The sequence below is a fragment of the Oncorhynchus mykiss genome, chromosome 2 (assembly GCF_013265735.2).
Source record: "Oncorhynchus mykiss isolate Arlee chromosome 2, USDA_OmykA_1.1, whole genome shotgun sequence".
NCBI classification, from domain to species: domain Eukaryota; kingdom Metazoa; phylum Chordata; class Actinopteri; order Salmoniformes; family Salmonidae; genus Oncorhynchus; species Oncorhynchus mykiss.
Window position 1 is genome coordinate 34,164,157 of NC_048566.1, and position 122,080 is coordinate 34,286,236.

Consider the following 122,080-nt stretch of genomic DNA (forward strand, 5'->3'; position numbering starts at 1 on the left):
CACACACACACACACACACACACACACAATGTAGACCTAAACATTTGTGGGCCTGACAAGGGTGCGTGCTCAGCCCCCTCCTGTACTCCCTGTTTACCCATGACTGCGTGGCCACGCACGCCTCCAACTCAATCATCAAGTTTGCAGACGACACAACAGTTCTAGGCCTGATTACCAACAAAGACGAGAAAGGGAAGAGATGAGGGCCCTGGCGGAGTCGTGCCAGGAAAATAACCTCTCCCTCAACATCAACAAAACGAAGAAGTTGATTGTGGACTTCAGGAGACAGCAGAGGGAGCACGTCGCCATCCACATCGACGAAGGGAGAAGGTGAAAAGCTTAAAGTTCCCCGGCGTACACAGCACCGACAATTTAAAATGGTCCACCCACACAGACAGTGTGGTGAAGAAGGTGCAACAGCGCCTTTTCAACCTCAGGAGGCTGTAGAAATTTGGCCTGGCCCCTAAGACCCTCACAAACTTTTACAGATGCACCATTGAGAGCATCCTGTCAGGCTATGTCACAGCCAGGCACGGCAACTGCACCGCTCAGCCCAACGCATCACCGGGAGCACACTGCCTGCCCTTCAGGACATCTACAGCACTCGGTGTCAAAGGAAGGTCATGAAGATCATAAAGGACCTCAGCCACCTGAGCCACGGCTTGTTCACCACACTATCATCCAGAAGGCAAGGTCAGTACAGCTGCATCAAAGCTGGGACCGGGAGACTGAAAAACAGCTTCTCTCTCAAGGCCATCAGACTGTTAAATAGCCATCACTAGCCGGCTTCCACCCAGTACCCTGTCCTGAACTTAGTCACTATCCCTAGCCTGCTATTACCTGGTTACTCATTTGCTGAACCTTAGAGGCTGCTGCCCTATGTACATAGACATGGAACACTGGTCACTAATAATGTTTGCATACTGTTTAACCCATTTCATATGTATATACTGTATTCTAGTCAAGTCCATCTTATTCAACTATTGCTGTATTTACACTATTCTATCCACGTATTCCTCCGATATTCTATAAATTTTACCCACATACTGCCCATAATGTCTATACATGCCATCACATACAGTAATATACTGTATATATACATATGTACAGTATATATTTATATATACTCCGGACTCCGACATGGCTCTTCCTAATATTTCTTTATTTCTTAATTCCATTATTTTTCTTTTAGATGTGTGTGTATTGTTGTGTATTGTTAGATATTACTGCACTGTTGGAGCTAGGAACACAAGGATTTAGCTAAACCCGCAATAACATCTGCTAGACATGTGTATGCGACCAATAAATTTTGATTTGATTTGAACTAAATTGTCCATTGATTCAGTACGTCTATTTGTGTTGGGCTGTATATTGTTTTTCTGGACTTAATGATTAAATATGCACTATGCAAAAATTGCTCCGCCATTTCCTGAATGCTCAAATTCTAATAGTTCACCTAATTTCAGTTTGTGACAAAACAAGCAAGTATAGTGTAGAGAATAACTGTACCATGTAAACCGCTGTGAAATATATTTTCCATAACCAAAAATACTGTATTATAAGCTGTTTGAAGCTGGTTTACAAAACTGAAAGTAAAAGATGCAAAAACGAAACTTAACAATGGAGAATAGAAATAACACATATAACAGACCTTCCGCTTCTTAGACTTGCTTTCAATGACAGATTTATAACCCACATTTCTAAATGAATTTGGTCGTCACCCAAAAAGTTACATATTGCAGCTTTAAAGGCATGGGTCTGGTATGCAAGGTTTTAGAAATAAGACGTTACAGAACTTCTGCAATTCAAGGTTCCATGGGGAATCTGATTTCACGCTAAGAAACGTGCCTATTTTGCCCAGCCAATTTTAGTTGCGAAACTATCCATGTACAAGACTGAATTGTAGACATTTAGTTCCCTCTACTGGATATTGTAGGTACAGTAAATGTTTTACCATAAGGATTATGGGTACAGCATCGGATAGTTTCATAAGGTTGCCTGAAGAACCACAAGGGAGACTGCATCTTGCTCTCTATCAAAATCCAGAATAAAAATTATACTATATCGTTTTGCTTTCGCAGGTGCGTTGGCATGATGCCGCGGTTTACATGTATCGCCACTTGCCGTGAGCTCGGCGGGTTGGCGAAGCGCTCATAATTATCATCGCTGGCTTACCCTTGGAATAGGACCTATTCCACAATGCCACAACAGCCCCTATGCCGTTCATTGACGTCTAGTTATACGCGCACCGCGGGTCCGCTTGGAAAATTGACCACACTATGTAGCTTGCATAACTTTCGGCGACAAAGTGGGGTTTTCTCCCATCAGAAATACAGACAATACTGCACAGAGAGCGAGAATGAACGGAAGCGCACTGGTGGCTATGGTCATCATGGCATCACAGTGATCGGCATCACTCACGTGGATCCGGAATAAAGTCCACATCTACCTGATACAACTCTATTTTTAATTGGGCATTAACAGTGTGGAATTTGACAATGGAATCAAACAGGTATGGTTTCTCAGGTGTTATATATAGGCTGCTCTTTGGTGCATCATATCCCTTATCTGATAAGGGTCATGTCAACTTTATGACAGGGTCATAACTCACTGTATTCATCACACATGTTTGGGATACTAGAAACTACACATTGGCAAACGTGAACTAGACACCTGACCTGGTCTTTGCAATAGGCACTGGTCCATGTCTCCACCATGATGTCCAATGGCAACTTTGAGGAGCTGAGAGGGGTGGTATCACCTACTCTTACCATCTATACTATTTATATTCATCTAAATGAGTCTATTGTAAAGACAAAGTGTTGTGTCCTGTTTTTAGATTCCTTGATCAGTTTTCTGATGAATCAATGGCCCATGTTATAGCCATGTCCCATAAGCTGTGTCTTATCTGGTTTCATTTCAGATAGTGGTCTATGCGCAGCAGAGGTGCAAGTCTCACTCAGAAACACAAAGAAGGCATCTAGCTACCTCATTGGACGATATTATATTTATTCGTTTTTGATTAAAATGGTATTGCTGTGTGTGTGTGTGTGTGTGTGCGTGTGCGTGTGCGTGTGTGTGTGTGTGTGTGAGTTAGTGTGACGCATAGCTGTGTCCTACTTCACTGTTCCTGTATATTTGTATTTTGTTAACTCTCTGTTTTCCTGCTTCCTCTTATTTTCAGGTAGGAAGTTTTGCTTCATTGTGATGAGGTTCTGGCATATGTCCACTGCTGATGTTCCTGAGGACCAGGAGGGTACCAAGATCTTCAAAATGGCCACCACTGAAGAAGACGGCCCACAGAAGAAGATAGTGACAGCTGTCTATGAATAAGCATGGCATCCAAGACTAATCAATATTAATTTCATGCATCCACATGTTTGGATTATAATTATTAAGTCTCCCTAAATTTTACTTAAATATGAATTAAAAACTTTTACGTGCTGTGTCTCTACCAATTCTTAATCTCTTACTGGATCTTGATGGATAAGCCAAGAGATTTGATGTGCGAGAGTTTGTCAATATTTTATTTACCTTCTCCATGCATGTGAACCCACAATAAGTAATGCAAACATCTAACCAGGGACTTCATTTTCTGCATCTCATAGAGAAAGGTTGGGGGAAGTATGGGAAACATACAAACCTCTACGTGAGGTAGTTAGTTATATTGTGTATAAAGAAAACACATTGTATTTGCTCTAGCTGCTTTTATAGGTTTTGTCTCAATAGTATTGTAGTGTGTTATGACAGCCATGTTGACAGTGTAGGAAATGTGTTATAACACCTCCTAAGTGCAATAAAAGTACACCTGTGTATAACCAATTGAAGAGAAGGCTTCAGTGCTGTAACCTCTGGTTTGGTCTGAATCACTTACGCGATTTGCTCCAAGCACAATGACAGGAATTAAATCCACTTCCGATCCACGGAGCAGGATCAAGCTTCTTCTCCCATTCCTGATCAGAAATCCCGTTAGGAATCGGACCACACAGTTTGGTTGTCATACCTAATACCCACCTATCTAGTTGGCCAGAATCTCACTCTCATTGGTTTAGGTCTTAAACTCTTTTCTAAAAGCCTGTCATACTTCATATGTTTCCCCTTTCGTTGCTGAGATACAGTTTGGCAGGATAAGAGAGCTCTGTTAAGATGCTTCACCTTATTTTCAAGGTGACGATGGGAAGATTAGTTTGGTTGTTTGTCAGCATTGGTTTAAATGGTCTTCCCTCAGCTGTTTGAAAACATCTTCAAAAGTATACTCTATAAAATATATTTGTCGTCATACTCTCTTTCTCTCTCTCTTGCTCTCTACTCTCTCTACTCTCTCTCTACTCTCTCTCTCTACTCTCTCTCTACTCTCTCTCTGTCTCATTCACTCTACTCTCTCTCTACTCTCTCTCTCTACTCTCTCTCTCTACTCTCTCTCTCTACTCTCTCTCTCTACTCTCTCTCTGTCTCATTCACTCTACTTCTCTTGTCGCTTTGCAGAGGTGCTAAAACACCATAGAAAAATCTAAAGCAATTCCTATGAGATCTAATTTTAATGTGTTTCTCTCCCTCTCCTTTTGTTCTCTCTCTCCCTCCCTCCCTCCATCTCTCCTCTCATATTCCACTGGGAGCTGACCAAGGGAGCTGAACCTGATTGGACAGTCACTAACATCTGGCACTAGAAACTGATAGGGTGATTAGACAAGACCCATGAACACCTCTGTCACCAGGATACAGCATCAAACCAAGCATACACAGTATCGTTGACCTAATTCAGCTCGGACAACATTAAACTCAACAAAACGTTATTAACCAACAGGACTTCAATCAGCAGGACCATTGTACTCAGCCAAGCGCACACAAACTCAACTGAAATATTACAAGTCAACAGAAGAGTCATCTTGAATCCTAGCTGCTTTGTAGGGTGGACTGGATGGAACCAGAGCCCTACAACCTGAAATACAGACCTATTATTTATTCCTAAGTTCTCCGATCTCAGGTTTGTTGGGAACAATAGACTTTCTATGAACCTCAGCATGAACAATTAGTTCAAACAATATCCCTGCTGTTATAGTTTGTCCCAGAACAAAATAAACTGCTTCACGGTGATACTGTATGACATGTTGTCTCTGTGAAACAGTATCACAGGTTAAACTGTTGTTCTGTATTTTTCAGAAACACCTTAGTTGTCTGATTATTCAGAAGTAAAATTGATACCGCGTAGCCTCTATAAAGGTAAGACACAATTAATAAACACAACAATCCTCAGCAGAAGGGGGCGATAGTGTTACACAAATCACAATATGAATTAGTGTTGGATAATAACTGGCAAGTCTCCCTATCCTCCTATAGATGTTTATATGATACACATTTTACATACGTGACCTCGGTTTAGTTTGGGAATAAACAAAGGTAGAATAGTATACACATACTGGTCCCACTTTAAAGGAAGTACAGCTTGCAAAGGCTTTATATAGCATACATAAGCACTACATAAATGCTTCACAAATGATCTATAAGCATATGTCATATTCTATAAATGTTGTAAAACCATACAAAGTGTGTAATGTCACATTTGGCAATTCACCCTACAGTGTTAATGGTTATGTCACCCTTTATACATCATTTATAGAGTAGGACAGATGCTTATAGATGATTTGTGAAGGTTTTATGTAGTGCTTATGAAGCATACAAATATCTTACATTATGATTAAATGTCTCGAAGGAATCACAGATGTCGGTGTACTGTAACGTATTGTGCCAGGGACAAAATCAAACATCCTCTATTAGGCCGTCATTGTATACAACCATTTGTTCTTAACTGACTTGCCTAGTTAAATAGATTTTTAATCAAATACAATGTAAAACAATTACACTGACAGGCTATTGAACACTGTGTTTCATCCAATTCTGTCAGCTCTTAAATCACACTATTAATGATGCATCAAAAAGAGAGACAATTCCTTCATTAGTAAGCATTAATTCATGCATAATGAAATATGGATGGGGATTATTATAATTTCCAGGCGTGGTAATATGGACAGGTGCGTAGGGGGTTCTGGTTAGAGACGCTTCCTGGTTATTCCTAATGTGATTATGAGTGTGCATAGCTTTACTTATGTTAAAACGCTAGTGAATATGTTTATAGCATATTAGCCAATTCACCACGCCAGGGTGTCAGATTGTTAAATGGTAATTTACAGTAGTGGAATAATTCAAGTGATAAAACCCAGACAAAAAGCTAATGTGTTGTTTATTAACATGTTATCTTTCTGTGTTGTTGGGTTTCGACATGGATTAGTGTATGTACCCGGTACCTTTTATTCATCTGGTTATTCAAGTTGATATTGTTATCCAAACAATTACTTCAATATGCCAAAGGTACAGTAGGTGGGTGTTTGCGCACGCCTGTGTGTATGTGCGCACGCCTGTGTGTTTGTGTGTCTAAGGCTGTGGCCACATATTTAATTAGGATTGACAGATTAACATTATAACACTGACTTAATACAACCATAGAGTAAATATGTGTGTAAATCGAATCAAAGAGTATGACAGAATAAACAGGACTTCAAATGATAAGACTCCGATGGCATTGATGGTACTCATAATTCTCAATATTTATTTAGGTTTCAGGAGTAGATATTGTATATCATCACATGCAGGAAGGGCATTTAGTTAGCAGCAGAATTGTTTTTATTACTTATTCTAGCAACAGCTTATTGCTCTCAACCTAAGAAAATACATTACAGTCCACAATCAAAAATCATTTTAATGACCGTTAATATGACAATTAATAGTTAGTCTCAAAGAAAAAAAAGAAGTATAACACTTGTGTTGTATATGGAATATTTGAAGTACATTCTTTCATGGAATAGATACTGAGGTGGTAAAATATACTATTCAGATTTAATTAGCTTGAATTTCCTTTAGAACGTCCCGGAAAATCTCCACACACATGTCCCCAGTGGGGTGTCTCATGGATGCCAGCTTCCTCGCCTCCGCAAATGTCTCCTCGGAAATACTTGCGCCCACATTTCGGAATATGTCAGTGATCTGAAAAGGAAATGGAGGCGGAAATAAGAATCAGAAGATCTCTTTGACAAGTGATTTGCTCATGCTCCGTCCTATTTCAATAACATTTTGTGTCAATCACTTCTCCAATGGCAGAATTGTTCATACCAATTATATTTTTGAAACAACGTTTTTCCTACATTTTGAATGCTGTCACAAAATCCCACATGGTACTGTATGTCCCAGTGCTATTCTATAAAATCTACTAAACCATATCTTTCTTTCTCTCCCTTGATTCGTCAGTGGGTTCATTGGTATTCTGTACCTCGTCTTAGGTGCGGGGACAGAAGAAGTGCTCCATGTGGACTCCCCTTAGGGAGTACAGCGTAGGAAACAGGAGGTCAAATGCTGTGGTCTGGTCACCGTAGTTAGTGCTGTCGCTGACGCTCTTGATCCGCGGGGCCACCAGGTTGGTGCGCACTGTGGGAGTCCCGTACATACGATAGTCTATGTGGAAAGATGTCATAATTATACAGTGAGATTCACACAATGTAGAGAAGCAGGGGGAAAAGGACTACCAGTCCATTGTAATGCTAAGATACAAATGTGAGAAATCGTGTGCTGAATCTCAGAGATTTTTCCCTCCCTGAATTGTTTTTGAGAATTATTTCAAATTCTTCATGCATCTTTCACCTAAATATCTATTCTTCAGCATGCTGCCCACCTCTGCAGGTTCCCGGTCCTCCGGTCTGGCCAAAGCCTCTGAGGATGCAGGTCTCACAGGGAGAGCCTCTCTCTGCATGTTATCTGGGGCGTGCTGGTCTTACTCTCTGAGGTAGAGTTGTCAATCAAAAGGGAATAGAATTACCGCCAGTACACCAATCACAGAAAATTGACTTGCATGGGAATGAGCATTCTAGTAATTATATTTCTATGCTTAGACACTGTAACTGACCACTAGTCAGAATGCGCTGCTCCACTTTACTGATGGCCATTTTGTTCTTCCAGTTGAGGAAGTTGGCGAACTCCTGAAAGTTGATGAGTCCATCTTTGTCCATGTCACAGTACTCCATCAAGTCATCCAGCACCGGTTGTTTTCCCTCATCAATCTGCAGACAATACCCCATAGTGACAAAGCAAAAACAGGTTTTTAGACATTTTTGCAAATGTATTAAATATTCAAAATTTACATACGTATTCAGACCCTTTACTAAGTACTTTGTTGAAGCACCTTTGGCAGCGATTACACCTTTGAGTCTTCTTGGGTATGACCCTACAGTACAAGCTTGGCCACCTGTATTTGGGGAGTTTCTCCCATTCTTCTCTGCAGATCCTCTCAAGCTCTGTTAGGTTGGATGGGGAGCGTCAATGCACAGCTATTTTCAGGTCTCTCCAGTGATGTTTGATCGGGTTCAAGTCCGGGCTCTGGCTGGGCAACTGAAGGACATTCAGAGACTTGTCCCTAAGCCACTGCTGCGTTGTCTTGGCTGTGTACTTAGGGTCATTGCTGCCACCACCATGCTTCCCCGTAGGGATGATGCCACTTTTCCTCCAGATGCTTTACATTCAGGTCAAATAGTTCAATCTTGTTTTCATCAGACCAGAGAATTTTGTTTTTCATGGTCTAAGAGTCCTCTAGGTGCCTTTTCGCAAACTCCAAGCGGGCTGTCATGTGCCTTTTACAGAGAAGTGGCTTCCATCTGGCTACAACCATAAAGGCCTGATTGGTGGAGTACTGCAGAGATAGTTGTCCTTCTGGAAGGTTCTGCCATCGCCACAGAGGAACTCTGGAGCTCTGTCAGAGTGACCATCGGGTTCTTGGTCACCTCCTTGACCAAGGCCCTTCTCCGCCAATTCCTCAATTTCTCAGCTCTAGGAAGAGTCTTGGTGGTTCCACACTTCTTCCATTTAAGAATGATGGAGGCCACTGTGATCTAGCCTTCCCCAAATCTGTGCCTCGACACCATCTTGTCTCGGAGCTCTACGGACAATTCCTTCGACCCCATGGCTTGGTTTTTGCTCTGACATGCACTGTCAACTGTGGGACCTTATATAGACAGGTGTGTGCCTTTTCAAATCATGTCCAATCAATTTAATTTACCACAGGTGGACTCCAGTCAAGAGTTGTAGAAACATCTCAAGGATGATCAATGGAAACAGGATGCACCCGACCTCAATTTCGAGTCTCATAGCAAAGGATCTACATACTTATGTAAATAAGGTATTTCTGTTTTTTATTTGTAATAAATTAGCAAAAATGTCTAAAAACCTGTTTTTGCTTTGTCATTATGGGATATTGTGTCTAGATTGATGAGTGTAGATTGTGTGTAGTGTAGATTGATTTAAAAAAAATCAATTTTAGAATTAGGCTGTAATGTAACAAAATGTGGAAAAAGTCAAGGGGTCTTAATACTTTCCGAATGCAAAAAAGTCAAGGGGTCTTAATACTTTCTGCATGCACTGTATGTAACCTTGTCGTCGTGCCTGAAGGCCTGCAGCAGGGAGTTAAAGTTGTGGAAGTTGACCTTCCTGAGGTGCTGGCGTACAGCACTGACCAGGGTGCGCTGTCTGTCTGAGCCTTTCATGTACTCTGCTGTAGGGGTGGAGTGGAGAAGGTCACCCGCATCTGTGGAGAAAGTTAAACCAAATTCTTCATCTTCAAACAATAACAGAAGAATTACATTTTGGTCACCCCTCTAGACTACATTATAGCTTTACCCATTTTTACCAATTTCATACTGACATTGTAATAGAAAACTCAATATGTGTCCTTTTATGAATATGCGTTCTTTTATTAATAAAAATTTTACTCACCAAAGCAAGATTCCAAATGTATGACCTGCTGGCACTTTCAATGTGTTTGCTATGCTATAAAAGGCTGGGAATAAGAGGAAGTAAAGCTACTGTAGTAGCTGGGCATGAGTTGTGTATACACATGTCTGGAACATATACTGAACAGGCATTTAAAGAGTTAATGTGATAGACTTACGGGTCATGCACTTTGCTAATCTGTGGCTGTATCCTTTCCCTGTCATCACATCTCTGAGAAACAAACATTGCACTGTTATGAGTATGGGAAAAAATAGCATTACACAAATCAACATTTGATGTCATGACTATTGGCAATGCATTGTGTGACATTGAATGGTGATGAGCGATGAGAAGTCGAGTGTTTTGAATAAACGTAAGGTAGGATAAGTGCTTACTTCTAAGTATCACACAACCAGTGGAGAGATTTGGAGACAATGCGTCCATCGTTGTGGTGGGGAGTAGGCACTCCGAACCTGCCGTCCTTTCCATAACGGCTCCACTTGTATTTCCTATCAACCTGTTCACCTGGGACGCAACACAGTTATGATGGATTTACCCAGGCTAAAATCAAACAGAGAAATATCGACAGGTGTGATTAACCACTGGCTATAGTGTTTCTACAGAAATGTGTCTGAAAATTATGGGTGTTAAATCAATGTGTAAAACAACATATTGAATAGCATATAAATGACTTCCAAGCCTAAATGAAGTCCCCATTTGAACACTGTCAGAACCAAAGAGAGACAAATGACCACAATACTCACTGACAAAGTAGGCATTGTGGGAGCGGATATAAGACTGGTGTCCCTCCTGAGCCTCTGTCTCCAGCTGCAGCTGGATCAGAAGGAACACACTTGTACATGAAGGCTTGTGGATATGTCTTTCAGTCATAACATGAATGTTCATGGCGACACATTGTAGCTTCTAGGGTCTTTCTTTATTGTCTGACTTACTTTTGAGGGATTTCACACCAAATGTGGCTTTGCTGGTGTCGGTGTCGAACCAATTTGGAAGCCCAGGGCTCTGATCATGTGACCTGCCCAGGGGGGCTTTTTGATTGGTGGAATACCCAGCTTCGTGGAGCTGATGTAACCTCTGTTGATAGATGGTCTTAGGTGGTGGGTTGATCACTAATCCACCATGTAGGAAATACAGAAACAAATGCGACCATACCAATCCCATTAATTAATGTGTTGATGAGCTCTACCATGTTAAATGTATCTACAGGTGTATGATCTTAATTTATGCAGTTTCCTACAGCAGGAAAACAATCCTGCAGCAACAGGAAATTTGAATTATTATGTGGATTATAATTAATGAACATTTTCTGTAGTGGTTTATACATTTTTGTTAGGGCAAATCAAGTCTGGAAATTAGAAACTTTAGAAGTATTTTTAAACCATGAATACACTACATGTTTGTATTTCCTGTTATGCAGTAAAAATTCTCAGCAAAAAAATAGGGATCAAATTAAGATCCTACATCTGTAAAATGAAAACCTGGGTTTAGTTAGCTTAAAACTCACTATGCATGTCTCTGTTTATTTAGGCCTCTACTCACCGAAATAGAAGCTTGGCTGCTCACTCCATGAACTAGAGACCTGGCAATGTCAGGGTCGTTGGCTTTCCCATGGAACACTCGGATAGTCACTGCACCTGGGCATGTTGTGTTGAGAAACATCCTCACTACTGGTGGGGTTTGGGGCTTTAAAGGGAAGGTGTGTGAGACACTGAATAGACATCCATACAAACAGACACATTCACATTTCCACCACTAGGAAACCGAGGTCTGATCTGATTGGCATTATAATTATAGGCTTACTGTGCCTGTGTTCTAGAAAAAAAACATAAACATTCTACCCTGTTATAATTACTATGGCGGGGAAAAAGTGACTCCAGCGCAAAGAGGTCAATCGAACTCTATCAAAACAATGGAATTGACATGGAAATGTGTAGGGGAAGGGCCGTGAGGGAAAGATCCCTAATCTTCTCATTGCCCCCCAGCAACATTAGTCTACATTTTGGCTATTGTTTATGTGTATTTCACACTATGTTGAGATAAAAATCGGAGTATAATGTTTGTATAGATGTTAACCCCAACACATGTTCATGTCATTGTCACCAATCAACTGCATTACAGTTAAAAACGACTGATTACCACTACCGATTTCTGTATGCTAGCTATGCTAACCAGTTTTTCTGAAAGGGAGTTAGCATTTAGCAGTCACTTCTAAACCTGAAAAGGGACAACTTCTAAAGCAAAAACAGCTAAATATATCCAAATCGGACTTAAGTGGGCCTTCTACAATACATACATCATGACAGAGTTTTTGGATGTGCGTCCATTTAAAATGTATTGAATAATTCAAGTGTTTGTAAAATACATATATTTATTCATTTATAATGTAATGACTTGTCTTTGAAACTGATAAATGGAAACAATTGTTTCAGACCCAAACTAAGAAATGTTCAATGGTGTTCAATGTTCAATGGTTCAATCCCAACCACTTGGGGAGGCAGGTAGCCTAGTCGTTAGAGCATTGGGCCGTCAAATCCCCGAGCTGCCAAGGAAAAAACTATCATTCTGCCCCTGAACAAGGCAGTTAACCCACTGTTCCCCAGTAGGCTGTCATTGTAAATAAGAACTTGTTCATAACTGACTTGCGTAGTTAAATAAAGGTATAAATAAAAATAAAAAACAATTAAGAACCTGTATGATTATGAACATTGCAAATGTATGCTTTTAGCCTACACTTTAACAATATGACATGTTATGACATAAAGTTGCATACATCAAGTCATGTCATATGTTACAAAGTTTTTTGTGAATGAGTTATCACACTTGTGTAACATTACCTCGTTGCCTAATAAAATCGATTTTTGGACTTGTACATTAATTAAATGCACAAATTGATTCTTTAAGAATATAACTTATAAATGCCTCGAACTTAGTTCAACTGTCTTACCCCATCAGAACCCTAAATATACGTTGTTTTACTCCAACAAAGTAAATGTAAACAAACGTTGTATAACCTCAAATCGTAGGTTTCCCCTTTAACACGAGTGTGTGATTGGTTTATTCTCAGCGCTACGTAGGTGCTCGATTTATCATCATACACCGTACCATACAAAACAAACGGGAAGTGGGAAAGGGACACGCTTTATGAAATTTATCGACCTTTGAAAAGATTGTGGAGTGCCGGAAATATATATATTTTTTGTAAATCCCTTCAGCTACCTAGTTAATTATATCGGATAAGGTAAGCAGATATCATTCTAGCTAGCTAGTTTACCGGCAAAACTAGCTTGCTAGCTAGCCCTGGCTAGGCCGAAAGCTATGTTTTGTTAGCTAGCTCACAGCAAATAATACACCAACAGTTGACCCGTTCTTAATATACTGTTGTGAGTTGACCATTGAAATGTATGTATGTAGCTAGGTTCTATGTATTTGCGTGAAGCAGGGTGAGGTGTGGTTCAACCTTATGTCGCTTGCTAGCAGTAAGACCGATAGTTTTCGTGTACGAACTAGCACATTTTTTCAATATACTGTATGTACTGTAGTTAGTTAGCTAGATAAAGTAAACTAGCTCGATAACAGTAGCCACCTAATCTAAATAATTATAGCTAACTACGTTATCTAATTGTAACTGGCTGGCTAGCTAGCGTGCTAGCTAACCAATTTGTCGTAGACAAGATTGGACCAATGGGTGGGACTGAGGAAGTTAATAATTATTTTTGACGGACACAGTGCCTGATCGGTTTTATCCGCCATCATGACTGACTAGCTAGCTAGTCAACACAGTGGTTATTTGTGGTTAAGACTGACGTAACACGATTTCGACCCACATGTCTTCACTGCAATTATTTTTGGCTAGACTAGACACAATGGCTTGTTGTGTTTACTTGTTGGGACTAGGGTTGCACATTTTGGGAAATATTCAGATGGAAACTTTCCGTGGGAATTAACGGGAATATATTATTATTAATACCATTTTAAATGTAGATGTTTTTTGCATTTGATATTTACCATATCATATGGAGACAAACATTTTACCTTATCATGAGTATACATAAATGCAAATTATTAAATCCTTCCAATAACAAAAAAACGATTTAGTTACGAGTTGAACTTGAACTAAATGAGTTGACTCTTCACATGGGATGATTTCACTGAACAAAAGAAAGAGAATATTGAATGATCCCCAATGATCCATTGCATCTCCCAAAAACGTTTTCAACATACATCTATAAAATGATATTCTAGAATATAAAGCTTTGGTTGTCTTCCTCTCAGGCTTCCATGTATTCTCCCTGTAACTCCTCAATGTCCACCTCTTGAACATCAGACTGAGGCCTCATCTTCACTGTCACTTTCCAACCTTGTTGAGGATGGCTCATTGTCTGGCTCGAAATGCCTCAAATTTGCCCGGATGGCCACCAATTTTTCAACCCTTGTATTGGTCAGCTTGTTGTGTGTGTTCCCAAACAAGGACCAGTTGGGCTCTGAGGTGGCTGATGTTGGTGGGATTTGGAGGATGATTGAGGCAACAGGGGAAAGAGCCTCATATCCACAAAGTCCTTTCCACTAGGTGGCTGATAAGATTTGTTGGTATATTGCATCTCCTTCCCAATGCCCTTGCTTGGAAGTGTACTTCGCCAGACTGCCAAAAACCTTGCCCTCATCCAGGCCAAGGTGGTGAGACACGATAGTGATGACACCATAGGCCTTGTTGATCTCTGCACCAGACAGGATGCTCTTGCCAGCATACTCGGGGTCCAACATGTACGCTGCGGTGTGTATGGGCTTCAGGCAGAAGTCTTCATGCTTTTTGATGTATTTCAGAACTGCAGTTTCCTCTGCTTGGAGCAACAGTGAAGTGGGCAGGGCAGTACGGATTTCTTCTTTTACATCTGCAAGCAGAGTCTGAACATCAGACAGAATGGCATTGTCTCCCTCAATCCATGCAATGGCTACTGCTGTATGTTTCAGGCTGCATACCACTCTCTCCCAAAATGCAACATCCAGGAGGATCCTCTTGATGGGGCTGTCCATATCTACAGACTGTGATATGGCCATTTCTTGGAGAGACTCCTTCTCCTCCAGGAGACTGTCAAACATGACAACACCACCCAACGGGTGTTGCTGGGCAGCTTCAATGTGGTGCTCTTATTCGTCTCACTTTGCTTGGTGAGGTAGATTGCTGCTATAACTTGATGACCCTTCACATACCTAACCATTTCCTTGGCTCTCTTGTTGAGTGTATCCATTGTTTTCAGTGCCATGATGTCCTTGAGGAGCAGATTTAATGTATGAGCAGCACAGCCAATGGGTGTGATGTGAGGGTAGGACTCCTCCACTTTATACCAAGCAGCCTTCATGTTCACAGCATTGTCTGTCACCAGTGCAAATACCTGCGGTCCAAGGTCATTAATGACTGCCTTCAGCTCATCTGCAATGTAGAGACGTGTCTGTTGTCCCTTGTGTCTGTGCTCTTGTAGAATACTGGTTGAGTGGTGGAGATGATGTAGTTAATTATTCCTTCCCCACGAACATTTGACCACCCATCAGAGATGATTGCAATACAGTCTGTTTTGTCTATGATTTGCTTGACCTTCACTCCGTTGAACTCTGCATCCAGCAAATGAGTAGATAAAGCATGTCTGGTTGGTCTCTGTGAGATCTATGCTGGGCAAACAACATTCAGAAATGTCTTCCAATAGCATACACAGCTCGAAGAAGACATTCATCAGCATTTCTCTGACTTCGTTCCCCCTTTTAGTCAAAAAACACTTCGGATTCCAGGAGGACCATGAGTTGTTGCTATCGATAAGTTGTCTGATTCATAATTTTCACCTCTGACAAAAGTCTCTACTTCTATACGAGGTTGCTTGTTGTTAGCGCTGAGGGAACATTATGTACTTGGCCAGATGATTCATCTTTGTTGCATTCTTCACATATGATTTGGCACAGTATTTGCAAATGTACAGAGCTTTTCCTTCTACATTAGCTGCAGTGAAATGTCTCCACACATCAGATAGTGCCCGTGGCATTTTCCTGTAAAGATTAGAAAAAAAGAGTGAAAAAAAAACAGAATACAATTCATGTACAGATAAATAGTTAAGCAGTTAGATTAAACAACTCATTTTGTGATACATTAAAAAAAAAAAATGAAACCTGTATGGAAAAAGGTGAATTAACACTCCTCAGTTAGCAGGCTCAAGCTAGCTAAAACCCCAATGTTAACAAAAACTAACTAGCAGAAATGATTTAACAAGTTAGAAATGATTTAAACACACTTTGCTGTAGGCTACTATTTACTAGCTAACAAAATCATATATGTCATAAAAATATATTCACGTAGTATTGTAATCAAAACTTACCAGAAAGCATGTAGTCCTTGGTTCAGACAGTGTAGTATTGTGGGCTCAATAGCATCTCATTAGTGTGCAAGATCTTGAGAATCAGCTGTACATGTGATGGAAGAATGCAGTGTGCATGCAGAGGGTTGCAATTCCATTGAATTGGGGATAGTTTAACCAAAATATGCCACAAGACCTATAATTGCCTTATGTGTATCCCTCAAAAAAAGGTTCACTGTTATAAGCTAACTGAATTTAAGCAAAATTCCCGGGCTTAATTTCCCCAGAAATGTCCCGGAAGGTTTCCGACCCTTTGCAACCCTAGTTGGGACAGTTAAGAAATAGGTGTAATATACTCTTTGTAAACAAGTCTAATGTTACTAGCTAATTGCCAAGTGAAAGTCGTCACATTTCCAAATACTGTCTGTAGTTAACTAGCTAGCTACATCCTGTGATTCACTGATATTACAATGATGATCAGAGACAAAGCTAATTTAACAATTTCTAACCAATTAAACGTCAAAGTTGATAATTAGGATTATTTTGTAGTTGTATTTATTTTTTCCCCCACTACTTTATTCACTGATCTATTGACAATGTAAGTAATGTGACATCTCATTTTTGGCAGTTCTAGGAGTAACCGTTCAAGCGGTACTTCTGCATCCAGAGCAAGAGACTGGGGTGTAGGACATGGCAAGTAAGGGTGGTGCAACACGACCCAATGGGCCGAACACAGGCAACAAGATCTCCCAGTTCAAATTAGTACTCTTAGGGGAGTCCGCCGTGGGAAAGTCCAGTCTTGTACTTCGCTTCGTCAAGGGCCAGTTTCATGAATTCCAAGAGAGCACAATTGGAGGTTGGCTGATCTGACATCTTCTATTCATGTGTTAGTGGTTTTGGGTTATGTCCATTCCACTATCTTTTTTGTCCTGTAGTGATTCTGATTGCATAACCTACAGAATGTACATTTCTGATTAATCTCCCATGATGTGTATATATAGTCCATTGTTGGAAACTGGACAGCCAGATGTTTTTCTTATAGCCTACTGCAAACAAAATTCTAAATGCTGCTTTGACTGTTTGTCTCCTCTCAGCTGCCTTCCTGACTCAGACAATATGTTTGGATGACACAACAGTCAAGTTTGAGATCTGGGACACAGCTGGTCAGGAGCGCTACCACAGCTTAGCACCCATGTACTACAGAGGTGCCCAGGCCGCAATCGTGGTCTACGACATCACTAACAAAGTGAGTCAGCAGCCGGGTTTATGTACTCTGTCACACATTAAAAGAGACTCTTAAATTAGGTACAGTGCATTTGGAAAGTATTCAGACCCCTTCCCGTTTTCCACATTTTTATTCTAAAATTGATTAAATATTTTTTTCCCCCTCATCAATCTACACACACTACCCCATAATGACAAAGCAGAAACAGGGTTTTAGACATGAACATGTATTAAAAATAAAAACCAGATACGTAAATAAGGTAAGTATTCAGACCTTTTGCTATGAGACTTGAAATTGAGCTCAGGTGCATCCTGTTTCCATTGATCATCCTTGAGATGTTTCTACAACTTGATTGGAGTTCACCTGTGGTAAATTCCATTGAATGGACATGATTTGTAAAGGTGCACACACCTGTCTATATAATGTCCCATAGTTGACGGTGCATGTCAGAGCAAAAACCAAGCCATGAGGTCGAAGGAATTGTCCGTAGATATCCAAGACCGGATTGTGTCGAGGCACAGATTTGGTGGGAGGGTACCAAAACATTTCTGCCGCATTGAAGGTCCCCAAGAACACAGTGCCTCCATCATTCTTAAATGGAAGACGTTTGGAACCACCAAGACTCTTCCTAGAGCTGGCCGCCCGGCCAAAATGAGGAATGGGGGGAGATTGGCCTAGGCCAGGGAGGTGACCACGAACCCAATGGTCACTCTGACAGAGCTCCAGAGTTCCTCTGTGGAGATGGGGGAACCTCTCAGAAGGACAACCATCTCTGCAGCCCTCCACCAATCAGGCCTTTATTGTAGAGTGGCCAGACAGACGCTAAAGGCACCTAAAGGACTCTCAGACCATGAGAAACAAGCTGGTCTGATGAAACCAAGATTGAACTCTTTGGCCTGAATGCCAAGCGTCACGTCTGGAGGAAATCTGGCACCCCCCCTATGGTGGTGGCAGCATCATGCTGTGGAGATGTTTTTCAGTGGCAGGGACTGGGAGACTAGTCAGGATCGAGGGGAAAGATGAACAGAGAAAAGTACAGTGAGATCCTTGATGAAAACCTGCTCCAGAATGCTCAGGACCTCAGACTGGGGCGAAGGTTAACTTTCCAACAGGACAACGGCCCTAAACACACGGCCAAGAAAACAGAGTGGCTTTGGAACAAGTCTCTGAATGTCCTTGAGTGGCCCAACCAGAGCCCAGACTTGAACTCGATCAAACTTCTCTGGAGAGACCTGAAAATAGCTCCGCATCCAACCTGACAGAGCTTGAGAGGGTTCAAGTCAGGCTTGCCAAGCTTGTAGCGTCATACCCAAGAAGACTCAAGGCTGTAATCTCTGCCAAAGGTGCTTCAACAAAGTACTGAGTAAAAGGTCTGAATACTTCTAAACCTGAAATATCACATTTCACATATCTTTATATTGCAAAATTTTCTGTGCCTGTTTTTGCTTTGTCATTGTGTGTAGATTGATGAGGGGGCACAAACAATTTAATCCATTTTAAAATAAAGCTGTAACGTAACAATGTGTAAAAAGTTAAGGGGTCTGAATACTTTCCCGAATGAACTGTATAGCATTAGGTACAGCTGAAGACATTCTGTGAAAATTTAGCAGGAGTTTGATGATTAGGCCATCTTTAATAGGCCTAGTTGAGAATCTGAAGAAAATTGAGGAAAAAGGGTAGCCTCGTTTTGCTGACATGTTTTCAAGCATCTTTCTGTAGTTCTTAGATTTGACCCAATTCTAAAACATCCCTATTAATTTAATTTGGTCCTAACAAACTTGTAACATCTAGGGCACTTTTGTTTTAACAAATGAATTGAGGGGCTGTCATTGTTTTTACCCCTAGTTGCACCACACTTTCCCAAACCATCTTTCTGTTCAATGTGTAAATTGATCTTTTTATGTTGTAAATGTTTCTGATACTTTGTGCTGCAATTTTGGCCAGGTCTCTTGTAAAATAGTCTCATTGAGATTAACAAACCTGGTTAAAAAATTTAAAAAAAAAGAGCAACGCCAATGAGAAATTCTATGTTGATCCCCATGTCTGCTTTTGCTTTATTTGCTAAGATGTTTGCTGGGAAGTTGTTAGAACGTAGTATTTCATGGAAATAAGCTGTCAAACGAGCTTGGTTTTCTAACTCAATGCTTTGTACACAAAGCTTAAGCCAATGTTTGGAGCAGAGCATGACTTCAACTCAGCAATATGATACATCTTGTTGACAAACTCCCCATACATGTAAGCTGGGGAACATTATATTTAATTGTCATATTTTATAGAAGTTCTCCTTTAATGAGACCACATCTTGGATATCCTGCAAAGTCAATAGCATAACCAGGGAATGAAGGGAGGGGTTGTGTTGTCATTCTTCCACAAGGACCTTGTTATTGTCTGACTTAATCTCTCGTCCTCTGATGTTTGCCAGGAGTCCTTTGCACGAGCAAAGAACTGGGTTAAGGAGCTTCAGAGACAAGCCAGTCCAAATATTGTAATAGCTTTAGCTGGGAACAAAGCTGACCTTGCAAACAAAAGAGCATTGGATTTTCAGGTTCGTGCCAGTGAATTTACTAATGAACATTACACTGTGCTAGTTTTATTCTCAATGGAGTCATCATACAATTTGACCTATAAGGCAGTTAAACACAACCTTTGTTGCATATTGACTGATTTTGGTGGTTTTCTTCCAGGATGCCCAGTCGTACGCAGATGATAACAGTTTACTGTTCATGGAAACATCAGCAAAGACCTCTATGAATGTTAATGAAATGTTCATGGCTATTGGTAAGTGTTTTATGTTCCATGTTCATTACACTTAGTTTGAAAATGTTAAAGCGTCTATCAATCTGATAATAGAAACACAGGTCCTAAATGTTTTCCTTATCGCTTCACAGCAAAGAAATTACCCAAGAACGAGCCTCAAGCTGACGGCGCGTACAGTGGGCGGAACCGGGGAGTGGATCTTACGGAGGCAGCTCAGCCGGCCAGTCGCTCCTGCTGCAGTACCTAAAACCTGGCCCACTCTTCCCACATGCACCTTCCCCCTCTCCTCCTAACTTTGAATAACATCTGGACATGGTGTTCCCCTTTCTGACATCAGACCTTCCACCTCTCGTCCTTTCTCCCCGGAATAGCTAAAGACTCTGTATAGCTGCATTTAATACTTTTTTTTGTTTTTACTTTCATTTAAAAAAAGTGTATGTCAGTATAATGTATGCATGTATCACTACAAGGCCTAAAACATATTTTTTTACTTAATTCAGTTGGAAGACTAACCCATATGAGAGAGAGAGAGAGAACGGTGTGTGTGTGTCTGATTCCCTGAAGAGAAAGTGTAACCTAGGTCATAGGGTTTGTGGACTGGGGATAAAAGTAAGTTGTGTCCTTCCAACCAAAACAAACCAAATTCCCCCATTGTTAAATGCCTGGAGGCTATTACTGTTTGTACTGAGTATAATAACATTATTGAAGCAGTGTCAGGCAAGGACTGTCAAACCAAGCATTCCACTTCCTTGCACCTGCTGCCGAGACGACAACATCTTTGTCTGCAGAGAAGTTTGGCGAGAACATCCAACCGGTTGAACAGGGTTTAAGGGTGGTTTTGTGATTGGATGGCTGGTGACTCTGCAAGTTTGTCACATCTATGATGACTGGCTTGTGCATCATTGGAAGTCCCTCTTGAAATCACAACATTCTCTGGTTGATGCATTGATTTAATGAAGAACACTGAGACAGTTGGACATGCTCAGACAAGCTTTGTAAATTGTCTTGTTAAGACCTAACATATGACAAGTCCTTTGTTTCCTCAAACTGCTATTGTTCAGCTATCAACTTGTCAGAATTAGTGGTGTTTAAAATTAGGCTTCATAACATGCACCAACATAAGTCTTGACTATTACCTATCATCAGTCTGGAATATTACTCTACTGTTATATAGGGTGTTGCAAAGTCTCCTACCAATACATATTGGAGGGCATAAGCTTGTCAGGAAAATGTCTAGAGATTTTGAACAATTGTACAGTACACCAATGTCGGTCTAGGTCAGCTATGTGTTTTTTACCTTGTCACAAACTGGTTAAATGCTAATCAATGGTGGTCTTTTTAAATATGTAGTGTTATTAACAATTCAATTGCAATTCACCTGTGTCTTGTTACTTTTCTCAATGGTCTGTTCATATTTCAGAGGACTATTGCATTGCACAATTGTTGGTTATAGTTTAATTAATGACTGGCCATTATGTTTCATAAAACTCATGCACTGTGTCGGACTTGCTAACCTATTGCCTCAAACAACCGATAGTAGCACCATCTGACTGGTAGTCTTTCTGAAGCCAGGTGGATTTAACAATGTAAAACATGACTAGTGAAGGACTGATCAGTTTGAGTATCAGGGTACAAGTCAATAAATTCAATAAATGAGGTATATTGCATGCCTTTATGTTTTCAATATCACAAGAACTGCAAGAGTTGTTCATTCTTGGTAAAACTTGAACAATTGTCCTGAAGTTATAATTACATGGTATTTGTTTGCTTTGTCAACTCTCCTTTGAGAGTGTTTTCTCTGAGCACATCCAACCCATGAAGAAGTATGACCATGACTGAAATGTTTTCCCTTGAACCTGAGACCAATGCTGTGTCCACGAGCTCTCTACAAATGTCAGCTGCAAGGCGCTCGTAGTCCAAGGTGAGATTCTTCAGACTGTCAGCCATAGTTCCCTTCACATTGACCTCACTCTCCTGCTGCAGGACTAGGGATTGATGTCTCTCTGTTTCCTCTGCATTCTGAATATCTCTAGCTTGTACCCCCAGAGGCTCTGGCATGTCCAACTCTGGTGGGTTGTCCTCATCCTTGACACTGGAAGGTTCTTCACTATCAAAAATAGATGACCCTGGTCTTGACTGTATGCAACTTTGAGAATCTGAAACGGACGAATCCTCAACAGTTTGCATGAGGCACAGGGTCTTCACTATTAATTTCTGTTGAGTCAACTCAATGACAGTCAGAGCTCTCTCAGCCACTGCATGCTCATCCAAGACTTCCCAGAGGCCACTGGACGCTAGGACCAGCATCTGGAAGGATGGGTCCGTGGGCAGCGACACAGAGTAAGGCACAGGGATGACTGACTTTTTCAGCTTGCGATCGCCATAATGACCAAGCCCTCGGGTGGCCTCAGTCAGCCCCTCCACCAGACCGTGCTGTTTGTTGACGCTGATTGCCCCTCCGGACTGGAGGATGCGTTTGCGCTCTTTAGGGTTGGACGTGCTGTGGTCTTTGGTCAGACGAAAGCCCCTGCCTTGTTTGTACAGCACCGCATGGACATTACCTGTGAAATGGGAATCAACAAGAGATTTGGGAGAAATGTGAATCAACAAGAGATTTGGAAATTGATAGTATTCAATGAATAAGACTTGTTCTGTATCATTTTTTTCAGTGTATTATCAGTATGCTAGTAAAATACTGACCACAGTTAGCAATGAGAATTCTTCCACCCTGTAACTCCTGTGAGGGGGTTGGTGTATTACTCTCCTGTCCTGTTCCCTGCTCCTTCCCGTCTGAGGAGGGCAGCCCACTGTCGATCAGGCAGAGGAGCGCTGTGCAGCCACTCCAGCGGATCTTGGAGGTCTCGTTCTTGCCAAGCCCCAGGACCCGGTCCATCTTCCAGAAGGCTGTGGTGAAGGCTAGGTTCACCTGTTCCATATTGGTCAGATTCTCCAGCTGCTCGGGGCCTAGGCCTAGTCCAATGTTCTGGGCCTGGCCTGGGTAAGGTCTGTTGTAGTCTTTCTGGAACAGGGCTTCAAAGCGTGACAGTAGCTTCACCTGGTCCTTCTCCAAGGAGAGCAAGGGGTCCTGTTTGGAGAGTTGCTCCAGGACTAAAACAGGCATCTCCCTAGATGCTGTAACTGCAGAAATCTGTCCGTGAAACCCGTCAAAGACCCCGAAAAAGCTGGTCCCCTCTTTGCCTCCATACCCCTCATGAAAAATGGTCACATCCTCCATGTTCTTTTTCCATGTGGAGTTTTTCTCCTCACACACTGCCACAGCACGGATGAACGGGTTGCTCCCTTTGTGCGTGGTAACGCTGTATTCTGCCATGCGCTGAAGTTGGACAAAGTCCACACACTGTACCCTGACGCTGAAGGGGCTCTTACCTTTCTCCAAATTGGAAGATGGGTTGCCATGGATATTGCTCCCACTGTGGTGGAGGGCATGGTGTTGGGAAGGGTAAGGACTTCCTGTGTCAGGACTGGAGTCAAAGGATTCCCCAGGGAGCCCCTCTATGGGAATACTGGAGTGAGAATTATTCAAAGAATGGGAATACAAACACAAACAAATCAGGACTGAAATGTGTCGCCCTTTCATTTTCCATTTCACAAGTTCCATTATATTAGTAACAAATAATAACTTATTTCTCAAACTAGCCTAGTGAATATTTCCAGACATAATGTGAAGGGGTGTACCATGAGTCCATTTATGCTCGCCTCAAGTAATGGCAGTACTTTAGATTGAGTTCAGCTGTTTACTGGCCTTTCCACAGAAACAGTTTCCTTGGCAACTAAAGGCACTATGACAACATTGTGCAGCTTATGCGAGAGCCTTCCAAATAAGTCTTTTTTTTTTCCGGAATCAAATGGAGAAAGATGTTTGGTAGGCTTTTGGTCATTATGGACATTTAGAGTAAAGTAGTAGTCTGATTAATAGTGTTGAGTGAAAGGGGACAACAACAAAAAGAGTACAGGCTTGTCAATTTACTTAAAGTACTTAAAGAGCTGGCTTTGTGCACCTGTAACCCCTCTTTTATCCAACAGATGGCAGCAGTAGTACACCATCTCAAAGGGGACCATGGAATAAGAGTCAGTGTGAGCCAGCCTACCTTATAGGCTACTCTTGGAATGTTGACAAAATCTATAATTTCATACTTGGAGTTTAATGAAATAATCCTTAAACAATTAGAATGAGAATTTTACATCCATACCATCATTAAAGGCACCTCAAACACACTACATAACCAAAAGTATATGGACACAGAATCGTCTAGAATATCATTGTATGATCTAATGTTAAGATTTTCCTTCTCTGGAATGAAGGGGCATGCATAGCCTGAGCCATGAAAAACATTCCCAGACTATTATTCCTCCTCCACCAAACTTTACAGCTGACACTATGCATTGGGGCAGGTAGTGTTCTCCTGGGATCCGCCAAACCCAGATTCGTCCTTTGGACTGCCAGATGAGGAAGCGTGATTCATCACTCCAGAGAACGTGTTTCCACTGCTCCAGAGTCCAATGGCGGTGAACTTTACACCACTCCAGCCGACGCTTGGCATTGCACATGGGGATCTTAGGCTTTTGTGGGGCTGCTCAGCCGTAGAAACCCATTTCATGAAGCTCCCGACGAACAGTTATTGTGCTGACGTTGCTTCCAGAGGCAGTTTGGTAGTCGGTAGTGGGTGTTGCAACTGAGGATGGACGATTTTTACGCGCTACGTGCTTCAGTACTTGGCGGTCCCGTTCTGTGAGCTTGTGTGGCCAACCACTTCACGGCTGAGCCATTGTTGCTCCTAGACGTTTCCACTTCACAATAATGGCTGAAATAGCCGAATCCACTAACCTTTGTATATATAGTGTACCTTACAGAACATTGGTGAAAATGTTGTTATAACATACTGCTGTAATGTACAGACATTACTGCATGACACATGGTTAATAGATCATTAGGGAAGCAGCGGGATGCATGAATGTGTTCACTTCCTTCTTACCTTTAGGGGCTCCTGAGTGGTGCAGCGGTCTAAGGCACTGCATCTCAGTGCTAGAGGTGTCACTACAGACCCTGGTTCGGTTCCAGGCTGTATGACAACCGGCCGTGATTGGGAGTCCCATAGGGCAAGACACAATTGGCCAGGGTAGGCCATCATTGTAAATAACAATTTGTTTTTAACGGACTTGCCTAGCTAAATAAAGGTTCAATTAAAAATGATAAAAAATAAAACCTGCAGTTGACATGAAACACAAGATGACACTTCCTGAAAGTCACAGCTGCTATCTGGTGTGATCTCCTTAGCTGTCGGCCTGCATCACCTATCCTAGGTGTCATCACCGTAACCCTGAGATGTCACTTCCCTGACAGTTCTATTACCATGATAACTCTCCTGGACTGCATACATTACTGCTATATTTCTATATCAGGTGATGAGAAGGAGACAGCGACACTGAAACTATAACACAAATTCCCAACTATCAGAACCAGGCAGTTGCCTGCAGGGATATGTCATCTACAGTAAGTTGTTTCTAAAAATGACTAACCAAAATGTGTCATTGGTAAACAGTTTACATGATCTCCATCATAGCTTGAATATTTCCTGTCAACTAAATATTGATAGGCACTTGACATTGATAGAGAACACTGAACACACACACACACGCACGCACAATTATACAACCTGTCCGCAGACCTTACACAACCTTACACTCAGCCCAGGGGCACTTTCATTTTCTTAAGCACTCTATAAAGTGTATAACCTTGCCTTGTAGATCATACCCAGCATGGTTATTTTGATATTTGGTTCTTTGGAAGTTGTGGGAATGTACATTTTTGGTTTCCCATTGGTTCTGGGAATTAAGCTGTAAGTTTCCTGGCCGGTAAAACTGAACTTTTTTTTTAACATTCTGAGAACAGAAGTGGGCAGCATACCACCCTGCATCCCACTGCTGGCTTGCCTCTGAAACTAAGCAGGGTTGATCATGGTCGGTCCCTAGATTGGAGACCAGATGCTGCTGGAAGTGGTGTTGGAGGGCCAGTAGAAGGCACTCTTTCCTCTGGTCTGAAAAAAAAGCAAATATCCCTGGGCAGTGATTGAGGAATGCCCTGTATATGGTGCCGTCTTTCGGGTGGGACGACGTGGTCACCAAAGCTCACATTGCACTTATCATAAGAGTAGGGGTGTTAATCCCAGTGTCCTGCCTAAATTCCAAATCATAGACATGTAATTATCCCCAGCTTCCAATTGGCTCATTCATCCCTCCGCTGTAACTATTCCCCAGGTCGTTGCTCTACATGAGAATGTGTTCTCAGTCAACTTACTGGTTAAAATTTTTACAAATCCTGTTTACTCATACAAAGTTTTACATATTTGTCTATTCAAACAAACCCCATTTCAAAGAAAACACTTACTCATTAAGATCAGGTGTGGCCAATTAGTGGGTGCGGCCAACACATCTGAGCACACTTAACAAGACAGAGGATGGAGAGAGTTTTGTTGACCCAGAGAACGGAGTGTATATTCTTATTATGTTCTTTGAACGTTACTTGTGTTTTCTTGTGGTTTTTATGGAAAGTTCTCTTAATGCTCTGAGAACACGACTTTAAATAGAACAATGAGGAAACCTTTAGGAAATGTTATGCTGAAGTACTGAAATTCATCCCTAAGAAACATATGGTTCTCAGAATGTTTCGCTCTAGCTGGATATCCTGCACCTTTCCTAGAATGTTGTATGCAAAATAATCATAAGACAACCACGCTCACAACAAACTCTAAGAAACATATGGTTCTCAGAATGTTGTGCGCTAGCTGAGTAGTTGCTGCACACATAGTGCCCTTTTATAGGTAGGCTACTCCTCCCATATTGCCTCAGATATATATTAATACGTTCTATTTGAACGCTTATTTGGTTCCTAGAAGAGACATGGAGCAGTATAAGCATTTATAACATCATACTGGCTGATATATTGGCCAATCACTGACATGGAACCATTCCCTTTTACTAGTTCTTTCTCCTTGTAATAAATAGCACCTCTCAGATCCGTTCAGACTGGTCCAACACGCTCTCTGTGTGTTTATGGCGGCAGGTTATTCATTAGGGTCACAGTCTCCGTCTCACTTGAGTGACATCTGTTTGAGCCAATAATTAATGGCTCAATAATTGATGTGGCCAAGGAGAGCAAGGCAAGGGCGGGTCATATAACTGAATATACTAGTTTAGTATGAGGGGTCAGCCAGTAGTAATCTGAGCTAACAGAGTAAGGGTTTCTGTATGCATGCAATGAATCCATGACAACATTAGTAATCAAGGCTAGTATTATTTATTTATTTGTATACTATTTGTGCCAATTTCTTCTCCCTCTGACTCAGTGATTCCGCATGTTGATATTGGACATGACAAAGCCTCGGAATGAAGGTGGATTTGGAGCCAATGGGAGATGTCAACAATAGCTACACTGTACAATGTGGAGAGCAGAAAACTTAGTTGGGCTATTTGTTTGCATGTAAATGCTTTCCTTATGTTTGGATCTCAGTTCCATTCAAACAAACTCATTCCAATACATTTGGGGAAACATGTTTGTAATGTTGTTGTGTCTTGGTCGATCTGAACTGCATGGTAACCATAGACTCCTAAACAAGCCGAAGCTTGTGGGCTTTGCTCTCATTTTTAAGGCTAACTTTATTGCCAAGGTCAAAGGTACTGTATAGCTCTTTAAGACTGAGAAAAAGAAAAGGCAAATGGCACATTTTAGACACATTTCGAAACCAAACCTCAAAAACTCTGTGTTCAGACCTATGTTTGGATTAGGATTACATTAGGATTTCATTTGGATTTCATTTGTTGTTTTCAGCACTCCAATAATTCTACCTTCTCACAAAAATATTTGACTGGGACTTCTAATCAAATCCCTATCCTAATTTCAACCATGAAAGGCATGAAAGCAGTCTGCTGAAACAGAGACTGTAAAAACCAACTGGCATGTGGTGCAGGTGTTCAGTCGAAGATAACAGCACCAGGTTTCAAAACGGTATAAAACCCGATGGAAGAAATATGAAGTTGTAATGGACGTGGAATGTTAATTGAGGCACTTATCATACTGTGGAATCCGAGGTGAACATGGACAGACACGCTGTCGGAATCTGCCCTTGTGTCCCAAGGGTATCCGACTTCAGAGCCTGTTCCTACTGTGTTACTACACATCCTCCTGCCTGTACATTAGCCCTCCAGCACGACACCGTTTTCTACAGCCTACATGGATAGAAAGGGAAGACCTACTCAATAGAAGCAATAGCGCAATGAACTTCTGTCTTTAAAAAAAAAAGATGACAGAAAACAACCAGTGTGTGCTACTGCATATAAACACGGCTGTTGTTACACATCCACAGCCCACCAGATCAAATCTTCACAATCATAAAATGAATGTTTTCTGTGGCCAAAGGAAAAGATATCAAAAGTTTGGTTGGCATCGAGTAGGACGCAATTCATCAATCCAATCTGTGGTTTTCTCAGGAGTCCTAATAAACAGGTGATAAATGTAAGGTGCTAATATTTTGGAAATAAACCCTTCTGTATTTCGCCCTGTGGTACCAAGGAACCTCAATACCCATTTGTCACACACTTTAATGTCTTGCTCTCTGGTCATCAGGTGGCCTGCTTTGTTGTTTTTGGAGTTGGATTAGGGTTGGAAGTAAGCTCCCTCTGGCTGGAGAGGGGAGTTGTGTGTGTCAGGAATGTTGTCAGGAGTCTTTGGGCAGATATGCTACAGACTGGGGATTGACGCACAGCCTTATGGGTTCATGGACTGGACCACAGGCAGACTGAACAAATGTCTACAATATGTACCTGATGACTTATAGTGTTTTGGTTAGCTCAAATTGCTGACGTCGAAACCTGTTTATCAATGATTTTACTTCCTGATGGGAAGCAATCTGCAGGTTGACGTTTATTGTCATGAGTCTTGTCCTGGAGGCAGAACAGGATGATTTCCCCTTAAATTGACTATATTGTAAAAAGAAACATGTTTTTATTTTTTATTTCTGTTGTTGCTTTTAGGTCTTAATTTAAATGTTAAGGTTAGGCATTAGGGTTAGGTACAACATCAGATTGTATGACTTTGTGGCTGTGCCAGCTAGTGATCACTCTGCTGCACTGCCTCCAGAAAAAGACTCATGACAAACAACGGCAATCGTCACGCAAGCTGAGAGCCTTCAATTGTGTTGTGACACTATAACGTGTGCATTTGACGTTTTAGTCATTTAGCAGAGGCTCTTATCCAGAGTGACTTACTGTAGTGCGTACATTTTTCTACATGCATGTGCAACGGTACAGTCCCATTGGTGAATTGTAGGATCAACAAAGTTAACAAAGTAAGACTCTTTTATTTGAAATTGTTCATCTTTTACACATTAACAGATATTATACACAAGCATTAGTGGTCCCTTTAAACCATGACGTGGTCATTCAGAATGGTTATTGGGTGTCAGCTGGGATGGCTTTAAGGTGGAGGGCAAGGTCACACACAAACACCCATATACACACACCCACACACATACGCACACACACAAAGAAACAAACACTTACACACCAACAGACACATACACGTAATGCAAGAGGAACTACAACACATACTCTAGCCAGCTAATGCACTGCAGACGTCAACAGAGGGGGGACTTAAAGTGCATACAGCAAAAGAGGAGATCCGTATCAGCCGTGAGTGATAACTACCTCCACTGAAGCAATGATCTTAGTGCGACACTATCTCTGCAAATATGATATCCCTATAACACATTTATAGCTCAAACTGTGCCTCGCATTAGACAGAAATGACACTGCATAGTTCACTGGTTTGTCTTATACATTATTGCAGTACAATATAACTCCGAGTCCTGTTCTTGGGTATGATTCAAGGACAAGAGAATGGCACAGGAACGTTTGGGGCTAAGTAGCCTTGTAATACTAGAAGGGGTGTCTGTGTGGGTACGACTAAGTACTAGCTACTATAGGAGGGAATTGTGATGAGTCAATGACTCTGTGAAGATGAACGAGTAGATTCGACAGGGTGGTTCTACAGTAATGAAGAGACTGGCCTGTAGTCAAGTGGAACGGGAAATGCAGGGTTAATACTGTAGAGCAGTAGTAACCCAAATGGAATAGAGTGGGCAGTAGTCCAGATGTAATGCTTCAGGTTGTCTGGAGTCCATATGTTTTGGTGAAGATCGTAGTCTTCAGAGGAAACACACCAGGGCGACAAACGGTTGGTTAAAAGCCGTGGGTGGCCGTCCTATCGCCACTGACCAGAATATCTGCTATTATTTGAGGTTATTTCCCCAAGATTCTACATGTTGGATCGTTCACACCCAGCAGGTGATCGCTAACACACCGCGCCCATCTATTTATTTTAGCCATTATTCGTTCCGGTGTGGTTCTTCTCTGAATGTAGGGGGAACAGCAGAGGGAAGGGGGACACTGATCAATTCTAGGCCATTGATGGGTTCCTTTGGAAATCCATAACGGGAGGTCTGGCCAGCCCAGTAGGGTTTATCTGGCAGTATGGGTTAAACAATTCCTGTGTGCCTATTATCCCCATATTCTGGTGAAGGTGGCCTATGGTCCAAATGTATAAAGGGATAAGCAGAGGGAAGAGGACTCTGGTTCATAACAACTTCTGTGGCACGGCCGTCATGGGAAGTCCATAGAGTCTATATGGTGGGGTTGTGAGTCAGTAGGGGGCAAACAGTAACTGTGTATGGGAGGTCCTGACAGGCCCGGGGGCGGGGCGGAGCAGGGCAGCAGGGAGGGTCTGTGTCGGAAAAAGGGTGGGGCCATGGGAGGGAGCATGGGTGGAGCGGAGGCCGGGGAAGGCCGAGCCCATGGCTGCTGCTGCTGATGCCAATGCTGCCAGGTGAGCGGGCATTATCTGGGTGATCTGAGGTTGGCACAACTCCTTCCCCACTGTCAGCTTCACCTGGATAGTGAGATTGAGAGAGAGAGAAAGAGAGAGAGAGAGAGAGAGAGAGAGAGAGAGAGAGAGAGAGAGAGAGAGCGAGAGAGAGCGCGAGAAAGAGAGACAGAGACAGAGAGAGAGCGAGAGAGACAGAGCGAGAGAGAGACAGGGAGGGAGAAAGACAGAACAAAAAACTCAATCAGTGTCTGAGAGTATGGGTTTGAAGGTCAATGGAGCCCTTTGAAATCGTCTTCTGTATTAGTGATAGGTAAATGGAGCTTCCTCTGAACACCAAGATGGAAATTGTTATGTGCTGTCAATCAACTGACTGATGTATTCTAACCTACTGGGAGGAATCTTTGCTCTTTTCATATATAAGTGTCTCCACTGGGTTAATACAGTTGATGATGGGATTTAGATGTGTCATTTCCCACAGATTGCCAACCTCTGGGCCTGGTCGCAAGTTATCTCTGTCTGCCACTTTATGAGACCCGTGATGGAAACTCAACTTTAATTTTTTGGGGCCCCAGATGAATCCCCAATAAATTCCACCTTTAGCATGTCGGTCTCAGACCTTCATTTTTACTAGGCCTGTAAAGTCACAAACCGTATCAACTTCATATCCAGGGGTTATTAAATAAACAAATAATGAAGAACACCGTTTTAGATTACAAAACAAGAAAGAGATACCCTCAATCGTGTCTCTCACATCTTGGTGACATAGATTTGTGGAGACTTTCTGATTGTTTAGGTGATTCCTATGATTCTGTATTTTGTCAGTATTGAGACAAGGAGGGACTTACTGGTTGTGTGGCCTGGACTTTCGGGGGTTTACTGTAGGGACTGTATTTGGGTTTGGCCGGTTTGCCCGCCGCTCGGTCTTTGTGACGTCTGCTGCTGATGTGCTGGAGGAGAGATGGAGAGGACAGTAAGGTTATATAGTAAGAAAGAGAGAGACCACAAGTGGTCCTAGATTTACTTAAACCTCTACAGGATCGGTGGGTCCCCCGCGGGACGGTTGAGCTAACGTATTAGCATGAGATTGTAAGAAACAAGAACATTTCCCAGGACATCTATCTATCTGATATTTGCAGAAAGCTTAAATTCTTGTTAATCTAACTGCACTGTCCAATTTACAGTAGCTATTACAGTGAAATAATACCATGCTATTGTTTGAGGAGAGTGCACAGTTAGGAACTTGAACATGTATTAATAAACCAATTAGGCATATTCGGGCAGTCTTTATACAACATTTTGAACAGAAATGCAATGGTTCATTGGATCAGTAAATTGTGCCTGGGCTGGAATAATACATTTATGGCCTTTCTCTTGCATTTCAAAGATGACAGTACAAAAAAACAATACAAATACGCATTATTTTCTTTGTGTTATCTTTTACCAGATCTAATGTGTTATATTCTCCAACATTAATTTAACATTTCCACAAACTGCAAAGTGTTTACTTTCAAATGTTATCAAGAATATGCATATCCTTGCTTCAGGTCCTGAGCTACAGGCAGTTAGATTTGGGTATGTCATTTTAGGCGGAAATTGAAAAAAGTGGCGCATCCTTAAGAGTTAAGGGGCCTCAAAAAGACCAAGGAGAACAGAACACCACTAATTGATTCGGAAGGGTTGTCAGCCGTAGAGGTACAAATTAAAACAAGAAAATTGCCAGTAAATGCAATATGTCAAAATTGCATGATCAATGCAGCACTCTACAAGTCCAAATATATATATAAAAAAAACTTGCCAATTCAATTTTAAGACATGTTCCATTCATCCAGTTTTGTAAGCCTACCTACTCATTTGTTTCTATTCATTTAGTGTAATCAATGCCTGAAAACTGTTCTCTGTCATTTCAAGGTTATATTGCGTAGGCTTAGTAATAATTTCTAATTAGACACTACTTCAATGAACCCAAGAGAGACAGATACAGTTATACCACTGATAAGAACATGACATTTAAATATAGTGAATTCAAACAATTTCCATTAAACAAATTCATAATTTTCCCTCATGGAACTGTGATAATATACAATGGCTAATGTTCATGTAACACCCTGGTGTATCCCACCTGTTTTAGCTGTGTCTCGGAGTTGACGTGCACATCGCAGATCTCACAGTGAAATGTTTTGTTCTGCAGGCCCGTGGCTGCCTTGGTGGGCGGAGCTAGCTTACTCTTGACCCCTGGCCGGGGGAAGGACTTGATGGAGCCCACACCACTCCTGGCCTCTAGCATGGTCTTGTGCTTCGTACCTGGATGATAAAATCGGAAAAAGTGAGTCACAATAAGGTCTATAAGGCATTTGCATCCACAGTCATTTGCCACTATTATGTAAACAGCATTGAGAGGCACTGACATTATTTGCCAATGAATAGACCCTACCAATCAAATGATGGACATGATTGGCTGTGTTCTTCACATGGACAGAAGAGTGAACTCTATTTAAGAGCTACTATTCAGGGTTAGTGATTGAGCCTCTCACCGCTGTTATGAGCCTCCAGTTGGGATGCCGAGTTGACGGCCATCTTGCAGAGCGAGCAGTAGAGCAGACGCCTGGCTTTCTCTTCCTCTGTCTCCGGGTCTGTCTCAGCCTCTTGCTCCACCTCCATGTCTGGTTCTAAAGGTGAGCTGGATTTGGGCGAGGCCCTGTCATCCCATCCTGTAGCTGAGGTAGTCTCTGTCCCTGTGGATGAATTGGGACTCGATGCCAGCGTAGGTACCAGGGGTGGTAACATTGATGTCATGGGTGCCAGGGTTGATGTCAGGGATCCCAGGGTTGGAGCCAGTGTGAGCACAGGAGATAGTGGGAGTGGCGATGCACCTGGAAAGCCATCTGCAGAGGGCGATAGATATGTTAATTGACCTTCCCTGCTGAAATAACCTGTTACAAGACGACTACTGCACCAAAAATAATTGTCTCATGTATGGAGATCAAAGTCATCTATGGATCAATAAGATCTGATGAGAGAAACAACACAAGTCGGTATAAAAAATACTGTGAACTGGCTCCTCATTTACCAAAATAAAATGTTAGTCTTGGCAGCATCCCCTGATCGATGTCAATTCCTCTCAGTTCTCTCTACTGCAATGACACAGAGTGAAGATCGCCAGCCAAGAGAGCGAATCAATAGTGAATTCATTTCATTTATAATACTCTACAATATCCAAATTACAGTATTCACCATTAACTCTAGTTGACACCTTTGATACTTGATATTTCTGTTATATCGCATAAAGCCACCATAATTAGCATTTGAGTGAATCCTTAATTGGACGGCAATTGATGGTGGGCCTCACCTTGTCTCTGATGAATACTATTTATGCTAAGAGCAAAACATTAACAGTGCCCCATTACCCCCCTGCAATTATTATCCAGCTACTCCCAGCCTTCTTTTGAGTGCCAGGTATCAAAACACCCCGCAGTCACACTATGCCAATCCCTCAATCAAAGCCAAGTCACTAGAGACCAAGAGCTGTCAACCGACCTCCTTCTGTGGGCAGGTTTTCAGCACAAGATAATGATTTGATTTGTCCTTGAAAAGCAGGGTTAAATGTGTTTTTGTAGTTTGTCTGTCACCATACATGTATTGTGCTTGCATGCGCACATGCGTGTCTCTATACATGTGCTTTTGAGTATGTACTCTCTTTATGTACACTGTGTTTTTGTGGTGAGTATATACAGTATGTGTGTGGTTGTGTACTGTTCACACACAAGCATGGATGTGTCTCTTCATTGCTTCATCTTTTAAACAGGAAATCCCATTTCAGTGACCCACCTCTATTTCAATCAAGGGTGACCTGTTCCAAAAGCAATGTAGGCACATACATGTGTCTGTTCTTGCATTGCAGTGCACTCATCTTCCATAATGCCATTAAAGAGCCATTTGCCTTTCGCGAGCAGGTGATTATAGTGTACTTTGGCTGGCCTAAAACGCCCTCTACTCTGGGAAGGCTCCAGTAATCCATATCCCCACTCGCTGTGACCTAACTGGCTCTGTTAAGAACTCAATCACCTCTCATTAATGAAGGTAATGACTGTGATCAATCTAGAGAGGCAGCGGGTGGGGACTGACAGTTATGGGCTAAGAGAGGGGGGGTAGTGAGGGAGAGAGAGAGAGAGAGAGAGAGAAGGGGACATAAGGGGTAATAGAGTAAATAAGGAAAGGAGTAAGGAGATGGAACGAGAAAGATAGATTGGAGAGGGAAAGAGAGCAGGGAGAGGAATGTAACAGTGAGAGAGAAAGAGGGAATGAAAAATACAGTAAGTGAAAGAAAGATGAGGAAGTGCAGGGGCCCCAGAAGGAAAGGGGTAAGAGAAGAAATCAAATCAAAAGAGAGGGACACAATTAGAGAGAGAGAGAGAGAGAGAGAGAGAGAGAGAGAGAGAGAGAGAGGATGCCACAAAGAAAGAGGGAATTTGATTGGGAAAAAGAGACAGCTATCATGACCCTCTGAGAGCTTCCCGTCCTTTTTGTTGTCTGTTTCTTTTTTACCCCCCTTTTCTCCCCAATTTTGTTCTTGTCCCATCGCTGCAACTCCCCAATGGGCTTGCGAGAGGCAACGGTAGAGTCAGGCGAAGGTAGAGTTAAAACTTATTTGGTGTAGGGGGCAGTATTTTCACGTCCGGATGAAAAGCATGCCCAGAGTAAGCTGCCTGCTACTCAGGCCCAGAGGCTAGGATATGCATATTATTAGTAGATTTGGATGGAAAACACTCTGAAGTTTCTAAAACTGTTTGAATGATGTCTGTGAGTATAACAGAAGTCCTATGGCAGGCGAAAACCTGAGAAAAATCCAACCAGGAAGTGGGAAATCTGAGGTTTGTAGTTTTTCAAGTGATTGCGAATCCAATATACTGTGTCTATGGGGTCAGATTGCACTTCCTAAGGCTTCCACTAGATGTCAACAGTCTTTAGAATGTTGTTTCAGGCTTCTATTGTGAAAGGGGAGCGAGCAGTGGTCAGGCTGAAAGCCTTTAGTTTAGTCACGTGCGCGGCCGTGAGCACGAGCTCCGTTCCCTTTCATTTCTAATGACAAAGGAAATGTCTGGTTGGAATATTATTGAAGATCTATGATAAAAACATCCTAAAGATTGATTCTATACATCATTTGACATGTTTCTACAAACTGTAATGGAACTTTTCTGGACTTAGTACCCTCGCCTTGTGCGATAGGATTACTGGACTAAACACGCAAACAAAAAGGAGGTATTTGGACATAAAGATGAACATCGAACAAAACAAACATTTGTTGTCTAACATGGATACCTGGGAGTGCCATCAGATGAAGATCATCAAAGGTAAGTGATTAATTTTAACACTATTTCTGACTTTTGTGACACCTCTCCTTGGTTGGAAAATGTCTGTATGGTTTTCTGTGGCTAGGCGCATGGTGTGCTTTCGCAGTAAAGCCTTTTTGAAATCGGACACTGTGGTTGGATTTACAAGAAGTTTATCTTTAAAATGGTGTATAATACTTGTATGTTTGAGGAATTTTAATTATGGGATTTCTGTTGTTTTGATTTTGTCACCCTGCAATTTCACTGGCTGTTGTCGAGGTGTATCAGAGAGTACCAGAGAGGATTTATTAACACCCGCCAGCTTAACCCGGAAGCCAGCCGCACCAATGTGTCGGAGGAAACACCGCTCAACTGGTGACCGGCGTCAGCCTGCAGGCACTCGGCCCCACCACAAGGAGTCGCTAGGGAGCGATGAGCCAAGTGCCTTAGACCGGTGCGCCATTCGGGAGGCCCACGTTGCCTGTTTCTATACCTCTATAGCTCTCAGTTTTCCCAAGAGATTTCCTTTGGCGATAGAGCAGAAATGCTCTTCTCAAATCCTTCCACTCTCGTTAGGCTTCCAGACAATCACTGAGCTCCCCCTGAGATCTGATTACCTTTCTCAATGATGCTGGATTAAGCTCTTTAATTAAAATGATTGGGCCCCATTATATGCCACCATGACTTAAAGGACAGAAACCCCTCAAGGCCCTGCAGTTGTGAGGCATTCCTTCCTTTCTTCATTTTGAATTTCAGGCCAACTACATAGGCAGTTTTGAATCAACTGTGATTAGGATCTTGATAAAGTAGCTTTGATACAGAAGTGTATTTATAATGGTCGTGATTATCATTTGGATAACAGAGCAAAGTTATCTTTGAGATATTTCACAGCAGGGGTCATAGAACTTACGTTGACTCATTCAGCCCCTCCTTCCTCATTGGAATTTATTCTCCAGACAAAATCCTTTTGGAAAGTTTCTACAGCTTCAAACCTCCTCAGAACTTCTCACAAATGAGGGCATTTACAGGAAATCCTAGTTCCACGCAAGTGAAAAGCAGGTTTAATGCACAGAGTCATCAGCTTTGCCACTTTGTGATGCATGTCTGTGTTTAAGGGCTTTTTCCAACCCAGTGCGTACAGATTTGGATCTTTGAATTCCTTGTTGGTTAGGAGACGTGCATGGGGAGCTTTAGTGGTTAACTGATGGCTGAACAAGCCTAAGCACGCCCCCATGCCCCATGCCTGTTCTATTGTGCAGCTGCTGTCAGTACATGAGGCATAGCTCCCCTGACAATCTGCTCTTTAATAGCTAATATCAGGGTACATTTCCTCAGGCACTGGACTGGAACTGAGAGATGGCGACTACGTTATGGGCAACTCTTCTCTTTCTTAGCCACGTGCATGCGCACACACGCACACAGACACACACGCAGACACACACACAGACACACATCTTGACAAGCAGTGGCTAAGCCATTGGCTAATCTATGCAATCTCACTGTGGCCGGCTGTCCATTCGAAGCCACACACAAGTTCACAAGTTTAAAACACACAAACGCACGCACACATCCTCAAAATGCATACAGAAAATACATGAACTCACATGTACACAGAATGTGTGTTATAATGGCTATTTGGCAGAAGTGCCCACAATCAAAAGAGACTGCAGTTCTTCTCCCCATTCCTCATATCTGCTCTCAGTAGCCATTTCTCTTCCCTGACCTCCGCTTTTCATTAGAGGAGCACATGGGCACTGATATACCACTAAATACTTCAGCCCCAAAGATAATGTGGCGTTTACCCGCCTCGCCAATTAATTTCCCTGACATCTGAGTCCATTAATATTCATTACCCAACACCACTTTTGACAAACTGACGCTCCCACGCTTTGTAGACACGATAGTGAGGTGGAGGAGAAAACTGCTTGTTGTGTTTTGGGAGGTCAGTGATGAAAATGATTTATGGCTATTTGTTCCTTTTCCCAATACAGTGTTTAATGGTTTGTCTTTGAGGCCTTTCAGGGTCTTATTTTTAAACATTATTTTGCAAACAATATTTTCCACATAGTGAGACGTGGGCTTGTTCTTGAGACACACCTACGAGTGTGCTCTGGACTGCATTTCTCTAACATATGCATATATACTCAAAGACCTACCGGATGAATAAACAAAAGCTTGTTTTGGAATTCCTTAGGTTTGTACCAGACTGAAGTGTGACATCAGCTCTCGTTAGAGGGGGTTTCAATTAAACTAACATGAGGAGGACCAAAACATACATTGACGAAATCCCCCATTTGGGGAGCAAAAGTTATATTAAAAAGTTACCTGGTATACTCTACCTCCCCAACTCAAATCAAACTTTATACAACAGGTGTCGACCGTGAAATGCTTACTTACGAGCATTAACCAACAATGCGTTCAAGAAAGAGTTAAGAAAATATTTACCAAATAAACAAAAGTAAAAAATAATAAAAAGTAACACAATAAAATAACAATAACAAGGCTATATACTGGGGGTACCGGTACCGAGTCAATGTGCAGGGGTACAGGTTAGTCAAGGTAATTTGTATATGTAGGTAGGGTTAAAGTGACTAGAATTTGGGGACAAATTCATTATCCCATTGGAATAAATAACTTATGACTTTTGAAATATGTTGATACTCTCTCTGTAAATTGTGAATGATCCTATTCTGCAGGTGTGAGCATGTGGGACCAGATGGTTCACAATGCAGTGCCTTCAGAGTGAGAACAGGGATCGCAGAACCTGAGCTCAATTATGGATGCCTGTATGTGCTCCAGAAATGTGCTCCTGGTTTAAAATCGCTTACTCATGGAACATTGGATTGTAGGCCCTAGACTGAGGCACTCAGACCTAATCCTGGAAAGCCATGGTCCAAGGTTTCATTGGTGCCATTTTATGAGGCAATTAAAGATGGATACAGGAAGACTTTAGTAGTGGACAGAGGTAACCCAGAGAGCACTCTGGTTCTCCAGGTCCTATGGGTTTAGCTGTAAGACTAATGGAATTGACAGAGGTCAGCCTCCGGGCCTCCACTGACTACATTTTAGAAAGATAAAGGAGAGTCAAGCTTATCTGGTCCTGGTGCCTGTCTCCTGTAGTAAATGTACATCATTACGACGTCTCCTGTATCTACTTCCTCCTGCTCCCAACTTCCTCTAGTTTGACACCATGATCAGATACAGTGGGGAGAACAAGTATTTGATCCACTGCCGATTTTGCAGTGTTTCCTACTTACAAAGTATGTAGAGGTTTGTAATTTTTATCATAGGTACACTTCAACTGTGAGAGACGGAATCTAAAACAAAAATCCAGAAAATCACATTGTATGATTTTTAAGTCATTCATTTGCATTTTATTGCATGACATAACTATTTGATCACCTACCAACCAGTAAGAATTCCGGCTCTCACAGACCTGTTAGTTTTTCTTTAAAAAGCCCACCTGTTCTCCACTCATTACCTGTATTAACGGCACCTGTTTGAACTCGTTACCTGTATAAAAGACACCTGTCCACGCACTCAATCAAACAGACTCCAACCTCTCCACAATGGCCAAGACCAGAGAGCAGTGTAAGGACATCAGGGATAAAATTGAAGACCTGCAGAAGGCTGGGATGGACTACAGGACAATAGGCAAGCAGCTTGGTGAGAAGGCAACAACTGTTGGTGCAATTATCAGAAAATGGAAGAAGTTCAAGATGACGGTCAATCACCCTCGGTCTGGGGCTCCATGCAAGATCTCACCTCGTGGGGCATCAATGATCATGAGGAAGGTGAGGGATCAGCCCAGAACTACACGGCAGGATCTGGTCAATGACCTGACATAGAGCTGGGACCACAGTCTCAAAGAAAACCATTAGTAACACACTACGCCGTCATGGATTAAAATCCTGCAGCGCACGCAAGGTCCTCCTGCTCAAGCTAGCGCATGTCCAGGCCCGTCTGAAGTTTGCCAATGACCATCTGGATGATCCAGAGGAGGAATGGAATGGAATTGGAATTCTTTGGGGATGCTTTTCTGCAAAAGGGACAGGACGACTGCACCGTATTGAGGGGAGGATGGATGGGGGCATGTATCGCGAGATCTTGGCCAACAACCTCCTTCCCTCAGTAAGAGCATTGAAGATGGGTCGTGGCTGGTTCTTCCAGCATGACAACGACCTGAAACACACAGCCAGGAAAACTAAGTAGTGGCTCCGTAAGAAGCATCGCAAGGTCCTGGAGTGGCCTAGCCAGTCTCCAGACCTGAACCCAATATAAAATCTTTGGAGGGAGCTGAAAGTCCGTATTGCCCAGCGACAGCCCCGAAACCTGAAGGATCTGGAGAAGGTCTGTTTGGAGGAGTGGGACAAAATCCCTGCTGCAGTGTGTGCAAATCTGGTCAAGAACTATAGGAAACGTATGATCTCTGTAATTGCAAACAAAATTGCAAACAAAGGTTTCTGTACCAAATATTAAGTTCTGCTTTTCTGATGTATCAAATACTTATGTCATGCAATAAAATCAAATTAATGACTTAAAAATCATACAATGTGATTTTCTGGATTTTTTTTTATTTTTTAGATTCCGTCTCTCACAGTTGGAGTGTACCTATGATAAAAATTACAGACCTCTACATGCTTTGTAAGTAGGAAAATCTGCAAAATCGGCAGTGTATCAAATACATGTTCTCCCCACTGTATACAACATTTACAGTAATGTTTTCCAGGTGAAAACAAATGGATGTGGAGAAAGGGAACTATCAGCACACCGTTTCTGTACTCCCACAGTTTGCTTTTGCAACCTTTACACGAAAGGGACCTGGTCAGGTATTTCGGGAGACTCGGCACCTTTTGAAATTTGTTGGATGGATGTGACAAAGAAGAGTGACACACAGAGAGAGTGGATGGGGATTGGTAAAAACAGAGGATACGGAAGGAAAGTAAAGGGAAATTACCAACCTTTCCTGCCAGTGCTGTAGCACATTGCTGGAGGGTTGATGCTCTTAGGGACTTCCTGGTTGGTGGTTTCCTTGGTGACCACTGTACCTTTGAGCTTACATTTGGTAGCTTCCAGAGATTTCAGCTTCTTGGCATGTTTTGTTCCTTTGTAGTGGGCTACGGCTTGGCTCTGTGAGAAGAACAAATAGCAGGCTCAATTTAAACCAGGCCAAATTATGACCAAAAACGAACTCAAATCAGTGACCCATGAAATATACAACACAGTGAGCAGGCATCACAAAGCATTGCCTTTTATAGTGCTGATTAAACACAAACTTTAAAGGGGTTCAGCATCAAAAGAACATCCATGACAATAACAAAGACCATGCGCTGCAGAGTTTAGTCCAATTATATTTACAATGTTATCCATGCTCCTTTGCCTGTTATGTGATTTTTTTTCCTTTATCTTACATCTCAGTATAGTATCAATGGCCATGTGATGGGTGAATCTGTGATAGTCTGATGTATTATTTATGTAGCTGTTTGAATTTAGAGTCCAGACACGATTTGTCCAAGATTCACCGTCACAACGGATTTACCCGGACTCGTGGACTGGATCACATGCACATACTTCCTGGCTGACTTTGCCCGTGGCAGGAAAGGAAGGTATTAGGAAAAATGGTATTGCCTTTTGTGCCAACCGCATCCCCAGTAGGGCATTGTTAGCGTCTGTATGGGCTACGAGGGAAGTTTCAATCAAAACCATTGAGACAAAGAATTCTTACTTGCTGTTTGCAATTTTTAGGAGAAAATGAGTTTTCTCCATGCCAATTAGAGCAAATCAACAAAATGGAAATTTCCAGATAAAACTCCTTTTCTCTGCACTCAACATAAATTGATTTAGTCTGTGGAGGTCATAGACAATTATTGGCATTGGAAAATGCATACAATACTAATCCTCTGCTCCAAGGAACCCAAAAAAAGCCAAGCATGGCACTAGCTAGTTTTCCATCCAGTTGGCAACAGATTTTCATGCGAATAATTCTAAAATCTGAATTAAGATATTTTGCCACCAAAGATCTATGCACGATGACGTTGTACATATAAACATACTTTGTTATACTATTCCAGTAAATATATAAATTAAATGGATTTCCATCGCATTTTCAACTCAAGTGATCGTTTTGTCAGAATAAATGTTGCGTTTTATAGCGAATCTTTGGTCTTGGCACGTGCGGTGCGGGTAGGCTACCTACACGATGAGAGCAAGATTATTTTTGTTTTTCAAACGGCAGCCAAGCATCGATTATCATGCCATCAGAATAAGACGCTAGATATTTATTGGAAAGGAGCATCAAGCTCATCAACTTGCACTTTTACCACCCTGTAAAGTTCATCATCACTTATTTCATCTGTAGCCTAATATACAGCCTGCTGTAACGAGTCGTAGTGGAAAGAACACACAATATCATCGCGTGATTTAACATTTACTTCGATATGATGATTATTCTATCAATATGTGCACATAAATGCATTTCCACCGCATTATATATTTTGCAGAAACAAAAATATCCCACTTTGTCGTTTGACATTTGGAAAGTTTACCGACAAAATGTGCTGTTTCCATCAGGCCTGTCATGACATGTTTAATTCGACATGTCCTTTACACGCATAAAAAGGTCGGATGGAAATCTGGTTAATGTCTATGTTATCTTTACTCCAATATATTGCTTCTTATATCATACTCCAGGTATCCAAGCCATCAGTAGATTTTTTTTGCCAGAAGACACAAGTGATATGGATGAGTGTTTAGTGCAATCAAGACCATAATTCATCTTTCATTAGAGCAATGATGTTGAAAAATTGCCTTAATGATGATACTTGCGGTTTGACACAGACCTGATTAAGGTGGGGAAGGAGGTAATTCGTTTTTGGATGGTCTATAAGTGAGAAAGACATCTTATGGAAAATGACTGGCAAATAGCCATTTAGTCAGTCAATTAACGCACAGAAAATACAAATTCATTCCCACGTGGTATTTAATGTTCTGTGCATTCTTTAAATCATGCTTAAAATATACAAAAATTGACATTTTTTGGTTGGGTTATAGTCACTATGTTACTGTATATGGGTGGCTGTATGGAAATATCTTGCTGGCGGTGTAATTAGATCAATAAAACCATGTGTAAGGAAAAAGATTCCAATCTGGACAAAGAAGTCCAAACAAAGGTATAACAGAGTTATGTGTGCTTGTGAGAGAGGGAGAGAAAGAATGAGAATGCTGTAGCAGGCCTCACTCTCCAATGACTTGCATTGGAATTATTTCTATATATACAGTTCCAGACATAAGTTTGGACACACCTACTCATTCAAGGGTTTTTCTTTGTTTTTACTATTTTCTACATTGTAGAATAATAGTAAAGACATCAAAACTGGAACCAAAAATCTCAAATTTGGACTCATCAGACCAAAGGAATGGTCAAATGTCCATTACTTGTGTTTCTTGGCCCAAGCAAGTCTCTTCTTCTTATTGGTGTCCTTTAGTAGTGATTTCTTTGTAGCAATTTGACCATGAAGGTCTGATTCGCACAGTTTCCTCTGAACATTTAAAAAAAAATGTTTTACCTTTATTTAACTTGGCAAGTCAGTTAAGAACAAATTCTTATTTTCAATGACAGCCTAGGAACAGTGTTAACAGGTTAACTGCCTGTTCAGTGGCAGAATGACAGATTTGTACCTTGTCAGCTTGGGGATTTGAACTTGCAACCTTTTGGTTACTAGTCCAACACTCTAACCACCAGGCTACCCTGCCGCCCCAGCTAGAGATGTGTCTGTTACTTGAACTCTGTGAACCATTTATTTGGGCTGCAATTTCTGAGGCTGATAACTATTGAACTTATCATCTGCAGCAGAGGGAACTCTGAGTCTTCCTTTCCTGTGGTGGTCCTCATGAGAGCTAGTTTCATCATAGCGCTTGATGGTTTTTGCGACTGCACTTCAAGAAACGTTTAAAGTTCTTGAAATGTTCAGGATTGACTAACCTTCATGTCTTAAAGTAATGATGGACTGTGGTTTATTTTTGCTTATTTGAGCTGTTCTTGCCATAATATGGACTCGGTCTTTTACAAAATAGGGTTATCTTCTGTATACCACCCCTACCTTGTCACAACAGCTCCAACACTAACCCATGAAGCCAAACACCATGATGATGACTCAGGTTTAGAGCTGGAACTGCTTCATCTGCAATACTGCTATTCACTTTGGTAGATGGAGACACTCATAACGATGCATTCAATCGATCCAGGGCAGCAAGTTGAAGAAGAAGAAAAGCAGATACTTCAGGCCCTTTTTATAGACTGACATGGTCTGTCAACAGCCAAACAAGAGGTGGAGAGAATCCGTGTGAAGTTCTCCACAGCGTGAGACTGGTTTGGTGGTAGTGAGTGTTTGTGGCTTGTGTTTTACTGGTCACCAATCAGAACATCAGTAGTTCTCTCCTCAGGTTGAAATGGGAGGAGACATCCTCCTCTAAAGAATGACTCTTAAGGTAAAAATTGTTTTACTGTTTGACCAAGACATTTGAGAGCTGTGTCAGTTTATTGAGGCACTTTTGACTTAGTGCAGAGGACAACTGGGTGGGAACATCCCAATAATATGGTACAATGGAAAGACCCCTTTAATTAAATAATATTGTATGTATTTTAGTTGTTTTTCACCACTCAAAAGTCCAGGTATTCTGTTCTTCACTAAGTTAAGCTACACGCACCATCCACCACCCAAACAACCTCCAAGTCCACCAGGTTTCTCCATCCAATTTAAACTCCTATATAGTCAATCTGCAAAGATGATAAAGTATTTTTGATGTCCAAGTGACATCAAACTGAAATTTCTTCTCCCTATCTCGGCACCACGGAGATTTGATAGGTAAACACCATCTTTATCTGTTTGCTCAGGAGTTGTGATTGATGGCTGGGATGGATGATGATTATCCTGAGCTAGAACTCAATGTAGAAGAAATATTAACCGTCGCATTGAGTAATCACTAGCACATTGGGGCCCTGAATAGATAGCTAGCTTCCTTATTGGATGAAGTATGACAATGCCATTTTGTAATGCTACTGAATTAACTACCCCTGGCTCAAAAATGTGTTTTCAATTGTAGGAAAATGTGATTTGATGGTAAGAACAAGGAAATTGAACAGTTAGATTCCATGCATTTTAGTAATGAGGGTTACTTCAGAACTACTTTGTTTATTATTAACAACAACTGCTGTCATGTATTGCAAGATAACAGTTGCTTACTCCAACTTTAACGTCTTTGTAAGAAAGTTGCCCTAGATTGCAAAGATGTTGTGCTGGATATATTATTCAGGACACATCCCCATATGAGACAAGCAACATCGTTTGCTATTTCACAACTGACATCTTATATAAGGATGTAATGTGTCCCCTTTAATAACAAATGACATATACTTTTGAAGATCCATGAGCCCGTTATGTCTTATGTTTCAAGCAAGACTTTGTTGGAAGTATGACCTCATCAACATCTGCTGGGATCCTGTAAATATGGGTTGAACAAGTAGGAGTGGACCGTCGTGCTTTGTTATTCAGTCGACTCAACATAACACAGGTTCATCGAGGGCATTTGGACCCGTGTGATCTCCAGAAGCTCCCTCACCTGTGAGTTGAATCTCAGTTGGCACACGCTGCACGAGACGTGTCTTCTTTTCGTCAAGGGATGAACTCCAAACGTGTGATGCATAACAGCTTTCTGAACTGGGTCCATCTGGGGGGAGAGAGAAGAGTATAGAATCTAAGTGAGATACAGTGTTAGAGCGGACCTCTAAATCAACCACCTTACATCCTTTGGTGTGGTGGAAAGAGAAAATGATTTTCTTTAGAGCAGGGTTCCCTAACTCAGGCAGGTGATTTTTATTTTTAAATGGATTTTTTCTTTTCTTCTACTGCTGAACACAAAAGACTGTAAAAACACCAGCAAATCATCAGCTCCAAGTGATTTTAATTTTGGGAATCTGTTCCAAAGTATTCCCACGCACAGTAGAGATATATGTGATCGCATACAAAGCAAGTGATTTAAAATGATTATGTTCTAGTCAAATATTATATCTGTTTGGGCTTCTTGAGGCCAATTAGCTGTCTACAAATTAATTATGTTCCCGCCCCCCTGACCATCCGCTCAAGAAAAGATTGGCCTGCGGCTGAATATAGTTGATGAGCCCTGCTTTAGAGCTTCTTCGGGGGTTAGACGTTGAGACACCAGTCTCAATGTCAACAGTGAAAAGGCGACTCTGGGATTCTGGCCGTCTAGGCAGAGTTGAAGAGAAAAAGCCATATCTCAGACTGGCCAATAAAAATAAAAGATTAAGATGGGCAAAAAAACACAGACACTGGCCGGAGGAACTCTGCCTAGAAGGCCAGCATCCCGGAGTCACCTCTTCACTGTTGACGTTGAGACTGGTGTTTTGCAGGTACTATTTGATGAAGCTGCCAGTTGAGGACTTGTGAGGCATCTGTTTCTCAAACTAGACGCTCTAATGTACTTGTCCTCTTGCTCAGTTGTGCACCGGGGCCTCCCACTCCTCTTTCTATTCTGGTTAGAGCCAGTTTGCGCTGTTCAGTGAAGGGAATAGTACACAGGATTGTACCAGATCTTCAGTTTCTTGGCAATTTCTCACATGGAATAGCCTTCATTTCTCAGAACAAGAATAGACTGACGAGTTTCAGAAGAAAGTTCTTTGTTTCTGGCCATTTTGAGCCTGTAATTGAACCCACAAATGCTGATGCTCTAGATACTCAACTAGTCTAAAGAAGGCCAGTTTTATTGCTTCTTTAATCAGCACAACGGTTTTTAGCTGTGTTCAACATAATTGCAAAAGGGTTTTCTAATGATCAATTAGCCTTTTAAAATGATAAACTTGGATTAGCTAGCACAACGTGTCATTAGAACACAAGAGTGATGGTTGCTGATAATGGGCCTCTGTACGCCTATGTTGATATTCCATTCAAAATCAGACGTTTCCAGCTACAATGGTCATTTACAACATCAACAATGTCTACACTGTATTTCTGATCAATTTGATGTTATTTTAATGGACAAAAAAATTCATTTTCTTTCAAAAACAAGGACATTTCTAAGTGACCCCAAACTTTTGAACGATAGTGTACATAGACGGGTTAGCTGACAATGTCACAAAAACGATGAATGTCCACAGCAGATGTCTGTGTGTTGTTTTGATTCTGGACTGTCAGATAGCTAACAACAATGACAAGAAGCTGCAAAAATTTGCTTGCTAGCTAACCAACTACTGTAGCGATGTATTTGAGTGTACAACGAGTAACAATAAGTGACAATATGTTTTCAATAAAGATATGGAGAGGAAATATAGTTTTGATGTTGTCAACAATCTTTGATTTTAAGCCAACCCTGCCGGTTGTGCTCCACAGTTACGCACGCATTGGTTTATTGCTAAGTATCCCACCTGTATATAGATCTAGATCTATAGGTCTATAACTATACTATTAAAAGGGAACTTTCTACAAGAACATAATTGGATTAACGCAATCATAAAATGTTTGCAGAAGTTTGTGACTAGAGCAAAACTGTGGGTGAATTGAAGAAACAGGTGTGTTATGCAACATTCTTCCATTGTAAATCTCACCCAAGTTTCGGAGAGAAGATGACACATGAACCTGGCACAGGTCCCTGGCAGGGAAAGCTTCAGTACAGATACATTAGCTACAGCCTGCTGGGAAATAGGCTAATATGGAGGACTGGAAACGTATTGAGTGTGAGAAACATCTGTGCCACGGAAAAAGGATGACCTTCGACTTGAAACACGCACTGGGCTTGAGTGTCAGAAATGCCATCACAATCAGTGTCAAATTAATATTAGGCTATGTAGACTTAGAATAATACACAATACACCAAGGTTACTAGGGAAGTACCTCACACAAGTAACCTTGGTGTGTTTCGGTGTATATTCAGTAAATGTTCACATAGCCTCATCACATAACGTTCACAGAACTCTCTTCTCGATCTACTGTATAAAATCTGTCCATTACACAGTCCTCCACCACTCAGCTGCGGTCTAAGGCCCCGTACACACTCCGGTTGTACAACTGATGTACAACGTATTTGACACGATGGTGATACAACCTGAGTTGTAGAGTTTGTCTGCTATTTTTTTTTTACGGTTTCTCCCCAGCGCTTGAGTAATTATTTTGGTTGTATCACAACCGTTTATCTCTGTTGTATCACAACCGTTTAAACAAATGTGTTGTAAATCAGTTCACACTTGAGTGTGAACAGGGCCTTAGCCAGCACAGCTGCATTCCTAGCAGCACATTATTCCTCCACCACACTCTCTCATCAGCCACCCACTGCGCCACATACTCCACAGAGAACCTCCTGCTGGGAGCCGGCTTCAATTGAGATATCTCCCCATCCACACACACATCTTTATGCTAAGTCACATGCCTGCTATCAAAGCCCATGGACGTGTCGTTTTCCCTATTTTATTCTCTCCGTCCGAGCGAGTGTCTCCTTTCATTCATGTGTCCTCTGTGATTCATGCTGATGTGTTGGGGAGATGTCGGGGGACCATCACCCCTGACGATAGAGAAATAACCAGGCTGTTTAATGGATATTATCTGACAGCCGACAGCAGCCTGTCTGTCATACAGTTCATCACGTCGGACGTGAGACCGGTTCACTCAGAGCAGAAGATAATGCAACAAGACTAGACAGTGATGAGACGCGGTGGCTGTGTGTGGGTGGGTGACTTTCACTTCCTAACTGTGATAAACTGGACAAACACAACACTGAGCACTATTTTCGTTAATTTATCAACATGATATTTTCTATATGCCCATACGAGGCCCACACATCACTGCATAAAACATGAGGTCAAATGAATCCATAGATCAGCCTTTTTGCAAAGTGTCACAATTATAATCAAAATTATAGTATTTTGTGTTCTTATACATTTAGTAAAATATTGTGGCCAGCAGCTCAAATGCTGCCCAGTTACACAGAGAGAGAGAGAGAGAGAGAGAGAGAGAGAGAGAATGAATGAATGAATGAATGAATGACTGGTCAACACACTGAGCTAGCCTCCACCGTGTGGTCTGAATGTTCCATTCACGGCCGCCACGCACGCTTACCATTAACTAAAGTGGGATGAATGGCCTGTCAAAATGAATCCTCCCTCCTATGCGTTTCCCAATTACCTCGCTGCCTAGGCCAGTCAGTTAGTTATCAGCAGACATGCCGCTATAGATTGTTGCCACACCAAAACATTTGCAAGTCAAATGCGGGGGACGCTCATAACTTATAATGAGAAACAACAAGCTTCCCAGGTGTTAATAAAAACGCAGACCCTCACATGAGAGGAAGTTGAGAGGGGAAGAGAGGAAGCAATGATGTCTGAGGGGTGAAGAGCAGAGTGTCTGCTGTGAACTGAGTGCACTACTAGTGGATGTATCCCCTGAAGATGCTGAAAGACTGAGATAGAGAAAGATCAATCCATTTCCCCCCGTCTTAGTACAACTGTTAAACTTTGAGTTCTTTTTTGTAATCATATACTGTGAGAAGTGAATATGTTTGGTGTGATATGGATTTGTTTGCAACAGGAGGAGAGAGTGGGAGAATGAGAGAGAAGAGAGAGAGACGAGAAGAATTTCCCCATAGTGTACTTGAGTGAGTTACTGGATAGGAAAATTCACAGTGACCGTAAATAGAATGAAACTCATAGAATCTTGATTCAATTTAATATTCTAATAGGATTATGAGTCCGTTACTGCAGATCAATTTGACCTTCTTCTAAGTGTTAACTTGGCTCAAAAAGCCCCAGGGAACAGTCTGTTTTCTTTCTATTGTTGCACTTGTTTATCTCTCCTCCTTAGGGTTGAAGCATCCCAAACTGAAAGGGATTCACGTGTGTTTCTTCACCATGTATAGAGGAAAATAGGTCTAGTGGATCTCAGTGGAATTTGTGTGTGTACTGTACTTGTGTGTGTGTGTGTTTATCATTACTATGCAAAGGGGCAGTAGCACTATTGAGCTCTTCAATTGGGCTTCTTATTCAATATACCACACTGAAGGCTGGAGTGGGGGTTCATTATGCACATTGCTCCTGTGGATATTGCTGCTTTTTAAAAGGGGTTTTAAGGGGTTTTGGATTCTATAAAAGGATTTAAGTTTTATGCTGTTGTTCCCCTTGATGCAGGCACTTACTGTCAGTAACGCTAACTAAGAGTGCTAAATGATTAAAATGTAAGTGGTTAGCGAGAGAGTGAGAGAGAGAGAGAGAGAGAGAGAGAGAGAGAGGAGAGAGAGAGAGAGAGGGGAGAGAACCTGAATGGACTACTTTCGACGAACACAGAGCAAGCACAAGTACAATTCTATCTCTCCCTCTATTTCTCCTCTCTCCTTATAACCCATTCTTTCTCCCCCTCTCTCTCTGCTCTTTTTCTCCGTTGCGCCTCTCGTTCCACTTATCTATCCCTCGGCTTTCTGCTTCTTGTCTCAGATTGTATTTTCTCCAGTATGAGTGGTACTTTAGAACGTTCCCATCGGTCTTCACCGCTGACCCCTCTTCACCGCTGACCCCTCTTCACCGCTGACCCCTCTCACACCATCAAGATCTGTTAGGATGAAATATTGATCTAGGGTGTCTCCTCTGCTCCCCAGAGCCACCTGGCTGCCTCACACTGTCCCCGACCTGCTCAGATGAAAATGTAACACCTTAACCCCTTAACCCCTGCCACACCCACCCCTTGCCTCAGAACAAAGCACATCTGAGCTCCATCAAATTGTCCTTATCTGTAGTACTGTCAAGCGTGACATGATATAAAAGCCCTAACACCTAAAAAAGTAACTTTGAACGTTATGAAACAACTCTTAAATAGGGGTTGAATACATTTAACTGCACTCCCCCCCCCCCCCCCCCCCCCACACACACACACATCTTATTTGAATGAATCCATCTACTACTAAAATATAATGTCTTCACAGGTCTTGAGCCAAACTCACCACAATAATAAGGTGTATACAGTCGAATATACATCACATTTAATCTGTGTACTGTAGGTCAAGTTGATGTGGTTCGATAGTGTTTTGCTAAATTCTTCCATAACCCGATTTCTAATCGATCAATCTATCAAACCTCTCTCTCTGGCAACACCCCACTGGGAATTATTCTCTCATGACCTTGTTCAATGAAATCTAAGATGAAACAATTTATCTTTGCATAATATTATACCATGAATATCAAACAAGAACAATATTCATAATAATGAAAGAAACACCTACATTGCATTTGAATTCCTCTTTTCCAAATCAATGCCCTGAAATGAGAAATGCATGGCTTACCTGCAAACACAGAGTATAATAATGGTGAACACTTTAATATCAATGAATTCAAGGGTTTTACACACATGCCTACATTGCTTGAAGCAGTGCCGGCCCTTGGCATACTGTAAGATACATAGGCGGTTGCCTAAGCAAGGGTTTTCCAAACTCGGTCCTGGGGCCCCCTCTGGGTGCACGCATTGGTTTTTGCCCTAGCACTACACATCCAATTCAAATAAATCAAAGCTTGATGGTGAGAGGGTTATTTGAATCAGCTATGTAGAGCTAGGGCAGAAACCAAAACGTGCACCCGGACGGGGCCCCAGGACCGAGTTTGGGAAACCCTTGCATAGGCGACTCTGGCCTAGGCCCCCGACCCCCTTACTGTTGAGGAAAACACCATTTCTAAGTTTAGTGGTGCATCAAGCAGTTTTCCTCTTCTTACCGACAGTCAAATCAAATCAAATGTTATTGGTCACATACACATGGTTAGCAGATGTTATTGGTCACATACACATGGTTAGCAGATGTTATTGGTCACATACACATGGTTAGCAGATGTTATTGGTGACATACACATGGTTAGCAGATGTTATTGGTCACATACACATGGTTAGCAGATGTTATTGGTCACATACACATGGTTAGCAGATGTTATTGGTGACATACACATGGTTAGCAGATGTTATTGGTCACATACACATGGTTAGCAGATGTTATTGGTCACATACACATGGTTAGCAGATGTTATTGGTCACATACACATGGTTAGCAGATGTTATTGGTCACATACACATGGTTAGCAGATGTTAATGCGAGTGTGGCGAAATGCTTGTGCTTCTAGTTCCGACAGTGCAGCAATATCTAACAAGTAAAATCTAACAATTCCCGAAACAAAAACCTAAGTAATGAATGTAATAAGAATGTCTAAATATATGGCTGAGCAATGTCAGAGGGGCATAGGCCAAGATGAATAAGATAGTATAGAATACAGTCTCTACATACAAGATGAGTAATGCAAGATATGTAAACATTGTTAAAGTGGCTAGTGTTCCATTTATTAAAGTGGCCAATGATTTCAAGTCTGTATATAGGCAGCAGCCTCTCTGTGCTAGTGATGGCTGTTTAACAGTCTGATGGCCTTGAGACAGAAGCTGTTTTCAGTCTCTCGCTTCCAGCTTCGATGTACCTGTTCTGACCTCGCCTTTTGGATGATGGAGGGGTGAACATGCAGTGGCTTGGGTGGTTGTTGTCCTTGGTTATCTTTTTGGCCTTCCTGTGACATTGGGTGCTGTAGGTGTCCTGGAGGGCAGGTAGTTTGCCCCAGATGATGCGCTGTGCAGACCGAACCACCCTCTGGAGAGCCCTGCGTTTGTGGGCGGTGCAGTTTCCGTACCAGGCGGTGATACAGCCCGACAGGATCCTCTCAATTGTGCAACTGTAAAAGTTTGTGAAGGTTTTAGGCGACAAGCCACATTTCTTCAGCCTCCTGAGGTTGAAGAGGCGTTGTTGTGCCTTCTTCACCACACTGTCTGTGTGGGTGGACCATTTCAGTGATATGTACTCAGAGGAACTAAAAACTGTTTCCTGAAGTCCACGATCATCTCCTTTGTTTTGTTGACGTTGAGTGAGGGGTTATTTTCCTGACATCACACTCCGAGAGTCCTCACCTCCTCTCTGTAAGCTGTCTCATCGTTGTTGGTAATCAAGCCCACTACTGTTGTGTCATCTGCAAACTTGATGATTGAGTTGGAGGCGTGCATGTCAACGCAGTCATGGGTGAACAGGGAGTACAGGAGGGGGCTGAGCATGCACCCTTGTGGGGCCCCAGTGTTGAGGATCAAGTGGAGATTGTTGTTTCCTACCTTCACCACCTGGGTCAGGAAGTCCAGGACCCAATTGCATAGGGCGGTGTTGAGACCCAGGGCCTCAAGCTTAATGATGAGCTTGGAGGGTACTATGGAATTGAATGCTGAGCTATAGTCAATGAACAGCATTCTTACATAGGTAGTGTGATGGCGATTGCATCGTCTGTGGACCTATTGGGGTGGTAAGCAAATTGAAGTGTGTCTAGGGTGACAGGTAAGGTGGAGGTGATATGATCCTTGACTAGTCTCTCAAAGCACTTCATGATGACAGAAGTGAGTGCTACGGGGCAATAGTCATTTAGTTCAGTTACCTTTGCATTATTGGGTACAGGAACAATGGTGGCCATCTTGAAGCATGTGGGGACAGCATACTGGGATAGGGATTGATTGAATATGTCCGTAAACACACCAGCCAGCTGGTCTGCGCATGCTCTGAGGACGTGGCTAGGGATGCCGTCTGGGCCGGCAGCCTTGCGGGGGTTAACACGTTTAATTGTCTTACTCACGTCGGCCATAGAGAAGGAGAGCCCAGAGTCCTTGGCACTGTGTTATCCTCAAAGCGGGCAAAGAACGTGTTTAGCTTGTCTGGCAGCAAGACTTCTGTCTCGGCGACGTGGCTGGTTTTCCTTTTGTGGTCCGTGGTTGTTTGTAAACCCTGCCACATGCGTCTTGTGTCTGAGCCGTTGAATTGTGACTCCACTTTGTCCCGATATTGACATTTTGCCTGTTTGATTGCCTTGTGGAGTGATCGTGTACTCTGTTTAGTATTCTGCCACATTCCCCGTCACCTTGCCATGGTTAAATGTGGTGGTTCGTGCCTTCAGTTTTATGCAGATGCTGTCATCTATCCATGGTTTCTGGTTAGGGTAGGTTTTAATAGTCACAGTGGGTATAACATCTCCTATACACTTCTTGATAAACTCAGTGACCGTTTCATTAGCCCATGTTAGCTAATATTTTTTAGGTTGGTAAGTTAGTCTACCCAGCTATCTAAACTTGTAGTAATCATGGCTGAATTACCAACTGGGCACGAAGGGCCTAGGGTGTCCAGAGGCACTGACTTCCAGGAGGCCTGTCATGCCAAATAGTGTCCCCCTGCCAAAGAGTGCCCCTGCTATTGTAGTAGTCTGTTTGTATGTAGTTTGCATTTCAATGGCATCCCTCAAAGAGATTTTATTTTATCTTTCCAACCAGGCAAAGCACAATGAAGGCACTACTGATCTCGACAAGAGGCGCAAGAGGTATCTAGCTATAATTTACCCTGATCAATCAAATGGATAGGTATAAGCAATTATGAATTATAAACTTTATTACAACTGCACTTAACTAGGTGTCTTTGCTAGACAAACACATCCAGACAGACAGACAGACAGACAGACATCTGGGCAAGTGAAATAACCTTTTGTTTATCAATCACATTCTATTATATCTGAAATTATTGTGAGTTCAATGAATGTCATATCAGAGAGCACACAGCGTATCAATTTGTGACTTTGTGCTAAAAGGTCAGTACCTGCCTAGCCTGCCAGAAGTTTGAGAGGGTGAAGACTGTGGCGCCAGAGTTGAAGCCTGTCATGACGCTAGCCCTTTCAGTGAATTGGCTAGCAGAGATGTGAACAACCCCCCTCTCCTGTTAGCAGTTTTACAACTTTACAACCACGTCCTAAATTCCATGCAGAGAATATTGTCTTCCTGACCATGCAATATGGGAGAGAGAGGGTCACAGTAGAACAAAGGAACTCTCCCGCCAAATTCTACTACATTTTAACAATATTATTTTTTTGGAGAATGTGTATACGGTTGGTGGAGAAGCCAGCTACAACCCGGTCCGTTTTGTTTCATGTTTGTGACCTCATGAAAGAAAATACAGCCACATTACCCTAACTCTGTTTATACAGGTTCCTCAGTTACAATGCTTGCATCTAATTATTGTATAAAATGAATGAGTAAAGATGAAACTATTAGCGAAATGATGTAATGTGATGTTAACCTTTAAAATGAGAGAATTGGCCTTCCATATAAAGTAAACTAAAGTAAACATACAGTATAAACTAATTCAGTAGCCACACACAAGTGAATAGACATTGGTTGGAAATGATGAACAAACACATTTTCCACTATTGAATAAAAGCCTCCTTGACGAACTCTGAACTATTGATCACCTAAAGAAGAAGCACATACTAAACTAGCATATATTAGACTGCAGCTGAACATATGCACAAATCCAGTACGAGAACACTGACCGACGAGGAAGCATCTTCAGAGTGAGATGAACCTCTCAGACCACGTGAACCTTCATTGCTTTTCCGAATGAGCGATCGTTAGTGACATATGTATTTATGTGGGAATAGCTTCCCAGGTCTGATAGAGACCCATGGTCCTTAGTCTTCTTTCCAAAAAACCCTTCTCTTCTCTCTGAATCTATTGTGTTATAACCAAACTGTTTTTGTTTAGTCCAGTAGGGACGGTATTTACTGTATAATGTTATTATGTATTGTATATTCTGTAATTGTTTAATTAGTTCGTAAATAAATAATTGAGCCAATTTGTGTACGGATGACTCATAAGCAAAGGCTGAGGTTGTGCAGATAACCAAGAATTTTATGACGTTCAGATAAGACTGATATTTGGTAAAGAATAATTAATGACTAATTGACTGCTATTGATATAAAAGATCTTCAGATCTTTAGGAGAGGATTCGGGAGATAGCCACTCTATATTAACTAATGCTTCTGTGGTGCCCCAGGTTATTAATGGTTTAATTGTTGCATGGTTTAATTCAATCACATAATCAATTACACGTTAGGTAATCAATTTGAAAATAGCATGTCATCTCATTAAAGAAGTCAGAGACACGACAAGCCCATCAAAGTTGTTTCACCATGATCAGTAAGTGTAACAATACCATTTTTGCCTTGATAAGTTGTTTTGTAATGCTTGCTTGCTTTAATAATTATAGAGTGTGTGTGTGTGTGTGTGTGTGTGTGTGTGTGTGTGTGTGTGTGTGTGTGTGTGTGTGTGTGTGTGTGTGTGTGTGTGTGTGTGTGTGTGTGTGTGTGTTAGTATTCTTACAAATATGAACATCTGCATACTGCATGACACAGATACAGGTAAGAATAAAATGACCTCTCTAACACTTTAAATGTTAGGGGTGGACCTCATCGGACCCTTCACAAAATCCAGGAATGGCAACAGCTGTTGTCTGACAGCGACCGATCACTTCACCAAGTGGGTGGAAGCAATATTCATTAAGGTCAGTAACGGGAGAGAATGTGCTTTACTCCAAATTCCCTTCTGTAACCTATTAAAAGGGGTGCTTGGAACCAAAAATAGATTTTAGTTTTGTATGATACCAATCAAGAACGAGACTGGCGAGGCCACCTCAAGGTGATGATGGACATCTTCAACACCCACAGTTCTCCTGTGGGTGTTGAGGCCTTCTTGAGTGAAACAAGGTACAGATGTTATTGGTTATGTTCTGTTTTTTTATTGACATTTTATGGTACATAAGACATATTTCAATATCTCACATTGTCAATAGATATCCCTTTCCTACCCCCTTCTCCAGGTTTTGGATGAATGGACCAAACAGACCCTCAAGACTGCCATGGGCAAATCCCTTGACGGTACCAGGAATGGTGGGAGGACAACCTGAAGGTAATTCTCTTTGCACACAACAGCAGCGTCCAGGCTTCCACAGAGTACTCGCCGATCGCCTGATGTATGGACGGGAGCGGCAGCTGTTGACTGAGGTAAACAATGCAATAGTACTGTATGTACAATTATTGCATATAATGTAGTCTTTAAAATGTGTGATTGTCTATTGCTATTTTTGTATAATGTACTTTCAGATCACTGAAAATACACCTGATGTGGTGGAAGTTGTCGAACCAGATCAGAACGCTTTCGATCTGAGAAGGATGTGGAGGCAAATGACTTGGTTCGGAATAAGGACGAAAGGAAGACGAGACCTGGGAAACCTCACTGCTCTTTCACTCCTAGCTGGGGTCACCATCTGTTAAGGTGAATATAAAAATCTCAGATAATAACTATTTGCATTTGCACACAAAATAACCTGACGCAGATTTTTTATCTTTGTCTTCCTAGAATTACCTCGGTGGAAGCCAACAATCTTCTCCAGTTGGAGTGGTTGGACGGTCGACCACTGAAAGCCCTGACGCCCTACACTTTGGTGAAGCCCATGAGACAAAGTCTGTTAAGCTTTGGTTGACATTTGAGAAAGCTTATAAAAAATGTACCTCCTTAATTTACCTCTCCAAATGACTATAGAACTATCGATTATCGATACTCAGGAGGTATCTCACCCAACAGAGCCATTGAGTTTGTATCAGTCTGATTCTCTGTGCTCTGAGTCGGAGGGGGACCAGCTTGAGGGGGACCAGCTTGAAGTAGGTTATACCTTCAAAAACTGTTTAAAATTACATTTCTGCCATTTATAACACTGCACTCATCCATCACATTAAATGTAACCTGTGTGTTTGCTTGTTTATGTTTGTCTCCTACCCTGTTCCCTTTACTCTGCTCCTGTTCTCCAGGACCTAGCGGTTCCGCCTAACACCCAAACGTGGATCCACCTGATGTCCTCCCTTACCAACCACCCTCCAACTTTTCATTACATCTACGGCTACTGTTGTTGTCATTATCTGTTCAGAAAGTTTTCTTGCTTCATCACACTGGGCACATAATACACTAGCACTGCAAACACAGAATAAAGAGAGCAGCAGTGCCTTGGACTTTGAAGTCTCCCTCTTCAAGTCCCCCTCCCGAGACTGGCTGCCTGATGAGAACAAGTGACAGGTAGAACCTCCCATCCACACAGCACCCACCTCATCTCTATTCCACACAGCACCCACCTCCTCTCTATTCCACACAGCACCCACCCCCTCTCTATTCCACACAGCACCCACCCCCTCTCTATTCCACACAGCACCCACCCCCTCTCTATTCCACACAGCACCCACCCCCTCTCTATTCCACACAGCACCCACCCCCTCTCTATTCCACACAGCACCCACCCCCTCTCTATTCCACACAGCACCCACCCCCTCTCTATTCCACACAGCACCCACCCCCTCTCTATTCCACACAGCACCCACCTCCTCTCTATTCCACACAGCACCCACCCCCTCTCTATTCCACACAGCACCCACCCCCTCTCTATTCCACACAGCACCCACCCCCTCTCTATTCCACACAGCACCCACCCCCTCTCTATTCCACACAGCACCCACCCCCTCTCTATTCCACACAGCACCCACCTCCTCTCTATTCCACACAGCACCCACCTCCTCTCTATTCCACACAGCACCCACCTCCTCTCTATTCCACACAGCACCCACCCCCTCTCTATTCCACACAGCACCCACCTCCTCTCTATTCCACACAGCACCCACCCCCTCTCTATTCCACACAGCACCCACCCCCTCTCTATTCCACACAGCACCCACCCCCTCTCTATTCCACACAGCACCCACCTCCTCTCTATTCCACACAGCACCCACCTCCTCTCTATTCCACACAGCACCCACCTCCTCTCTATTCCACACAGCACCCACCTCCTCTCTATTCCACACAGCACCCACCTCCTCTCTATTCCACACAGCACCCACCCCCTCTCTATTCCACACAGCACCCACCCCCTCTCTATTCCACACAGCACCCACCTCCTCTCTATTCCACACAGCACCCACCTCCTCTCTATTCCACACAGCACCCACCCCCTCTCTATTCCACACAGCACCCACCCCCTCTCTATTCCACACAGCACCCACCCCCTCTCTATTCCACACACCAGAATTCAGTATTTCAGCCTATGACTGCCACGTGGGTGTTCCAAGACAACTGGTGAAAATAAACGAATGACACAACTGTACCAAAAAAAGATCAGAGTTCATATATTTAAATCTTAAAATATTGGTTTTCACAGCTGTTTCACAAGGTGTTTGTTGTTGTACATTTTAAGGTATCCCTTGATGGCATTTGTTAGTTCAACATTATTCATTGTTGTATCCTAGGACCTACAATAGGTACACATATATTCAACCACAAGGGTGTACTAATGAACTATGCGAGATAGATATATTTTTTTATCATAATAGAAGAATACTGAAATAATATTAACGTAGCAATGTTTAAGACATGGATTTCAATTAGCTTCAAAATGGCACAAATTTCTTTCCACCCCATGGCAAAATATATGGAATTGCAGGAAATTATCTGTAAAACTGCACATTTTTCTCTCCGCCTCATGGCAAAATGTGTAGAATTGCAGGAAATGAACTTTAAAACTAAATCTAATTGTAAAACTACTTTTGCCCACGAGGTGGAGGGGCCTCCCAACAGATTCTCGCCTATGGCCCCTAAAAGGTTAGGGCCGGCACTGGCTTGAAGTGATATGGTCATTTTTTTTTTATGTGAATGCAATGAATTATATCTTTGGAAGTTTGTAATACTACTGAGCTCTAGATATTGTAGTTTGTGTACAAATCAGAGGATGTTTCAGAGTCTCAGGGGGATAACCGTGGAGGAAGACATAAATACACATCATAAACTTTTCACATAACAGCGGAAGGGAAGTATAAATATTCACAGAATCCCAGCTCGAAGTAGGGTGTGGCAAAAGACCACAAAACATCTCCTACGATAGGCACGTTCAGCCCTCTAGCCGCCCTAGGCTAACAATCTAAACGATGATGTAGTCTTGAAAGATTGTCAGTCTCGTAAATGCACTGGGTTAATCTTGTCTCGGTGAGAAAAATATTTCCTCTGCTAAATCTTTCCCGGGGACCGTACATGGCACGTGTGCTTAACATTAGGGAACAATCAGTGTTGCAGGTGCAAACTGCTTGCGTGACTCCCCAGCTGTTTCTGGTTTAGCAGTGAAACCTGGTACCGTGCAGACCTGAACCTCACGCACACATCCCCACAATGGACAGATGCCTCTACCTGGGGTGTGAGAAAGAGCAGTTGGGTAATACACAGAATGAACAGTTTAAGATTGATATATTGTCACCTTTTCTTATTCATCGTGGCCCACTTTAAGAGCAACTAATAATGCAACAGAATCACGTTTCCTTCTTATGAAAGACTTTGAACTCGAGGGTTCATTGGTTGAGCCACTATAAATCAACCTGTGTATCATAGACTATGGGGCTACATAGACCCTTGAATGCACTGTAACACATACAGTACAGTATGATTTCTTGTCAACTTTTTCACACAACATTTTACAACGTACATAATTGTCCTATCTAAATCCATTTTGTGAATATTCTACTTTGGAGAGGGCTCACTGCAAATCTTGAGACGAGAGAAAGCACTACAAAATAAGTGAACGAGTATTGACAATACTTTGCCAAGGCAGGCTGCTGGCACAGAGCATCCCCATAAAGAATTGGCTTTAGCTCCACAGTTTATCTCTGCATTCCTACTGAGAGAGCTCTGCTGGCCGCTACCCAGGGGAGTGAAATGTTATCATAGGAGAAACCGTCAAGAAAGCGCTCGCCACATAAAGCTACTGTTAGGGGCAGAGGTTAAAAAGCACCGGGTGCTAACTGATAGCAACCATTGCCATAACCATATAGTCTGTATTGCGCGTTTACATCAGGTGGCATTTGCAAGGGCGCACCACCAGGGTGGTCCTTATCCCCACTGTGTTCTCCTCTTTGGTGGTTCAGCTGCTATCCTTATGGGAATACAATTTACAGAATCCATTAGCTGTTACGAGACTTGCGTAAATCAAATAAAAATCCGCAAATAGTCTCCGCCCTTTGTTCTTTTTTCAAATCACGCAGCGCTCCTCCGCTATCATTTATCATCCAAAGCAAAAACAGACAAAGCCGTATGCTTATACGCAAGTGCATTCGAAACCTACATTTCCATTACTGGTATTGATAGAATAATTGACTTTTAGAGGGGGGGAGGGGGATTGAAATGGGTTGTGATGCTTGAGGGACTCCGGGCTGAAACCCATGTGTCATTCTCAGTCCGGGACTACAAAGCAATTTTCCAGCCTGCAGATCGGTAAGAAGGAATCAATATCTCACAATCCTGATTACTCTACAGAGGAAATAGAGTTTGTATTGTTTCTTCAAAACAAATGTAGGCCCCTGGCAAGATAAATGGTATTTTCAGCGGTGAAGAAAGCCCCCTTAAATGGAAACTACTTTTCCCATTCACTCCTTTCATTACACCCCCAAACCAACACCTGTCTGTGCTGAGTGTTGAGCTCTCATTCTTTTTATTTGGTTTGTTTCTGTTCTTTCACTCTGGCCAGCTCAATATCACTACTGCAGAGTTGCTGTAATCTAAAGTTCTACACCTATTTCACAGTTGGTTTCACCTTAGCCGTGAACGGCCTTCCTGCTCTGTTGTTTCTTCGGCTACAAAAACTTTCTTTCTCCCCCTGACAAATAAACCGAATGTTTTCTAGGAAATGTGAAGAGGAGATTCTACAAACCAATTCTTTCTAACATAAAATACTGCAGCACAATGCCCAGAATTGAATATGCAAAGGAAATTAGCGGGGTGTTGTGCAGCTTCTATACAGCAAATGAGTCAAAAAACGTGTATTATGTCATATATTATATATACACGGTCATATTACACAACGACACATTTCTATTCTATGAGAAGTAGCACAGCCCAGGAAGAAGGAATAGCAACCAAGGGGGGAGTATAACAAAACATTGAGAAAAGATTCCTGCTATCCCTTCTGGGGAAACGTATCCTGTTTATGTGAGTCACATACTGTATTACAGAACAACATTGACTGAGAGCTGCAAGGAGACTTGGAATCTATCTCATCAGATGCAGATGCAGGTGTGGTGAAAGAAGGCGGGAAACGTGTCTGCTGAATATCACGCCAGAACTCTGACACTTTATTACACCGGAGTAGATTAACGGAAAACTGCAGTCATCATCGTAGTCTATATGATTATTTTGCATTTTGCGAATCAGAGTGCATAAATGTTTATTGTGCTCTAGAGGCGCATAAGCAAAACTGACATTATATCTGATAAAACTGCCACCTTTCCAATAGCTGATGATGGTAAGTAGCTTTAGCTAAACCTTGTGTAGTACATTTAATAACATCTAATACCTCTCTATCTCCACTGGAAAACATTGCATGATTACCACACATGTTATTGACCCACTTCATCAATCATTTGATTGAATTGATCCCTTCTTTCTGATGAAGGGCATTGACGGTCGAAACGTCACGATTCTAACTCAAATTAAATCAATAAAGCATTGAGTTTTCAATTGTGAGTTAGAGTCTCGCCTCTTCCTTCAAAACATTGAATTGATCCCACTCGCAACAATGCTGTGAAACGTCTTCACACACAGCTAACCATGGATCATTTCAAATGGACACACACATAAAAAAGCGCTCCATCCCACATGCAAGAAACAGACATCACCACTTTGTTATGTCCCTGAAACCAAACCACTACAAAATCTATGCAAGTGTAAGCAGCACAACCAAACATGGAACAATAACTTGTGCATAAACACTTTTATAGCGCTGTTGATCGTGCCAACGCTAGCTTTTACAATCACCCTACATTAATTCTGCCAGTGATTAAACGTCAAGGGCACAGAGAAAGAAGAGAGAGAGAGAGAGTGAGCGAGAGAGAGAGAGTGTGAGATAGAGAGAAATGGAGAGTGTATGGGAGAGGTGATTACCCCATGTTAATCCAGTATCAGCTTTCCGTGATTTGGAGGCTTCCCAGTACATTACTCATTACATGCTGAAAGGTCTGTTTAATGCAGATTAGAGGGTGAGAAGAGGAACGGAGGCAAAACTTGAACTTTCTCACGAAATCCATTCCTGATACTATCTGGCTTTCAACTGGACTATCCAAGCCTTGTTCCGTGATGATGTCCCCACTTGTCTCCTGTGTTTTCCTACAGCTGTGCTCCATATTTCTGGTTCTGTTTCAAGCAGACTTTAAATTGAGCTATCCCCCGTAATTCAAAGGCAAAAAGCTCAAGCCGTAGACTTTTATCTGTCACATATTTTCCACTAGTCATCATTTTGTGATGATTTTGCTCAATTCAAACCTGATGAGGCCACATGCAGTATTTGCCTATACTCTATATCTGCGGACAAAGAAAACAGTGCACGAGAATACAGTCAACTTCTACAATAAGTGCACATTAGATATGTGTGAAGTCTGTTCACATGCAATGTATTTAACAAGCCCCAATCCCAATATATTCTTTTAAATTACCCTGGTTGACTGCCTGCTCTGGTTTAGTGCACACATTTACGACTGTCCTATATCACTGTTTACATCAGCATCTGAAATGATTGGAAATGTATGGTCAAATGTTTGAAAGAGGCTCACACTTCAAAAGACAAATCACATGCCCTCTAACATGAATGTCATCATACTAAATCTAAACCATTGCACCAACGATATCAGATACCATACTTTATGACCTTAGCCAGACCTAACCAGGATCGTAATGCCCAATGACCTGAGCTGATCCTTATCACATGACCCTGGGCTTACCATGCTGAAGCTGGGGAAGAGGCTGACTGCTGAGGCCGTATCCAGGGGAAACGGGAGATGGAACTGCTTCATGCCCAGAGACTGCTGGATGGTGGGTAGAGCAGGACGTATCAGCGTCGGCAGGAGGCCATTTTGACATGCATTACCTGTAGAGGAGAAGAAAGAGAATGGGCAGTGTTCAAGGGTCTGTGCTGTGGTGGTTCTCAGTTAAACAAGAGTATGATATTATGAGCAAAATGTACAATGTCTCATAGACAAAACCACCAAAAAAGTAAGATTCAAATGAGATGAAATATGAGAGCACTTGTATCTGGGGGGCTCCCAACTGTATTTGGGAGGCTCCCGAGTGGCACAGCGGTCTCAGGCACTGCATCTCAGTGCAAGAGGCATCACTACAGTCCCTGGTTTGAATCCAGGGTGTATCACATCTGGCCGTGATTGGGAGGCCCATAGGGTGGTGCACAATTCGTCCGGGGTAGGCCGTCATTGTAAATAAGAATTTGTTCTTAACTGCCTTGCCTAGTTAAATAAACTATTTTAAAAATGTGATATTGGTCTGCCTTCTCTAACTATGATGACCTCTCTTCTAATGAAAACAAGGCCTCTGGACTGAGTCTGAACAAGTTATAGATAAACCGAGACAATTCAGACATAGCCGACAGAGACAAATCCTGTATGATGTTAAATTGGATCATGGGAATGCCATGTCAGCCTTATCCAGTTGCATTTGACTCTTTAACAATCCTTCTCGTCAGCACTGTTTAAAGCTGCAATCAATATATGGAACTTTTTGGGTGACCCGACCAAATTCACATTGAAATAAATGTAAGTTATAAATCTGTCATTCTTATTGAAACCAAGTCTAAGAAGAGGCAGATATGTTCTATGTGTGCTATTTCTATGCGTCCCGTTCTTAAGTTTTGATTTTGAGTCTTCTACTTTGTGTTTTGTACACCAGCTTCAAAACAGCTGAAAATAGAGTATGTTTGGTTATGGAAAATATATTTCACAGAGGTTTAGATGGTACAATGATTCTCTACACTATACTTGCTTGTTTTGTCAGAGAAACTGAAATTAGGCAAACTATTAGAATTTTAGCAACCAGGAAAGGGCGAAGCGATTTCTGCATAGTGCATCTTTAAGAGAGAAATGTCTTAATGCTGAAACCATCCTCTTAGTCACAAATATGAAACGAGTGCACCAGACCAGACAGATCAATAACCAAGAAGATACAATAACAAGGGGTGCAAAACAGTCTGAAAAAAAACAACAAATTAAATAAGTTCATTGTCATCTACATGAGAGAAGCCAGAGCGGGTTTTATAAGCCATGAATTACAACCAGCAGAGCCTTTCTTCAACACCGGGGGATTAGAAAGCAGCTTTCCAAAACATTAGGAACTAAAGAAAGCCATTCCGTACCCATTAATTAGAACCAGGGATGACTTTTACCACAGCACATTTAACAACATGACGAACTCAGAGCCAGCACGACTAAAAGCGCAGATACCATATCAAAACACCGGCTTGAGACAAATGAAAAACTATGTTTGCCACATCAAGTCCCCAGGCGATGGTAAGGGTGAATAAAAAGAAACAGTTGTAAAAAAGAAAGAGGGAGAGAGAGGGAGGGAAACCACAAGTCTTTTTTTCCCCCTCTGCTCGGAGGAGCACTGCCATCTGTTGGAAAGCAGCAAATGCCGATGGTCATGTGGAGACACGTCCCAGTTCTCCTCTAACAAAGCATGTCCTTCTGCAGCCATCATCCCTGCAGGATCCTCCACTGACATGTTGCCTGACGTCACCCTGGAAACACGTTGCCGACAAGCCAGATTGCCGACCAGAAATGCAACGTGCAGTCAAAACAGCCTATTCAAACATCCAGAACTGTACTCTGGTTGAGGAGTGAGGAGTGAGCTACAGTATCCATTGTGGTGTTTCAAATATAAACGTGTCCATAGAAAAAAAGGAAAGAATGGATCTGGTTGTGATGGAATTGTTATACAGTAAATTACAAGAGGCACATAGGAGTCCAGCCTCTCAGCTCTACTGAATGACAAAAAGCGAACAAATTACATCGGTCAATATTTTAGCCAATCTTTTAGTCTCCCCTAACAGAGTGCAGTAACTCAAAAAACAATTTCCCCATTTCAGGATGGCATACTGAGGCAAGACACTTTAACCTCATGCGTTCATTTTCACTTCCTCCGTTCCGAAGGATAACAAAGCAACACTGATCTCCCAACATGCACAAACACACAAGGAGACATTCCATCTTTTAACATTGCCTCATGTAAGGCTAGTGTTTCAACTCCCTGACCTGAACGTTACATTAGCGCATGGCTCATTGTAGTATTAAGAGTAGAGCTTGTAGACTTGAGTAAGTCCTGTCTCTAGGTATGAGACTCTCTAGCTGTGTATAATACACTCTTAGAAAAAAAGGGTTCTTCAGCTGTCCCCATAGGAGAACCCTTTTGGGTTCCAGGTCGAAAGAACCCTCTCTGAAAACGGTCCTATATTGAACCCCAAAATAGGTTCTACCTGGAACCAAAGGGTTCTCCTATGGGGAGTGTGCAAGTGTGTTTTCATGTGGTGTGTTTTGAAACACGTGTAAAATAGATATGTGTGCTGCTCGTAAACACATGTAAACGTGTCCTCGTAAGTTTGTTTAATGTGTATCTGTCAATGTCGTGTGCGTCACACGTCTTTTCATGCATGTCTGTGCGTGTGGGCGCCTTGCTTATCGGCCCTCTTAAAAATGTCTTTATCTGGGACTAAAACCCTGCGGCAGTGTGTCGAGCGAGAGTAAAGATGTCTGAAGGACACAGACTAACGTGAATAATTAATCGTCTTCCACTGCTCTCTCCCACCTCCGCCTCTCCTGGTCTTGATCCCGACTGCTCTCCGATAAGATCTGTCCAAAGGGCCGAGATTCCACATAGCCGGAAAACTGCTGTCATGGAATATAGAATCTACGATGCAACGGTCTACTATTTCACAGAGCAAATATAAATCCAATTGTTGGGAAAGATGAGGTCAAGTGCGTGTCAAAAACATTCATATCCTGATGATGTCTATTCAGATGTGTTTCACAGCATTGTGTTCTTAGGGGCTGTCTGATTGTATTCCATGACCATAATTACACTTAGGATCAATCACTGTAATTAAGATGCAGAGGTTACAGTGGTTTCACCCCATTTACAAAAACAACAAACATGTAGAAACATTCAAATCTCTTATTAATCCATAAGATTTGAAGATTGGTCAATTAGAAACAGATTTACACCAATGTACCCCTGGGCTACATGTTTGTATCCATTTCACTAAGCTCTCCGCTGCATTGCTAACGGTTAGCATTTAGCTCCGGGCTCAGACTAGAATAGCCTGGCTAACACTAGAACCCCACCCTCTCAACGTAACCCGCTCTGTTGTCATGACTTTCGCGGTGTAACCTCTAATAAACACAGCTGTCTCGGAGTTTGATCCAACAATCACTTCCACTGTGCTCTGTAATCTGAGGTTAACCAAAGAGATGTTTACGTGCTCTTAAACTCCAACCGCCAGGCCAGATACACCAGATACGTGCTCTGGGCCTCCAACTCAACACTAATCCCTTTTATGATTACAGCTCACACTAGGAGACATTACTCCTGCTGAGTTACTGTCTTTTCATTGGCCTTCTTCATCCATTTGGTTCATGAAGAGGGTTATTTGCATAGGGGGCACATGGGGAATTCTCACCCTTGATTTTTGTTTCTTTTTTCATCAGAAATTCTAAGGGTTCAAATTCGTAGGGATTTGTAGAAGTATTATGTGACAGGAGAATTTATATCATTCAAAATGCATAGTCAAAACGTTTTCAACCAAAAACATCTTTGAGGAAAACCACAAAATTGGATTTTTATTCTAAAAGTATTCTATCACTGACACAACAGCTAATTTAGCTGTGTTTATAGTCTAACATATTATGCAAACTATATTAATATATTCATCCACAAATGCTTAAGCTTAAGCAACGCACGTTCTCCACAACCAAAACCTAACAAGCTTCCTTCCTCCCTTTTCCTCCATTATGCAATGACGACATTAGGCATTAGTACAAGAATAAAATAATTCCAGACATAATATACTTTTGATTATTTTATTCACAATGCACTTCTTTTTCATTTGACAAAAGTGATAAAACCTGCATTTCACCACCCTATCGTCACTAGGGCTACCTCTGTCTCCAGGGTGGCCTGTGTGTTGACTAAAGCTGATGAGTCACGAGGCTGAGCTGGCACCAAGGAGGTGACTCCACAGACCAAGGACACCAGACTGTCCCCACTACATCAACACTCCTTGCCCTTCAATCTACACAGAGGGCTCATGTCAACAGTATGCATATCAGTACAGGAGAGATTGACTGCATCAATTCTTGTTTCTGTGAGAAATATTATTGTGTAGAAAATTCCAAATGGTCTGTAGAATCAACTTACGTATAGCTCTGAGAGACATACTTACCCCAGAAGACATGCCACCAGGGGTCTCTTTACAGTCCCCAAATCCAGAATGAATTCAAGGAAACACAGAATTATATAGAGCCATAATCATATAGAGCCAAGAACTCCTTCTATCAAATTATTCAAGCAAAGAAATAAAACAACACGCACAGCACTTAGGCTTTGAGGCATATGTATATGTACGGATGTGTGTGTAACTGTCAGTAATGTGTGTAACTGTCAGTAATGTGTGTAACTGTCAGTAATGTGTGTAACTGTCAGTAATGTGTGTAACTGTCAGTAATGTGTGTAACTGTCAGTAATGTGTGTAACTGTCAGTAATGTGTGTAACTGTCAGTAATGTGTGTAACTGTCAGTAATGTGTGTAACTGTCAGTAATGTGTGTAACTGTCAGTAATGTGTGTAACTGTCAGTAATGTGTGTACTATTCTTCTTATGCTCTCTGTGTCGTTCAGTCTTTGAGCTGTTCTTTTCTACTGATATTCTGTATTATGTAATGTTTTATGTTTTGTGTGGACCCCAGGAAGAGTAGCTGCTGCTTCAGCGACAGCTAATGGGGATCCGAATAAGATACAACAAAAAATAGTCCTGTGGATGAACACCTGCCTGACAACCAGCAGTCACACGTCTCTGAGAGCTAATACATCACACCTGACACACATCCTACATCATAACCTCTTTCCTAAAGGACACATTAGCAGTCTGCTCACAATGTCACCTGGCTCCAAAACAAAAACTCTCTGTAACACTTTACTTTAAGCCCGCAGGTGTAATGCATTGTAATGCAGTTACAATGCATTATAAGTCTTGTCATCAGCATGATGTATAATGAACCCCTTATGATGTCAGAATCTCACTCCATAAGGTTGCTGTGTAATTTGAGATCATTTTAATCCCACAAAAAAAGACAGTGCCCTTTTATGAAGCCTTGCTGCGGCAAGAATCAATGCAATTATTCTTCTAACGTGAGAATGTAAGCCAGCGATGTGAAGAGCACTTGAAAGGAAAGCACTCCTGCTTTAAGTCTGCCTAAGCCTCTCATCAAACACAAATCTAATGGAAGAAGTTTAATTCTTTCATTTCTCAAACTATTCTAGACAGCATATCAAGTGGCTCTCAAAGCCGACAGTGAGACAGCTTTGTCCTTCTTTGAATTCCTTCGCTATAAACACATCAGCGAGAGTCTATAAAACATGTGAGATGAAATGCAAACCTTGGACTTTGGACTTTGGACTTGGACTTTGAACCCCACACATGGATCTAGTCTGGCAGGATGGATAATGGCTAGGGGGAGTAGACACGGTGCCTAGGGCTTATCCAACCGTGTCAAATCTAGTAAGTGTGGAACTTCACACTTTCCTTCCTTTTACGTTAACCAAATCATCCGCTCCATCTCTGAAGATGATGTATGTACTGCTAATGCCACACAAACACATGCACAGGACACAAACTCACCGAAAAACATGCTGCTCTCCATGACTCCTTAGACATAGGGGTCTGTATGTCCTCTCGGATGCCCTGCCAGGTTGTGTGTGTGTGTGTCCATGGGCAGCAGCCTGGGCATGTCTCACACACTCTTTATGTGTGTTTGTGTGAGTGTGTGTGTGTGGAGCTCTGTAGTCCGTCTCTCTGTCTGTGTGTCGTGTCTGCAGCCGTTACCGTGCAAAGCCGGCACCCTCCTCTCACAGTGGTCTGTGTCCCCCTCCTTCGTCTCTCTCGCTCTCTCTTTCTCTCCACACGCTGCTCTCTCTCTCGTCTTGCTGGTTCTGCCGGTCTCTCCTCCCCTCTTTTCTCCTCCCGTCCTCCTGTACAATCTCCTCTCTACTCTACTTGAGCGCTGGCCCCTCTGCGTGCTTCTCTCCTCTCCAAGGTGTCTATCTACATTTTCCAGCTACAGCCTCTCTCTCTCTCTCTCTCTCGCTCTCTCTCTCTCTGGGTTTCTTCTCTGTCCGTCTCTTCTTTGTGTAAAACTCTCCCCGTTGCCTCTCTCACACTTTCGATATATCTTTCCCTCTTTTCTCTCCTTTTAATATCTTTCTTTCTTTACTTCTTTCTTTAACTACCTATCTTCCTCTGTCCTCTGTTCTCTCTTCCTCTGTCTGTTTCCTTACTCTCTCTCTCTCTCTCTCTCTCTCTCTCTCTGTCTCTCTCTCTCTTTTTCTCTCTCTCTCTCTCTCTCTCTCTGTAATCTGACTCCTGGAGCTGGGCTGATATCAGTGCTGTTGGTGTGAGCTCCACTGCTCTTCTCCGTCTCTTCCTGGTGGCTCCTCAGGCACAACACAACACAGAACAGCACCATGCACAAGGGACAGCCACACAGAGACGGCTGGTCGCTGTTACCCACAAATACCAACTAGGTTTTGTGATGCACAACTAGGGTTCGCCTGTATATATATATGTGTGCTTCAGCATCCTTCCCACTTAACCTCCACTGCCCTTGGCTTTGTTTTCACACAATCACTTTGATTGGTTCACTGTAATGCCTCTGAAGGTCAGACAGCAGCATTGACCGCTCCAAAGTCTAGCCACCGCTATCGACTACAAATGAGTCCTGATCAGAGTGATGTCTGTCCACACACACCCCGAGATAGCCAGCCCAGCCATTAGTGACATCATAACTGTCTCCTCAAGACCCAAAAAGAAATCAATGTTCTCAAGTGTTGCGATTTCTCTCCTCCTATCCCCTCAGGCTCCGCTATGGCGGCCATCTCGCGTCGCACAGATGTTTTCAATTAATCCTGAATTCCCATTCTGTCTCGCCCAACCCCCGAGCCCACTTCCAGTAAATATGTTTATTCCATATCTGAAACGGCAGCCTCTCCTTCTCTCCCTCCTCTCTTGGTAATTCTCTCTCTCTCTCTCTCTTTCACTGGCAGTGGCTGTGGTGGCTGGGCGAATGTATTTTTTAACCTCGACTCGCAGGTGTCAGTGATGGTGCATTATTTGTCACCATGAATAGCGGTTAGAGCAGCGACGCAGCCCGAGGAGCACCAGTGCACCACGTGCAAGTGCAGCCCGGGCTACTTCATTAATCTGGCTGTCACTTCCATGACGCTTTCCATTAGTTATGGGGCTATCTGATCAACAGGCAGACTCTCCGGCTTTTCAAAGCCTTTAAACTGCTATCTGGGAGAGGGAGGCTGAGGAGGGGAAAGAGCCAGGAGAGAGAGAGAGACCCACATGAACAAATACTACAGTTGACATGCCTACATGCCAAGTATACAACATTATTGTGTTCCCTACAGGTTATAGAAATAGCAGAAGCTCTGAACAAACCGTTCAGACCCCAGTCCTACCTACCTACAGGTTATAGAAATAGCAGAAGCTCTGAACTATCCGTTCAGTCCCCAGTCCTACCTACCTACAGGTTATGGAAATAGCAGAAGCTCTGAACTATCCGTTCAGACCCCAGTCCTACCTACCTACAGGTTATGGAAATAGCAGAAGCTCTGAACAAACCGTTCAGACCCCAGTCCTACCTACCTACTGGTTATAGAAATAGCAGAAGCTCTGAACTATCCGTTCAGACCCCAGTCCTACCTACCTACAGGTTATAGAAATAGCAGAAGCTCTGAACTAACCGTTCAGACCCCAGTCCTACCTACCTACAGGTTATGGAAAATTAACTATTTTAGTATTTTAGGTTTCCTGAAGGAGAAAGCCTCCACTTCTATGTCAAAGATAATAAAACAAGAATACTATAGTAAATACTACAGTAATGTCCGCAAAAACATTACAGTAAATACTATTGTAAAGTACAGTCCGCAAAAACAGTACAGTACATTTTTTGTTTTATTTGTAATTTAGCAGACACTCTTATCCAGAGTGACTTACAGGAGTGGGATAAGTGCCTTGCTCAAGGGCACAGACACATTTTTCACCTAGTCGACTCAGTGATTCGAACCAGTGACTTTTCGGGTTAATGGCCCGACACTCTTAACCACTCTCAATCAATCAAATTCAATCAAATGTATTTATAAAGCCTTTCTTACATCAGCTGATGTCACAAAGTGCTGTACAGAAACCCAGCCTAAAACCCAAAACAGAAAGTAATGCAGGTGTAGAAGCATGGAACTTAGGAAGAAACCTAGAGAGGAACCAGACTATGAGGGGTGGCCAGTCCTCTTCTGGCTGTGCCGATTATAATAGAACAAGATGTTCAAATGTTCATAGATGACCAGCAGGGTCAAATAATAATAATAATCACAGTGCTTGTAGAGGGTGCAACAGGTCAGCACCTCAGGAGTAAATGTCAGTTGGCTTTTCATAGCCGATCATTCAGAGTATCTCTACCGCTCCTGTTGTCTCTAGAGAGTTGAAAACAGCAGGTCTGAGACAGGTAGCACATCTGGTGAACAGGTCAGGGTACCATAGACGCAGGCTGAACAGTTGAAACTGGAGCAGCAGCACGGCCAGGTGGACTGGGGACAGCAAGGAGTCATCAGGCCAGGTAGTCCTGAGGCATGGTCCTAGAGCTTAGGTCCTCAGAAAGAGAGAGAGAGAGAGAAAGAAAGAAAGAAAAGAAAGAAAGAAAGAAAGAAAGAGAGAAAAAGAGAGAAAACGAGAGAGAGAAATAGAGAGACCATACTGAAATTCACACAGGACACTGGATAAGACAGGAGAAATACTCCAGATATAACAGACTGACCCTAGCCCTCCGACACATAAACTATTGCAGCATAAATACTGGAGGCTGAGACAGGAGGGGTCGGGAGACACAGTGGCCCCGTCTGACGATACCCCCGGACAGGGCCAAACAGGCAGGATGTAACCCCACCCACTTTGCCAAAGCACAGCCCTCACACCACTAGAGGGATATCTCCAACCACCAACCTACCATCTTGAGACAAGAACGAGTATATCTCACAAATAGCTCCCCCACAGCACAAACCCGAGGGGGGGTGCCAACCCGGACAGGAAGCTCAAGTCAGTAACTCAACCCTGCTAGGGATGGCATGGAAGAGCACCAGTAAGCCAGTGACTCAGCCCCTGTAATAGGGTTTGAGGCAGAGAATCCCAGTGGAGAGAGTGGAACCGGCCAGGCAGAGACAGCAAGGGCGGTTCGTTGATCCAGTGCCTTTCCATTCACCTTCACACTCCTGGGCCAGACAACACTCAATCATAGGTCCTACTGAAGAGATGATTCTTCAATAAAGACAAAGATTGAGACCGAATCTGCGTCTCTCACATGGATAGGCAGACCATTCCATAAAAATGGAGCTCTGTAGGAGAAAGCCCTGCCTCCAGCTGTTTGCTTACAAATTCTAGGGACAGTAAGGAGGCCTGCATCTTGTGACTGTAGCGTATGTGTAGGTATGTACGGCAGGACCAAATCGGAGAGATAGGTAGGAGCAAGCCCATGTAATGCTTTGTAGGTTAGCAGTAAAACCTTGAAATGAGCCCTAGGTTTAACAGGAAGCCAGTGTAGAGAGGCTAGCACTGGAGTAATATGATCAAATATTTTGGTTCTAGTCAAGATTCTAGCAGCCATGTTTAGCACTAACTGAAATGATTTATTGCTTTATCCGGGTAGCCGGAAAGTAGAGCATTGCAGTAGTCTAACCTAGAAGTGACAAAAGCATGGATTCATTTTCTGCATCACTTTTGGACAGAAAGTTCCTGATTTTTTTAAATGTTACGTAGATGAAAAAAAGGGGGAAGGGGGGGGGGTTGTTTGAGTTGCATAAAGGCTATGGTTTCACGGAACAGTGGCCAGTCTCATCTTCAGCACCACCATGCTTTCAATCACACACTCAGGCGCCTTTTAAACGCCTGGTGAATAGTGCACAGAAACATTTTGACAGTGGTGAAAAAGGTACTCAATTGTCATACTTGAGTTAAAGTAAAGATACATTCATAGAAAATGACTCAAATTAAAGTAGAAGTCCCCCAGTAAAAGTCTAAAAGTATTTGGCTTTATATATATTTAATTAAGTATCAAAAGCAAATGTAATTGTTAAAATACACTTAAGAACACAAAGTAAAGGTATACATTTCACATTTCTTGTTTAGTTTTTTATTTATGGATAGCCAGGGGCACACTCCAACACAGACATCATCTACAAACGAAGCATTTCTGTTTAGTGATTTCGCTAGATCAGAGGCAGTAGGGATGAACAGGAATGTTCTCTTGATAAGTGCGTGAATTGGACCATCTGTACTTTTGGGTGTGAGGGAAAATGATTTTCATTAAGAATGTCAAGTAAAAGTTGTCAAAAATATAAATAGTAAAGTAAAGTACAGTACAGATACCCCCAAAAATACTTAAGTAGTACTGTAAAGTATTTTTACTTAAGTACTGAATAAACCCATCAGAGAGAAATGCCCTTCAGGCATGTCATTCTGGTTCTGTCCTTTATTAGGCCATACTGTTTGGTACTCAAGCCCTCGTCTCAGCATTAGTCAAACCCCCAAATTCTCTCAGAATTTTTTTTTATGCTAGGCATCGTGTGAATATTAATAGATGTTGTCTATACTGACAAACTTGGTGTAATGTAAGATTTTGTAACATGCTGTTGGAACTGTGTTGTGGGTACAGAGTATAACTGTCATGACAACCGCAGAATAAGTAGAAACAGTACTAGGTCAAACTCTTTCTCAAGAACATGAGTCATTCAAAGACAGAAAATATCAACCACAGCACTGGAAACTTAACACCATTGGCCATGTTAACTTAACCACACGCTCGGTAGGTAAACTACGTATTACGCTGATGATAGTTGACAGTTACACATTGTTTCTGAAATGAAACATTACATGCAAACGGTACCATGAGTTGTGTGCAATCCCTCCATGTGTGAGGACGTCGATTTGGCCCGCTTCCCTCCTGCAGTGTCTTCTGGGAGTAAAACTTGGGTTCCCACCATTTCCTCAGCATGTGTTTTACATCATCTGGTCAATAGCGTACAGCAGGGAGATACCATTAGAGGGTAGAATGCTCGCAAAGTAGCATTTATAACCACCTACAAATGTGCAGAAACACCTTTAACAAAATAGAGATGGTTTGGGCCCTATATGCTCCATATTTTCTATTTGAGTCTCAGCCAAGCCCAACAGCAGTATGAGGCCATTTAAACAAAACTGTCACACAACATGTTTTAACTATTTTTCTAATCATATTTAATCAATATGCTTCAGTTGTCAATCAATAAATTTTTCATCCAGTAATTTATTCTAGGTTTCTCAGCAGTGAGGAACAAAGCAACCACATCTCATCCTCTGCATCAGGTGAGTGTACTATAGCTCTGTACCCAGTTGGGTGATTTGAAGCACATCACTTTGTTGGGATAAAGTACCCTGATGGACATAGTTAGATAGAGTTCGGGAGAAAGTACCCTCATCCACCCACTCCACACTTTATCTCATCATAGAGCCAACAGAACACAGGCAGAACACAGGCAAGAACACAGTCAAGACATGTTCTGGAATTCAAAACCAATTCCAGATTCTTTAATGTACTTGTTCTCTCTCACTATCTCCGTTCCCCTCTTTCTCTCTCTATTTTTCCTTTATTCTCTCCTTTATCTGCTTTTACAGCTTGTAAGAGGATCAGTTGGAAAGAAAGGAGGAAAGTATTGATCTCCAGAGAACAGGGAAGTACTGCAATCTAACACACACATTGCAGTCAATAGCTTATCATGCCACTAAAAATAACATTCCCTCAGACAAATGTTTCCCACGACAAATAGATCTGACTGGTTTGAATTCAATGAAAACTTGATAAATAGAGAGACATGGAAATTAATAGACAGTGGGGGTGATGTTGTCAGAGGAATATACAAAGGGGAAAGGCATGATTGTGTGTGCAGAAAAGAGCAAGATACAATGCATTGGGAAAGTATTCAGACCCCTTCCCTTTTTCCACATTTTGTTACGTTACAGCTTTACTATAAAATATATTCAATAAAAAATGTCCTCATCAATCTACACAAAATACCCCATAATGACAATGCGGAAACAGGTTTTTAGAAATGTTCGCAAATGTATTCAAGTATTCAGACCCTTTGTTATGATCATCCTTGAGATGTTTATTACAACTTGATTGGAATCCACCTGGGGTACATTCAATTGATTGGACATGATTTGGAAAGGCACACACCTGTCTATATAAAGGTCCCACAGTTGACAGTGCATGTCAGAGCAAAAACCAAGCCATGAGGTCGAAGAAAATGTCCGTAGAGCTCCGAGACAGGATTGTGTCGAGGCACAAAACTGGGGAAAGGTTCCAAAACATGTCTGCAGCATTGAAGGTCCCCAAGAACACAGTGGCCTCCGTCATTCTTAAATGGAAGAAGTATTCCTATAGCTGGACGCCCGGCCAAACTGAGCAATTGGGGGAGAAGGGCCTTGGTCAGGGAAGTGACCAAGAACCCGATGGTCACTCTCACAGAGCTCCAGAGTTCCACTTTGGAGATGGCAGAACCTTCCAGAAGGACAACCATCTCTGCATCACTCCACCAATCAGACCTTTATGGTAGAGTGGCCAGACGGAAGCCACTCCTCAGTAAAAGGCACAAGACAGTTGACCTACAGTGCTGTGAAAAAGTATTTGCCCCCTTTCTAATCTTCTCTACTTTTGAATATTTTTGAAACTGAATGTTATCAGACCTTCAACCAAAACCTAATATTTGATAAAGACAACCTGAGTGAACAAATAACACCACATTGACATACTTATTTCCTTTATTTCATAAACAAAGTTATGCAAGACCCAATGCCCCTCTGTGAAGAAGTAATTCCCCTCCTTACACTCAATAACTGGTTGTGCCACCTTAAGCTGCAAGGACTCCAACCAAACGCTTCCTGTAGTTGTTGATCAGTCTCTCACGTCGTTGTGGAGGAATATTGTCCCACTCTTGCATACAGAATTGCTGTAACTCACCGCCATTTGTGGGTTTTCAAGCATGAACTGCTTGTTTGGACCACATGGGTCCCATTATGTTAACTAACCTCCAAACGAGCTTCAATACCATAGACTAGACTGTAACCTCTCCTTCCAGACTCATATCAAACATCTCCAATCCAAAATCAAATCTAGAATCGGCTTTCTATTTCGCAACAAAGCCTCCCTCACTCACGCCGGCAAACTCGTTGTTGGAGGTTCCGGACTGTGGACCGTCGTTGGAGGTTCCGGACTGTGGGCCGTCGTTGGAGGTTCCGGACTGTGGACCGTCGTTGGAGGTTCCGGACTGTGAAACGTCACCGGAAGCTCTGGACTGGGAACTGTCGCCGGAAGCTCTGGACTGGGATCTGTCGCCGGAAGCTCTGGACTGGGAACTGTCCCCGGAAGCTCTGGACTGGGAACTGTCGCCGGAAGCTCTGGACTGAAAACTGTCGCCGGACGCTCTGGACTGGGAACTGTCGCCGGAAGCTCTGGACTGGGGATCCTCGCCGGAAGCCTGGTACATGGGGCCGGCACTGGTGATACCGGGCTGGTGACACGCACCTCAGGGCGAGCGCGAGGAGCAGGCACAGGACGTTCTGGACTGTGGAAGCACACTGGAGGCCTGATGCGTGGGGCCAGTACAGGTGGCACCGGGCTGGTGACACGCACCTCAGGGCGAGTGCAGGGAGGAGGCACAGAACGTATTGGACTGTGGAGGCGCACTGGAGGCCTGATGCGTGGGACCGGTACAGGTGGCACCGGGCTGGTGACACGCACCTCAGGGCGAGTGCGGAGAGGAGGCACAGGACGTACTGGACTGTGGGGACGCACTGGAGGTCTGGAGCGTAGAGCTGGCACAATGCATCCTGGACATTTGACCACCTTCGCACGGCAAGGAAGCTGGCACAGGACGCACTGGGCTGTGAAGGCGCACTGGGGATACAGTGCGTAGAGCCGGCGCAGGATATCCTGGACCGAGGAGGCGCACTGGAGACCAGGTGCGCTGAGCCGGCACAACCCGTCCTGGACAGATGCCCTACTTTAGAGCGACAAGTGCGAGGAGCTGGCACAGAACGCACCGGGCTGTGAATGCGCACTGGAGACACAGTGTGTATCACCGCAAAACATGGTGCCTGACAGGTCACACGCTCCCCACGGTGAGTACGGGGAGTTGGTTCTGGTTCAAACTCTGGCTCCACCAACCACCCCGTGTCCACCCCCCAAAAAATATGTTTTAAGGCTGCCCCTCGGGCTTCCGTCGTGGCCGCGAACCCCGGTGTCGTCGTTGTTCCTCCCTCGCTGCTTCCGATCCTTTCCAGCCAGGATCTCCTCCCATGACCAGCATCCCTTACCGTCCAAGATATCCTCCCATGTCCAGGATGTCTGCTCCTCCTGGCCATGCTGCTTGATCCGTTTGTGGTGGGATATTCTGCCACGATCGTTATAAGGAGTGGACCGAGACGCAGCGTGGTATGTTTCCATCCTTTTATTTGGAAGAGAAACTCAAAGAACAAAAACAATAAAGCAAAAAGACCAAATGTGGAGCTCAAAGTAGTGCTCGCAGAAAACTATACCTAGACAAGATCCCACAAAGCACAAAGGGGAAATGGCTGCCTAAATAAATATGATCCCTAATCAGAGACAACGATAAACAGCTGCCTCTGATTGGGAACCATACCAGGCCAACATAGAAATATAATTACCTAGATGACCCACCCTAGTCACACCCCGACCTAACCAATATAGAGAATAAAAAGCTCTCTATGGTCAGAGCGTGACACTTTATCTTGGCCAGGTCGCATTTGTAAATGAGAACTTGTTCTCAACTAGCATACCTGGTTAAATTAAGGTGAAATAAAACATTTAAAAAATTATACCTGCGAAAACCAAACACCGCAGTCCACAGTAAGAACCTCATACCAACAGTCACGCATGGTGGTGATAGTGTGATGGTTTGGGATGCTTTGCTGCCTCAGAACCTGGACGACTTGCCTTGATTGAAGGAGCCAAGAATTCTGCTCGGTATCAGAGAATTCTACAGGAGAATGTTTGGCCATCCATCTGTGAGCTGAAGCTGAAGCGCAGCTGGGTCATGCAGCAAGACAATGATCCACAACACACAATCAGGTCTACATAAAAATGTCTAAAAGGAATGGCCTAGTCAATGTCCGGACCTAATCCCAATTGAGATGTTGTGTCAGGACTAGAAATGAGCTGTTCATGCTTGAAAACCCACAAATGTCGCTGAGTTACAGCAGTTCTCCGTGCAAGAGTGGGCCAAAATTCCTCCATAGCGATGTGAGCGACTGATCAACAACTACAGGAAGCATTTGGTTGCAGTCAATGCAGCTAAAGGTGGCACAACCAGTTATTGAGTGTAAGGGGGAAATTACTTTTTCACCCAGTGGAATTGGGTGTTGCATAACTTTGTCAATTACATAAATAAAAGTATCCATTTTTGGAGGTTATTTGTAAACTCAAGTTCCCTTAATCTAATATCAAAAATAGAGAAAATCAGAAAGGGGGCAAATACTTTTTCACGGCACTGTACAACACTATACAGAGTTATGAAGTCACTCTATGTCAGGAGAAACATGTCAAAACAATACATCTTACATATTGTTGTTCCCTTTTAACATGGGAATTAAACATCCAGAGGTTTGGGGATGATGTGATCTCTGAAAACAGGCGTTTCACACTAATTAAACTCGTCTTGGCTTCGTCTGCCAGCTCTGTCACTGCTGGACTACCAGGGGAACATTCTTCTCCCCTCTCCACTGACACTGGATGAGGAAAAGCAATGGTTCTGAACTTTTAGCCGAGCCAAACTCGACATGAGAGGTTCCAAGCGTTAACAGCTGCTAATTGGATACTGATGTGGACTTGACATCGTCTGATTCCAGCCAGTTGGGAGCTCTTGTTAGAAGCCCATGCAAATCTAGGGCTGAGAGAACGGCCTAAAAGACACAGTAAATGCTGTGGAAGATGGCTTTGCTATTTGAACATTGACTTTATGAGGACCAGAAAAAGCAACATTTGAAATGTTGGGTAGAAACAGAAACAAAACAAAAAAACACACTTAAATCAAATTGATTTAAATAGCCCTTCTTCCATCAGCTGATGTCACAAATCCTGTACAGAAACCTAGACTAAAACCCCAAATACCAAGCAATGCAGGTGTAGAAGTGCGGTGGATAGGAAAAACTCCTTCGAAAGTTTTGGTTTCAGCTTTTCATAGCTGATCATTCAGAGTTTCTCTACCGCACCTGCTGTCTCTAGAGAGTTGAAAACAGCAGGTCTGGGACAAGGTAGCATGTCCGGTAAACAGGTCAGGGTTCCATAGCCGCAGGTAGAACAGCTGAAACTGGAGCAGCAGCACGACCAGGTGGACTGGGGACCGCTAGGAGTCATGAGGCCAGGTAGTCCTGAGGCATGGTCCCAGGGCTTAGGTCCTCCTCAGAGATCATACTTAAATTCACACAGGACACAGGACACCGGATAAGACAAGAGAAATACTCCAGATATAACAGACTGACCCTAGCCCCCTGACACATAAACTATTGCAGCATAAATACTGGAGGCAGAGACAGGAGGGTTTGGGAGACATTGTGGCCCCGTCCGACGATACCCCGGACAGGGCCAAACAGGCAAGATATAACCCCACCCACTTTGCCAAAGCACAGCCCCCACACCACTAGAGGGATATCTTCAACCACCAACTTACTATCCTGAGACAAGGCTGAGTAGAGCCCTGAAGATCTCCCCCACTGCACAACCCAAGGGGGGGGGGGGGAGCCAACCCGGAAAGGAAGATCACGTCAGTCACTCAACCCACTGACGCACCCCTCCTAGGGACAGCATGGAAGAGCACCAGTAAGCCAGTGACTCAGCCCATGTAATAGGGTTTGAAGCAGAGAATCCCTGTGGAGAGAGGGGAACCGGCCAGGCAGAGACGGCAAGGGTGGTTCGTTGCTCCAGTTCCTCTCCGTTCACCTTCACACTCCTGGGCCAGACTACAGTCAATCATAGGACCTACTGAAGAGATGAGTCTTCAATAAAGACTTAAAGGTCGAGACCGAGTCTGCGTCTCTCACATGGATAGGCAGACCATTCCATAAAAATGGAGCTCTATAGGAGAAATCCCTGCCTCAAACTGTTTTCTTACAAATTCTAGGGACAGTAAGGAGGCCTGGGTCTTGTGACCGTAGCGTACGTGTGGGCATGTACGGCAGGACCAAATCGGAGAGATAGGTAGGAGCAAGCCCATGTAATGCTTTGTAGGTTAGCAGTAAAACCTTGAAATCAGCCCTAGCCTTAACAGCAGTGTAGAGAGGCTAGCACTGGAGTAATATGATCAAATTGACATTACATTACTCAGGACAAGTACTGCAAACAGGACAAATTGGTTGGATGGGTCCTGTGTGTGGTTGCCCATGATGAATTATGATTGGCTAGGGATATAGCCAATCACCTGATCATGGTTATCAGTTGCGTACTGCTGCAATGGAGAACAATGCCACATCATTTGTTACACACACTGATTACAGTTTTATGGCTGCTTATAGCATAAGCTATGTCATTCTCATGACAGTGTCAAATGACACAGACAGTCGCTTCATGAAGGACATCTCAGGGAAAGTGTCTTACAAGAAAAAGCTCCCGCCTTAAGTGATTGGATCTCATCTCAACATCTATTTTTCTCTATTACAGCTGACACAGCCAGACCTTAATTGCTGCTGACATGAGTGGGGAGTTTTAGCTGCTATGAATCACAGGGGTAGTGTGGTGACGGACAGATGGCGTCTCGGTGCTAAAGCCGATCTGAGCTGTGGGGGTTATTGATTGGCAGGCTCCTCAGCTCACCAAGCATTCAGGACGCCGGGTCAATGTGGATTTGATTTGCGCCACACAGAAATTAGTTGGATCTTAGCTGAAATGTACAGATGTATTTTGAGGAGGTTGCTGAGTGTGCAGGCAAGTAATTTAAGAGACATTGTGGATTTGATCAGAAGAACCTAACCAAGCATGAGTTATCTAGCTTATCCTGCAGGGAACACTTCTTTACACTTCTCCTCCCATCAGAAACCAGAGCCAACTATAATAGAATCAAGTCGTTGATTCCAGTTTTGCTAACTCATGAAAAACTGTGATGTGAGTAGGACTTTGCACAATCGATCTCCATCTTGAATCTCCCACTGTTGATATTTTTCCATAACACTGATTGGCTGAGGGAAGTAAAAAACTAAAGGATTCAGTCTTTCCAGTCAAACACGTCATCGATGACACCCAATATTGTTAGCCCAATACAAACTTTCCAGGCAGGTCCGTAAAGGTTGCTATTGTAAAATATGTGAGACAATGGTTGTTGTGCTTATTTAATCCATTTGAATCATTCCTGGATTTGAGTGCACCAATGTAGAACTAATGCAACACCCCAATATTATACCCTATTTGTCTAACCTGATGACACCAGTGAAACATTCAATCATGAGGTAATTTATATCCTTACAAAGGATGAGTTCTGCAGATATCTCATTATCGCTATTGTCACATCCCATAGCTGCACGGCTCATCACTAAATGTGCTATACCGTTACTATTGTATTCATAGATAGCGTGAACATACAGTAGCTATTTCAATCCAGTGTGAGTGCACATAATTGAACTCAGAATGAATTTGTTCTGACACGTCCAGGTATTGGCATGAATTTATTCATAACATTTGACATGATACAGGCCAAACAAGAACCCCCTCTCCCCTGGAAAACAGATATTTTTCTACACATCCTTATACACTCCCTTGGGCATTGTAGTTGTGTCGTTTTCTCTGTGGGCCTCGTCCCAATCGTAAATTCGACACAATATATAACTCAATAAAATAGAACCGCTATCATCCAGCCCATAATGCACGGAAAGAATGTGCACCTTGTCAGCGAGTGACACGTAAATCCTAATAAATGTGCTGGCCCGCCAAGGCACTGCAAGATAAATGGACGCATCCCCCATCCTCTGTCAAGGTTAGCGAGGAAAGATGCACTTTATTGGATATTCAAACTTATTTTCCATCGCCAACTCGATCACCAAGATATCTGTGTGGAAACATCCTGATGTGTCGTCCCTGGCAGGGTGAAGGAGGATAGCACAGGGAAGGCGAATCATGGAATCTGGGAGGGTGCGTGAACGGCGGTGAACCGGGACCGACAGTTGAGCAATGACAGCAGACAGGGTGGGCCGCCCGGTCGCCCTTGAGCTGGCCAATCATGAGCGGTGGGCTGTTTGTTAGGCGGACACACAGATCACAATGCTGTAATTACCAGTCAGGGAGCTGAATGGAGGAGAGCTTATAGTCGACACTGACTCAACCGCCGTTGAGTAATGCCATAGGGTTGGAAACAGTGCTGACACCTTGGCTTTGAGGTGAGCCCGGGTCCAAGACTGTCCAATCAGGCAAACAAAGAAATTCCACATCAGATGAAGAGAGGAGAAGGAAAAAATGTGTCTACAGCGCCGAAAATTTTGAAAAAAAACTATATTTCAAATTGCAACCTACTTATTCAACACTCAACTTACTTTTCTTTGATAAAACCTAATATTTAACATAATACAGTACCAGTCAAAAGTTTGGACACACCTACTCATTCAAGGGTTTTCTTTATTTTTACTATTTTGTACAATGTAGAAGAATAGTGAAGACATCAAAACTATGAAATAACACATATAGTAACCAAAAAAGTGTTAAACAAATCAAAATATATAGATTCTTCAAAGTAGCCAACCTTTTCCTTGATGACAGCATTTCACACTCTTGGCATTCTCTCAACTTCATGAGGTAGTCACCTGGAATTCATTTCAATTAACAGGTGTGCCTTGTTAAAAGTTAATTTGTGGAATTTCTTTCCATCTTAATGTGTTTGAGCCAATCAGTTGTGCTGTGACAAGGTAGGGGCGGTATACAGAAGATAACCCTATCTGGTAAAAGACCAAGTCCATATTATGGCAAGAACAGCTCAAATAAGCAAAGAGAAACAACAGTCCATCATTACTTTAAGACATGAAAGTCAGTCAGTATGAAAAGTTTCAAGAACTTTGAAAGTTTCTTTAAGTGCAGTCGCAAAAACCATCAAGTGCCATGATGAAACTGGCTCTCATGAGGACCGCCACAGGAAAGGAAGTACCAGAGTTACCTCTTCTGCAGAGGATGAGTTCATTAGAGTTACCAGCCTCAGAAATCGGCAATTAACTGCACCTCAGATTGCAGCCCAAATAAATGGTTCACAGAGTTCAAGTAACAGACACATCTCAACATCAAATGTTCAGAGGAGACTGCATGAATCAGGCATTCATGATTGAATTGCTGCAAAGAAACCACTACTAAAGAACACTAATAATAATAAGACACTTGCTTGGGCCAAGAAACACAAGCAACGGACATTAGACCGGTGGACATCAGTCCCTTGGTCTGATGAGTCCAAATTTGAGATTTTTGGTTCCATCCACCGTGTCTTTTTGAGACACATAGGTGAACAGATGATTTCCACATGTGTGGTTCCCACCATGAAGCATGGAGGAAAAGATGTGATGGTGTGGTGGTGCTTTGCTGGTGACACTGTCAGTGATTTATTTAGAATTCAAGCCACACTTAACCAGCATGGCTACCACAGCATTCTGCAGCAATATGCCATCCCATTGTGTTGGGCTTAGTGGGACTATCATTTGTTTTTCAACAGTACAATGACCCAACACACCTCCAGACTGTGAAAGGGCTATTTTACCAATAATTATAGTGATAGAGTGCTGCATCAGATGACCTGGTCTCCACAATCACCCGACTTCAACCCAATTGAGATGGTTTGGGATGAGTTGGATGGCAGAGTGAAGGAAAAGCAGCCAACAAGTGCTCAGCATATGTGGGAACTCCTTCAAGACTGTTGGAAAAGCATTCCTCATGAAGCTGGTTGAGATAATGCCAAGAGTTTGTAAAGCTGTCATTTTATTTGTATTTATTTAGCCAGGCAAGTCAGTTAAGAACACATTCTTATTTACAATGACAGCCTAGGAACAGTGGGTTAACTGCCTTGTTCAGGAGCAGAATGACAGATTTTTTACCTTATCAGCCCAGGGATTTGATCTAGCAACCTTTTGGTTGCTGGCCCAACACTCTAAACACTAGGCTACCTGCCGTCATTAAGGCAACTTTTTTGGTTACTACACGATTCCATATGTGTTATTTCATAGACGTGATGTCTTCATTATTATTCTACAATGTAGAAAATAGTAAAAATAAAGAAAAACACTTGAATGAGTAGGTGTGACCAAACGTTTGACTGGTACTGTATATGCACCAAGTGTGTACCAAGTAGATTTTTGCTATGCAATGTGAATATGCATGAGGCGCATGAGGTGTTGAAAGCAATTTAGAAGCTTTCATTCAATTCAAATCACATTGATCACAAATCACATTGATCTGTCAAATTCGTTATTTGATTTCAGACAAATTTAATAGAATATGTTGAATGAACCAAAGCGTAATTTTGGATCATACCGATCAGAAAAGCACTTCGGATGAACAACAGTGCATCCTACTCTTTTATTTAAAAAAAATTACAGTGCACCTGTATGAAGACTGTAAACGGATACACACAATATACTAAATTGACTTTCTAGGAACTAAGTGCATAATTTAGGGTCTGACCAACTTCAGTTGAACCAAAATGCAGGCCTTTCCCATCCTAAAACCAACATGGAGACTAATGTTTAAATGTCTGCAACCAGGACTAACTGCTCTCAGAACACAGACCTTTCTGCTTTGATGAGATCTGCACTTACCAGCAGGCCAATGAGACATCTAATTTCATCCACTTCAATGTGATGAACCCAGCATTTCATTGAGACCTTATCTAACACAGTGACATACACTAAACAGTGTTGCTCGACTTCAGTATCTTCAATCATCCAACCAGCATCCAGAACTCAATATGATGTCTGTCTCTCAGTTGACTGCCTCTATGGTTCCCTCAACTTCCCTGATTACAGGAAGCAGTGCATAACAACACCATCGCTACTTCAGTGTTGACTCTGTGACTTCCATCCAATGAATACGCAAACAGAAACCTGATATATACCTAAGTAATGCTTGCATATGAACCATGTAAAACTTCAAATGCATTCCACTTTTACATATGTATCGGTTTCCGTGCTCACACCACACCTAACAAATGTAACTGACACCAGCTGTGAGAATCAAAGTTAAAAAGTTATTTTTTCACTGGACCAAAGAGACTGACAACCATACAAAGTGAAATAAAAACACACTTTAAAGTGGAACTGACAGCATTTTAGCAACATGAAATCGTATTCAAATCTGTTCATATACAGTGCATTCGCAATGTATTCAGACCCCTTGACTTTTTCCACATTTTGCTAAATTACAGCCTTATTCTAAAATGGATTAAATCGTTTTTTCCCCTCATCAATCTACACTCAATACCCCAAGTATTCAGACCATTTACTCAGTACTTTCTTGAAGCACCTTTGGCAGCTTATTACAGCCTTGAGTCTTGTGTATTTGGGGAGTTTCTCCCATTCTTCTCTGCAGATCCTCTCAAGCTCTGTCAAGTTGGAGTGTTGCTGCACAGCTATTTTCAGGTCTCTCCAGAGATGGGGTTCAAGATCGAGCTCTGGCTGGACCACTCAAAGACAATCAGAGACTTGTCCTAAATCTACTCCTGCGTTGTCTTGGCTGTGTGCTTAGGGTCATTGTCCTGATGGAATGTGAACCTTCACGCTAGTCTGAGGTCCTGAGCGCTCTGGAGCAGGTTTTCATCAAGGATCTCTTTGTACAATGCTCCGTTCATCTTTCCCTCTATCCTTAATAGTTCCCCAGTCCCTGCCCCTTGAAAAACATCCCCACAGCATCATGCTGCCACCACCATGCTTTACCATAGGGATGGTGCCAGGTTTCCTCCAGACATGACGCTTGGCATTCAGGCCAAAGAGTTCAACCTTGGTTTCATCGGACCAGAGAATCTTGTTTCTCATGGTCTGAGAGTCCTTTTGATGCCTTTTGGCAAACTCCAAAACGGCTTCTGTCTAGCCACTCTACCATAAAGTCCGGATTGGTGGAGTGCTGCAGAGATGGTTGTTCTTCTGGAAGGTTTTCCCATCTCCACAGAGGGACTCTAAAGCTCTGTCAGAGAGACCATCGGGTTCGTGGTCACCTCCCTGCCCAAGGCCCTTCTCCCCCAATTGCTCAGTTCTTGGAAGAGTCTTGGTGGTTCCAAACTTCTTCCATTTAAGAATGACGGAGGCCACTGTGTTCTTGGGGACCTTCAATGCTGCAGACATTTCTTGGTTTCCTTCCCCAGATCTGTGCCTCATCACAATCCTGTCTCGGAGCTCGAGGACAATTCCTTCGACCTCATGGCTTGGTTTTTGCTCTGAGATGCACTGCCAACTGTGGGACCTTACATAGACAGATGTGTTCTTTACCAAATCATGTCCAATCAATTGAATGTACAACAAATGGAATCCAATCAAGTTGCAGAAACATCTCAAGGATGATCAATGGAAACAAGATGCACATGAGCTCAATTTTGAATCTCATAGCAAAGGGTCTGAATACTTATGTTTTTTTATTTTTAATACATTTGCAAACATTTCTAAAAACCTGTTTTCACTTTGTCATTATTGGGTATTGTGTTTATTTACTGCAGTGTCTATCAACTGTCCAGACGCACGGCTGCTTTCACACTATAGAACTTTCACAAATACCTTACTCTACTTAATTTCCAACCATTCTATGAAAGTATGAAAATGTGAACATTGTCATATCTAAGTGCCTGCTTCTCAGAAAAAAAGGCATCATATTCTTCCTGGGGGTGTATATGAAAACATTTTAATTTCATGTTGCTAAAACGCTGTTAGTTCCACTTTAACACCTGCTTATAATGCTATTACTTGTTATAAGCATGTATGCACCTTTATAATGTCTTATTGTAGGGCTTATAATGTGTTGACTTCCTGATCCTTTCCACAGATTCTGATCCTTTCCACAGATTTCATTTAAAGAAATGCTCTGGAACTTTGGCGACTACAAACTATTTTTGAAAGGATTCTGTTTTGGGCTGGATGGGTCAATGTGTATGTAGTTCATACATGCAAAATCTATGAGCAGAATTACTGTATTACCTCAATTAGCCACAAAGTCCCTAGTTTGAAAGTGTATGTTTTCTGTAAGCTGTGCTGCGCCATTTTCTTTACATTTTCTCCCACGTGGGCCACCCCCTAGCAATTTGAGTTCTAGCCAATGAGCTTCATACCCTCACCATTGGAGTGACAGCTAGCAAGATGCACACACAGCAGAGTGAGAATGAGAACAATGACAGGGTGCACATATCTGCACATACCTGTATATGAGTGCTACTTTCAAGACCACTGGCTAAAAAGTAAACAAAAGTACCGGAGAATCTCTTTAATTTTACTAATGTTCTTTTTGGGCAAAGATGTAGCAAAGATGACAGGCAAGTAATTTACTTATCCTATAATGTTAATTGAAACTCTCCATAACTAAGCCACAAAGGATTGACTGGGGTTGAAAACCCGACCACACATCAATTTAGTATGTTTCATGTATAATCCTTTTTCGCTGGCTGGTTGATTAAAAATGAAGCAGACAATGATAATGATTTGTCCTAATATGTTTGAGGACTCTGCGATTTTAAAAGTGTAGTTTGACATCATTTTGTACTTTCTGAATTAAAGGGTCTGCTTTGTGTCTGAGGAACATGGGCTTCAAATAAGCACTTGACATAATATTAACTCAAGGCAACATCTGACGTGCGATAGGTATTCGTAACTGGTTAGTGGTTATTCATTTTTACATGCATCTGGATTGCAAAACGCCCAAAAATGAAGAAAATCACACAAACAACAATGTGTTTTCGACAAACTTACCTTCCCATTACTGCTCTGTTGTTTTGGGTCAGCTTATTGAAGCAACTTGGACAACTTTGGCTTTATCAAATTTTAAAGAGAAAACTGAGGGAGGAAGGAAGCAACAGGCTACTTTCACTGGGCTAACGGCAACTTTGGCACTGAGTAGAAGGGCTGTATTGCCCCAGCTGAGGTGGATATTGAAAGCACAATATAATAACAGACAGCACAATACATTACAGGGCTTCTAGAATTTCATTTGCCTCAGATACAGTGGAGCATACAGAGATTCAATAAACCATGTTCTTTCCTAGGGTGGAAACTGTTTGGCCGGCATTCATTAGTTCTCCTTCACCGCAGCAATTAATGTTTTAGCACCTTAAAATCTCTCTGTGTGCGTTCAACTTTATTCCCAATTACACCAAATTAAGACCAATGACTATGGCTATCCAGTAACACAAGTGGCATATTGAATTCCAAATTCATAACCAATGTCAAGTATCTTTACTCCAGTAAATCAGTAAGGAAATAGTCCTGAATATCTCTCAGGAAAAGTCATTACTTTGCCCTTGTGATTGTACATTCCAGACATGTATGATTGCTGTATCATGAGTCATGGCAACAGTCTCTTGTTGATGACATCAGCGAGATATGGGTCAATTTTTCAAAGGCCCGGTTGTCTTGTGACTGAGACCACTCACTTAATTCATCATCCAAAGTGCACTGCACTACTGATAACAACAAGCCTGCTCAGCCAGTCAGCACAAACCTATTAAAGTTGTTTTGTTATCTAAAAAGCCAATTACTGTAACATAGAGCACTAGCCACCACTTCAAATCAATGGACTGGATGAAGGTATTACTTCTTAGGTAACTTAATGCAGGTTCCTCGCCCATTTCCCCTACCAGACGGCTTTATTTTGACTAACTTGAGATTCCCTCTTGTAATGCTACTCTTCTCTTTCCTGTGGTGTGTTTTAGAATGGGGTTGGTACTGGGGTATGTCTTCTACCATCATACTGACATCTGGAATTATTGAAGAAGAAACCTGTAACAATAATGATATACCATAGATTCATGTGATTTCCTGTCGAACCCCTTGAAACAATTTGACACCGGTTTTGCAATCCTTTGTATGGGTGATTTTTAAGCAATGGGCTCAGTTAGTTACATGAACAGGACAGGAAGAAAAACATACTGCGTTAGCTCAGTACTTGAATCATCTTACAGTAATGTCACAAGTATATACAGTAGATGGTCAGGTGGAATCCTTTTCAATTGTGTTTGCGCTACAGACGACTATGTTGGTCCACTAATACAGAACTATAAAAGGCCAAGTATACTACTTTCGTGGGAAACAACAAAAAATATTCAGATTTTCCAGGGGCGCTGCAGCGTCCTCAGCACCTCTACTTCCCACGACTATGACTGAAGACACCACTCGGCAGTGAAAACCGACGTCAAACAAAAAGGATTGCCTTTTGTCAAATTATTGGCAATCTTCTTTCATTTAGTCTTGATCCCTATTCTTGGTCTAAGGACAGCCTACAAATACACAATAAAGCCTCTCATAAAGTCGGCCTGGAGTTGAATAGAGGAAGTGTGTAAACAATCGGGACTCATACTGTGGCTGATCTGGGAATTCTCCCAATGCCGGAGGAGATGTTCGGAATGAGAGGAAAGACGGGTGACTTTATTTCCTGTTTTTGTAACCCGCACTCAATTCACCAAAGCTTGCCTAAAGTGACAGTTCCATTGACAGCGCTGGTGAAACATTGAACTGGACATTGAACACACATCACAACAAGAGCTGAAAGAAATGATCCTACTCTGCTGTCGTTTGTTGATGTAAAAAGTTGCAAAACTCGACGGGATTGCAATTGTTTAAAAGATAGTACTGGCAAGGTCCACCTGCTCCTTATTTTCTGAATACAAATAATGCCAAAACGTTGCTGGAAAAATCCAGAAAAGGGCAAACTCAAATAGATGGATGCAATCCGCATCACGCCTTCCACGCTCTCTCTCCTTCTCTCTCCCTATCCCTGGGGTTAGACTGTCTACCAGTTGGATTCCAGCAGACTTGGGCCGGGGGTCATTTGTCATCCTTCATTTCTCCTTTGATCCCGCTGCAAATATCTGTTCTCCAAAGCTCCTCTATTCAACCATTCCCATCAGCCTTTTGTAATTAAGACCAGGCTTCTTTCTGGGGATTTTCCTCTTTTCTTTTTTTTTTTACTATCCAGCTGTCTCTGCAAGTCCCAGCATAATCTTTTTCGGACCCTAGCGTGAGTGAACAAAATACCCTTCATTTCAGTTCCCTCATCTGTGAAAAAAAACGACCGGCCCTAGCATGTTTGTGCCAATGGGCAGTGCAGTTGTTTTGTCCCTTAACAGGCCCACCTTGGGCTTCCAGTGATGTCATTTCCTATTAAAAGACTAGCTCTCGATAAAGAGCAGAGGACTCTTAATAATATCTGTGTCCAAAAATATGAAAGTCTTTATTTGGGACTAAATCATTATTGGTGAAGTATACAGGAGGTTCTGATTTGCTTGGAGGGACGGGGGGTAAATCCCCTCTTGTGCGCTGTTCACTTACCCCTTATAGGTTGTAAAGGTTTAATCATTCCAGGGGATCTCATTCAAAGAGGACTGTACATAATGACTCATGCTGAGCCCAACTTGCCAGGGAAGCTTTCCAGACAGAATTATGACTCCAGAGTACTGTATGCAGCATGTTGTTTGCCATTAGTTTGCCCATGCCTCCAACCAGTCTTTTGATTTATTCAAAATATTACCCAATAAACGTGTTTTTCGACTGTACAGTATCTACATGATATATCTGCATTGACCCCCCACTAACTCTTTTGACTCGTCACATACACTGCTGCTACTGTTTATTATCTATCCTGTTGCCTAGTCACCCCTACCTATATGTGGGGTCCTGAGTTGTGCATCGGTCTAAGGCACTGCATTTCAGTGATAGAGGCATCACTACAGACCCTGGTTCGATCCCGGGCTGTATCACAACCGGCTGGAGTCATATAGGGCGGCGCACAATTGGCCCAGCGTCATCCGGGTTAGGGTTTGGCCGGAGTAGGCCGTCATCGTAAAATAAGAATTTGTCCTTAACTGACTTGCCTAGTTAAATAAAAATATGCACCGATCTACCTCAATTACCTCAGACTCCTGCACATCAACTTGGCACTGGTACCCCGTGTGTATAGCCTTGTTATCATTACTGATTGTGTATTTATTCCTTGTGCTGGTATCTTTCTATAATTGTTCTATGTTTGTTGCGTTATTGTATTTAGAGGTAGGTGAAGGAGTCAAGCGCAGGAGAGCAGAGATGTCCAAGTAGCGTCTTTTAATAGGCAAGACCACAACAATAAGGTCAGGTACAATACCAAATAAACACCCACGACAAAAGAGAACACAGCTACTCACGGAAGGAGGAAAAACAACGCTCCTTAAACTTATACACAATCGGTATATACGTGAAAATAACTGAGGCACAACCTCAACGAGCAACATGACCAGAATAATCCCGCACTAACCTAAGCAGGCAACAGGGGTAATTATACACACAGAAATAAAGCAAATGAAACCAGGTGTGAAAGAACCAAAGACAAAACAAACGGAAAAGGAAAAATGGATCGGTGATGGCTAGTAGGCCGGCAACGCCGACCGCCGAGCACCTCCCGAACAGGGAAAGGAACCACCTTCGGTGGAAGTCGTGACAATGTTTCTCTCTGCATAGTTGGGAAAGGCCTGTAAGGAAGCACATCACCGTTAGTCTACCGGTTGTTTACGAAGAATGTGATAAATAAAATGATTGGATTTTACCAGCTGCTGCTAAGTGATGTATAGTGGTTATGAATATGTTTTATGTTGGCATATGTGTTATTATGTCTCCATTATGTGTTATCTCTCTGCTGTGTCACCCTATTTAATTTCCCCCCTTGCAACTGACCTTCATTGAACAATGGGGCCTGGTGACTGAAAGGTTCCCTGCCCTTTCTGCATGGATGATGGAAGCTCCCACAATGATCTACCTGGCCTCTGTCACCTTGTGTGTGAGTGCTGCAGTGAGACTGACATCTGTTGAGTGTGGGTGCCTGGTTCGTTAACAACTAATACAGGAAGTAGTCAAACCGATGCACCGGTCCTTTTTGCCCTACGTTTGGCATTACATTTGAATGATGATTCGTCCATTATTCAAACCTCTTAGTAACGTCTCCATGGTTTGATCTGCACATCACCTGCTCCTGGCCAATGACGATCAAGGAGCTGCCCTGAAGGAGCCGATGGAGGGTGGCATTATTTCTTGAGATTACAATCTTGCAAATACAGATAATCTGCATATGAGTTAGCAAAGGGGGATGTGGAAGAATGCTGAGATTTTAAATGAAATAAGCAATTCTGATAAGCAAGTCCATTCACATAACGAACTCTACAGCAAAGGCAAGATACTGAGACATAGAAAGACATAAGGATAACCATATATGGTAAGGATACAGATATAGCTCTTATCATACATACAGTATATATACGTCAATCAACATAATAGATGTATGATTACGGGAACTCATATATAAAGATATGGAAGCCTATGGTCCTCAGCTCTTAGAGAATTATTCATAAACATTTGAAACCATTAACGAATTAAAATGAAAGCCATTGTTCAATATGACAGAGAAGAAGGGCGTGTTTTCCTTTTTGCCCTGCTGGGAAATGATGTTGACAAGAGAGAGCAATGCCTCTTGACTCATCAGAGATAGAACATTCCAAACCTGTCAGTGTATCAGTGTATTTGGGGTGGCAGGTATGCCTAGTGGTTAGAGCGTTGAGCCAGTAACCGAACAGTTGCTGGATCGAATCCCCGAGCTGACAAAGTAAAAATCTGTCGTTCTGCCCCTGAACAAGGCAGTTAACCCACTGTTCTCCGGGAGGCTGTCATTGTAAATAACAATTTGTTCTTAACTGACTTGCCTAGTAAAATAAAGGTTAATTTATTGTTATTATTTTTTAAATCAGACACGCTCACATACACAAACAAATGCTTGGAGATATGCATACACAGACAGACAGAGACAAAGACAGAAAAATATATACTCATTGATCCCTTTGCTTGTTTGTTCTGAAACCTTTCCTCTTTCCTTTTCACACAATCCGAAACACATTTACTGGGTCACGTGAGGAGATGAGCAAATCTCCTTACTCAAAATTGCTTCAAGAACATAATAAACTGTTTATAACTATGATAGCTTTCTTGATCTCTCTAATGCTAGTACTGTACCGATTAAAGTCTATGCAAATTCTTAAAAAACAAGGGTGGTATCAATCACCGAAAATGAGATTCAGACCCTTTAAAGTCGTGACGTCATAACCTCTAGCATAACATATGGATTCTTTAAAGGAGCGGGAAAAAAACTGTCTCCAACATTTCCCAGAAGCCAGAGCTGGTATCAATTAGCATCTGTTGGAGAAGATAGCTCTCTTTGATAATAGCAGTGCCCAGCGAGAAAGCCACAAAAATCCTTCCCCACCACATCAGTAATCTCTGACAACCTTCTGGTCTTTATGATGCTTACATAACTCACCATCATTAGTCATGTTCCATGAGCCATGTGTTCAACTAATTGACAATAATGGCAACAATAAGGATAAATTGCAAAAGCTGTGGAAAGTAACACACGTCCCAGATCTTTGTATTCTCTGCGTTCGTCAAACCTTTTCCAACAAATGTTATCGGCAATATGTTTGCTCGTTTTTCTTTTTGGTCAAATAAAATTATGAGCTTTAATATTTCTAGCAGATGGAATGCTCTCTTTGTGTGTGTGTGTGTGTGTGTGTGTGTGTGTGTGTGTGTGTGTGTGTGTGTGTGTGTGTGTGTGCGTGCGTGCGTGCGTGTGTGCGTGCGTGCATGTGATGTTTTTGCCTCTGTAACTAATGTTACTCAGCAAAGTCTCATAACACATATCAGGTCGCAGATCTGTATACCCAGCAGGACTGTAAACAACAAGGAATTCGTTCCTATTATTCTTGACCCGTCCAATCAAAATCACCCCAGCATCCATCCATGCGTATTTGGATGTTTCATAGATTGAATCCAGTCAGCATTTGATCTATTTTGATCCCTCAGGTTCTTGACAGTTCTACTGATCACAGATCACATGTTTGGATCAATCCTCCTACACACAATATTTTCCTTCCTTCCACATTTTCTCCCATATGCAGCAGTTTGCCAGATGATGGCATCAGTTGCCTGATGAATGGGAAGGACCTCTGGCCCCGGTTGCATTTCAACTAAGTGGAGGGAAGAGAAAAGAGCATACACTGCAGGCGATGACAAGCATCGAACAATTCATCACAAACCCAATCTCCTCAGAACAGGTAACACCTCGACATCAAACTGTGACCTGTCAGCCTTAAAGCCTACAGCCACATCTTTATTTTACGTATCAACATATTTCCTGAGATGGTTTAGAGGTCCTGATTGGGTGAAATTTCAAAATCACCACTACATAGAGGCATTCCATTAAGACAGCTACAGAGGGAGAGTCAGGTTGCATCCAAAATGACACCATATTACCTATTTAGTGCACTACTTTTGACTAGAGCCCTGTCAAAAGTAGGGCACAGTGTAGGGAATAGGGGGCCATTTGGGAAGAAGCCTGACTCTCTCTCTGCAGCTGTGGTAATGAATGCCTGTATGTAGTGGTGATTTTGAAATTTCACCCAATCAGGACCTCTAAACCATCTCAGGAAATATGTTGATATGTAAAAGAAGGATGTGGCTGTAACCCATATGGTATCCAAACGCAGTGAGAGCTGATTTGCCTACACTGAAGGGGTTAACACTAGCCAGAACTGGGTTGTCATGCACCAGGGCACCAAAGAATTATGATCAAGTGGGTCATGGTTTAACAGTGGAGCTGCTGGGAATTGGTCAACATAGCCTTTTGTGGAGCATTTGAAGTCAAACTGTTTGCTTTTAACAGTACTGATTCATAAGCAGAATGTGTGACACAAAGCATAATGTATATTTGGAGCATTCAGGTGTGCCGACGCTACTAACGGTTTTCTAGGAATGGGTGTGCTTATCTCGGTGTACAGTGCATTTGGAAAGAATTCAGACCCCTTGACTTTTTCCACATTTTGGAATGTTATTATTCTAAAATGGATTAAATAAATAAAAATATTTGTCAATCTACAAACAATACCCCATAATGACAAAGCAAAAACAGGTTTTTCACATACTGTAAGTATTCAGAACCCTTGCTATGAGATTCGAAATTGAGCTCAGGCGCATCCTGTTTCCATTGATCATCCTTGAGATGTTTCTACCACCTGTGGTAAATTCAATTGATTGGACATGATTTGGAAAGACACACACCTGTCTATATAAAGGTCTCACAGTTGACAGTGCATGTCAGAGCAAAAACCAAGCCATGAGGTCGAAGCAATTGTCCAATGAGGTCCGAGACAGGATTGTGTCGAGGCACAGATCTGGGGAAGGGTACCAAAAATGTCTGCAGCATTGAATGTCCCCAAGAACACAGGGGCCTCTGTCATTCTTAAATGGAAGAAGTTTGGGACCACCAAGACTCTTCCTAGAGCTGGCCGCCCAGCCAAACTGAGCAATTGGGGGAGAAGGGCCTTGGTCAGGGAGGTGACCAAGAACCCGATGGTTACTCTGACAGAGCTCCAGAGTTCCTCTATGGAGATGGGAGAACTTTCCAGAAGGACAACCATCTCTGCAGCCCTCCACCAATCAGGCCTTTATGGTAGAGTGGCCAGACGGAAGCCACTCCTCAGTAAAAAGCACAGGACAGCCCGCTTGGAGTTTGCCAAAGGGCATCTAAAGGACTCTCAGACCATGAGAAACAATATTCTCTGATCTGATGAAACCAACATTGAACTCTTTGACCTGAATGACAAGCGTCACCTGGCACCATCCCTACGGTGAAGCATGGTGGTGGCAGCATCATGCTGGTGGGGATGTTTTTCAGCGGCAGTGACTGGGAGGAGAGTCAGGATCAAAGGAAAGATGAATGGAGCAAAGTACAGAGAGATCCTTGATGGAAACCTGCTCCAGAATGCTCAGGAACTCCGACAAGGGCGAAGGTTCACCTTCTAACACGAAAACAACCCTAAGCATATAGCCAAGACAACACAGCAGTGGCTTCGGGACAAGTCTCTGAATGTCCTTGAGTGGCCAAGCCAGAGCCCGGACTTGAACCCGATCGAATATCTCTGGAGAGACCTGAAAATAGCTGTGCAGCGACGCTCCCCATCCAACCTGACAGAGCTCATTTTCTGTTTCCATCCTGTCGCATGTAGCCAACAATATAACTCTGTCATTGTCATAGAGATTGATCTGAGGACGTCATCCAGTCTCCATTACATAGCATATTTCCCCTAAATTTCACAGAATGAAATCAACTGTGTTCAAATGAGCTAGTTAGATGTAGACACATTGACCTTTCACAAACATCATCTATCATAGGTCAGACATAACAAAAAAAAATATGCGCACAGAATATCACACTGCATCCCATTGTCAAGGAGTGAATGAGATGATCACATTTCCTTGTAGCCTATGCATCTGTGTTCAAACCTTGTCATCAGTGCTGACCGTGGGGACCAGCATACTGTACACCCTGGAGTGTGTGTGGTCTGATAACTTTGAGTGATTAGGAGGGATGTACTGTGATGTGTGTGATGGGAATGGCCCAGTACAGGATCTGCTGTAGCAGAGTGAGGGATGAAGGAGAACGAGGGTGGAGTGGGGGTGACGGTAACGTTCATTACACGCTCTGCTGCTCACACACAACGGCATCTCAGACACAGAGCCATCACTCACACACGTCCCCACAGGGGGAGCCGGGACACAGACACATCCACACGTAGGCTGCACACACATGCACTCACGTACACACACACATGCACATGTCAGTACACACACACACACATACAGACACACACACACAAGGCAGGACCTTCAAGGGGCTCCAGTCCTCACTTTCTCTACTCCTAAGGGATTCCTTAGATATTTCAAGCAAATCAAATGTTCTTTATTGCATTTCATAGCTCAATTATCTCAACGGCTAGAAGTTTGCACTGGACCTCTTAAGATTATTCAGAGTAGTTCTACATATTATAAAACAGGGAATTTCTCTGTGTGGTTCTATCAAAATTATGCCAAATTGAATACTATAAATAGTTTTTTATTTAACATTTTTATTTCACCTTAATTTAACCAGGTAGGCCAAGATAAAGCAAAGCAGTGCGACAAAAACAACAACACAGAGTTACACATAAACAAACGTACAGTCAATAACACAATAGAAAGATCTATGTACAGTGTGTGCAAATGTAGAAGAGTAGGGCGGTAAGGCAATAAATAGGCCATAGAGGCAAAATAATTACAATTTATCATTAACACTGGAGTGATTGATGTGCAGATGATGATGTGCAAGTAGAGATACTGGGGTGCAAAAGCAAGAGGGTAAGTAATAATATGGGGATGAGGTAGTTGGGTGTGCTATTTACAGATTGGCTGTGTACAGGTACAGTGATTGGTAAGCTGCTCTGACAGCTGATGCTTAAAGTTAGAGAGGGAGATATAAGACTTCAGCTTCAGTGATTTTTGCAGTTCGTTCCAGTCATTGGCAGCAGAAAACTGGAAGGAAAGGCGGTCAATGGAGGTGTTGGTTTTGGGGATGACCAGTGAAATATATCTGCTGGAGCGCATGCTACAGGTGGGTGTTGCTATGGTGACCAGTGAGCTGAGATAAGGCGGGGCTTTACCTAGCAAAGACTTATAGATGACCTGGATCCAGTGGGTTTGGCGATGAATATGTAGCGAGGGCCAGCCAACGAGAGCATACAGGTCGCAGTGGTGGGTAGTATATGGGGCTTTGTTGACAAAACGGATGGCACTGTGATAGACTACATCCGGTTTGCTGAGAAGAGTGTTGGAGGCTTTTGTAATTTTGTAAATTACATCGAGTCAAGGATCGGTAGGATAGTCAGTTTTACGAGGGTGTGTTTGGCAGCATGAGTGAAGGAGGCTTTGTTGCGAAATAGGAAGCTGATTCTAGATTTCATTTTGGATTGGAGATGCTTAATGTGAGACTGGAAGGAGAGTTTACAGTCTAACCAGACACCTAGGCATTTGTAGTTGTCCACATATTCTAAGTCAGAACCGTCCAGAGTAGTGGTGCTAGTCGGGCGGGAGGGTGCGGGCAGCGATCGGTTGAAGAGCATGCACTTAGTTTTACGAGCATTTAAAAGCAGTTGGAGGCCATGGAAGGAGTGTTGTATGGAGTTGAACCTCGTTTGGAGGTTTGTTAGCACAGTGTCGAAAGAAGGGCCAGATGTATACAGAATGGTGTAATCTGCATAGAGGTGGATCAGAGAATCACCAGTTGCAAGAGCGACATCATTGATATATACAGAAAAAAGAGTCGGCCTGAGAATTTAACCCTTTGGCACCCCCATAGAGACTGCCAGAGGTCCGGACAACAGGCCCTCTGATTTGACAAACCAAACTCTATCTGAGAAGTAGTTGGTGAACCAGGCGAGGCAGTCATTTTAGAAGCCAAGGCTATAGTCTGCTGATAAGAATGTGGTGATTGACAGAGTCGAAAGCCTTGGCCAGGTCAATGAAGACGGCTGCACAGTACTGTCTTTTATCGATGGCGGTTATGATATCATTTAGGACCGAGCGTGGCTGAGGTGCACCCATGACCAGCTCGGAAACCAGATTGCATAGTGGAGAAGGTATGGTGGGCTTCGAAATGGTAGATGATCTGTTTGTTAACTTGGCTTCCGAATATTTTAGAAAGGCAGGGCAGGATGGATATAGGTCTATAACAGTTGGGGTCTAGAGTGTCTCCGCCTTTGAAGATGCGGATGACCGCGGCAGCTTTCCAATCTTTGGGGATCTCAGAACATCAGCTGTCTGGATTTGGGTGAAGGAGAAGCGGGGGGGCTTGGGCAAGTTGCTGCAGATGCTGAGATGTTGGCCGGGGTAGGGGTAGCCAGGTGGAAAGCATGGTCAGCCGTAGAAAAATGCTTATTGAAACTATTGATCATTGTAGATTTATCAGTGGTGACAGTGTTTCCTATCCTCAGTGCAGTGGGCAGCTGGGAGGAGGTGCTCTTATTCTCCATGGACTTTACAGTGTCCCAAAACTTTTTGGAATTATTGCTACAGGATGCAAAATTCTGTTTGAAAAAGCTAGCCTTAGTATATTGGTTCCTGACTTCCCTGAAAAGTTATATATCGCTGGGGCTATTCAGTGCTAATGCAGAACGGTCACAGGGTGTTTTTGTGCTGGTCAAGGGCTGTCAAGTCTATATCTGTTCTTAGTTCTACATTTTTTGAATGGGGCATGCTTATTTAAGATGGTGAGGAAAGCACTTTTGAAGAGCAACCAGGCATCCTCTACTGATGGGATAAGGTCAATATCCTTCCAGGATACCCGGGTTAGGTCAATTAGAGAGGCCTGCTCGCTGAAGTGTTTTAGGGAGCGTTTGACAATGATGAGGGCTGTTTGTTTGACCGCGGACCCATTATGCACACAGGTAATGAGGCAGTGATCGCTGAGATCCTGGTTGAAGACAGCAGAGATGTATTTAGAGTGCAAGTTGGTCAGGATGATATCTAAGAGGGTGCCCATGGTTACGGATTTAGGGTTGTACCTGGTAGATTTCTTGATCATTTGTGCGAGATTGAGGGCATCTAGCTTAGATTGTATTACGGCCGGGGTGTTAAGCATGTCCCAGTTTAGGTCACCTAACAGTAAGAACTCTGAAGATAGATGGGGGGCGAGCAATTCACATACTGTATGGTGTCAAGGGCACAGCTGGGGGCTGAAGGGGGTCTATAACAAGTGGCAACGGTGAGAGAGTTGTTTCTGAAAAGGTGGATTTTTAAAAGTAGAAGCTCAGACCTGGAGAGTATGACAGAACTCAGTTCTCTGCAGTAGATTGCAACTCCGCCCCCTTTGGCAGTTCTATCTTGTCGGAAAATGTTATAGTTAGGGATGGACATATCATATTTGTTATATCTGGAGTACTTCTTCTGTCCTATTCGGTGTCCTGTGTGAATCTAAGTGTGCGTTCTCTAATTCTCTCCTTCTCTCTTTCTTTCTCTCTCTCGGAGGACCTGAGCCCTAGGACCATGCCCCAGGACTACCTGACATGATGACTCCTTGCTGTCCCCAGTCCACCTGGCCGTGCTGCTGCTCCAGTTTCAACTGACCTGAGCCCTAGGACCATGCCTCAGGACTACCTGACATGATGACTCCTTGCTGTCCCCAGTCCACCTGTCCGTGCTGCTGCTCCAGTTTCAACTGTTCTGCCCTATTATTATTCGACCATGCTGGTCATTTATGAACATTTGAACATCTTGGCCATGTTCTGTTATAATCTCCACCCGGCACAGCCAGAAGAGGACTGGCCACCCCACATAGCCTGGTTCCTCTCTAGGTTTCTTCCTAGGTTTTGGCCTTTCTAGGGAGTTTTTCCTAGCCACCGTGCTTCTACACCTGCATTGCTTGCTGTTTGGGGTTTTAGGCTGGGTTTCTGTACAGCACTTTGAGATATCAGCTGATGTACGAAGGGCTATAGAAATAAATTTGATTTGATTTGATGGACATTTCAGGATTTTTGGTGGCCTTCCTAAAACAGAGTGTGAGTGTAAAACGGAGTGTGCTAAAGCAGTGAATAAAACAAACTTAGGGCGGAGGCTTCTAATGTTAACATGCATGAACCCAAGGCTTTTGGTTTCATGCACGTTAATAAACATTAACATGAAACCATAAATATCTCTTACCAACTCATAAACACTTAATGAATCCCAATTAGATTTGAGCTCAATATCATAACCCCCTATTGTCATCATCAAAATATGTCCATAAATATCAAGAGCTTTAAAATAACACAATATGACCTGGTTCATAAGAACTTACAGCGACACAATGAGAGAAGGGACAAGAGCACTGACCGCTCTACAATCCATAACCATTGCCTGAATTACACCATACCCTAAATGGCTTGGAGGTTATCACTATCACTGACCATTTCTATTGACCGGGGTGCAGTGAATTTGGTCCCCTTCCATCACTGTGTGACTCCATCCCATTACCCCAGATTCAGTTCAAGGGACTTGACAAACGAGTGTCCATGTCTTCGTGACTCTCTGAACCAATCACAGCGGCCACTCAGATGCAATCACGGGCAGCTAATATTGCACCTAGACTCATCATCATTAATTACCGGCCCTCTATCAATAACTAATTATCCTAGCTGTCTCAGTGCATGATGGGAAACGGAAGATAGTCTTATTGCATGGGATTTATGTATTACAATCAAGGAACTATAGTGGCATAACTTATAGTATGTTGGTGCCATGTTGTTACATATGACCACAATTCATGTTCTACTTTATATAGGGGATTATGGTGCAATTGAAGTCACTTATGATTATTTCACCATAGTTAATCTGGTATAGCCAGTATATAATAATCTGGTGATCACATTGCTTAACAGTAAAGCATGCTTACAGTCCACATAGCACTCTACTGTATTAGCACTACGGCATGTGTTTGTACACAATTCATGCATTAGCTCCAGTAGCCAGACTCGTTCTATGGCCTGTGGTTTGGCAGAGAGATCATCACTGCATTAATGTGTTTCCCGTGAGAGGATACAGCTGTCCTTGAGTAAGGCACTTAACCACTACTGCCTCAGTAAACACTCAGCTATGCAAAGGCTAATAAGTAAAATGGCCCTCATGGTTTGCCATAGCATAAAGGTGTAATTTAGGCAAGAAAATAATATCAGTGTTTCAATACATGTCATATAGCATATAGAATTTGTTTTAGAAAGGAGATAGCTAAGAATGTAAAAGGGAGTAGGGTAGAGTTGAGAAGAACCAATATGGCAAGTGAAGAGATGAGAGTAGTTCTACAGTACAACAAAAAACACTAGTCAGAGATAACATGAATTCTTAAGCTCTCTCTATAAATCATAGACAAAAACATACAAGATAAAGCTATTTCTTCATTATGGCAGAATATAATGTATTCTCTTATGATGAAGAAATAGCTCTGTCTTGTATGTTTTCGTCTATGATTCATAGAGAAAATCTAAGAATGCATGTTATCTCTGACTAGTGTTTTTGTCATAGAATAGAACTACTCATATTGACAATACATAGATTCCTATATAGATTCCTCTGTGGTGAACGGTCATAAACTGAACAGAATCCGAGATAAATGAGTTCATATTCCAAAAGGAGCCGTAATAGCCCTCCATCACTCTGAGACATTGGCCACTGCCTTTAAAAGAACATAACACCTTGGAAACGTTGAGGTCAATTACCCGCAGTAAGCCCCAGCGCCTCAGAGCACAGATTATTTCACAGACGACTTCTGGGAAAGATAATCAATGTTCCTAGCTGTCAACCTGAGCAATCTCGATCGCAGGCTTTAAGGACCAGAATAACCTCAGCTTTCGAGACCGGCTGCACATCCCTGAAACAGTTATGATTTGATTATTTAACCTAATCCTGCCCAGTTTTATCATGTCAATGAGACGGCCTTGCAGTTCATTCCCAGTAAGTTAAGCAAGTATTATCCAGAGACATGGAAATCGTCGTATCTCTTACTGAGATCACACACAAAGACAAGGGAAAGCTCACATCTACACATTAAAGTGAATCTATGAAAGTGAAAAGACATTGACATCCATTGAAATCCATGATAAAATGATACTGTGTCCCTATTGCCTAATCCCAGTCAGATAACACAGGAAAAAAAGTATACATGCTGTGTTGTAAGCAAACAAATAAAACTGTTCACTAAGACCTTATTTCCGTTCGATAGAAATCCAGATAAATTGAGGGCTGTGAAAGAAGACGATTAGCTGACCCCACAGCTGTGAACATCGGAAAAACAAAATCAAGTCTCCAAGGATTTGGGGGAAACCTCGTTGGTGTGCAACAGCCTGTCTTAATTCCCTTTAAATCCTCTACATCCGCACTCAACCCGTAATCAATGCCACAGAAAAGTAAGTATCTAAACGACAGTGGGAGTGCAGAGACGGAGAGGTACTAGAACTATAGCCTTAGGCAAGGGAAGAGAGGATTAAAGTTATTGTATTACACTTAGAAATATGAGAAAAATGTGTAAAATGTGAAGCCGCAGGATTTGGAAACCTAGTATGCTGGAGCTTAATCTCACCTCGTGTTGAATAAGGCAACGAGTTACAACGCTCCGCTAGATACTTGACCGTACAATACCTTTACATTGACAATCCATGCTACAGTATAAAACCAGCATCACACTGTTGTCACCTAAACCAAAATGATACTGTCTGCATATGGCTACATAGGTGAGCATTTGAGACAACTGTTTTTTATATCACAGTGTAACACTGCATATTGAAAGTGTCTTTCTAGCTGAAATATCCTTTCATATTGGCCTAAAACTAATAAAAAGTACAATAACACATAATGTAATATATTGTCTACATTTCATCAGGGAGTTAGCAAGAAAAAGTGTCATCTCCGCTCTCTCATCATACCCCACACAGCCATTACAATCCATTTAGCCTCTCCTCACTATCAGTAATGGCTTTTACTATCGCAGCTCAGCCTTTTATTGCTCTGAATTTATTTCTCGGATTAAAAAACAACTACGAAAATAACGTAGCCTAGCTACTACTCTGGTAATTCATAGCACCATTTTCTTTGGCCAGTGAAGCAAACCCCTACGTAAATCTACTATTAGACACGAACGTATGGCCCAGAGCGGGCATCATAAGACTTCCATTCAAACAACCTCTGGACGCTCAACTCAACACTCAACGTCCCCCGAGACAACAGCCTTCAAGGACAGAGCTAGAAGACACATCATGCCCACTGCATTAATTATTCACTGCATGAAGGTCTTGTCGGGAGCAGATAAATGTGTCTTTTAAAATTCCTCTGTGCTCTCCACTGCAATTTGGTTGGGGAAAAGAGCACTGTTGCCTGAGAGTTATCATCCACTTTATCTCCCAAATGCCTGTCCCCAAAAACAAGCGCAATCCACTGAATTGAATGTGGAAAATGCAGGGTTTTCACTGAGGGTGATCACATTAGTTTGAATAGAAGACAACAGAGAGTGCTTGAAAAGTGTGTGTGTGTTTGTGTGTGTGTGTATGTGCTTGCATGCGTATGTGTGTGTGAGTGTGTGAACATCAAAGCATCTCTTCCACATCACATGCTCTCATGTTGAATGCAATGTCTACACCACTTACGGTCCCCCATGGATTACAGAGCACTACAAAGAAACGCAGTTTATTAGAACTGACAACAATGACATTATTACAGCTATTTGGTGATAAGCACCATTGCGATATCCTCTGTGACCCCCATGGTTTCTTTCCCCTGGTAATCAGGAGTAGTGACAGAGCCGAGCCAGCGGGCAACTCCAGGCCATTTCCTCATCGTGCCTGGAAACAAAACAAACATCTCTCTCCACCAGCTGATCCTGTCCTCTACATAATAGACTTCACACACGTCTCTCCCACTTCATTTCACCTCCCTTCCCAAAACACAGAACCCCCTTGACGTCCCCCATGTGTAGCATGTCCTTTATGGAGGTTGTAAATGCAGCTACCATAACACATGCTAACAGTGATTGGCACTGGGGTGTACGAGGCTAAATCTCTTGCCAACGACATCACTTTGTTGACTATGATTATCATTTTGCAGCAGACATCCATTGTCAGATTCTCTAGCTATTATCCTTGAGGTAATGCTCTGCGAATCCTTTCTCAGACTCGTGTACTGCCATGCGGAGTACTTTGAAGTCATATTAAGTGACTTTATGAGAAGCCCTCGACTTCCAAGACAGACCAATAAAATCCAGCCAAAATGAGTGATGTATTTGGCCCCTTGCAATTCCAGGACTGTGACTGGCATTTAATTGGACGTCCTGCAAAGCTCTCTGCTATAGTTTGAACAGCTGTATGTCAGCCCATTGTTTATTAAAGTGATCCAACCCCCTTGGATAGCGTAGAGTACATCTCTAAGTATAGTGTCTGTACAGGCGCCTCCTCTTGTACTACCCTGTCTGGCAGGAACAATAAATCAAAATCACATTTTATTCGTCACGTGCTTCGTCAACAACCGGTGTGGACTAACAGTGAAATGATTACGGGGCATTCCCAACAATGTAGAGGGAAAGAAAATCCAGACATAATAGAAAAGTAATAATAGATACACAATGAGTAACGATAACTTGTTGTACTAGTTGTGCAGGGGTACGAGGTCATTGAGGTAGATATGTACATTCAGCTAGTAATAAAGTGACAGATAAGAAACAGTAGCAGCAGCGTGTGTGATGAGTACAAAAAGTTTGTGTGAAAAGGTTCAATGCAAAAAGTGCATCCCCCAAAACACTCACCTCATCTGTCCCTAATTTGTTGTGTTGCTGTCATGCTACAGTACTTTCCTGTGTCTTAACTCTAATTAACACACTGACTCCCTCACACGCTGCATGATGATGTCCAGCAGTTCAATGTGAGAGTCGTTTTTAAGTCCATATAAACTTGTCATGAAAATGTCTGCTTTGTGTATAAATAAAAGAAAACACTATGTCACCGTTTTAAATACTGAAGTGAATAGTCAGCAAAGCCATTTCCTTCTCTTAGTGGACGTGTTAAAAAGTTTTGGGAGTGAGGTAAAAACTGAAGGGAAAAAAACGCTCCAGTCAATTCTGAATTGGCCCGCTCAGCAGTTCAAACCACACGGAGACATTATTGGAATTGTACAGAACTGTGAAATAAATGTCCCCACTTTGAACCAAATGAAAAAAAAAAATCTAATCCATTTTTCACTTGAGTGCAGATCTGCTGATAGCTTCCTTTTTGGAGACGGACTGCTCCTCAAGAAAAAAATACCTCATACCACTGTTTAAAAGTAAGGGGACATATTGCACTGAGAATGAGTAGGTATGTGTGAAACCTTCCTTTTGCTAGTGAGGGAACATGAATCAAATAAAGCGTGTTATCGTAGACTGCAGTGCAGGTAAGGGAAGTCTTCTGAGCTTCCTTTTAATTAACCACAAAAAGGCTAAACAAATTCAGGAGAATTTCAGGAGAGAATAAGAAAAGTTTGATTAAATTGCAGCAAATGCCCTTCTTGATACATTATCAGTGTTTTTGCTCTTTGAGGGTATGGTATTTCAGAGCATGTTTCAGATTATGAACCAATGCCTAGCAGTATACTGGCCTATAGCCAAGTAAAACTCAACTCCACAATGTACTTCACATCCACGGAGTTGAGCGGCGACTAGTGTGGGCTGACTAGAGCTCCGACATTGTTCCTTTTAATTGCGGGCTATTCTGTAGTTGCTGCTTTTTGATAAATAAAAAAATAAAAAAACATTTTATGTGACGCTGGAGCTTCAGTTCCCCCACGCTAGTCGCCTCTGAACTCTGCTGATGTGAAGTACATCGTGGAGTTGAGTTTTACTTGGCTAACTTGCCTACCGTTATGTTACGAGCATGTTGTTGCTGTCATCTGCAGGTCACACATGGAACTGCATAAACCATCCTCTCCTCCCTCGTGTAATGATGTTTCCAGTGAACTATCAATTATGTCCCTGTAAAGCAGGGTTTCCTAAACTCGGCCCTCAGGACTCCAAGAGGTGCACGTTTTGGTTTTTGCCCTGGCACTACAAAGATTCAAATGGTCAACTAATCATCAAGCTTGGATCATTTGAATCAGCTGTGTAGTGTACGGGCAATAACCAACATATGCACCTCTTGGTTTGGGAAACCCTGCTATGAAGAGTATTTCTACTCTTATAGCAAATAACTTTGTGACAATGCATTTCAGCATCACACATTGAGAACAGCTTACAGTTGTCCTGCCTGCTGAGTGTTTCTCCATTGGGTTCTCCTAACGTGAGACATATCCCTGTGGGACACTGGGGTACCTGGGGAGACAAGCTTAGGGACACACAACTGACATGAATACAGCCCTCTTTAGATCTTCTCTCATGTTGGGGAGGGGGGGGGGGGTTCATTCAAGTAGATTTTTTTATGGTTATATAGTAAGGTGTATTTTAAGGTACAGTATGAAGTAATATATCATGTTTTAATTTAACCTGCTAGACATTTCTGGGCTACCAGTCTGCTAGACAGTGCCACTGACATATGGTGTTCTATTATAAATAGATTATAAAGACGTTGAGTGAATTATAGATGAAAATGTATCATTTTGAAGAGAGTTGTGCAATAACTGACGGGGACTACAAAGAAAGAAGACTGCACAATCCATATCACTTCATTGGCAACCCTCACTTTAGTCACTTGAAACTTCTAAGGACTCTAAGGGGCGGGTTTGCAGACATAAATTGAGCCTAATCCTAGTCTAAATTACTCTTTAAACTGGACTAACTGAAATTGCATTTCTCAGACATGGTTTAAAATAGTTTCAGATTTGCCCTAGTCTTGACTTAAAAAGTCTGGTTTTGAGAAGGACGATTAGAGTTAATCTAGATCCACACTGAACAAAAATATTAACCCCACCTTGTAAAATGTTGGTCACATGTTTCATGAGCTGAAATAAAATATCCCAGAAATGTTACATACACACACAAAGCTTATTTCTCTCAAATATTGTGCACAAATTAGTTTACAACCCTTTTAGTGAGCATTTCTTCTTTGCCGAGATAATCCATCCACCTGACTGGTGCGGCATATTAAGAAGTTGACAATAAAGGGCCACTCTAAAATGTGCAGTTTTGTCACACAACATAATGCCACGGATGTCTGAAGCTGAGGGAGCGTGCAATTGGCATGCTGACTACAGGAATGTCCACCAGAGCTGTTGCCAGAGTAGTGCATGTTAATCTCTCTAACATAAGCCACCTCCAACGTAGTTTTAGAGAATTTGGCAGTACATCCAACAGGCATCACAACCGTAGACAATGTGTATGGCGTCATGTGGGCGAGTGGTTTGCTGATATCAACGTTGTGAATAGAGTGCCCCATGGTGGCGGTGGGGTTATGGTATGGGCAGGCATAAGCTACTGACAACGAACACAATTGCATTTTATCGATGGCAATTTGAATGCCCAGAGATACCGTGACGAGATCCTGGGGCCCATTGTTGTGCCATTCATCTGCCCAGGTACCCTAGTGGTTTAGAGCGTCGGCCTAGTAACTGAAAGGTTGCAAGTTCAAATCCCTGAGCTGACAAGATACAAATCTGTTGTTCTGCAGTTAACCCACAGGCAGTTAACCCACAGGCAGTTAACCCACTGGCAGTTAACCCACTGGCAGTTAACCCACAGGCAGTTAACCCACTGTTCCTAGACCATCATTGTAAATAATAATTTGTTCTTAACTGACTTGCCTGGTTAAATACAGATAAAAAAGGTTTCAGCATGAGAATGTGTGGCAAGGATCTGTACACAATTCCTGAAAGCTGAAAATGTCACAGTTCTTACATGGCCTTCATAGTCACCGATTGAGCATTTTTGGGATGCTCTGAACCGACATGTAACACCGGCGTGTTCCAGTTCCCACCAATATCCAGCAACATCACACAGCCATTGAAGACTAGTGGGACAACATTCCACAGGCCACAATCAACAGCCTGATCAACTCTATTTGAAGGAGATGTGTCGTGATGCATGAGGTAAATGGTGGTCACACCAGATACTGACTGGTTTTCTGACCCATGCCCCTACTTTTTTTTAAAGGTGTCTGTGACCAACAGATGGTTATCTGTATTCCCAATCATGTGAAATCCATAGATTATGGCTTAACGAATTCATTTAAGTTGACTGATTTCCTTATATGAACTGTAACTCAGTAAAATCTTAGAATTTGTTGCATGTTGCGTTTATATTTTTGTTCAGTTTAAGTGAAGGCTTAAATGAAACCTTGCCAGAGGCAGATTTAACTTCAGATTAAATGGATGTTGGTCCCCAGGTTGACCTTGGCAATGGAGGAAAATGGATTAGCTGGACTATTTCAACGATGATCAAAGAGCACCACCAAGGCCAGACAGAATGACAGTTATAGACAGGAGCAACCCACAGAATGATTTTGATTAAATCGATTTCCGTGACCATTTCTGTATGTACAAAGAAAATGCAGCTGACATTTTTTTGCTTGAGCCAAGGCTTTCATCTGAATCTCTTCGGGGAAGTCCCATCCCTCCTTCCCTACAAGTACTGATCACCTTGAGGTTTTTGGCATCTGGAACCTTCCATCGTGAAATAGAAAATGTGTGGTGTAAGTGAATCGACTCCATGCAGAATAGTCCAAAGTCTGCAACCCTATATGTGAACTAAAAGACAATAGCATCAAGTTCCCTGATGCTGCTGCCCGAGCCAACTACAAGGTATAGATGGATGTCACATTCCCATCAAGTGTCCCTCGACAGCAGATGCTGAGGGGTACAGGAATCTTAAAAACTGGTTCTCAATAAATGTACAATGTGTGTGCACTTCCAATCCAATTTGCAGTTCTCCGACATTGCACATTGAAAAGGTGCATCCAATGACTCAAGGATCCTCTTTGTATGCTCAGCTTGAAGGAGGACAAGAGAGTTGAATCATACTTGGTGACAGTGGGTATGCACAAACCAACTATGTTCACACAAAAGGACCTGAGCAACAGCAGTACATTCAAGCTCATATGCACACCAGAGACGTAGCGGAGCGCATGTTTGGTGTATGGAAGAGCCGTTTCCAGTATCTCAGAAACACATTTGCCCTTTCAACAAAGACGCTGCATTGTCATAATTGCAACAGCAGTGCTTCACAATTACCTCAAACATGGCTGCCCAGATTCTCGCATTGAAGATGAGGATGACCCAGATGTTCCAATAGTTGAGGCAGACAATAACAGAAATGGACAAGCCTACAGAGACGATTTTGCTATGCAGCACTTCTCACAACAAAGATAGCATGTGACTGAAGCAAACAACACCCATGCATTGGTAACAAAAAGGTATTTAATTCACAAATGGAAATGTCGGGACCCCGAACTGGTGCTGAATCAAGAATAACATTGGTACTGCTGCTGCTTCCTGTTTCTCTCCTCCTCCTTCATAGCCGACTCAACATGAAGGGTTTGTATCTTCCTATCGTGCTCTTTTAAATACATTAGTTTGAGCTCATGAAATTCCATGGGCAGTTTCTCATGCATGCACAGCCTCTTTGTCTTTGTCCTCCGGCACCGGATTAGTGACACAATCTTCCCTCCTGGCTGCTGCAGATGTAGCGAACTCTATTCATTGTTTTGTTTAGGTGACTCGCTCCAATTCCACACAATGCTTATGTATTAGTGTCCCATCTCTGGTTTTTGAAGCACCCTCAGGTCAGCACCAAGTGCACATCGTTAATCTAATCAGGCTTCACAAAGATGAACTGGTTAGTCCTTAATTATCGTAGTCTGGGACGCCCTCGTCTAGAGCTAATTAATCTGAAGTTAAGCATAGTCTAATGAAGCCATTTTTTAAATCTGGATTTATTCAAGTAGAATTAGCCTAGTCCTGATTTAAATTAAACTCTGTGTGCAAAATCGTCTCATAATGCACAGCGAATGCAAAAAAATCATTACTCTGGACCCACAGAAAGTAGCATTATGCCCATTGACCAACACAAGTTTTTTTATTTTCTAGAATTTTTTTATTTTTTATTTCACCTTTATTTAACCAGGTAGGCTAGTTGAGAACAAGTTCTCATTTGCAACTGCGACCTGGCCAAGATAAAGCATAGCAATTCGACACAAACAACAACACAGAGTTACACATGGAATGAACAAAACATACAGTCAATAATACAAAAGAAAACAAAAGGTCTATATACAGTGAGTGCAAATGAGGTAAGTTAAGGAAATAAATAGGCCATGGTGGCGAAGTAATTATAATATAGCAGTTAAACACTGGAATGGTAGATCGGCAGAAGATGAATGTGCAGGTAGAGATACTGGGGTGCAAAGGAGCAAAATAAATAAATAAATACCAGTATGGGGATGAGGTAGGTAGATAGATGGGCTGTTTACAGATAGGCTAAGTACAGGTGCAGTGATCTGTAAACTGCTCTGACAGCTGGTGCTTAAAGCTAGTGAGGGAGATGTGAGTCTCCAGCTTCAATGATTTTTGCAGTTAGGGGTTCAAAGGTTAGGGGGTGGGATGACCTGAAATATTCTGCTTTTACAAACTGTTATGTTGTTTTCAAATGAAACACAATACCTTGCTCTTGTTAAAGCTTTTTAGAATGTATTAGTTTTTTAGGGATTTTACCTAGCAACGACTTATAGATGACCTGGAGCCAGTGGGTTTGGCGACGGATATGAAGCGAGGGCCAGCCAACGAGAGCATACAGGTCACAGTGGTGGGTAGTATATGGGGCTTTGGTGACAAAACGGATGGCACTGTGATAGACTGCATCCAATTTGCTGAGTAGAGTGTTGGAGGCTATTTTGTAAATGACATCGCCGAAGTCATGGATCAGTAGGATAGTCAGTTTTACTAGGGTATGTTTGGCAGCATGAGTGAAGGATGCTTTGTTGTGATATAGGAAGCCAATTCTCGATTTAATTTTGGATTGGAGATGCTTAATGTGAGTCTGGAAGGAGAGTTTACAGTCTAACCAGACACCTAGGTATTTGTAGTTGTCCACATATTCTAAGGTATAAGGTAGTTGTTATGAAATTGTTAGATTATTCGTGTGTGTGTATGTCCCAGGGAAAGGCTAGTGGAATGTAAATCCCTGTTTGGGGTTCTCTTTGGCAGATTCATCTTGGTAATTGTGGCTGACATGAACCTGGTAAACCCCAACCTGAGTATTATGGTATAGACAGGTATGCCTGCTCTCGGCATTTTATTTTCCAATATCTATGTCAAATTGAGAAGTTTATAAATACATGTTTAAAAAAAAAATCATATTGCCAATTGCATCTATGGACCATAATTTTCAACAAATGAAAGCATAACTACTGTGCCTGATCCTGCCTGCCTCCTGCAACATTTCCACCCTTACGACTGCCACAAGGTCCGTATTTTATAGGCTGCTATGGGAAAACCAATACTCTGCTTTTCAAAGAATAGAGTTACTGTCCTATCGTGAGTTTGGATCATTTATTGAGAACTGATTCCATTATCAATACATACAGTAATATTTACGTTCTGTAACAAATCCATATTGATGCATCTTTACATTTGATACCCTGTTATCACTTAAAAGATTGTGGAACAGGTGTTCTATTTCAACATTTCTCTCTCCTTTCTTTGGAGGAACCGAAACCGTGTCAGTGCCAATGAGAACTTGAACTCTTTGGATTCTGACCAACATACACTGTACCAATCAGCTGTGATTGTATTAGTAATTTGTGTGGAGTTGTCATTCCAAAACAAAACACTGTTGGTTGTGTTTGAATAGTTAGTGATTGATATGTGACCACTGCCAAGTTTTGCATTGTATGCTGCCAGCTGCTGATGTGGGCGCATAAAATAATGTTTTGCCCACGCTTCAGACGGCTACATTGGTCCGCTAATACAGGACTAGTATAGGCCCAGTGCACTACCTTCTCCCCCGATTGCTCAGTTTGGCCGGGCGGCCAGCTCTAAGAAGAGTCTTGGTGGTTCCAAACTTCTTCCATTTAAGAATGATGGAGGCCACTGTGTTCTTGGGGACCTTCAACTCTGCAGAAATGTTTTGGTACCTTTCCCCAGATTTGTGCCTCGACACAATCCTGTCTCAGAGCTCTACGGACAATTCCTACCTCATGGCTTGGTTTTTGCTCTGAGATGCACTGTCAACTGTGGGACCTTATATAGACAGGTGTGTGCCTTTCCAAATCATGTCCAATCAATCAAATGTACCACAGGTGGACTCCAATCCAGTTGTAGAAACATCTCAAGGATGATCAATGGATACAGGATGCACCTGAGCTCAATTTCGGGTCTGAATACTTATGTAAATAAGGTATTTCTGTTTTAAATTTTTAATACATTTGCAATCATTTCTAAAACACTGTTTTCATGGGTATTGTGTGTAGATTGCTGAGGATAAGAAATAAATAAATTTTAGAACAAGGCTGTAATGTAACAAAATGTGAAAAAGGTCAAGGGGTCTGAGTACTTTCCGAAGGCACTGTATGCTTTCATTTCCCAAAAATATACTCTTACCTTTCATTTGACACCCAATTTGATATACTATGTACTTCACATGTTGGTGCTCATGGGTCCTTTTAGATGGAAATGTCCATACATAGATTTAGCTGCTCATTTAACATTCAATAATAATTGTGGATATCTAAAATCAAGATTATTGGACAGTTCAAAGTATGGATGCCTTGAATGATGCACATTTCTGTTGTGCTAAACCTAATTCGAGATAAGAAGTGTTTTATGGCATTCCCATGGTTGGATTGATGCTTAGATAATAGAAAATCAACCAAAAATATGTATTGGGTCAGATACACAAGTATAAACCCCTGAAAATGTTTGTCGATTGTTTTTCTTCTTCTGAACAGAGGCAATCAGTCTTGAGAGCTGAGTGCAAAAGGAACAAACTGGCAGGTGTCCAGCTCCATTTTGTGGCTGAGAAGAGAATCGGTTTCACACAATTCGCCCTGAAATAGGACAAGACAACCACAAAAGAGCACTCTTGCACACTTGGCTGATTTCTACACAGTCCAAGGCCTTATGTGATTATTGGAAAAGTTTGTCTCTCTGTCTCGGAGAGGCTCTTCTTGGTTTCAGTGGGCTTGGGTGTGATAGGTAGGTGTGCTTGGTGAAAGTTTTTTTTAAAGGAATTCTTTGTGGCTCTCACAACAGGAGCAGCCAACTCTGAAATGAGAAGGCTGTGATGTCTGCAGGCTTACTGATCAGGTATAGGACTAAACCACCGGCTTCAGTCAATCTCCTGAACAAGGACGAGAATCTATCTACACTGACTTAATCAGGATCAGGATTAGTTCAAATGGGGTTATAGTGGTGCCTGATGTGAACAAAAGAGCTGAATCTGTAAGACCAATGTTGGCATTGTAATGCTATAGGAGAATTGATCAATCAACATGTGGATAATAGTCATGTCATTCCCTTCTTTAAGAGTTAAAGGAGACTCTCAAAACACTTTACTCTTGGTCTGGGTTCCCATAATAAGATAATAAGACTACATTTCATTGCCTTTGGATGGGCAAAACAGATGCCATTGAATTGATTTCTGGTGAAAAGTGTCAAAATTCAACCCCTGATTATAATCAATGAACAAAACACCAAAACACCTTGGTCTATCTGCTTACAGGTCCTTTGATAATAGAAACCCCTCGAAGCTCCTATTGATAGTCACCCTCTGAGTGAAGAAGATGATGTGTGCTTGAGTGACCTTGGCATGTCCCTGGCTTCCTGTCCCAGTGTTGCCCCTGTCCAATCAGTGTCTCTCAGCCTGAATTGCTGCCAGTCCCTGGGATGGAGGAGTAGCAGACAGACAGACAGACAGCCCCCTGGCCTCCTCTCCCCTTGTCCTCACCACATCACCATGACATTAAAATGACAGAAATGTCACAGATGTCAGTGTGGCATCAGACCACAGAATAACATGGGGATAGACAGGCATGAGGAGAACAGTACAAAAGACAGTGAGAAAGTGCAAGAGAGGAGAGTTGATTAGGCCCAAGTGGCAGGTGTCATAGCCAGTGTTCAACACCAGCAAAGGATTAATACACCCTGAATCTCAGGATGCTGAGCCATTTCAATGCCTTTTGTCAGCCAGGATCTGATCACTGTGTCTGCCATGGGATAGGGCCTTCATATAGATTCAACATATAGATTCAACATTTAAATGTTGGATAACAACTGACGTGTGCACCATCAACATAAATCCTTTATAATACACCCATATGCATAGTGCTTAATTGAGCAGCTCTCAGGTCAAATCTTGGACAATTGATGACACAATACTTACTTATTCCTCATGCTTGGCTGCGGATGGTATTGAATATGCTGTAGCTAATACTATGTTGAATATGTTGTCGCTTTAATAACTCTCTATAAAGATGTTGTGTCGTTTTTATTTAATTAAGTGTTTGTGTTATCAGTGGACCTGTAGCCTATAACAAACTACAATTCAATATATCACATTTTGATTCTACTTCTAAATAGGCCTAGCCTACATTTGCTCAACAGTTTTAGTCGTTAAATACTACTTACACCCCATCCAATCCACTGACACATTCGCCCAGATGGACCTAATTGAATGTGTTTCTCTCAAGCAGCACAACATCTGTGTTGAATTTGTTGAATCTAATGCCACTCCACTCAAATGCTCAACGCACCAGCCACGAACTCAAGAGCCAGTCAATCTGAAGACAAGCCTAGTAGGCCCTAACAGTGAACTGCCCCAGGAGCATTCAGCATTCCTTCTCCATTGGTTTCGGGGAGGAGAGGGGACCTGAGGAACATGGAAGACGAAGTTCCCACTTGTTCTGGGTTTAAACTTATACACTGCAATTTCCATCACAAAGGCCCTCAGCACAGTGCAGAGCTGACCTTGAGCCCTTTCAGGGGGAGACTCAGGAAGTGCTTGTGCTGCAGCCAACTCTATTCACACGCTGGCCCGTAGGTTGCTGTCAGGACCTTCCACGGCACGAAGGCTATTGTTATGTTGATCTAATGGCTGTGAAGGGTAATCCAAAAGGCCTTCATTAGAATGAATATCGGAATTCATAAACATTCAATGAGGGAGGAACATGGAGGTGTTGCATGGGAGGACTGCCGTGAATTATTTGAATGAATAAGTTTGGATCACATGGGGAATGAATGCACAATCCATCCATCAGTGTGTCATCATGAAGTATTTCACATTCCATACAGGAGAAGCTCTACCCTGTGTGACAGTGTGTGTTGTATTGGACTATTTTTGCATGGAAAGACTTTGCTTGAAATCAAACCTTAAACATTTGAATGAACATGGCCTTGCTTCTATTACAGCATATTGGACGACTGTCATTCATATTCCATTCACCCAGCTCAATGTAAAAATCGATAGGTTGAGGATACAACTTCCCTTGTACCCATCACAAGGTTGCTACAACCTAGCCTATGAATGACAATTTATAACGTAGGTGCACATGGAGAGATCATTCTTTGTAATCAAGTTGAGTGACACATTCGATAACGCCTTGCACACTCTTGCCTCCATTTAGCTGATCTAGGGTATAATCATTAGTCCAACAATTGCAAACGAGAGTTTCTACTGGACAAATTCAGGTATGTTTATCCCTGTTTTGTTCAGTTTTCTTCCGTTTAAGATTTTTTTTCCCAACAGAATTGGCCCAATGAAACGTTTGACCCAAGTTAAACCATTTAAAGGCAATGCTACCAAATACTAATTGAGTATATGTAAACTTCTGACCCACTGGGAATGTGATGAAAGAAATAAAAGCTGAAATAAATCATTCTCTCTTCTATTCTCTCTGACATTTCACATTCTTAAAATAAAGTGGTGATCCTAACTGACCTAAAACGGGGAATTTTTACTTGGATTAAATGTCAGGAATTGTGAAACACTGAGTTTAAATGTATTTGGCTAAGGTGTATGTAAACTTCTGACTTCAACTGTACATACACACATCAAATAGGCTACCTCACATGTATAAGACCCATTTAAGGGTTACCTCAGTAGTTGGATGAGCAAAAATGTCCCCTTCTTCTCCTTGACTGAATTAATTCTAAATGTATAGTCTGTTGTTGCTATCCCAGTGAGGCAATCCAGGTGTGCATTGGTCAGTCTGTTTCTCTGTTTTTGTTTCACAATGTACATTGTTGAAAATGCTGATTCACATGAATACGTGCTGACAAAAAAGGATGTCACCTTTTGCACACACTGCTTCAGAAGTGGATACTCTGTGTCTGACACAAGGCTCCAGAAATAGGTAACACCTGATCTTAGTTCACCTTGCAATGTGTCATTTGCCTGCAGCTTCACTATCTCTCTTTCTAATTCAGCACGGTCAGAGATGACATTGGCACATGAAAGGGGTTCTCAATGAAGTTGAAAATCTCCTTGTACTCCATGATATCTTTGAATCTTGACTCAAACTCCAACTTAAACTCTTCCAACACACGCACAAATGCATCATAGCTAAAATGTTGCAGTATGTCTGGTTGGATGTGGTGACTGAGTTTTGGGAAATGAACAAACTGTCTATCAGGTATGAACAGTGTGGTGATTTTATTTTGAAATGCTGTGACCACACGCAGCATTTTGCCTGGAGTTTTAGCTTTCCCTTGGAGCTGGAGATTCACCGTGTTCGGGTGGCAGGTCACGTCAGTTAAAAAAAGCCAGTTTTAATATCCACTGTGGATCATCCAGCTCTGGCTCCTCTCTCCCCTTGCTTGCAACAAATTCAAGGATTTGAGGGAGGAGAGAAATCTTTCCAAACTCTGCCACAAGACAGCCACCTCACCTCATTGTGAAATATTAAGTCGCAGTATTCTGTCTGGTATTCCTCCAGCAACTCGCGGAATTGACGGTGATTCAGTGCTTCGCAATAATAATGTTCACCACGCGCATGACTTGCTGCATCACATTCTGTAAATTACAGTCTTTGAGTTTAGTCACAAGTGCTTCCTGATTAATGATACAATGAAATGTAACAAATTCGGGAATATCCTGTCTCTTTCTAATCAGGCCTATGAATCCTCTCTCTTTCTCAACCGGCCTATGAGTCCCTTCTTCTTCCCTTGCATGTTTGGGGCGCCGTCAGTGCACACAGATGCCAGTCAATATAATTATCAGCAAAAAATTTAACAAGGACTTTCAGAAAATACTCTCCTCATGTTTGTCCCTGGAGGGGCAGTTAACATAAAAGTTCCTCTCTGAACGACTCGTTTTGAGGGAAGCGGACCCAAACATAAAATTGGGCAATGTCACTCACTTCAGTGCTTTTGTCAAGCGCAATAGTAAAACACTGCGCCACGTATATGTCAGTATTCAGTTGCTTACCGGTGTCCTCGCCAATGTCTTCTATGCGTTAATTTGCTTTAAAATAGCTTCCTTGTTTGTGAAATCAGCATACAATATTTCGGCAAAAAACATTATTTGACAATCTCCACATGTGTGAAGGCCTTCTTATTTCTCGCGAGTATCCAAGCAATCTCATATGTTGAAGGGTAATCCAAAAGGCCTCTCGTTTTCTCTGCAACAGTGCTAGATCTGCCCATCATTTGTTGTTGTCCTATGAGCTGTCCTTTGAGTTGCGCTATTTTGTTGTTTCTGAAGTTGCTGTGTGGCAGATATGTTTAGTCAAAGTGGGCATGGTGTGACTGGAAATGTTGCTCTAAATTTGCTCGTTTAAAACAATTGACTGCCTTCTGGCAAATAAGACAAAGTGAGCTAGTCCCATCATGCAGTACAAAAAAATACTTGTCTGTCCATCTCTTGGAACGTTAGCTCGCTGTAGCTGAGCAGTTGCATTCTATTTTGGTAAATGTTCTATTTCGGCCTTTCTGTTCAACAGCTGCGCTATACTGCCATCTATCTGCCGTCCAGGGAACAATAGATATATTCAATAAAGTGATTCAGGCCTGCACTAGACACATTGAATTTAAATTGTGTTAGTAACCCAGCTACAACCATGCAGTACAGTGCAGTCAGCAGCAAGCAGTTTAGCAGTTACCCCAGCGGCAATACATTTATAAAAACAAAAGCTTACCTTGACTTGGAAGAGTTCCAATGTTGGATAGCCATAGATAACATAGGATCACTTTCTGTTTGAGTAGACTAAACTAACTAGCTGCATTCTACACTAGCTCAGTAAGTGAAAGTGATATACTACAAAATATAGTTAGCTCACTCTCTCTCTCGCTCACTCTCTCTCTTACTTCTCCTTAATTTTGGAAGAAATTAATTTGTTCAAAACTGTTCAACTATTGTAATTTCTTTCTTTGAGTCAACTACTCAGCACATTTGTTTTGCACTGCAGTGCTAGCTAGCTGTAGCTTATGCTTTCAGTACTAGATTCACTCTCTGATCCTTTGATTAAGTGGACAACATGTCAGTTCATGCTGTAAAAGCTCTGATAGGTTTGAGGACGTACTCCAGAAGTTGTCATAATTACTATGTAAATCTATGGAAGGGGGTGAGAACCATGAGCCTCCTTGGTTTTGTATTGAAGTCAATGTACCCAGAGGAGGACGGAAACTTGCTGTCCTCCGCCTACACCATGGTGCTACCCTACAGAGTGCTGCTGAAGCTACTGTTGACATTCATTGCAAAACAGTGTGTTTTAATAAATTATTTTGTGATGTGAATATATTTAGTATAGTTTTACTATTTATTTATTTTGAAATTCAATGAGGAGGATGGTCCTGCCCTTCCTCCTCTGAGGAGCCTCCACTGATATACACATACACTATTCATCCCATTACACTTAAGTTATGTTGCCCATGGACAACTATGCGTGGAGCAAGTCTGGGTTTCCCAAAAGCATCATAGCACTAAGATCAAATCAAATCAAATGTATTTATATAGCCCTTCAGCTGATATCCCAGAGTGCTGTTCAGAAACCCAGCCTAAAACCCCAAACAGCAAGCAATGCAGGTGTAGAAGCACAGTGGCTAGGAAAAACTCCCTAGAAAGGCCAAAACCTAGGAAGAAACCTAGAGAGGAACCAGGCTATGTGGGGTGGCCAGTCCTCTTCTGGCTGTGCCGGGTGGAGATTATAACAGAACATGGCCAAGATGTTCAAATGTTCATAAATGACCAGCATGGTCCAATAATAATAAGGCAGAACAGTTGAAACTGGAGCAGCAGCACAGCCAGGTGGACTGGGGACAGCAAGGAGTCATCATGTCAGGTAGTCCTGAGGCATGTTCCTAGGGCTCAGGTCCTCCGAGAGAGAGAAAGAAAGAGAGAAAGAGAGAATTAGAGAGAGCACACTTCAATTCTCACAGGACACCGAATAGGACAGGAGAAGTACTCCAGATATAACAAACTGACCCTAGCCCCCCGACACATAAACTACTGCAGCATAAATACTGGAGGCTGAGACAGGAGGGGTCAGGAGACACTGTGGCCCCTCCCGAGGACACCCCGGACAGGACCAAATAGGAAGGATATAACCCCACCCACTTTGCCAAAGCACAGCCCCCACACCACTAGAGGGATATCTTCAACCACCAACTTACCATCCTGAGACATAGCCCACAAAGATCTCCGCCACGGCACAACCCAAGGGGGGGGGGGGGGGCAACCCAGACAGGATGATCACATCAGTGACTCAACCCACTCAGGTGACGCATCCCTCCCAGGGACGGTATGAGAGAGCCCCAGTAAGCCAGTGACTCAGCCCCTGTAACAGGGTTAGAGGAAGAGAATCCCAGTGGAAAGAGGGGAACCGGCCAGGCAGAGACAGCAAGGGCGGTTCTTTGCTCCAGAGCCTTTCCGTTCACCTTCCCACTCCTGGGCCAGACTACACTCAATAATATGACCCACTGAAGAGACCCACTGATCATCTTTCGTCCATTTAGTTTCAATAGAATTAAGATGATCTTATTGCTAAGATGCTTTTGGGAAACCCAGTCCAGGGTGTTATGCCATGCCTTGTTGAGTTTCCTTTACTACACTCACGTTGTCA

The 122,080-nt window shown here is 42.4% G+C and overlaps 4 protein-coding genes and 1 pseudogene across 5 annotated transcripts; 2 read left to right on the forward strand and 3 right to left on the reverse strand.

The window, feature by feature from the left end:
* The first annotated feature begins 529 nt into the window (after positions 1-529).
* Positions 530-5,094, forward strand: LOC118939520 (m-AAA protease-interacting protein 1, mitochondrial-like). Its single transcript, XM_036946589.1, has 3 exons — positions 530-693; positions 3,185-3,329; positions 4,604-5,094. The coding sequence occupies exons 1-3, from the start codon at positions 624-626 to the stop codon at positions 4,665-4,667; spliced, it is 279 nt and encodes a 92-aa protein (XP_036802484.1). The 5' UTR covers positions 530-623; the 3' UTR covers positions 4,668-5,094.
* A 1,494-nt stretch (positions 5,095-6,588) lies between these two features.
* Positions 6,589-7,562, reverse strand: LOC110534769 (annotated as a pseudogene).
* Positions 7,563-12,886: 5,324 nt separating this feature from the next.
* Positions 12,887-21,808, forward strand: LOC110488005 (ras-related protein Rab-5A). Its single transcript, XM_021559952.2, has 6 exons — positions 12,887-13,066; positions 16,795-17,022; positions 17,261-17,412; positions 19,814-19,936; positions 20,076-20,169; positions 20,280-21,808. Exons 2-6 carry the CDS (start codon positions 16,857-16,859, stop codon positions 20,393-20,395), a joined length of 651 nt encoding a protein of 216 aa, XP_021415627.1. The 5' UTR covers positions 12,887-13,066; positions 16,795-16,856; the 3' UTR covers positions 20,396-21,808.
* Positions 21,809-21,897: 89 nt separating this feature from the next.
* LOC110534780 (protein phosphatase 2C-like domain-containing protein 1) lies at positions 21,898-23,855 on the reverse strand. Its single transcript, XM_021619730.2, has 3 exons — positions 23,845-23,855; positions 22,849-23,672; positions 21,898-22,709 (listed from the first exon to the last, which is right to left on the reverse strand). Exons 1-3 carry the CDS (start codon positions 23,853-23,855, stop codon positions 21,898-21,900), a joined length of 1,647 nt encoding a protein of 548 aa, XP_021475405.2.
* Positions 23,856-29,502: 5,647 nt separating this feature from the next.
* Positions 29,503-70,693, reverse strand: LOC110488012 (zinc finger protein 385D). Of its 2 annotated transcripts, none has more exons than XM_036946595.1 (8): positions 70,254-70,693; positions 64,094-64,239; positions 45,991-46,098; positions 41,334-41,502; positions 33,577-33,927; positions 33,165-33,346; positions 31,891-31,992; positions 29,503-31,108 (listed from the first exon to the last, which is right to left on the reverse strand). In XM_036946595.1, the coding sequence occupies exons 2-8, from the start codon at positions 64,163-64,165 to the stop codon at positions 30,863-30,865; spliced, it is 1,230 nt and encodes a 409-aa protein (XP_036802490.1). In that variant the 5' UTR covers positions 64,166-64,239; positions 70,254-70,693; the 3' UTR covers positions 29,503-30,862. The 2 variants fall into 2 exon arrangements, with proteins under 2 accessions (XP_036802490.1, XP_021415641.2); XM_021559966.2 differs by having other exon boundaries at positions 70,050-70,692.
* Between the last annotated feature and the right edge of the window lie 51,387 nt (positions 70,694-122,080).

Excerpts from the sequence above, each read along its gene's own strand:
- LOC118939520 (XM_036946589.1), top strand. The coding sequence starts at position 624 with ATGAAGATCATAAAGGACCTCAGCCACCTGAGCCACGGCTTGTTCACC. Across the intron at positions 694-3,184 it reads ACTATCATCCAGAAGGCAAG|GTAGGAAGTTTTGCTTCATT; the intron begins GTCAGTACAGCT and ends TCTTATTTTCAG. Across the intron at positions 3,330-4,603 it reads ATAGTGACAGCTGTCTATGA|ATTCCACTGGGAGCTGACCA; the intron begins ATAAGCATGGCA and ends CTCTCCTCTCAT.
- LOC110488005 (XM_021559952.2), top strand. The coding sequence starts at position 16,857 with ATGGCAAGTAAGGGTGGTGCAACACGACCCAATGGGCCGAACACAGGC. Across the intron at positions 17,413-19,813 it reads TCTACGACATCACTAACAAA|GAGTCCTTTGCACGAGCAAA; the intron begins GTGAGTCAGCAG and ends GATGTTTGCCAG. Across the intron at positions 20,170-20,279 it reads TGAAATGTTCATGGCTATTG|CAAAGAAATTACCCAAGAAC; the intron begins GTAAGTGTTTTA and ends ATCGCTTCACAG.
- LOC110534780 (XM_021619730.2), bottom strand. Across the intron at positions 22,710-22,848 it reads AATTCTCATTGCTAACTGTG|GTAATGTCCATGCGGTGCTG; the intron begins GTCAGTATTTTA and ends CCCATTTCACAG.
- LOC110488012 (XM_021559966.2), bottom strand. The coding sequence starts at position 70,071 with ATGGAGAGCAGCATGTTTTTCG. Across the intron at positions 64,240-70,049 it reads GGAGAGCAGCATGTTTTTCG|GTAATGCATGTCAAAATGGC; the intron begins GTGAGTTTGTGT and ends TCTCCTCTACAG. Across the intron at positions 46,099-64,093 it reads TCTTCCCCAGCTTCAGCATG|ATGGACCCAGTTCAGAAAGC; the intron begins GTAAGCCCAGGG and ends CTCTCCCCCCAG.